The 128,356-nt window shown below is 54.1% G+C and overlaps 11 protein-coding genes across 13 annotated transcripts; 5 read left to right on the top strand and 6 right to left on the bottom strand.

Annotated features, from left to right (window-relative positions):
• Positions 1 to 17,968: 17,968 nt before the first annotated feature.
• LOC117647324 lies at positions 17,969 to 69,969 on the bottom strand. Its single transcript, XM_034389044.1, has 7 exons — positions 69,700 to 69,969; positions 44,817 to 44,854; positions 34,261 to 34,300; positions 20,605 to 20,715; positions 20,211 to 20,262; positions 19,866 to 20,055; positions 17,969 to 18,176 (listed from the first exon to the last, which is right to left on the bottom strand). The coding sequence occupies exons 4-7, from the start codon at positions 20,707 to 20,709 to the stop codon at positions 17,969 to 17,971; spliced, it is 555 nt and encodes a 184-aa protein (XP_034244935.1). The 5' UTR covers positions 20,710 to 20,715; positions 34,261 to 34,300; positions 44,817 to 44,854; positions 69,700 to 69,969.
• Positions 69,970 to 71,493: 1,524 nt separating this feature from the next.
• Positions 71,494 to 82,560, top strand: LOC117647323 (titin homolog). Its single transcript, XM_034389043.1, has 22 exons — positions 71,494 to 71,774; positions 72,533 to 72,729; positions 72,814 to 73,010; positions 73,102 to 76,129; positions 76,222 to 76,413; positions 76,492 to 76,631; positions 76,715 to 77,124; positions 77,210 to 77,322; positions 77,416 to 77,535; positions 77,629 to 77,738; positions 77,820 to 77,977; positions 78,093 to 78,274; positions 78,375 to 78,678; positions 78,794 to 78,996; positions 79,103 to 79,384; positions 79,462 to 79,613; positions 79,694 to 79,839; positions 79,928 to 80,021; positions 80,115 to 80,253; positions 80,342 to 80,452; positions 80,549 to 80,648; positions 80,736 to 82,560. Exons 1-22 carry the CDS (start codon positions 71,633 to 71,635, stop codon positions 82,031 to 82,033), a joined length of 7,818 nt encoding a protein of 2,605 aa, XP_034244934.1. The 5' UTR covers positions 71,494 to 71,632; the 3' UTR covers positions 82,034 to 82,560.
• A 367-nt stretch (positions 82,561 to 82,927) lies between these two features.
• Positions 82,928 to 88,507, top strand: LOC117647506. Its single transcript, XM_034389263.1, has 5 exons — positions 82,928 to 83,136; positions 83,547 to 83,734; positions 84,512 to 85,297; positions 85,613 to 85,863; positions 86,074 to 88,507. Exons 1-5 carry the CDS (start codon positions 82,995 to 82,997, stop codon positions 86,465 to 86,467), a joined length of 1,761 nt encoding a protein of 586 aa, XP_034245154.1. The 5' UTR covers positions 82,928 to 82,994; the 3' UTR covers positions 86,468 to 88,507.
• Positions 86,656 to 90,677, bottom strand: LOC117647505 (rab proteins geranylgeranyltransferase component A 1). The gene is made up of 12 exons (XM_034389262.1): positions 90,420 to 90,677; positions 90,108 to 90,174; positions 89,779 to 89,985; positions 89,455 to 89,695; positions 89,149 to 89,386; positions 88,843 to 89,065; positions 88,551 to 88,757; positions 88,349 to 88,473; positions 88,093 to 88,238; positions 87,804 to 88,007; positions 87,611 to 87,712; positions 86,656 to 87,531 (listed from the first exon to the last, which is right to left on the bottom strand). The coding sequence occupies exons 1-12, from the start codon at positions 90,472 to 90,474 to the stop codon at positions 87,475 to 87,477; spliced, it is 1,872 nt and encodes a 623-aa protein (XP_034245153.1). The 5' UTR covers positions 90,475 to 90,677; the 3' UTR covers positions 86,656 to 87,474.
• A 259-nt stretch (positions 90,678 to 90,936) lies between these two features.
• On the top strand, positions 90,937 to 94,851 carry LOC117647509 (ATP-dependent RNA helicase WM6). Of its 2 annotated transcripts, none has more exons than XM_034389265.1 (11): positions 90,937 to 91,092; positions 91,754 to 91,984; positions 92,061 to 92,281; positions 92,529 to 92,712; positions 92,792 to 92,910; positions 93,722 to 93,853; positions 93,940 to 94,086; positions 94,158 to 94,295; positions 94,373 to 94,490; positions 94,573 to 94,625; positions 94,709 to 94,851. In XM_034389265.1, exons 2-10 carry the CDS (start codon positions 91,780 to 91,782, stop codon positions 94,584 to 94,586), a joined length of 1,278 nt encoding a protein of 425 aa, XP_034245156.1. In that variant the 5' UTR covers positions 90,937 to 91,092; positions 91,754 to 91,779; the 3' UTR covers positions 94,587 to 94,625; positions 94,709 to 94,851. The 2 variants fall into 2 exon arrangements, with proteins under 2 accessions (XP_034245156.1, XP_034245157.1); XM_034389266.1 differs by lacking the exon at positions 90,937 to 91,092 and adding an exon at positions 91,226 to 91,353.
• Positions 94,852 to 95,246: 395 nt separating this feature from the next.
• LOC117647510 (eukaryotic translation initiation factor 1A, X-chromosomal) lies at positions 95,247 to 98,189 on the bottom strand. The gene is made up of 6 exons (XM_034389267.1): positions 97,946 to 98,189; positions 97,290 to 97,373; positions 97,073 to 97,176; positions 96,841 to 96,973; positions 96,624 to 96,727; positions 95,247 to 96,516 (listed from the first exon to the last, which is right to left on the bottom strand). Exons 1-6 carry the CDS (start codon positions 97,959 to 97,961, stop codon positions 96,511 to 96,513), a joined length of 447 nt encoding a protein of 148 aa, XP_034245158.1. The 5' UTR covers positions 97,962 to 98,189; the 3' UTR covers positions 95,247 to 96,510.
• Positions 98,190 to 98,552: 363 nt separating this feature from the next.
• Positions 98,553 to 102,789, top strand: LOC117647507 (zinc finger protein 143-like). The gene is made up of 11 exons (XM_034389264.1): positions 98,553 to 98,632; positions 99,046 to 99,090; positions 99,240 to 99,353; positions 99,432 to 99,525; positions 99,601 to 99,797; positions 99,871 to 100,226; positions 100,323 to 100,524; positions 100,601 to 100,809; positions 100,897 to 101,106; positions 101,181 to 101,408; positions 101,502 to 102,789. The coding sequence occupies exons 2-11, from the start codon at positions 99,048 to 99,050 to the stop codon at positions 101,532 to 101,534; spliced, it is 1,686 nt and encodes a 561-aa protein (XP_034245155.1). The 5' UTR covers positions 98,553 to 98,632; positions 99,046 to 99,047; the 3' UTR covers positions 101,535 to 102,789.
• Positions 102,790 to 105,826: 3,037 nt separating this feature from the next.
• LOC117646929 (short/branched chain specific acyl-CoA dehydrogenase, mitochondrial-like) lies at positions 105,827 to 110,264 on the top strand. The gene is made up of 8 exons (XM_034388311.1): positions 105,827 to 105,965; positions 107,660 to 107,852; positions 108,631 to 108,938; positions 109,024 to 109,194; positions 109,275 to 109,400; positions 109,474 to 109,656; positions 109,735 to 109,870; positions 109,951 to 110,264. The coding sequence occupies exons 1-8, from the start codon at positions 105,939 to 105,941 to the stop codon at positions 110,127 to 110,129; spliced, it is 1,323 nt and encodes a 440-aa protein (XP_034244202.1). The 5' UTR covers positions 105,827 to 105,938; the 3' UTR covers positions 110,130 to 110,264.
• A 58-nt stretch (positions 110,265 to 110,322) lies between these two features.
• LOC117647322 (protein O-mannose kinase-like) lies at positions 110,323 to 111,267 on the bottom strand. The gene has a single exon (XM_034389042.1). The coding sequence runs from the start codon at positions 111,265 to 111,267 to the stop codon at positions 110,323 to 110,325; it is 945 nt and encodes a 314-aa protein (XP_034244933.1).
• Positions 111,268 to 111,481: 214 nt separating this feature from the next.
• LOC117646930 (SRR1-like protein) lies at positions 111,482 to 113,093 on the bottom strand. Of its 2 annotated transcripts, none has more exons than XM_034388312.1 (3): positions 112,958 to 113,093; positions 112,421 to 112,556; positions 111,482 to 112,303 (listed from the first exon to the last, which is right to left on the bottom strand). In XM_034388312.1, the coding sequence occupies exons 2-3, from the start codon at positions 112,552 to 112,554 to the stop codon at positions 111,628 to 111,630; spliced, it is 810 nt and encodes a 269-aa protein (XP_034244203.1). In that variant the 5' UTR covers positions 112,555 to 112,556; positions 112,958 to 113,093; the 3' UTR covers positions 111,482 to 111,627. The 2 variants fall into 2 exon arrangements, with proteins under 2 accessions (XP_034244203.1, XP_034244204.1); XM_034388313.1 differs by lacking the exon at positions 112,958 to 113,093 and adding an exon at positions 112,753 to 112,951.
• Positions 113,094 to 113,189: 96 nt separating this feature from the next.
• On the bottom strand, positions 113,190 to 121,816 carry LOC117647321 (organic cation transporter protein). The gene is made up of 11 exons (XM_034389040.1): positions 121,811 to 121,816; positions 120,110 to 120,384; positions 116,885 to 117,071; positions 116,555 to 116,813; positions 115,802 to 115,994; positions 115,606 to 115,711; positions 115,137 to 115,249; positions 114,420 to 114,634; positions 114,168 to 114,343; positions 113,917 to 114,092; positions 113,190 to 113,842 (listed from the first exon to the last, which is right to left on the bottom strand). The coding sequence occupies exons 1-11, from the start codon at positions 121,814 to 121,816 to the stop codon at positions 113,653 to 113,655; spliced, it is 1,896 nt and encodes a 631-aa protein (XP_034244931.1). The 3' UTR covers positions 113,190 to 113,652.
• Between the last annotated feature and the right edge of the window lie 6,540 nt (positions 121,817 to 128,356).

The following is a 128,356-nucleotide window of genomic DNA, read 5'->3' as shown; positions in this document are numbered from 1 at the left end:
AACTTTCCGGCTCACTTGTCATTTCTCTGACCCCGCGGCCCCGGGGCCCCCGGGGACTTGAAGAGGGCGAGGGGGGGGGGGCCTGTGTCATTGTGTGGGATGCTTATTTTAAACCAAAAAAGGGGGGGGTTCCCGGGCGGGGCGGGGCGGGCGGGGCGGCCCTTTTGGAGGCATATCGCCCTGCCTCTTAGGAGATTAGCACAGTCTGAATCGCCTCCCTTTGGCGTGTCCTCGCTGCCGCGGGCTGCGCGGGTCCGGCCCGCCGCCCCTGCCAAGAATTTAAGGTCCTGCTCCTGGAGCCAGGAGGGCGGTGCCTCCGGTTCCGGGTTCAAATCCCCATTTCCGGCGTTTGGAGCCACGCGTCTGGCAAGGCCCGGGCACCGCCGGGGCCAACGGGGCCGCTTCCTCCGGGCTAATGGGACAGATTGACTGTCGCCTCGCCTCGCCCCGCCCAACGGCCGACACTCACTTCCTCAGGCCGACCGGCCGACGACAAGGAAATCCAAACGAGCGCCAAAAAGAGGAGAGACGAGCCACAGGTGTGCCAACAACTGCGGGAGTCGCCGCGCAGCACAGCGCCGCACAGAGCCGCCGACCCGCAGTGTTGCGTCGCACAAAGAACAAATTCCCTCAAATGACCCGAATCTGAGCGGGGCGGGGCGGGGCGCGCGCTGGGCCCCTGGCGGCGCGGTCCTCTGTGGCGCTGCCTGCGCTGCCTGCTCCCTGCCTGAATGGAAGACTGATTCCCTTTGTGTGGGGCAGCCCTGCCCGGCCAGCCCGGCCAGCCCAGCGTAATTCCCGGTTTCCTTTGCGCTCTTGTTCTCCTTGTTCTCCTTTTGGCCGTTGTGACCCCGACTTGCCGACTCGCCGACCGGCCGCGCCGCGCCGACAAGCAGGCCGACAACAAGCCCCGCGCGCTTTTGGCTTTCGCCGGCCATTATTGCCGAGCCCAGTCGAGCAGAAGCCCCCCGTCAAGCTGACCAGGCCACAGTGGGCCAGAAGACCGGTGGAGGCGGCCAAAACTCTAGACGCGTTTTGAGCTCCAGAGTCGCTAAGCAGGACTCGAACCGAACGTGTGACCCCACCAATGGATTCCTCGATCGGAGAGCAATCCATTGGTAGGGTCACACGTTCAGTTCGAGCCCCGTTTTGAGCTCCAGAGTCGCTAAATGGGACTCGAACCGACCGTGTGACCCCACCAATGGATTGCTCTCCGGACGAGGAATCCATTGGTGGGGTCACACGTTCGGTTCGAGTCCTGTTTGGCGACTCGGGAGCTCAAAACGCGTCTACAATTTTGGCCGCCTCCGCCGGTTTCTGGCCCACTGTGCTGCGATGGCTCCGGGCGATGGCGCCTGCGAGGTAGGCAGCCCTGCCGGCGCGGCGCACCCGTGCGCGACGGGACGGCCCGCCTGCCAGGCGCTCGCCGCCCAGGACGCGACCTGCCGCAACGCGCAGCGACCGCCACACCGCCAACCGCCGCCAGGACGACGCCGGGCCGTCCTCCGCCGTCCCCTTAGTCTTCTTGTTCTTCTTCTCGGGGCTGAGCCCCCCTCCTCTCTCCCCCAAGACAAGCGCAAAGTCCTCGACTCGGAGGCTTCAAGGCTTCGAGGGGCGCGCTGCGGCGCACAACGCGGCCTCGGCCGTCGAGGAGTGCAGCGACAATACAGCGCCGCGCTGCAAAAGGCGAAGAAGGGCCGGGGTGGGGGGTTCGCACAGTGGGCCAGAAGACCGGTGGTGGCGGCCAAAACTCTAGACGCGTTTTGAGCTCCAGAGTCGCTAAATGGGACTCGAACCGAACGTGTGACCCCACCAATGGATTCCTCGTTCGGAGAGCAATCCATTGGTGGGGTCACACGTTCGGTTCGAGTCCTGCTTAGCGACTCTGGAGCTCAAAACCCGTCTAGAGTTTTGGCCGCCTCCACCGGTCTTCTGGCCCACTGTGGTTCGCCTCGCCTCGCCGCGACGCTTCCTTTCCCCAAACTCGTTCCTCTTCTTCCCGATTCCCACGGAAGGGGGCGCCGCGCTGCCGTCACAAGGAGGCGCTGCAAGAATCGCTCCGTCTCTCTCGCACCTGGTGCGGGACGCCCCGTGAGTGCGAGAGAGACGGAGCGATTGAAAACGACTCTTGGGAGGGCCGCGAGTTTATAATAAAGTGCGCGGCGCTTCAAGTGGACGCGGCGGGGCAGGGCGGCATTCATTCGTCATTCGATTCTCGATTCCGCGGCGCCGAGTCAGTCAGAGAGAGAGAGAGAGAGAGAGAGAGAGAGAGAGAGAGAGAGAGAGAGAGAGAGACGACAATGGCGGAGGCAAGTGGCGAGCGGCGGGGCGGCGCACGGCTCGGCGCGCGCCGCATCCTCACAGTCCTCAGTAAATGCCTCCCCCGCCCTGTGTGTGTGTGTGTGTGTGTGTGTGTGTGTGTGTGTGTGTTTGTTCTGGCCCGCCGTCATCGAGTGAGGTGGAGGGGAAGAACAACCTTGCGGTGTGTAATGAGCAAGCTCAACCGGCGGGGAGGCAAGAAAGAGAAGGAGAAGGGGAAGGAAGTAATGTTAATGCAATCATCGTCTCTTTTTTTGCGGTGTTTTTTTTGCTGCGTTTGGTTTGTTAGTATTCACTTGACCCGCCTGGTACGAAGTGTTCTCGGGTATTGCTGTCATATTTTTTGCACGTCAATAATCACAAAAAAGATTCAAAACAAAATTTTCAATAAAATGTAACTTTTTCTTGTTCCGATTGGAACGACATATTATCTGAGGCCGTCCTTTTCTCCTTTTTTTAGCGTTTGCGATCCATGAAGCGGCTCGAGCCGCTTCGGCCCGATCTGCAGAACCCGAAGCCAATTCCCTCAACTGTCCCCGCCTGCCGAAGTTGGTTTGCTCGGCATATCATACAAGACCGCGCCGCCGAGCCGCCGCGCACGAGACCGTCTCCGATATCGGACGCCCGCTCGCCTTCCCCGCCCTCCCAAAGCTGCGTCGCGGTTGCGCACTATTCTGATTTGGAGGGAAAAAATCCATGCAAATCCGGACACACACTGAAAAAAAAGTTAAGTCCGGGCAACTAGAATTTTAGTGCCACTAACCATAATGTGTAGTAAAATAGGAACCAACTAGAATTCTTGCAAGAAATACCACACTGCCTAGTTAGCGTCCATCTGGTAAAAAACTCCCAGAATTCCGGTAATCCTCACAATGCCGCTGGCACCCTCGTATGGTAAAAATAACTGAATTTTTAAGTTAAAATATAGCCATAATAAAGAAGAAAAAGAGAAAGAAAAGTCAAATCGAGTTGATTAAAATTTGGTTGATTTCCTTATGTTATACCGAACTCTACTACGGTCGAAATAACTTAAACTGATTTCTCATAAATTTTTGTAAATATTTAGTACGCGTCTACAGGCGTCTACGTAGCTAGAAATCAGAAAATTTAAATTTATCGAGACTATTGGTTAGAGTGAGCCCGGCCCGCGTAGCGGGGACCGCGGACGGGTTGACGGACGAAATGGTGGGGGTGATCGGTCGAGTTTGGTTGATTCGGTTGACGGGGCGCGCTGCCGGTCCGGTCGGCTGGGTCACTGAGGCTCTGTCTGAAGCCGAAGCATGGCTGAAGCTCGTGAATGGCGCCGGCCGCCCGTCGTGGTAGTGCAGGCAGGCAGCCATTCCCCTTTGCGGTGTATTTCGGTGTTGCGGCCCCACTTCAGGCATCGGCAATGCTCCCATCTCTCGGGCCTTGTTTTTAGAAAACTCGTCAGCCCCGTCCGACATACGTCATTGTTGGAGGAAGAATACAAGTCGACGCGCCGGGGGATCCCGTACAATGGCGTAAGTCGCGGGCCGCGGCGCCGCGGTTGCGTGGTTGTCGTCGGGACGCCCCGAGTGGAGCCGCGCCGCTCGGATGGCGAGGAAGAAAGATGAAGAAAGGTGCGGGGCGGGAGGGTGAGCCACCTACTAAGTCGCACGGCCGGGCAGGGCAGGGCACGGCGCGCCACGGCGTGCGTGTAGCCGACACAAAGCGCGCCTCTCGGAGGGCGACGGCTCGTCGTTAGTCTTCTGGCCGTGAAAAAACAAGAGGGCGCGCCACTGCTGGATGAGAGCGGCCAACAATGCGCAACAACGTCATGTCCGCTGGATGGTGCGTACCAGTGTACGCGCAGGACCCGCAACGAAAGGCAACATCATTTGTTTTCCCAGTCACAGTATTGTTTCTCGAATACGATAGCGAAGCATTTTGAGCATATGTCAGGTATACAAACTATTTAGTTTGTCATGCGAAGAATGAGTTTCCCTGTATATGTTCAAAGTACTTCAAGTCACATTCGTTTGTAAAGGCCTAAAATGTAGGGTTTTGAGAGAATATCATTTTTGTCACTAGAGGAAATTAAGATCAAATTGTTTTATGACGGAAAGGAAGGAGAGGACATAATCACGACCGGAAGTAGGCTAGCACCTCGGATGCGCGAAGAAGACTCACGCCTCTCTCACGCACGCCCGTTGTGTTGTTGTTTTTTACGTCCCCGCTTTTTTGTTGTTGTTTTTTAGTTCCGTGCGTGGAAGTGACACCGGGACACGGGGCCTTTTTCCCTCTCTCCCTCTCTCGCGTGACTTATGCCTACAAGTGTGCGGGAGGCGATGCTCACGATATGGCTAGTAAGAGGCTGGGGAAGAGTCACGGCGACAAGGGGGCTTTTTTTTTAGTTTTTTTTTTTCCTTCCCGCCGGCACCCGAATTCGAACCCGGGCGCCGAGTAATTGTGCCGCAGGGTGGCGTTTTGTGATACCCGACACGCGAAGGGTAAAAAAAAGCGCGGCAGAAGGAAACGAGCTCCACAAGGCGTTTCAACGTTAGTGTTAAAGATGTCTAAAATCAAGGGGAAATGACGGTGCATTTCAGGGTGGAAATCCAATGAATTTGAGTCGAAATTTCGATGAGTTTCAGTCAAAATTCGATGAATTTCAGTCCAAATTCAATGAATTTCAGACCAAATTCGATGAATTTCAGTCCAAATTCGAGTAATTTCAGTCCAAATTCGATGAATTTCAGTCGATTTTGTCAATTTTACATATTTGATGAATTTCGGTGTACAAATTTGGCTGGAGTTGTTTCCCCTTGTCTGAGATACTCTTCACACTTAAATTTGCGCTGTAAATTTCCTATCCGTTTTAACGGGTCCGTTTCAAGAAGGACTCCCCTTTCATCACCGCCAGTCCATCGCGCGGTCGGGTTGGTTTCACCTATTCGGTCGACTTGACAAACAGAAAAGCACATTGAGTCGGCGCGAAAAGGCCCTAAAATACTCCCCCGAAAGACAACACTCGACGCCCTTTACGGCTGCCTTTTACGCGCTCTATGGCAGACACTGTCTCGCAGGAGATGAGCCCCCCCGTCCCGCCCATGGCACTTCCGGAGCGTGTCTCCCTAAACAAGGGCCGGGCAGGTCTAAGCCAGACCAGTTTATTTGTTCTCCCCAGCTCATCTTTTATTATGCTCCCGTCCGTCTTCTTTCCGTTACAGATGTTTAGCAGCTCCCGTGCGCGTTGCGCCCCTCCCACAGTGTGGGGGCGCAGCGAGCCAGGCAGCAGCGCTACGCAGCGCCAGGCGCCGCCAGGCCCGGAGATCTGCATTGTTTCACTCATTGACCCCCCACCCCTCCGGTGATGTGTGGCCCTGCTTCGCTGCGATGCGCCGGATGGGGCGTTTACGACGAGGCGGGGCGGGGCGGGGCAGGGCGGGGCGGGGTGAGGCGCGCCTCGGAGGAGTAACTCGGCCAACCCGTGTTTGTGTGTGATACGGTATAAATAAGAACCTCCGATCCGAATTTCCGAAGACAGTTTCAGCGGCACGCCTCAGTACACTGTAAAAACAAGTCAAGTCGAATCGATCGCATGAAGAAAATCAGCCAAATTTTAGTCAACTGGACTTTGCACAAAAGAAAACCCTAAAAAATCGTAAACAGTGACCCGAAAAAAAAATTGAGAAAAATGACTGGCGGTGTGCGAGCGAGCGGGGATTCGAACCGCGGACCCCGGCCGCGGCCGTCAACATGGCGAGTAAACGCCCAGGGGGCGTGAAGCAAAACCGCCGAGCAAATCCGCGGAGTCGGGAGCGAACGGCGGCGGTGGCGGCGGTGCAGGGAACAACGCAGGACGGAGGGGAGCGGCAGCGGCCTCAATGTGAAAATCCGGCCGACATAAGCATACAGCCGCGAGGCGCCAGCGCGCCACACAAGGGATGAAACAGGGAGCCAGCACGCGCTGTCTCTCTCGCACCCACACGGCACGCCCAGTGAGTGCGAGAGAGACGGAGCTGTACTGCTTACTCCCCCACCCCGGCCGGGTCGGCCGGGCCGGGTCGGTGTCACCGGGCCAGCCACAATGCGACATCCCACTGTGGAGGCAAATTGATTCCCGGACTTAGACCGAGCCTCGCTTCCATTTCGGTGGAGAGGGATTAGTTTCAGTTTAAAGGGCCGCGGAGGGACAGAGAGCGACAGAGAGCGACAGAGAGAGAGAGAGAGACAGGGGAGGGGGTTGCAAATGCCGCCCAGCGATTTGCAGCACGCGGTCGAAAAAAAAGAGAGGAGAATGAAACAATGCGAGTGGTATCGTGATTGCGACAAAGTTGTCATCATGACAGCGAGAGAGAGAGAGAGAGAGAGAGAGAGAGAGAGAGAGAGAGAGAGAGAGAGAGAGAGAGAGAGAGAGAGAGGAGCATCACTTTGTCCTGCGAAGAAGGCCCGGCGACACACCCTACCATACAAACACACACACACACACAGCGACGCAACACAGCAACCCTTTGGCAGATGTTTGCAAAACAGAAGGAGCAAAACCCCCGCAAATGAAACTGTGGAAAACAAGACTCAATTACTCGGCCCGGGGGCACGGAGTGGCACGGAGTGGCACGGAGTGCCACGGAGGCCCACCACGCTGTAGGGACCGACGCGACAACGCCGCTTGTGTTCCGAGAGTTCCAAATTAATGCGCACGAACCAGCGGGTTTTCAAACTTTGTTTACATCAAAGTGTTTCGGCCGTTTTGGGAGCGAGAACACACTATATAAGCGCGTCCCCGGAGCGCGCGGCCACGCGTGACGTAATACTTGATGGAACGGCGATGAACAGGGCGGGGAGGGGAGTGGGAGGGGGAGTGGGAGGGAGACCACAATAACTGTATGACGAGGACGGGAGTAATCGCCTTATCACTGCTCATTAAATGTGTCGCATGGCGGCCATCCAGCAGGGGGGGACCCCCGGCAGGGACTGGGGCCACCACACTCCAGCCGCCCCGGAACAAGAAGAAGAAGAAGAAGAAGAAGAAGAAGAAGAAGAAGAAGAAGAAGAAGAAGAAGAAGAAGAAGAAGAAGAAGAAGAAGAAGAAGAAGTCACTCTAGAACAGCCAGAATGCGCAGAACAATCAAAGCAGAAAAAAAGATAGCCGACAGAAGAGACATACATACGGACAGACATTATACAGACAGACAGACAGACAGGCAGACAGACAGACAGACAGACAGACAGACAGACGGAGAGCGTGGGAGAAAATTGGAGCGGTGGTGGGGGAGGGGCCACAGGCACGGGCAGGCACGCGTTGTGGTGGGGGCATTGTTTGGGATTACCGCACCGCAGCACACGCCAGGCAGACAGCGCCAGGCAAACGCCACCTAAACCTGTTGAACGCTGATTAGCTGGCAAGGCCAGCGAGGCCAGCCAGGCAGCCAGCAGCAAGCGGAGCAGCAGAAGACGCCACGACAGCGTTAAAAAAAAAACGCGAAAAAAAATTGGGGGTGAGGGGGACTTGAACCCTGGTCCTGTCACTCCGAAAGCAGGTGCTTTAGCACGCTCGGCTATCCGGAAGCGTTGCGGAGGACCATCAGCAGGACCACCCTCGCGCTCGTCCGCGCTAAAGAGGACGGCCTTGTTGTCGGTGATGGTGCGAATCGCCGCGACACAATGGAACGACGAGTCATCCCCCCAGCCGGTGGCGCCGGGGAGTCTAGGGGAGTCCAAAGGGAGTCCGAGGGGAGTCCATAAAGAACGCATTATTTGAACAAGAAAAGTGCGGTGCGCGTCATCGGACCTGACGCCTTCGAACAACCGGCGCGGAAAAAATTGTGCGCGCACACACACGCACGCAAACACACAACAAGCAACGGGCACACACACAGACACGATCACACACACAGACGTTGCCACCCGCGCAAAATGGAGCTTACGTAATTCATTTCGTTCTAAACGGTTTGCTAACTCTCATCTAGGGGACGCAGAGAAGACCAGGGGAGGAAGGCCCCAAAGACTGGGCCCGGAGAGAGAGAGAGAGAGAGAGAGAGAGAGAGAGAGAGAGAGAGAGAGAGAGAGAGAGAGAGAGAGAGAGAGAGGGTTAAAGCAGCCGAGACATTTCGCCAGCTTATCCAAATAATGCTTGTAACTTTGTTGGCGAGCTCCTCAAAGCCCCGCCGCCGCATCTCATGCCGCATCCTCCAGGACCTCCAGGACGCGCGGCGGCGGCGCGGCAGACAAGCGAAACTAACTCCGGTGCGACGGGCACGGCCGGCACGGCGGGGGAAGGGTTACAGCCTGCTGAATCAACTTATACAAAAGCGGGGAAACTAACTTGCCGGATTGTGCCCCGCCCCCTCCACGCCGCGCCGCGTCCGGAGCGCCACCTGACTGATTCCGAGAGTCGTTTTCGTTGCTCTGTCTCTCTCGCACTCACGGGGCGGTCCCAATAGGTGCGAGAGAGACAGACTCGCTTAGTGTAACGACTCGCACTCGGAATTCAATTCGCACTCGGCACTTCTTTTCAATTCACACTTGGTATTTTTCACCAACCACAGTCCTCGCGAGAAAAGACTGACCTCGAAAAACCATAGCCTTTGAGCAATGAACCACAGCCCCCGAGAAACTATAGATTTGACTGGCAGCCGATAGACGACGCGGGGAGCGGAGGTATTTGCGCGACTGTACAGAATCGAAAAGGCCGTGGAAGGCGCGGCGAGGGGCGCGCAGGTGCCAGGGGGCGCGGAGCTGCGGAGGATCGGGGTGAGTGAGGAGGGGGAGGGGGGAGGTCGCTCTCAGAAAAGAAGAACCGCATCAGAGAGAATTCACAATGCGCGGGTGCCTTCGTGTGATGGGAGGGGGTGGGGGAGGGGGGGGGGGAGCCTCACTGGAAACAGAGGCGCGACTGGCGCGGCTGGCGCTTCCCTTCGTGGAGAGGAGAGGAAGGCTTCAAAGGCGAACCGGCAGAGGCAGCGATAACGTGCGAACTACACTACAACAAGCACCCCCCCCCTTCCCCCGCCTCTCTCCGCAGTGATTTCACCCTCCGCCTAATTCGCAGGCTCCTTAACAGGGGCGGCCCGGCCCGCCCAGGCCCCGCCAGGCCAGGCCCGCGGTGCGCGCCGTTCTGTGTCTGTCTGTGTGTCTTTTGCTACAGGGCTTGGCGGGGCGGCCATCTTGTTTCGCGGCCCCGACAATCGCTCAGCCAATCCGGGGCGCGCAGCTGCAAGCCTTTGACTCGGCTAGCGCTGGCGCTCGCTCTGCTCGCGCGCGAGTCCGTTTTCGACGTTTTCGGCGGGAAAACTTCGGGGAAGAGCGAGGCGGAGAGAAAAGCGGGCCATTGTAGGCCTTTGGCGTAGCCGCTGCCGCCGCTGCCGCCCTGCCAGCGAGGCACTGCCAGGCACGGCCCCGCAGGTGCACCTCGCCACGGACTGACGACTGCTTGGGTACTAATTGTAGGGTTCCAACTTGTCAAAGCTTTGGCAGCGCCAGGGCCCCGCCCGGGCCGCGGGTCTAGGCGCAGTGTTTCGCGTCACACTGCCTCCGACTTGCGGTCACACGGCCCCGCCCCGCCTCGCCCCGCCCCGCCCCGCCCCGCCTTCGGATCCGTTGCGGGGCACCGCGCGCGGCACGGCGCTCGCGTCTTCCCCGCCCCGCTCCGGGGTTGGTCTGGTTGTTTATTCACAAACGTAAACTACAGGGCCCCACTAAACTTGATCAAAGACACAGAGAGCCCCGCCCCGCCGCGCCCGACCCCCCCACCCCGCCCCGCCCCGCCCCGCCCCGCCCCGCCCCGCCGCGCCCCGCCGCGCCCCGCGCGACACGATGCTCGCTAACTCCACAGTCTAACCATTGAAATCCAATTTGCTTGTTGGGCCCTCCAGTCCGGATGGCCCTGGGCCCCGCCGTGGCCCCGCCATAGCCCCGCCATGCTGCCTGGAGCCGGGGCGCGCCGGGGCCCCCCGAAGGCCCCGCCAGCCCCGCCAGCCCCGCCAGCCCACGCCAGCGACAGCAACCAATCCCAGGACGACGGGTCCCGGAATTCCGCAAAGCGAGGTGCACCCTGTCCACTGGGACACCACACGGAAGCGACAACAACAACAACAACAACAACAACAACAACAACGAGAATATCACTCCATGTCGAAAAGAGGAAGGTGATCAATTTCAACATCGTTCATCGTACTTATCATCGATGCGGCGCAGAGTCCCGGAGACTGCTAACCAGGCGGTGCTCGACGGGAACAAAGAGGCGGCACAGGAGGGCAACACCAGCAGCAACAAAAGCAGCAGTGTCATGGTGAAATGCCCGAAAAAGCCGGTGTCATGCCACCGGGCCATCAGGGCGCGCCGGGCGCGCAAACACCATGATTAGGACGCGGGTGGAGAACGATTTGTTTTCGGAGCCCTCCTTCGCGTCTCCGTCGCGCCCCGCGCCTTGTCTCGGGGACTCGGGGACGACACTCGGGGACGACACCAAGGACGACACTCGGGGACGCGAGGCGCTCATCACCGACCCGTTGTTTCAAACAAAAAACATGCCTTCGCATCTTTTTCTTTCGTTTCGTTTTTTTTCCCTGAGGATTCTCTTTCTTTTTCGGTCTCTCCGGATTCGTCCCCGCTATGCTGCTCCGCCCGCCCGCCTGCCCCTTGAAGTGCATGTTGTTCCCGAATCCGGGTGAAACAGTCGCCTTCTTTCCACCAAAGTGCTCGCTGTAAAGCTGCTGAGAGCCTTTCCCAGTTTTTATTTAGCTCTTTTACTTTCTCTCTACGTCTCTCTCTTTCTCTCTCTCGCTCACTCTCTGCCCGTTCCGCTGCCCCACCCATTAGGATCATCGAATAATCCCCCATTTGTCTCTGGACCAGTTGGTCGCGGCATGCCATACCACTCTCTCTCTCTCTCTCTCTCTCTCTCTCTCTCTCTCTCTCTCTCTCTCTCTCTCTCTCTCTCTCTCTCTCTCCGTCACCCCCTTGCCTTCCTGCGCGACAGCTGTCACCAACTTGCATGTGCGCTTCCCCTGTCTGTTTTTTTTTCTCGCCAAAATACTTAAAGAGAAATCGAAGAATAACTCGCATGCGTTTGTTTTACGTTCCACCGCGCAGTTTGCGCGACTGTGCAAAACGGATAGCACGGATTTCTTTCCTAATCGCAAGTCATTTATTTTCATTTTTTCTGGATTTTGTTTCGTCGTTTCCCACACAGAATACTCCTTGTCGCACTACAGATTTTTAGTTTGTTGTCCAAGCGTCTCCCTCTAGTACAGTATCAGCGTATTTTTCCCGCCTTTTTTTGCGCGACTGTACAGCCGGACAAGCGGTCAAAGGGCGCGCTCCAAATAGCCGCATTTTTCATCCGTTCATAATTAAGCCGACCGCCGGCGACCGCAGCGCCGCACAATGTCGCTGCATATGTGAAACATTTGTCCGACAAATTATATCCAAATTAAAAGTCACTAATGAATGGAGGGAGCGAGAAAAGAGAAAGGGGAAGGAAAAAGGGAGCGAGAGAAAAAGCTCTTCCCTTGCAATTAGTATGAATTAAAGAGGACGGCCGCGGCACTCCAAGTAAAGCAAGACAAACGAGAAAGAGAGAGAAGGAGAGAGAAGGAAGGGAGGCCGGCAAAAATAAAAAATTTAAACTGTAAATTAGAGGAGAAGGGTTTCCACGTAATGTGCAGTTTTCCAGTGTGGGCACTCCAGAGCTCCAGGTCGGCCGGTGTGCGCATTCACACGGACAGACGTTTCTGCCCGCCTGGATCGCCATCGAGTGTAATGAGGCACACAGTGGGCCAGAAGACCGATAGAGGCGGTAAAAAAAAACGGACGGGTTTCGATCTCTAGAGTCGCTAAATGGGGCTCCAACACGATGTGTGATCCCACCAATGGATTGCTCTCCGAACGAGGAACTCATTGGTGGGGTCACACGTCCCGTTCGAGTCCCATTTACCGGCTCTAGAGCTCAAAACGCGTTTGTCTAGAATTCGGGCCGCCTCCACCGGTCTTCTGGCCCACTGTGGTGGGGCACGCACGAAGGGATGGATGCTGAGATAGGAGAGAGATGGCGGCGCAGATACACTGGTAGATGGAGGCAAGCAGACGGGCCGCTAATCATTTGTAATCAGTGAGAAACACACAGCAACAACACGGAGCCACATCAAAGATGCATCGACACACAAGATGATGAGGGCTCCCCTTGTCTCTTCTCTCCTTCTCTCTCCTCCTCCACCTCTCTCCCTCCTCTCTCTCTCTCTCTCTCTCTCTCTCTCTCTCTCTCTCTCTCTCTCTATCTCTCCTCCCCTGCCTCACCCTTTCGCTCTCTCCCTCTCTATTTGCCTGCTTAGCTCGATATTGTGGTGGAAATAAGCGAAGCGCCTCACCGCTCGGCCAGTTCGTCTGTCTGTCTGTCTGTCTGTCTGTCTGTCTGTCTGTCTGTCTGTCTGCCCACCTGTCCGTTCGCCCGCTCGTCCGGCCAGCAGGCCGATTTCCGCACAGTGCATTCGTCGCTCCGTCCATATCATGGCGAGCATAGAGAGAGAGAGAGAGAGAGAGAGAGAGAGAGAGAGAGAGAGAGAGAGAGAGAGAGAGAGAGAGAGAGAGAGAGAGAGAAAGAGAGAGAGACCAGGGAAACAATGCCGGGCAAAAGACGCCGCCAACTTGTTGAATAGCGACCTGGCATTGGCGCTCCCCGCGGGGCGTGGCGGGGCGTGGCGGGGCGGGGGGTGCGGGCAAGGGCCTATCGCAGCGCGCCTCGGGAACAATGGGCCATTGGCTGGCTGGGAGGCGGGGAGGCCAGCCGGTGGAGAGGCCCGCGGAAGGGAAGGGGGAGACTACACTGGTCTACTTGCGAGCAGCGGGCAGCCAAGCGGGCCCAGCGGTCTCCGCACCTCTGGATGGGTATTCGCACTACTACACCAGCAAGGGGCGGATCCAGGTGGACGGGCGTTAAGGTGGCCTTACAATGCGTGTCCGCCCATGTCCGGCGTCCCAATATTGGCGTTTTTGTTGAGAAAAGTTCGCATGTGATGGTTTAAAAGGGTTAAGAATAGTAATTTACATCACATTCCTGTTACATTTGGTTCAAATAGTGCCAATAATCGGAGGACGGACATGGCCGGACACTCATTGTAAGGCCACCTTTAATCGGCAGAGGACCATTTCAGGTCTAGCGTCATCGACAAAAGCAGATTCCTCCCTACAACCAAGGGAACCTCTCTTTTCCGTGAATGGGAGCATAGTTCGAGTCCAGCTGTCTTTCAAGTATTTTTTTCCCTCTCATCTCGCTCGCTCTGACGCGTCCCAGTGTGACTCCTCGAGTCTGTCTGTCTGTCTGTCTGTCTGTCTGTCTGTCTGTCTGTCTGTCTGTCTCTCTCTCTCTCTCTCTCTCTCTCTCTCTCTCTCTCTCTCTCTCTCTCTCTCCTGTTGTAGTGGAATGTCTTCCCCGCCCCCTTCTCCATCGCCGCTTGCCAGTGCCGCGACGCTGGGAGGGGGAACAACGGCGTCCGCCCTCCGCCCCTCCGCCACGCCATTGGCTGCGTAGCGGGCGTCGCGGCGCTATTGTTACGCCCACGCACAGGCCGGGGAGGCGGGGCGGGGCACAGTGGGCCAGAAGACCGGTGGAGCGGCCAAAATTCTAGACGCGTTTTGAGCTCCAGAGTCGCTAAATGGGACTCGAACCGAACGTGTGACCCCACCAATGGATAGCTCTTGGAACGAGGAATCCATTGGTGGGGTCACGCGTTCGGTTGGTGTTCCATTTAGCGACTCTGGAGCCCAAAATGCGTCTAGAGTTTTGGCCGCTCCACCGGTCTTCTGGCCCACTGTGTGGGGTGGGGTGGGGCGGGGACCTTCCACCTGCCTGCACGGAGCACTCCTATTCTTTCGGACTCCTGACCATAGTGACCCACTCCTCCCTAGATGACTACCTTCCGACCGCAATTCCAAATTTAAAAAAAAATATGGGAAAAGATTTTCCATATTTTTCAGCAAGAAAAATGCCACGCAAAACCGCAGCGAAGAGAGAAAAACATGGGAAAAAATTGTTGTCTCTTTCCGCGGCCCCTCTGGCCGCCCTTTGGCTCGGTCCGCTTAAAACGTGTCAAAATATGAGAACGCGCGCGTCCATAATTTTATTTCCGTCGCGTTTTTCTTTTCTTTTTACGATTTTTCTCGCCTCTGTTGTGTGTGCAGCGCGCAGCGCGCGCCCAGAGCTTTGTATTATAATATACTGCACCGTGTTGGGCCCGGTGACAGTGTGGGGCCCGGGGAGGGGGAGTACGGACTAGAACATCTTGGACCGGTCCCAGCGGCACCCAGGGCAGACCCAGGCGCACGCAGTTAGACATATTGTTCTGAACAGTCCGTGCCGCCTCGCCCGCCACGGCACGCTGAATATGAAAATGATATGCTTTGACACCCAGCGGACGCAGCCGCCGCACCGGCCGGGGGTCCTAACTGCAGGCACTGCCTGGCTTATTAAGCTATTCTCATCCGTCGCGCCCCGGTACACCGCAAAAAAAAGGGGACCAAACCCACGACGACCATCCGACGATTAAAACATCGCCTGCGAATAACATGGCGTGCGAATAGCGTGGCGCCTCTGGACTGGCTCCAAGCGGGCAAAGGTTAAGCCGCCATGTGTTTAGCGCGTTTAGCGCCAACGACTCGCCTGTCACTCCGAGATGTATTGTTTATAGTTGCTGTCAGAACGCGAAAAATTAAGACAGCGCGAGCGAGTGTCGCGGGCAGGGCAGGGACTCTCGCGGGACCGCCGCGGGACCGGCTGACAATGTGCCAGGAAGGGGCCCCGCGCCTTCCTTCCCGCATTTTGTGACATTATTCGCAGGTGAAAGTGTTGCGGCTCGTAAAACGTTTCCCAAAAAAAAAAACCCTCAAGTGAGAACCATTTGTAAAAAACAAAATCAAATTTGTATTTTAGAATTTTAGGTTTTAGTTTTTGATACTCCGCCATTCTTTTTTTTTTTGCGAAAAAAACATTTTTTTTTTATTTTTTAAAATTTTGCTTTTTAAAACAAAAAATTTTGTTTTTTTTAAAAGACATTTTTCACCATTTTTCAAAAAAACTTTTTTTAAAATTTGTTTTCCCCCGTTTCTCTCGTCAAAAAAAACGGCCCCTTTAAATTTTTTTTTTTTTTTCCCGGAAAACCCCGGGCCCGGGGCTCGATAAGCCGCTCGGGCGCCAGGCTTGCCAGTGCCGGTGGCAGCTCTGCGCTGGTGGGCGTGGACAGGGGAAGGGGCAAAGGGTTTGGGCCCCATTGTCAGGGCGTGAGACAATGCGCCTGCTCGGCGCTCGGCTTGGCTCGGCCTGGCCCGGCTGCCCTGGCCGCCAGCCAATCACAGCGCTTTGTTTGCGCGACCTGCCCCGGCCGGCCCCCCCATTGGCTCGCACAACTATTGTGAGGCGCAAATAATAGCCTGCAGGCCCCAGGGGGGGCCCGGGGGGCACCGGGGGCCGCCGCGTCTTGGGGCTCACGAACAGTGGGCCGGACTACATCTATCTCACTGTTGTGTCAGCGAGCAGGGTCCTCGCGCCCCCGGGGGCGCCGCGCCCCGCCCGCCCCGCCCGCCCCGCCCGCCCCCCCCCCCGCCCGCCCCGCCCGCCCCCCCCCCCCCACCCCCCGCCCGCCCCGCCACCCCCCCCCCCGCCACGCCACACCTGTCCCTTGTTTCAGGGCGGGGGGTGGCCTGCACGACCAACAAAACGCTTTGGAACGCCTCGAAGCAGAGGAGGCTTACACTGTCTCGATTTATTGGGATGGGAAAAAAAATCAGATGCACAGAGGCACGCAGGCAGAGCCAGACACGCCGCGATGAGGTTTAAATTCTACCCATAAGGCACGCGCCGCACGCACTCACACCTCCCCAACCTTCCCCCCCCCCCCCTTTTTCTCCCTCTTTCCTCTCTCTCTCTCTCTCCTCTCTCTCTCTCTCTCTCTCTCTCTCTCTCTGGCTGAAAACTATAACCAGATGATAAAGGTGCCCCACCTGCAGCACGGTGCCCGAAGCGTGTACACTTTTCAAGGGGGGGGGGCGACTTTCGGGAGCAACTCATATCTTAATTTTTATAAAAAGGGTGTCTAAATGAGGATGCCGAAAAAAGACCTAGGGTGGGCATCGCAGTGCAGGGATAGTAGAAGACTGGTTTGAGTAAACGGGCGCCTCTCTCTCCCTCTCTGGCGGAAAGGGTTATAGACTGCAGCCTCGCACTCACACATGCACACACAGTCACACACACACACACAGAGCAGCGTGTGGTGCACTTTACCGGTGGGAGTTATTAATATTTAGAGGCTTTCTTCGGCTGCTCTATTTGTGTGTCATTGTAATGAGAGGGAAGAGCAGTCTCCCTTCCCTCTGTCTCTCTCTCTCTCTCTCTCTCTCTCCTCTCTCTCTCTCTCTCTCTCTCCCTCTCTCGGCACCCTCTCCGCGCGCGGTGTGCGCGCGTCTGGACAGAGAAAAGAGTAAGACAGCTACAAAAGTATAAAGGGCACCGAGCGAACGGGAGAAAAAGAGAAGAGTAATCAATCTTCCCGCGTCATCAGTGGCACGCACACACACACGCACGCACACACACACACACACACACACACAACACACACACACTTCGTAGCGGAAGCTGCACCCTGCCCGCAGAGGCCGGGGCGCAGCGCTTGGTTATTAATATTTCGGGCTTTGTTATGTGACTGCATTCTTGGCAGCCATTGTCGCGACCGGCAGCCATCGTCACTTCACGCACACACGCACGTGGAGAGAGAGAGAGAGAGAGAGAGAGAGAGAGAGAGAGAGGAGAGGAGAGGAGAGAGAGAGAAAAGAGAGAGAGGGGGGGGGGAGAGAGAGAGAGAGAGACCTCTACAATAACTTAATGACCTCAAGTCGCGCCTTATTCGCGGCATAGTCGCGACGACACACACACACAGACACACACACACACAGAGACAGCGCCGTGCCGCACACAGACAGATGGACAGAGATGTGCTCTCTGTGAATGCAGCACATTGTTTGTCTTTTGTATCTTTGTGCACGGGGGCCTAAGGGCCCGGCGGCCCCGCGCGCGTCGCTCCACTGTGCTCCGCTGTGCTGTGCCCCGCTCTGGCAGAGCACCTGAAAAGGCTCCGGTGTGGCTTTGTACACGGCGGGGCGGACGGGCGGCGCAGAGCGAAGCGCGCAACCCGAACGAGCCATTGCTCGAGCCGCGGCCACCGCGGAAACAGTCGGGGCACAGTGGGCCAGACGACCGGTGGAGGCGGACAAAACTCTAGACGCGTTTTGAGCTCCAGCGTCGCTAAATGGCACTCGAATCGAATGTGTGACCCCACCAATGGATTGCTCTCCGAACGAGGAATCCATTGGTGGGGTCACACGTTCGGTTCGAGTCCTGTTTAGCGACTCAGGAGCTCAAAACGCGTCTAGAGTTTTGTCCGCCTCCACCGGTCTTCTGGCCCACTGTGCGGGGCCCCGCGTCGCTCTGTCCCTCTCGCACCCACTCTGAACGCCCCACGAGTGCGAGAGCGACGGAATCCGTCTGCTGCTACAGTGTCGGGGCGATCGCGGACTTCACAGGCGGGCACACACACAGGCGCAGACGTCCTCACAGACACGCACTCACACACAGACGCGGTGCAGACGTCCTCACAGACGGCCACTCACACGGACGCTCGCACACAGACGCACGGGGCGCTTATCTGGACGCGCCGGCGAGCGAGTGCTTTCTGATTGCCAAACTACGGGACTTCGGCGCGGCCGGGCACGGCGAGACGCTCTGCTTCGCCTCGGCAGTGCGAGCTAGCAGTGTGCTCACCTGGAGCTGCCGCAGCATGGCCGCGAGCTGGCGTTCCCGCAGCTGCATCGAGGCCGCCGTCTCGTCGTTGGGTTCCTCGGGCGGACACCTGCAAGCAAGGTCGAGGGTTCAAACACCGCCCGTGCCGAGGGGGAAATCACTCTTAAAACCTGCGGCCCGACTATTACGTCTATTACGCTCTAATACACTGTGAAAATTTGAGTCGTCACTTGATGACAATTTCAAGGCTAATTTTCCTTACAAGGATGTCATCAAGTCACTTAATGAGACTGTTGTCACGCCCATGCTAAAAGTATAGGAGCTTTGATGAAAATGTCATCAATTTGTGACGAGATTGTCATCATTTCAAAGTGATGAAAATGTCATCCACGTTTTTGTCATAAAAAGACGACAAATTTTCACAGTGTGCGCCTCAAAATTATAGGAATTCAGCTGAAAACAGACCACAAACCATTAAAATAGATCAAATTTAGAGAATTTCTCTATTACGCTAATATTACGCACACTATTACGCGTGCTATTACAGACAGAATGACCCGACTATTACACGAGTTCGGCCTGTGCCGAACATTTTTTTTTCTTTCCTCAGACTGCAGGCAAACTGATGGCGAAAAATTAATTGGAACCCGGAATGTGCGTTTCGGATCTCCATCGGGAATTTCCGGAGTCTTTGATAAAAAAAAAAAAACACATTTTTAGTACTGTACCAACCGGCAATCCATTAAAAAATAGAAACATTTAGAGTTTCGGAATTTTCCAAAAGATCCTAGTCAAATTTTGGCCACGTTCTTCGGGACTTTTTGCTGAAGTTCTTAAGAGTCCGCTCAAAGCCTACAGTCTACACACCACTTTCAGCAAGTCATCAGTTGAAAACCATACACTTTTAGTCCACGCGTTTGTACACCACACATACCCGCACGCACACCCACGCACACATGGACACCCGTTAACGTTCATGAACCAGTTCACACGCACTCACACACACGCACACACACACACACCACGCTCGGGAGCACGTACATTGGACGCGGCCGGCGCCAGCACCATCGCCACTGCAACTGACTCATAACATTGTAGCGGCGGACCTCGCGGCGCGCAATTCGGACCGATAAGCACAATCGACCAATCCGCGTGCGTGTCTTGAATAAAAGGAGAGCGATCTCTCGGCGAGACGGGACGGGGCTCACCGCGACCCGACGGCGAGTCTCTCTCGTAAACGGTGGCGGCCGCGAGCGACTCCGACTCGAAAAAGGAACTTAGGACCGTTTCGACTCTACACACTCCACGCGTCTGTAGCTCTCACCGTTTGCCCAGAGATGGAGGCGGTCAAAGTCCTTGACGAAAATACGGAAAAACGGTTTATTCTGTGTCTCGTCGAACGCCAGACGAAAGTTACGTCAGGAGGTTTGTTCGCGTTGTCACGCCGTGCATCGGAAAAAGAAAGACTACAATAGGAAACGGCTTTCGGCGACCTTTAGAACAAAAGCGGCCACTACGCACTTCCACACTCACACACTCACACACAGGCTCACACTTAGGCACACACACACACACACACAACACACACACACACACACGCCGGCCGCCACGCGGCCTAATGACTGATTCATTCTTATCGATTCATCCCGCCAGCACGTGATCCGAGACCCAGCACGTGCCACAAAGCCACACCGCGGCGTCGGCGGTTTTTAAAATCATCGGAATTTGATGGTTCGACGTCACTAATTCCGTCTCAAGTTTTTTTTTTAATTTTTTTTTGACGCTGTTGGTGACTTACAGGTGGTCCTCAGGTGTGACGGCCTCCATGTCGTCCTTCATCATTTTAAAGGTGAGCTTCTTGAGCACGTGGTCCATGCTCCTCTTGCTGTGGATGTTGTTGTTGGTGATGGAGTTGTTGTTGTTGTTGAGGCCCGGCGCGCACTTGTCCACGGGCGTCGTCGGCGAGGAGGTGGCTCTGTCCTCGTCGTCTGGTACCGGGGAAATCATGGTTTTAGTTGAACGTGTATACGAAACGCCAAGAATCACTCACAAAAAATATAACTGACTGAGAAAATTTTAAAAAATTCGAAACAACAATTTTTTTATTTTTTTTTTTAAAATTGTGACAGCACTTTGTGTTTACCTCCGGATCGCTTCCTCTTGGCGGGGATCTCATGGTGGTCTAGCTCGACGCCCTGCAAGCACACAAGCCAAGCGGTCATCACCTCGGAACACGGTAAGTACACCAGAAAGTACAGAGCGAGACGGCAGTTCCGATAATTCCTTTTGAGAATGCACCGATCAATTACAGAGGCGAATAAATCGATTCGCGGGAAACCAACGGGAAACCAAACAAAAGCAAACAGAGAAAAAATGCCGGGTGAAGCACTTTCTCCTCTTTTATCGATACCCTCCGCGTTATCGGGGGGTCCACGACGTGCTACTACGTCGTTTCAAAGCCGTTTTACGTTGGCTTCTTTTAATTTAATTTTTAAAAATTTGTAGTAAGATGGCAAGCCGGTTTTTTTTTTAAATACCTTGGCGAAAAGGGCGTTGACGGCGTTGACGCTGGCCTCACACAGCGGAACCAACTCCACCAACTCCTGCAGCTTGGTGGGCGGTGACTTCCGCTTCGAGGCCATTTCGATCTGAAACAAAAGTCTTTCATCAGCGCACGCCGCGCACGCGCCCCGCCCGGCTGGCTGGCCCCGCCACCGGCCTCAGAGCAGCCTCCGAAGAAGGGAAGGGGGATTTGGGCCAAATTTGCCAGCGCAGCCAAAGTCTACCAGAGGCTCTAGGCCAACGCGTGGCGTGACAAAAAGGCACCTCGGCCGCCCCGGCCACGCCGCGGGGTCGTGGCGTTCTCGCAACACGCCCACCGCCACGAGGTTTTGTTTCAATTCCCACCATTTTCTTTCATCATCATCATCATCATCATCATCATCATCATCATCATCATCATCATCATCATCATCACCATCATAACCATCATACACCACTCATCACACACTCATCATCACATCATCATCATCATCATCATCATCATCATCATCCATCATCATCATCATCATCATCACCATCATCACCATCATAACCATCATCACCATCATAACCATCATAACCACCATCATCATCATCATCATCATCATCATCATCATCATCATCATCATCATCATCATCATCATCACCTTCTTCATCACCTTCTTCTTCATCTTCTTCTTCGTCCGTCTTTGCAGCCCTGCTCGAGCAGCTTGTGCGCTACAAGCGCAGCAGCAGCTCTGTCAAGTATTTATTCCGTTAGACGTCAAAGCAGAAAGGAGCTTCCCAATTAAGACAGGCGTGTGTGTGTGTGTCTATGTGTGTATGCATGTACGTGAGCGCGTGTGTCAGTGTGTGTGTGTGTGTTGTGTGTGTGTGTGTGTGTTTGTGCACAAGGAATCGCTGAACACACGCGGGCGACAACGGGGTAGCTTGCGTGGCGGGTCTCTCTCTCTCTCTCTCTCTCTCTCTCTCTCTCTCTCTCTCTCTCTCTCTCTCTCTCTCTCTCTCTCTCTCTCTCTCGCTCTGTCACCAACTCACACATGCACAAAATACCTTTCCAGCAGCGCGTCTCCTAATTTCCGCGAGCAAATCGAGTTAGTCTTGAAGACCCCTTGCGCCGCGCCTAGAGGCCGGCGTGGAGGCCGGCGGGCCAGCGCCCTCTAACGGTGTATTTCCTCCCCGAGCGGAAATTAGAAACGCCCGCCTGCAGGACCTTGCAAGTTAACTGTCGCAAACAGGCTTAATTGGTGCTGCCTGCTAGCCTTGCGCCTTTCCCTGGGCTGTAGTCGCTCCGTCTCTCTCGCACGCCCGCGGGCCGCGCCGCGAGTGCGACAGAGACGGAGCGACGTTTCGGATTCGGTCCGCAGGACCTAAGAAAGGGTAGTCGGGCCCAGGACTTACAAGGGAAGGTCCACATCCTCAATCCGTCCCGGTCCGTCCCGGTCCGTCCCGGTGGAGGCGGCGGCGCGAGGGGACTGGCTGTACAGTCACGCAAAGATTAAATGCCCCATTAATTTTTGGAGGGCAGGTCTAGGCAGGGCTAGGGCTTTAGGTAGGGGGCGCCCTTCCAAACAGGCGTGTCCTCACGCGTGGATAATTTTGAGACGTCCCCGCCGAGACGACTTCCACTGACGTGAGGCTACACCTGGGGAACAATGACGGCCTTCAAAGCGGCTTAGGTTCCATGAATCTAGAATTTTTTTTCTTTTTTTAGTTTCTCAAGTGGCGAAAATGGCGCGAAAAGGCGACGGGGCACGCGCGGCCGGAGTGTGGCCATGGTGTGGCGCATGTGACACGCATTTCACGCACGACGCGATAAGCGTATTGTGTCTGCCGCGGACCGAACGGCCCGACCGCGCTCGACCCCGACCCCGGCACCCCGCCCAGACGGCGGGCCCACTGGCCGGGCCCGCAGACCGACTCCGAGAGTCGTTTTCGTCGCTCTGTCTCTCTCGCACCAATACAAAACGCCCCGCGAGTGCGAGAGAGACAGAGCGACGAAAACGACTCTCGGAATCAGCCTGCAGGCCGAAGAAGACCCAGCCGGGGCCGGCCCGCCGAACCGCGCCGCGGCAGAGGGACTCCGAGTATCGCTTGTCGTTGTCTCTCTCGCACCTTTACAGGACGCCCTATCACTCTAGATCACCCTATCACTCTAGAAAATTCCCACCCCTCACTGGCGGTAACTTCGCACTGGCGGTGTCTAGATTTTACCGCCAACAGATAGGTGTAGGGTTGGACAGTCTACCACCAATAAGATTTGAAGTGACGACTGCGAGAGAGACAGAGCGACCAAGGCGACCCTCGGAATCAGTCGGCGGGCCACACGCCCGCTCGGCATGGCCGGCCGGCCCGGCCACGAGTGAGGAGTGAGCAGACCACCGGCAGGCCGGGCCGCCCAGACACAATGCGGCGCGAGCGAGCGACTCGGTTTGGACTTCGGACCGACCGGGTCCGCGGTGTGCCGTGGTGGACCCGGCGGTCCTAAGCGCCGAGTCGCCGTGTCGTCGCGGACAACGGTCGACTTTTCGATACATCGATCTCGAAAATCGACTCTCGACGCGACAGTGCTGCCGCCTGGGACTGGGCGACCGGCGGGGCGGTCAAAATTCGGGCGCGTTTGGGGAGCTCCAGTAAACGCGATTGGGACTCGAACCGAACGTGCGACCCCACGCAATGGATTCCTTCCGAAGAAAATTCTTTGGAGTTCAATTCGTTTCGACCTCGCTCGACTCGGGCGCCCAACGCCGCCAGACCGCCTCCACGCACGGGCTGCGGCCCCCTTGATGGAAGGACACGAGGCGGGATAATGGTCATCAGAATAGGATTGTGGCTCGTCTCCGGCGCGAGCCCCCCCCTGTAGCGCGAGGCCGCCGCTGCGGCGGAGAGACGCCGAAGCGCACGCAATGGATTCCAAGTTGCCCCAGGAAAACGTTTAGGAAGTTCAATTGTTGTGACCTCCGCCTCGCCGGCGCGAGCTCGCCTCTCCTCCGAGTGTCTCAGACTGAGAGCCGTTTTCGTCGCTCCGTCTCTCTCGCACTCACGGGGCGCGCCGTGCAGGTGCGAGAGAGACGGAGCGAGCAGGGAAGAAACGCGTCGAAAATCGAGGTGAAGATTGCCAGTGGCGGGGCGGCCCGCGCCGTGGCCCCGCCGTGGCCCCGCCCGGCGCTGAGAGATACAGATCAACACGCAAAGGGATCGCCCAGAAGGCTATTCCTGGCGCGGCCGCCGTTTTAAATTTTAGGGTTATTGTAACGCCGCCCATAAAAATATGACAGGTGAAGGCAAGGCGGGGTGCGAGCGACGGCGAGCAGCGCCGAGGGACGCGTGGGTGGCTGCCTCCCTGTGGCTTGTGTTGTTGGGTCCTCGGGACGACACACGAAAAAAAAAATACTTTGCTGTGGTGATTCACTTGTTTCGATAGGCTAAAGTCGAGGGGTGACCGACTGTAAAATTTTGTGTACAATGATTGTGTGAATGTGCAAGAATGTGCAAGATTTCTGGTGTTTTTGCCACACATGTTGCCTACTTACAGGCGTTTTTGGCTCCTGAATGTGGAATGTGGTCAAATTTTGTACAATGAATGTGGGAAGCTGTTCCCCCCTCGGCTAAAGTCGATAGCTTCGATCGAAAAGTCGACACTTGTAAACCGGAAGGCGGTTGCTACGACCGGAGGCACGTCAGTGGTCAAATGGGGCTTTGCCAGCGGCTGGTAGCGTAACACCTTGCAAGAAAGAGTGTCCCATTTTTATTTATTTTTTGCACTTTTATTCTTTGGCGTGTCGTGTCGCGGCTGCTGAAAGTCGGGTGCTGACTCATTTACGGCTCCCGAGGCAGCGGACACGACAAAGCGGTTCGGAACAGCGGCGCGAAAACACATCATTTCAGTGGGTACACCGCTAGAAACCAAAAACCGCGGCGCTGAATAAACAATTCTGCAAATTTAACCCCCAGGACTAGATTGCGCCGAAACCGGCTGAAACCCAAAGTGTTTTCTCAGTACACACTTGTAAGTGGGGTGCATTCAGCACTGAAAAACCAAGCGTGGTCTAGACCGCACCACTGGTGTGGTCAAATGGGTGCCATTTTGACTGCATCAGTTGGTGCTGTCTAGACCACATTTAGCCACGTTTGGTGCGGTCTAGACCACGTTTGGTGTGGTCTTCCCATGCAATGACCCCACCAAACGTGGTCTAGACCGCATCAACTGATGCGGTCAAAATGGCACCCATTTGACTACACCAGCTGTTGCGGTCTAGACCACGTTTGGTTTTTCAGTGAGGTCACACTTGCTCTATAGTAACAAACTCAAGTTTTCGAGGGTGGTTTCCTTGTTCCGAAAATACTCGGTAGAATGTGAACTTGGGCTTTAAGGTCGCACCTCCACCCTGTGTAGTGGGTGTGGGTGGGTAGGGTACAGCCTATCTGCCCCGTGAGTTCTCGCAAGGCACCGCCGCTTCGGCGCGGAGCGTTGCGAGTCCAAAGGCGCTGAAATATTGACTTCCGGGAGAGGCATCTGTAGGCAAAGATAGATATCCGCACACAGACACCGCGTCCGCGGCGCGCGCCATCTCCAGGGGCGAGAAGAATGCGGGGTGGAGGGGGGAGGGGGTTAAGCGGGGCTCAAAAGCTTTATTCGAGCAAATGGCGGGGGGCGGCGGGGGCGGCAGCAAGGGCGGGTGGCACAAGAAAAGGGTCCGCGCCATACAGAACGCGAATGAAAGGAATAAAATACAGACTTGGCGCGCAGTGGCGGCGGCGGCAGCGCGAGCGGCGATACAAAAGAAAACAAATTAGCTTTCGCCATTACGGGGCGAGGAACGGCGGAACGCACAGTAGACTGAGTCGCTCCGTCTCTCTCGCACTCACGGGGCGTCCCGCATGGGTGCGAGAGAGACACAGCGGCGCGGGGCGGACGGACGGGGCGCGGAGTTGTTCCGCGGAGCGTCTTGTGCGCCTCGCCTCCGGGACTGAGACTTGGTGTGCCGCGGAGAGCCATCCGGAACTTGGCACGCGACTCTGGACGCCCCGCCCCGCCCTCGCCGCTACAGTGTGAAGCAAAGATTGCTATGGCGACGCGACGCGGTCCTGCCGGAAACGATTGTTTCCGGGTGGCGGGGACGTCCCACCGACGCTGGAAGTTAAATGATGAAGCGAGCGGCCACCCCCGCAGTCCCCGGACGGACGGACGGACGGACAGACAGACAGACAGACAGACAGACAGACAGACAGACAGACAGACCGGGGCGCCCCCGGCACTGGAAGACCGGTCGCTTGATTGTCAAGCAGAGGGGAGATTCGCCGCTAAAATAATGCGCGAGCGTCATAAATTTGTGGGTTGGTGGTTTTTGTTGCGACTCTTCTCTCCGATGCCTATTATGTTCACTCGGCAATACTTTACCAACTTGGAAGGCTACTCGGTTCGCGTGACCGACCGACCTGTTTGCACACTGCTCAAAGTAAGGTGTGATGCGAATTGGGTGGGGCACACTGTAAATGTCTTGCGGTAAAAGGCTGCACCAACATATTATGGTGGGGATTTTCTCCATAATACCAACAAAATTCGTCAAAATATCTATAAGGTACAGTGAATTCTCAATGGTATGTTACGAGGTCAGCTTCACCATAATATGGAGAATCTTCACTGTAGAACATTAAGAGTGCATACTTTGAAATTCGGTACTCATCGTGACCGTTCCGAGACAAAAGCCTTACGCCCGTTTGCCATGCAAGATGCGGGGACCTCGTTCGGAATCGGGAATGCGGCGGAGTCAATTAAGGTTAGCAGGGGGTTGCCGATGACGGAGAGGGGGAGGGGGAAAGAGGGGGGGGGCTGAAGGTTGGACAGGGTCACTCATTGACATGCAAAGGCTCGCGCGCCACAAGGGCCAGTGTAAGCAGGGCTCAAGCTGCTGTCCCCCGCGACACAAAGGAGCGGCAACAAGGAGGAGAGGGAGGAGAGGGATGGAGGGGGAGTGGCGTAGGCAACCCGCCTCACTCTCGCGCACTGCGGGACTGCATACCCGCCGTCCGTCGGGCGCGTCACCGACCCGCGTACTGCTCTCTCTCTCTCTCTCTCTCTCTCTCTCTCTCTCTCTCTCTCTCTCTCTCTCTCTCTCTCTCTTTCTCTCTGTGTGGCCCCCGCCGCAAAGCCCTATACTATAGTTCGCGCACGCACAAAAGGCGCGGGAAAACACACACACACACTCAGCAGAGAGGGTGCGGCGGTGTGTGTGTGTGTGGCACGGCAGGCACACCCGAAAGGGAAATCCATGTGACCTTTTGCCGAGCGGATTGACTGAGTCTGTGCGTGCCAGTGTGCGTGCCTGTGTGTATGTGTGTGTGTGTGTGTGCGTGTGTGTGTGTGTGTGTGTGTGTGTGTGTGTGCGTGTGTGTGTGTGTGCGTGTGTGTGCGTGCGTGCGTGAGGGCGAGAGATCGCTGTTTGTGCTCGCATCCCTTTCAGAAAGTGGCGCTGTAAGGCAGCACACCGCGCGGCGCGGGTCCCAGTCCCTCTGTCGGCATCAGGTCAAACAAATGTCCCGGCCTGGCCCATGGTGGTGCGGTGGGCGCCGCGTAGCGCCTCACCCAGAGCCTCACCGCCACAGGCCGTGCCAGTCCTTCTCATCAGTCCCGCTTGTCCTGCCTCGTCCTGCCTTGTCCTGCCTTGTCCTGTCGCGACATCCAGGACCCACGAGGGGCCACACTAGCGCCATCGTCTAACGCGGAAAAAGGTGCCAACTGCCCAAAACTGCCCAAAACTGCGCGCGCACACACACACACACACACACACACGCACACACATACGCAACGGGGCGCATGTATTGGTCACCTGTTGGTGCAGGCAGAACCCACTGCGTTTGCACAAAGGGGCTTCTTGTCCTAGAAGTAAGTAAGTCACGTCAATGGTCGTCGCTTTAAACTTTGATTCCTGTGTGGTCTAATGGCAAATTGAGTTTTTTCTTTCCTGTCATTTTCCTGGTAAAAAAATCAATTTTTGGGATCAGTCGACTGTGTTGAAAATACTCCGCTCCCCGAGAAAGCTTGTCGTTTTTCCACGGAACTGGGTGGGACTGGGGCGGACTGGGGGGTTCTGTCCTCATCATGAGGGGGCTCGTGTCTCGGCCCAGCGGCTGCTAGCGGCCCCGGTGACACCGCGTTGTGTTTGGAAAACAATTGCCTCGCGTGGGAAGAAGGTGGCGGGGGGAGGGGGAGGGGAGCAGCGAGGAGAGAAATATGTGCTAAGCCGAAGCCGCAGAGAAGAAAAGCAAAGCGTGGTCCTTGTTGGCCCTTCCCCTTCTCTCTCTCTCTCTCTCGTCTCTCTCGCTGCGCGTCACCGCGTGGCCCCGCAGCGACCCGCTTCGATTCCTCCGTCGCCTTGTTCCCCGAGGCAATAACTCGACAGTGCAGCGAACCGCTTCCGAACGGGGTCGCGCTCTGTCTCTCTCGCACTCACAGGGGTGCCGCGGGGGGGGGGGGGGAGAGAGAGAGAGAGAGAGAGAGAGAGAGAGAGAGAGAGAGAGAGAGAGAACGCGTTCCCTCGGCGACTCCCTGTAAGCCAGCCAATGATTATTGCTCGCTCCGGAAGCGGGCGCGCCAAAGGTTTTGATTCGAGGGAAAATGACACAGAAGGGCGCTGCTGCACTGCAATGCCCTGGAGGGAGGTCCTTTCAAAGTGGAACTCAGTTCGATATGCTTGGTGGAAAAAGAATGAAAATATTTAGATTAATCGGTAATTTTAGTCTCGAAAGACTTTCGGTCGCGCAGATTTTTCCTGCTTGGAGTAGTGGGACGGTCGTCGGTCCCACAGAACGGAAAACCGGAAATCGGGAAACCAGAAAACCGGAAACACGCCATTTGGCGGATAATCTTTCATGGTGCCCTCCCCATCGCGTCGTCTTTTTTTTTTTTTTTTTTTTTGTCCGATTGCTGGTGTCTTTTCCGGAAAGTTTTGGCGCCGCTTGCCGCGAGGCTGGCCTTTCCGTTCGTTTCTGTCTCTGTCGCACTCGCGGGGCGCCGTGAGGGTGCGAGAGAGACAGAGAGAGGACAGGCCGGTCCAAAGGCCGGCCGGCCGGGCAGTGCGTCAAAGGCGGCAGAAGAAGAGGGAAGCCAGTCGAACGTTTACTTTTCAAACATCCCATCCCTTGCCTCCATCGCCTCGCGACGAGCCTCGCGAGGCCACTCGGCTATGAAATGAAAATCCTTTCCGCCGGACGCGCGGCAAAACAAACGTGCCCGAAAAGTATCGGGCCGGAACGCGGTGGTCAGGGCCAGAAAGGCGCCCAGAAAGCCCCAGCACAGTGGGCCAGAAGCCGGTGGAAGCGGCCAAAACTCTAGACGCGTTTTGAGCTCCAGAGTCGCTAACCAGGACTCGAACCGAACGTGTGACCCCACCAATGGGTTCCTCGTTCGGAGAGCAATCCATTGGTGGGGTCACACGTTCGGTTCGAGTCCCATTTAGCGACTCTGGAGCTCAGAACGCGTCTAGAGTTTTGGCCGCCTCCACCGGTCTTCTGGCCCACTGTGCGATGCGACCGCCAGAGGGCTCTCCAGCCGCCCTCTCCGGACAGATTCGCCCAGTGGAGTGGTCACTCTTGTCCGCGCGGGTCGCCCCTCCGGGAGGCACACACTTTCCGAGCAGTGTCCGCTCGGACTGTTTCCAGCACGCTGTTATACTTCATTCAGTGCGCTTTCGATTTATCGCAACGTTACTTGCAAAGGTTCCAGGCGGTCAATTATTTTTGAAGAGAAAGATAGGTGGCGGAGCACCTCAAAAAAATATTTCGGACGTTTCTTTTGTTGGCTCTGCGCATTCTTATCTGCACGGAGGCCCGTGTGCACTTGGGACTTGCTAGCGGGCTTGTCGATGCGAGGCTGCCTTCTAAATGAACAGGGCCCCGCACGCCTCTTGACGGCCACAACACACACACACACACACACAACACACACACACACACACACACACACGCACATACACACATTATGTTGGGAGGCACGTGAATCCGCGAGGCATGTATGAATAAAATCAAATTTGGTGTATAATAAATTATGAAAAGATGGGCTTGGGCGAGGCAAGGCCTTGCCTTTCGGCCCGTGGGCCCCAACAAACCCTTTCCGCACACACACATGTAGGAGGGCCAGTGCAGTGGCACGCTCTCTTAGGCCCCTCGCTGGGGCGATAACGAGTATACGAGAGGAAAATCCGACCGAAAATGCATTGAAATTTAATAATATTCGGCTGTGCTTCCTCCGCGAGCGCGGAGCGCGGGGCGGGCCAACCAAAATAAAGGCGAGTGTGTGTGTGTGTTTTGAACCCGGGACTTTCATGTGGTGCACGACTGTGTGCCGTACGAGTGCGGTGCGATGCGCAGGAGTGCGTTCCAGATAAAGAAAGAAGGAAAATGAAATGAGGAGTCCGTGTTCGAACCCGGGCTGGGGGGAAAAACACGGGGCCAATACTGTCACAGAAACAGAACTTTGATACCGCCACATTGGAAAACAACAGAGCTCCCTGTGCGCGCGGCCAAGCTTTCAAAGCGACTTCACTGTAAAAACACCTTTATGTGTCTAAGTTTTAGATACGTTTCAAGTGTAAAGGTATCATCTGCTAAAACTTCCGTACTTTTGTACGGGAAAGATACAGACGAACATAGTACGGAACTACGGAAAAAAGGGGCGGGGGCGGCCGGTCAAAACTAGCCAGCCCACTGATTTTGCCGCCCGCGATTCGTTATGTTGCAGGGAGTTTGGGCATTACGCCGCTCGGTACACATCATCAAGGACCGGGCGTGATTACGCCTAACCCGTTCGTTAGCACGGCCGGGGCGGGGCGGGCCGGGGCGGGGTGCTCCAATTTCATCAATCGGCTCGCCATTCTCACGACCCTCATTAAAGGTGTCCCAGAGGTAACAACATCGGTCCTGTTTCATCTTTTGGGAGGAAAAAAAATGGGAATTATTTCAAAATTTTATGAAAACTTAAGTTGCAATGTTTTTGTTTTTTTTTTCGTGGTGTGTGTGTGTGTGTGTGTGTGTGTGTGTGTGAGAGAGAGAGAGAGAAGAGAGAGAGAGAGAGAGAGAGAGAGAGAGAGAGAGAGTGACTTCATTCCCGCATTGTCAGTGTGGGGCCGTACGCGCGAAAGCATAGTGAAAGCATACTATAGCGAACGCCTCAAGTGCGCGGAGCGAAGAGACGTGATGACGACTCTGGAGGTTCGTTCGACCACTTCCACCCCGCCCCGCCCCACCCCGCCCCGCCGCGCCCCGGTTGCAGCTTGTCACTTCGACTTCCGCCGGCCTGGAAAGAGCTTAGGAAAGATTAATGGCGGAACACATTAGAGCGAGGCGAGGCCGGGCCGGGCCGCGACTAAGCCATCCCGGCCTCCGTCCAGCCTCCGTCCGGCCTCGTCCAGCCTCTGGCCGGCCGAAGGGAAGAAGGGAAGACGAGGCATTAGCGCGGCAAAAACGAGACAACGGCCGCCGATTAGCGCTGTCCCTGTCGCACTCGCGGGGCGCTCCGAAGGGGTGCGAGTGCGACGGCGCGACGCGAAGAAGCAACGGCCCCGCGCACCGCATCGCCCGATTCTGCCGAACCAGCCCAAGGGTAGAAAAAGAACCGCCCGCGCTGGTGACACGGTCAACTAAAGCCCGTTTCTTCTATTCCCACGCGCAAACGTGTGGTGTCATATTGACAAAAACGAGTCCTGTTTTTCGCTCGTTGCCTGAGCGCGTTGCCATGACGACGACAGCGGCGACTCGGCCGCTCCATATTGCTTGCGTATTACGATTTTATGGTGGCGGGGCCCTTCTAATCCGCAGCGAGCCCCCGTCGCCGCGCCGCCGGGCCGCCAGGACGTCACCACGAGCTGCTAATGACACTGTTCCCCCACCCCGGGCATCTTGACGCGAGATTGAGGGTATTTATTGTTTATTGGTCGGATCACGGTGGGCCTTGACGCCGAGAGGCTGGGAGGCCGACGAGAGAGGCCACTGGAAGGCTCTCCCCCACCCCCCTACCCCGCCTGATTGGCCGCCACGCCGCGCCACGCCGTGCGGTAATCCCCCGGCAGTGTAGGCAACGCGCCGACAGCCCCGGCCGCCGCACGGCCTATGCGCGCCGATGCAGGGGCCGGCCGGCCGCTGGACAGCCCGCCGCACCGCCGCCTGCCCGGCCGGTCTGTCTGCCTGTCTGTCTGCCTGTCTGTCTGTCTGCCTGTCTGTATGTCTGTCTGTCTGTCTGTCTGTCTGACTGTCTGCCTGTTTGTCTGTCTGTCTGTCTGACTGTCTGCCTGTTTGTCTGTCTGTCTGTCTGTCTGTCTGTCTGTCTGTCTGTCTGTCTGTCTGCCTGTCTGTATGCCTGTCTGTCTGTCTGCCTGTCTGTCTGTCTGTCTGTCTGTCTGCCTGCCTGTTTGTCTAGGACTCCGTCCGTCTATCTGCCTGCTTGTCTAGGACTCCGTCCGTCTGTTCGCCCCCTCGCCCCCCTCCGCGCCGCAAAGTACCCTTGCACGCTTTCTTCCGCCCGGCGCGCCGTCAAGCACTGTGCGAATATCATGTAAAATCATTAGGCGGGGCGGGGCGGGGCGGGGCGGGGCGGGGCGGGGCGCTGCACGGCGAGGCGCCGCCGCACAACGAACACTTAAACACAACACTTTGATGTCCTCCCTTTGGTTGCGCCTCGCCTAGCAGTGCCGCGGCGTTTGTCGCGCCTCTCAACGACCGCGAGCGCCAAATAAGAGGAGAGGAGAGGAAGAAAACTACAAATCGACAAACGTTCGTCAAAAAATAAACACAAAAAAAAATTGGAAAGCTGGAAAAAAAGAAGGAAACGCTGTTGATATCGCAAGTGTTTGAACCGTTGACAAAGCGCGCCGCGCGACACATGTGCGCCGATGTGTGTGTGTGTGTGGGTGTGTGTGTGTGCACGGCGAAATGAGGGAACAACAGCGGTACCGTCACCACGCGCACGCGTTCAACAACCAAGGGGTGTTGTGTTTCGTTTTGTCGCTGAAAATTCGCGCGAGATCTCTGTCAGTCAGTCAGTCTGTCTGTCCGCCCGTCTGTGTCTGTGTGCGTGTGTGTGTGTGTCAGTGTGTGCGTGTGTGTGTGTGTGTTGGTTGACGCGGCTTGCGCCTTTGTGAGCCATTAAGGACCACAGTGTAATGCAGTCATAATGAGCTATGCGCCTGATGGGATAGCGGCGAATCGGGTTGAGGAGGGGGGGGAGGCAAGGTGTGACAGTGGGGCGGTAACGAGTCGCCTGCCCTTAATTGCAGATAGGGCCACTCGCTTTATGCAAGCCGAGCTTCACAAGGCAATGCCTTCGCGTGAGTCTCCGTGAAAAAAAAAAATTAACAGTGCGGTGTGTTTGTTTGAGAAGATTCTTGTTCATGACACCAAGCTTGTCGTGCACTCAAGTTAAGGGTTTTTTTTTGTAGAATCTTTAAGTTCTGAACACCTAACGCCTGAAAAGTCAACCAAAAATTGTAAAAAAAAAACAACTTTTAAACAGTTTTTAGGTTTTGTTTCTTTTAATTATTTTTTTTTAAATTTCTGCGCTGGTTTTCCTATTTCTCGCACTTCCTGCTCGTGTTTCTGCGGGCCGTGCAGGCGTTGCTGGCGCGTCACCACGGTGCTTGGGGGGACAATGGCAGCTGGCGTCTTAATGACAGTGGCGTGGCCCTCCCTCTCTCCGTCTCTCTCTTTCTAGTGTGGCGGGCCTGCCGGGGCACCGAGCCCCATCCTCGCCTCGGCACTGAATGAGTTAATACGCCTGGGCCCTTGTAGTCTTGCAGTCCGCCCCGGCCATTCAGCCCGGCATTCGCCGACATTCGGCATTGTGGCCGGCTTTATTTAACCCCGTACAGTGGGCCAGAAGACCGGTGGAGGCGGCCACAACTCTAGACGCGTTTTGAGCTCCAGAGTCGCTAAACAGGACTCGAACCGAACGTGTGACCCCACCAATGGATTGCTATCCGAACGAGGAGTCGATTGGTGGGGTCACACGCGCGATTCGAGTCCTGTTTAGCGACTCTGAGGCTCAAAACGCGTCGAGAGTTTTGGCCGCCTCCACCGGCCTTCTGGCCCACTGTGCCCCGACCTCCGTCTCTCTCGCACTCCTGGGGCGTTCCGCACGGGTGCGAGCGAGACAGAGCGACCAAGCACCGCGCGAATCGGCCAGTGCTTCCGTGAAATCGGGTTGGGGGGGGGGTCCTGGCAGCTGGGGCTGCGGGGGCCTCGCCGTCCCCAAAGCCAAGAGGCGTGCGAAATGAGACAAAGCCCCCTCAATCGTGGGGCTAAAATAAGGGGCAGGGCCGGGGAGGGGGGAACAAGGGAATCAAGGGGTAGGGAGGACTCTCGGGCGGGGCACCTGTCGTACCCGTTTGTTTCGACCCACAACAATGCCAGGAACCATTCAGCAGGCCCATCCATTCACCGGGGCCCCCCTTCCCCGAGGAGGGCCCCCGCAGCCCCAATCTGACCGTCATGCTCCGAATGGCAGAGTGGCACATTCCCAAGGCAGTATGGCCGCGTTAGCTCGGCCCAATGTGCTGCCAGGCCACGCCGGGCCACGCCAGTCCGCGCCTCAGTGCGATGACGACCCTCGTTTTGCGAATCAAGGCTTCGCACTTGGCGGCGTTTTTGGCGCCAACACTTACGAGGGTTCCCTGCAGTCAGACTCCGGTCAACCACAGCCACCTGGAACACACAAACAACGAGGCACTGTGAAAAATGACTCCTCAGAAACCAACACACCGACACATGCTGCGCTTCCACTGCACCAATGAGAAATTCGCTTTTCTTTCAACTTTTCTACTTTTTTGGGTCCGTTTCCCACCTTTTTCCTCCGCGGGCTTTCACTCCACTTTTCCAGCCCCCCCCCCCTCCCCCTCTTTCTCCCTCCCTCCTGCAGAGTGGCCGGGCTGGCGTCCGAGACATTTGTAAGGACTATTGTCAAGTCACACGTCCAGGAGAGCGCGGCGTGGCGCGGCCTAACAGTGGCGCGGCCCAACAGTGGCGCGACAGTGGTGCGGCCTAACAGTGGCGCGGCCCAACAGTGGCGCGGCCCAACAGTGGCGCGGCCCAACAGTGGCGCGGCCCAACAGTGGCGCGGACAGTGTGCGGCCTACAGTGGCGCGGCCCAACAGTGGCGCGGCCCAACAGTGGCGCGGCCCAACAGTGGCGCGGCCCAACAGTGGCGCGGCCCAACAGTGGCGCGCAGTGGCGCGGCCAACAGTGGCGCGGCCCAACAGTGGCGCACAGTGGCGCGGCCAACAGTGGCGCGGCCCAACAGTGGCGCGGCCCAACAGTGGCGCGGCCCAACAGTGGCGCGGCCCAACAGTGGCGCGGCCAACAGTGGCGCGGCCCCAACAGTGGCGCGGCCCAACAGTGGCGCGACAGTGGTGCGGCCTAACAGTGGCGCGGCCCAACAGTGGCGCGGCCCACAGTGGCGCGGCCCAACAGTGGCGCACAGTGGCGCGGCCCAACAGTGGCGCGGCCCAACAGTGGCGCGGCCCAACAGTGGCGCGGCCCAACAGTGGCGCGGCCCAACAGTGGCGCGGCCCAACAGTGGCGCGGCCCAACAGTGGCGCGGCCCAACAGTGGCGCGGCCCAACAGTGGCGCGGCCCAACAGTGGCGCGGCCTAACAGTGGCGCGGCCCAACAGTGGCGCGGCCCAACAGTGGCGCGGCCCAACAGTGGCGCGGCCCAACAGTGGCGCGGCCCAACAGTGGCGCGGCCCAACAGTGGCGCGACAGTGGTGCGGCCTAACAGTGGCGCGGCCCAACAGTGACGCGGCCCAACAGTGGCGCGGCCTAACAGTGGCGCGGCCCAACAGTGGCGCGGCCCAACAGTGGCGCGACAGTGGTGCGGCCTAACAGTGGCGCGGCCCAACAGTGGCGCGGCCCAACAGTGGCGCGGCCCAACAGTGGCGCGGCCCAACAGTGGCGCGGCCCAACAGTGGCGCGGCCTAACAGTGGCGCGGCCTAACAGTGGCGCGGCCTAACAGTGGCGTGCCGTGCACCGCCTTGCGCCGCCGCGCTCGCGGAGTGCTACTTTAACGCGCACCGCGGACCAGCGCGCAGGCGGGACGCACGGCGTTAACTCAATTTCAGACCGATCGGATACAGTCAAAGTCCGTAAACAAAACAAAAACAATTTTATTTTTCGAATAAAATACCTTTTTGGTTTGTTTATCGCAGCTGAAAGCCCTAAACTTTAAATCTTTCCGCGGGAAAAATTCAATTCTTTTAGGCACTATTGCTGAATATGAGTCGCAAATTTTCGCTTTTGTCTCTTTCTTTCTCTTTATATTTTTCTATTTTCTAACCCCTACATTATCATATTTCTTAAAGTTAATTCTGTAATTTAATTCTTTAAGTTTCAAAGTGTATGTTTACTATATTCCTTAAATTTTCTATGTAGTTTAATTCTGTAGTTTCATTCTTTAAGTTTTAAGATGTATGTTTTTTTTTATTCTTATCTGCTGAGAGCAGGTCTACTTTTGTAGTGGGACTCTTTAGTCCTTTTAAAGTGAACCCAATAAACAAATTTCAATTTTCTCTCTCTCTCTCTCTCTCTCTCTCTCTCTCTCTCTCTCTCTCTCTCTCCCTCTCTCTACCTCTCTCTCTCCCTCTCTCTCTCTCTCTCTCTCTCTCACGCACATGCACGCACAAACGTCAATTACTGAGGCGACTCGATGCGCTAGTCAACAAAAGGTCTCGCGGGGCACAGGTGCCGGCCTGCCGGCGTGGCCTGCCGGGGCTGAGCCGGAGCTGAGCCGCACCGTGCGCCATTTACTACGAGTTGTCAATTAAATTCCGCTAAACGGACAAGACCGGTGGCGCGGCCCTGCGGCCCTGCCGGCCCTATAGGACGCATTGCTGCCGCACTGCTATCTTGAATGCGTGTCCCATTGTCTTGCCGCGCGCTGCCCGCGCCGCTCTGCCCGCGCTGCCAGGGTGCCCGCCAGTGTGCCCGCGCGCCCAAGCGGCCAAGCGGCGAAGCTTTGTGCATCACGCACCGATAAGCCTCAACTGCCCCTCTTCGTCCTTCTTCTTCTTCTTCTTCTTCTTCTTCTTCTTCTTCTTCTTCTTCTTCTTCTTCTTCTTCTTCTTCTTCTTCTAAAGTAATCGCGATGGGTATCGATTAGCAGTTAGATCGGTATTAAAAAGAGCGCGTTCGATTAATCGATTGTTAGGCCAGGCGCAGTCTTCGTCGTCGTCGTCTCCTTCGTTGTCTTCTTCTGCTTCGTTTTGAAGATGTAGTGTAGGCAAGCCCGCAGCGTCCAACGCGCCTGGAGCTTGCCTACCTCCCGGGGGCGCCTGCTCGTCCTCCCACACTGTTGTGTGTGAACGTGTCGTGTGTGTGTGTGTGTGTGTGTGTGTGTGTGTGTGTGTGTGTGTGTGTGTGTGTGCCGAAAAGAGAGAGGGCGAGTGGGATAGCAGAGGTATAGAGGAGTAAAGTGAGCCCTAGCAGAAAGCTTTTCCCGAATGTCCTCCGTCTCTGCCAGGCGGTGCCAGCGAGGCGGGGCGGGGCGGGGCGGGGCGGGGCGGGGTGGGGGGCGCGCCAGGCCGCTGCAGACTGATTCCGCACAGTGCGGAGGGGCCCCGCCGACCGACAGTACCCATGAGTGCGAGAGAGACAGAGTGATGCGGGTGGGCCCCTCCGCACTGTGCGGAATCAGTCTGCTGGTCCTTCCCCGTCCAGCCGCGCGCCGTGCGACTACCAGCCAAATGGAGGAGAAATTCAATTCTTCTCTGAAAGAGCGAAGAATGGAGCTCTACCCTCGTTCCAGTCAGTGCTCGAGTCCTTCTGTCCGTCTGTCCGTCCGCCTGTCTGTCCGTCTGTCTGTCCGTCTGCCTGCCCTCCGTCCGTCCGTCCGGCAGCGCGGCCGGACACACACTCGGCTTTGGCGGGATTTGCTCGCTCCGTCTCTCTCACTCTTCATTTCAGCGTCGGACGCGTCTCGGTCATACGGGCATTATGAGGGGAACCGAGAAAAGAGTGTGTTCTTCCGAAGATGAAGTCGCCCGCCGGACGACGCCGGTGGGGCCGGTGGGCCACTGCCAATTTGGCTGTTTTGCAGTGGTGGGGCAGTGGGCTGTATGTAGTACCCTCCTCGTGGGCCAAATCACACGAATGGCTAGCGCTGGCTCGATGAAGGAGAGTCCCCCGCAGAGTAGGCCAGAAGACCTGTGGCGGCGGACAAAACTCTAGACGCGTTTTGAGCTCCAGAGTCGCTAAATGGGACTCGAACCGAACGTGTGACCCCACCAATGGGTCGCTCTCCGAACGAGGCATCCATTGGTGGGACACACGTTCGGTTCGAGTCCCATTTAGCGACTCCGGAGCTCAAAACGCGTCTAGAGTTTGGGCCGCCTCCACCGGTCTTCTGGCCCACTGTGCCCCGGTTCCTTCCGGTTCCTTCCGACCTGGCTGGGACGGAGACTCCATCGCTGCTGGTCTGTGAGATGGCCCGGAGTGCGCTTTTAATCTTTCAACCCGGAAACACTCACAAAGAAAATATCTTCCAGTACAACTAGTATTTTTTGAAAACGTAAACAAAAAATTTAAAGATTAAAAGTTGCGAAAAAGGTGGAAAATGACAACCTGTGGGATTTGAACCAGGATCCTGGCCGTGGAAAACGGACGACTAGCACCGCGCGACCACGGCGTCGCGTTGTACCGGCGGGGTCGGGCCGGGTTGCGGCTGAGGCGAGGCGTTGTGTCGGCGACGCCGTTGGGGTAGAAGGCCATAAACGCTGCCACCGTGCTGATCACTCCCGGAGCCTCGCAGCGGAGCCTTGCGGAGCCGAGCCTTCTTAGCAGGCTAGCGGGCGGGGCCTAGCCGAGCCACAAAGACCGGCCCGATAATATCCTGCCGCATCATCCTCTCTCCCTTCCTCCCTGGAGCCCTCCTCTCTCTCTCTCTCTCTCTCTCTCTCTCTCTCTCTCTCTCTCTCTCTCTCTCTCTCTTCTCTCTCTCTCTCTCCAGCAGTGTCTCCCCTTTGGCCGACACGTCCTCGAGGCGTGCTAAGCCCTGTGTACTCATCACCTGGACAAGAAGACATCGCCCGGAGAATGACGGGGTTTAGCTGCACAAGATGAGAAATGGGGGAGGGGAGGGGGATATTGCCTAGTATCGCACGCGCAGACACACACACACACACACACACACACACACACACAATATCCCGGCAGAAAAAAATAAGAAGTGAGACATAAGGCATAGAAGGGTGGAACTGACAGAGAAAGGAGAAATTTGAAAAAGAACGCGCGTGGGTTCAAATACCCATTCAGTTTGAAGAAGAAAAAAAAGAATTCTCTTTTCCTTTTGTGTTTATTGACCGCGAAACGAACACTCGGGATATGGAAGCCAATAGCCGCGTAATGTGGTGATTGTCGATCGATTTGTCTCATCGACAGCCGGCAATACACTGTGGCCTCCCCCGCGATCGCCCGTAACCCTCTCCCACCCCAGAGAGAGAGAGAGAGAGAGAGAGAGAGAGAGAGAGAGAGAGAGAGAGAGAGAGAGAGAGAGAGAGACGAAGCTCTGCCTGGATCAGCGTGCTGAGCGCACCCTTACCGGCCCATTTGTCGCTTCGGCTCGGCTCGGCGCCGGGTGACATAAGAACAGTTGTTGAGCCGCTCTCTCCCTCTCTCTCGCTCTCAGTCTCTCTCTCTCTCTCCTCCAACACACAATTGGGGGCGGTCTGTTCTGGTGTTGCCCCGCGAGCACAACAAGCCATTATGTCGGAGGGTGTTCTGGCTTCCTGAAAGGCCTGAAAGGGGTTGCAGCGCCACAATGCGAGCACGCCCCGCCCCGCCCCGCCCCGCCCCGCCCCGCCCCGCACAGCGATGCGGTAATTGTTTCATCAAGCGGTTCATTGTTTTCCTTGCGGAGGTGTCGACTCGCGGCGGGAGGGGAGGCAAGCGGCCAGAACGCGGACGGACGGACGGACAGACAGACAGACAGACAGACAGACAGACAGACAGACAGACAGACAGACAAACAGACAGGCAGACAGACCGACAGACAGAACGGCCCACTGCAGACGGTTTCAAATGCTTTTGCGGAGAGGAGCGCCTGCACTGGTAGGCCACCCGCCCCAGACGGGTGCGGCCCCGTTGCCTACCCGCGCGGCGCCGAGCCCCTGCACTGGTAGGCCACCCGCCCCCGACGGGTGCGGCCCCGTTGCCTACCCGCGCGGCGCTCCAGGCGAGCAGAGGCGGCCACCAGCGCACTGCTCCTTTCTTGAAATCCGTTTCCGCGCGCGAGGACTCGCTAAAAATAACCGCTAGAAAAAGTAGCACATAAAAGGGGACAGATAATTGAGGCGTTAATGGTGGGCGGGGCGGGGCGGGGCGGGGCGGAGCGGCCTCAAAGGGCCGAGTGCGCGGTGGGCCCACCCAGGTGCCCTCCTGCTGCTTATCTGGGCAGCATCCTGGACCAAAGGGACTCCAAAGGACTCGGCCCTTCTTGGAGCAACCATGTAGAATTCACTTTTTTAAACACACGGCTTGGCGTGGCGCGGCGTGCCGCCTCTCTGCTCCGCTGTGACGCGGACCCCGCGGCGGGTTAGCGGCGGCCACCAAAGAGGAGGCGTCGGAGCGGCGGACACTTATGTCTTTCGCGCTCATGAGAATTTGAAAAGGAGTTTCAGTTTCCGCCAGGGGAGTCCAGAAAAAGGAAGAAGGGAAATATAAGCAAAGGCGGTCGTCGTATACGCGAGCGACTAAAGGGATGAAATGTGTCACATCTCACGATTTTTCACGATTTTTGGTTTGGAAAACCTTTGAATGGATCAAATGTTTGTTAGTGAGGACAGGCAAGGCAATTTAGTGGCAGAATTTAATCAATCTCCTGAACTGTATTTTGAAAAAAAAAACGTAGAAATACAAAAAAGTGTTTAAAAAACTATTCAAAAAACAAAGCCTCTCAAACTTACTCTTTCATCGGTTCACCTTGTCGTCTTTTATCCTTTTTTAAATTCTGACAATGACTTCGAAGAAATCACACCCTCGCCACTGGTAACCCCCCCCCACACACACACACACACCGACGCGAGAATCTTTGCCTTTTTCCGCGGCGTCCCTTTAGTTATGAAAAAGTCCCTGAATGCCGTCTTCCCTTGGCGGTCGCGTGGCGAAGGGGCGCCCTTCTCTTAGGGAAAACCATACAAAGTTGGCATTAAATGGGAGCACACACACAGAGGGAGAGGGGGAGGGAGAGGGAGAGAGAGAGGGAGAGAGAGAGAGAGAGAGAAAGAGAGAGAGAGAAAGAGAGAGAGAGAGAGAGAGAGAGAGAGAGAGAGAGAGAAAGGAAGGCAAAGACGAAGAAAAAGTATTAAAAAATGGCATAAAACACACACAGCCTCGGACCGCAGACGCCGCCGCACAACTTCACAGAAGCCCGCGCGACTTTTGAAGTCTTTACATATGGCCGGGGGGTACTCAGCTCAATCACTGGGCTGGGCGCACCGCAGTGACGGGGGGAGAGAGAGAGAGAGATGGGGGATGGTCAAAGCCGAGGCGCCACAGATGAAGGTAAGAGACACTCCGCTCGTCACAGGCGAGCACAGGCGCTCAGGGAACCATGGTCATCTTTTCCGGTCTGATTTCATGCTTTGCGCGACACAGCCCCCCCCCCTCCCCCTTCTCTCTCTCTCCACTGCCCCTCACCGGCGCGGCCAACCCGCTCTCGCCTCGCTGCGTCGGGGGCGGCGAGGCCTCCCGGGACTCTTTAGCAGATAATATTTTAATGAAATATCTTTTGAGCGGGCGAGCTGTCGGCTGCTCTTTGCTTTAATGATGAACTGTAAACAAATGCTGCTTTGGTCACGTCTCCACTCCAGTCCGGGCAGCAGAGCCAAGCGGAGCCAAGCCCGGCAGAGTGACCGAACCACCCCTCTCAGTCCTCTCTCTCTCTCTCTCTCTCTCTCTCTCTCTCTCTCTCTCTCTCTCTGTCGGCTAATCTGATTGGCAGTCACCGACGAGATGGACCCAAACGTCCTTTTTAATATTGCCATTCGGTCATTACTGACTCTCCTCCCCTTGTCCTGGTCCCGCCCCTGCAGGCCCTGCCCGCCCTGCCCGCCCCGTCCACCGCGGCACGGCCGGCATGGCCCGCGGCCCCGGCGTGGCTGGCACGGCCGGCCGACTCGAGTCACCATTCAAAGACGGAACCGCAAAAAGCGCGGATGTCCACAAGGTAGTCCCGCTCCTCTTCATCAATTTTTTTTTAAATCTTTTTCGTCGCTACTTCAAATTTTGTTGTGTGTGTCTTTAGAATCGCACAGGAAATGGAATGAGAATGTCCGTCCCCCGGGACGGCGTCTTAATTAGCAGAGTAGTCGCGTTTTCGTGGTTTCGCCATCGAAACTGTAGAAAACGATTTCTTTAGATTAATTGAATATTTTGATTAATTTAATAAATCCACTGTGTCATAAATTTTCGGCATCGATTCACACGAAATTTTGGTGAACAGGTTGACGTTTGTCCGGTTCAATAAAAACGTCGAAGCGTCCCACGCTTGGTCTAGCGGCTCTGGCCGACGAGCGGGCTGCGACTCTGCGACCAGGGAATCGCTCTCGCGTCTCCCACGCGCGGCGCGGCGCGACGCAGCGCGCAGCCCGACAAAAACCAGAATGTGTCACCTGTCAGAAACTCGCTTACAAGCAGACCAGTTAAGACCGTTTCCGAAGGGCGGCACAAACGAGCGGCGAGGACGCGAAGAAGAGCCCCGATCAGCCATCGCGCGCCAAACTTTGGCTCGTCAACTTTCTCAACTTTTGCATGAGTCGCAGACGATTCCCATCATCAATTTTGTCATTTCCTCCGGGCGGAATAGAATAAAACCGGTCAAAATAAAAAAGGAGGAAATATGTATACGGCACAGCGTGCGGGGGAGAGAAAAAATACAACATGTCCACGAGCCGAGCCCTGCCGAGCCGAAATCGTCAGAAGGGAAATAACATGAGCAAAGCCCACTCTCTCACAAAACCGGAGAGATTACCAGGAATTTTTCCGTCTCTTCTCACAACTTTGCGGGCCATCGGGGATTGGGGAGGCCAAAGGCAGCCAACGGCGGCCGAAGGCATTTCCATTTAAAAGAAGAGATGTGCTTCGAACGCGTCGTAATCGTGTAGTTGGGGGAGATTCGGGAATTCGGGGAGACAGCCATCAATCCGCGAGGGGGCGGGGCGGGGCGGCACGACACGTGGGGCGCCTGAGGTGTCCCAAGGAGGCACACTGTTAAATATGGGGTTTTCTTAATTCAGTTGTTCATATAACGATACAAACTCGGCTCGCAGTGACACTACCATGATATTCCGGTTAAATTCCTCGTAAGCCTTTTAAGTCCAACTGACTAATGTCCCTCTGAGCTAAGTTAAGCCAACTGAAAATGTACCGTACAAATATTCATTAAAAATAAAATTTTGTAAAAAAAACGAGTTAATCGGATTATTTTTTCTTCAGAATGTAGCGACCTTATATTTCAGGTAGCGTGAAAACGCTTTTGTATTTTAAAAAAGTGCTGCTGCTCCGTCAGGATTTTTTAAAAATATTTTTTTTTGTTCCTCCTAAGTTGGCGATAATGAAAGAAACAAACTTGCTCGCGTTTCATTATGACCCGACAATACTGTTGGCGAGGCGGGACTCCGGGGGCCTCGGGGTCTCGGGGGTCTCGACCCAGAGGAGAGGGAAGGAAGCCCCAGTCGAAGGCCCAAGATGTTTAATTAGTGTTCCGCGACTATTACTCTCATAGACAATTACGCCTCCGCTGCCCATTCACGCTGCCAAATTCAATACCTGCCGAGCCATTCCGAAGATTGTCTCTTTCTCTGTCGGACCCCTACGGTGTGCCCCCGTAAGCGCGACAGAGACGGGGAGCGGCGGCGCGGAAGCAGCCCCGCTGGGGGCACGACACAGACAATGTCATAATGCCCCGCTGAATGACGCCCCGACTCAAAGGCGACCCTGGACAGGACTTTGAATTCGGCAAAGGGAAGGACTACAAGGCGACAAGGCGGCCTTAACGCAGTCAAGAAAGAACGCCCCGGGGGAAGCAAAGCGAAGCGAAGCAGAGCGACGGCGGGGGCGGAGCTCCCCAGCGAGCGGTATTAGGCTAGCGCCCATTCGGCAGAGGTAACCAGAATCAAAAAGTTGGGGACAAATGGCGAGTTAGCGAGAATCATAAAGTTGCGTATACTTTGTTGTTGTTATGACGATGCTGCATGGCTGAAGAGCGGAGTACAAAGGACGTTATTTTGCAATCGTCTCTGATATTCTGGTCAACATTCAAAAATGCTGGTGTTGTTGTTGTGATGCTGTTGTTGTTGATGGACCGGAAGTGGGCCAGGCAGGGGGCGCGCGAAGACGAGGACTCTGCCCGCAGTGCCGCGCAGTGCTCGGCGTGGGGGAGGTAATCGCATTGGCAAACTTGCGTGCCTGCTTGCGTCGCTTGCGCCGCTTGCATGCCCACTCCTCCATACGCGTTAATGACTGGCAGTTAGGCTGACAAGTGATTGAATAGCGAGAAGGGGAAGCCAGGCGAGGCAAGCGGGCCTTCGTTTTGGCGGCGGCCCTCCTGCCTGACGGCCTCCGCGACGACGGCGACGGCACGGCGGCGGCGGCGTTCGCGTCAACAAGACAAATCGATAAAAGTTTGTGGCCGGGATGCCGCTGTGTCGTTTCCCCGCGTTTCCTACGAGCGACACGCTCGTTTTTTGGGTCGCATAATGCCCTGAAAACGAAAACGACCCTCGCGTTGTCCTCTTTTCTCTCCCTCTCGCTTTCCTCCTTTCTTCCCGCACTGTTACCCACATGTTTTTAAAAAAATGTATTTGTAGAAAGTTTAAAAATTTAGAAAGTTTAAAAAGTTTTAAAAATTTAAAAAGTTTAGAAAATTTTAAAAATTAAGAAAGTTTAGAAAATTTTAAAAATTTGGAAAGTTAAGAAAAATTTAAAAATTTACAAAGTTAAGAAAATTGTAAAAAGTTAGAAAGTTTAGAAACTTTTAAAAATTTAGACAGTTTAAATTTTATAATGAAAATTTGAACTTTGTTAACGAAAGCTGATTTTTTTTCTTTGCTTTTTTTGCTTTTTTATCCAGCCGGAGTCGGAACAATGCATCCATCCTACAAGGACGGACGAGTGGTTTCCGTGGCTTCCGCTTAAGGACCGCGGTGGCAGTGGTGGGTCGACTACTCACATTCTGGGCCTCGGTCTGCGGTCGCACTGCTGTCATATCTGCAACAAACGGACAAAGTTTCTCTGTAAGTTTGGCGGGCTTCATCATTATGCCGAGGCGGGAATGTGAAAAAAAAAATCAAAACAGAACCGCGGAGGGAAAATAGAGAAGAAAGAAAGGAAAAGAAACGACAAAAGAAATTGATAATTATTTTTCCTCGGCCATCGAGACTTGCGAGATGGCGGAGATGGTGGAGCGGGCACCCCGATACGGGACAATTAGCTCTCGGCAGCCACCAGGCAGCACCCAGGCAAGGCAGCCACACGCCGACGTGCATGTAGGACGCATCACCCGGCCGAGCCGAGCCAAGCCGAGCCGAGCCCGAGAGTCCGGCCGAACTGGGCAGTGGCGAGCAGGCCAGCCGGGGCAGACGTTAGGCCAAAAGTTTGAGCTGGCACTCAGGTAATAGACAAGTCCATTCTGGGACGAGGATAATTTGCCGGTGCCGTTAGAGAGAGAGCATGTGAGCACACGGGCGCAGCCGCGGAGCCGCGGAGCCCAGGCCAGTGGGATGGCTCCAATCCAACGCGGTCCACACCGCGCTCTTTTTCTAGCTTTCTGCTTTTCCGTTTTGTTGTTGTTGTTGTTGTTCCGGCCGTCTAGACCCGAAGACTCGTCGAGTTGCTGAACTAATTTGACTGAGACTCTCGAGGAGACACTGGTAGTGACTTGCCGTGGGACTTCCCGGTAGCGGTAGCCTGGCGGGGCCTGGCGGGGCGGGCCGCGTTTGGGGGTAGTGGCAGAGAGCTCCACAAGGGCGTAGGGCCGGGTGGGGCCCCGTAGGGCGTGCACAGTGGACGAGGCGGCCCTTCTGCAAGGCGGCGGACAGCTGGATAGAGCCTTGGAGAAGCCTTGGCGGAGCCTTGGCCTGCCGTATTGTGCATTGTGTATTGTTTCTATTTGTATCGGATTCCTGCCGGCTTCAGCTAATTTGTGGTCGGCGGCCGCCCCGCCCCGCCCTGCCACTCGGCCGCGCAAACTATTTCAGTGTCCGATCGCGCTGAAAGGCTTCGATAAAGCCCAAAGGCCGAGCCAGCCAAAGGACCACGGTGGGACAGTGTGCGAAGCGTGCGAATAGCATCGCGCCGCGCGTTCAGATTCCCGCGCACCAAAAGGTCGCGGGTTCGCGCCCCGTCGACGCCGAGTCCTTTTCACCGGTCCTTCTCTCTCTCTCTCTCTCTCTCTCTCTCTCTCTCTCTCTCTCTCTCTCTCTCTCTCTCTCTCTGCGCAGAGACAATGCCCGGCACCTTGGGCCGGACGGCCGGACGCCGCGCCGGCCGGACCGCTGCGGCCGCCGAGGCCGGTGAGGCTGATCTGCAAGCCAAGCTCTAATGCGCCCAGTTGTCTTTCCAACATGCAGACAGTTCGGTTCCCCTTCACACTCTCGTCCCCATCCCCGTCCCTCATTCCACGATGCGTGCGTGTGTGTGTGTGTGTGCACTCACAAAACGCGCGCGTTAAGGCTCGCGAGATCCTCGCTCTGCCTCCTTCCCCCTCCTCTTCTTCTCCGGTCCTCACCTTCACTCCCCCCCTCCCCCCTCCCGGATCGGTCGCCCCTCACGGTAAGTAGCTTGACCACTTTGGCCAAGGCCGCTACGCGTTCTGAGGCCGAGCCATCTTCATCATATTAATCGTCCCAACCTCTCTCTTCGTCTCTCTCTCCTCGCCTCTCTCTTTCTCTCCCTCTCTTCTCCGTCCCTCTCCGCCGGCATGCCCATTCCCTTGGACGTGCATTCCTGCGTCCTTACGCACCGTGCAACAGTCACAGGCCCCTTTCCACATTAATTAACTTTTACAGCAAAGGACCCAGCGCTGTAACATATGTAAAGTGAGTGGACAATCACACGCACGCACACACACGCAGACTCGCAGGTTTGCACTTGCAATTTCTCATAAATTATCAGACGTGCGCGCGCGCGAGCATTTTGCTATGCAGGTTTGGTTTTCTTGTATGACTGCGCGGCGCGGAAAATAAAATACTTGCATACGTGCGAAAACCTGCTGCTGTCCAGACGTGCCTATCGGGCCGCGGTCCTGCCGGAGTGTGTGACCGCGGCGGCGGCGCAGGAAAAAATGGCAAACAAATGAACCCGCATATATTTCGCGGGCACGTTTTCGTTGTTTTTCACTTTGTCACCCTCAATGTAACAACAGGTCCCACAGTTGTTTATTCATTTTTTGTCGAAAATATTTTTTTCTCAATTTTTCGTTTTTTCGCATCTGTCAAGCCGTACACACGCGACGCGGCGGCGCGCCGGTTCGCGCTTGACCGCCGCCTTTGCTTGACCGACTAGAAGAAAAATCCCGTTGGAGCGGCGAGGCTCGGACGGCAGCGCCATGGCAGCGCGGCGCCATCTACTGGCGGTGACGGGCACTGCCATCGGGGCACTGCCATCGGGGCACTGCCATCGGGGCACTGCCATCGGGGCACTGCCATCGGGGCACTGCCATCGGGGCACTGCCATCGGGGCACTGCCATCGGGGCACTGCCATCGGGGCACTGCCATCGGGGCACTGCCATCGGGGCACTGCCATCGGGGCACTGCCATCGGGGCACTGCCATCGGGGCACTGCCTTCCCATGAGGGCTTCAGGACATGAAGACGCCGTCCACTTGCCATGGCTTGCCGGACACAGTCCAAATAAGCAGACCGGCCACACTGTCGAAACCTTTGCTGAGACAGTTGATGAAAATGTCAAGGCTGATTTGCCTTATTTCCTTTCATCAAACCAAGCTTCGATGAAAATTTCATCATTTCCAGCAAAAATGATTGCATCTGCGGATTGACCATTTTGCTGCATATTTCAGTTCAATTCTAATAGTCTTTGCTTAAGTACAGTCGTTTCCCAAAAAATTAGATTGATTTTTTTTTTCAGCGCGAACCGGTGCTTGGTCCATCCGCAGATGGCACACCTGTGCTTGGAGTCCTGGAGTCCAGGCCCTGGACAGCTGGTGCAGCGGGTTATGGCCGGCCGTGCGTCTGGACTGGCAGCTTTTGTTGGGGATCGCCGCCAGCCGAAGACCGGGCGGGGAGTGGGGAGGCGGGTTCGGCTGACCAGGGCAATGAGATGGTCCTTCCAGCAAAGTGCAGCCTGCAGACCCCGTTCCAGGCAAGGACCTCTTCGAGGACCTCTTCCTCAACGACCCACGGCCTGGAGCCTGGAGCCTGGAGCCTGGAGCGTGCAGCCTGGAGCGTCGAGCCAGGAGCGTGGTACTACGTCCTCCGAGGACGTCCTTCCGACGATTCGAACCCGGAAATTTCCCCCCCAGCGAACCGACGACAGGGGCTGTGATCGCGGCGACGCGTTAGTGCGATGCACCTCCTCTCTGCACCGCGCTCGCGGATTCCCCAGCGCAAAACGCCGCGCCACGATAAATCATGACGAGAAATTGTTTTATTTTGGCCGTTTGCGCGCGATAGGGCGGCTCGGCGTGGACGAGAGGCCAGCGCACACAGACACAGACACACACACACGCACGCACGCACGGCGTTATCGGGCCGCACCGCCTTGTCGGAGGCGCTCTAGATTTTCCACATTGTTCCCACAAATTAGAGCCGCTCGATACGAATCTGATCTGGAATCCCAAAGGACTCGCGGCAGGAGCGCTTTTGTTCGTCCGCCAATCTTTGCCTCTCTCTCTCTCTCTCTCTCTCTCTCTCTCTCTCTCTCTCTCTCTCCTCGTGTCAGTGTCGTCTTCCTCCAATTGCTGTATTATTTCCGCAAACCGGTTCGGCCGCCGTAAACAGCATGTGATTATAGAGTTGCCGCTCGCAGCGCTAGCGCGCTAGCGGCGGCCTAGGAGCAGCCGCGCCGCCGAACAGTCGGAACAGTTAGGGCTGTCGGAGACGTGATCGGACACAAAGTCCTTTCGGGAACAACAAAAAATAAAGAAATAAAGGAGGAGAGAATAGGGGCATTCACATGTGGCGAGCGGAGAAGGATACTACTACAAATCGGGGCACCTAACCTAGAAGACCGCGGGTGGGGTGGGGAGGGGGGCGCGTCACGGCAGAACGGCGACGCAGACGCCGGCGCAGGCGCGCCCAAATCAAGCATTCTAGGGTTGCCGCGACAAAAGTCTCGAGGAGAATCAAACATTCTAGGGTTGCCTCGGCGAAAATCTAACACCACTGGAGGAGAATCGAGTATAGAATAGGGTTGCCGACGCAAACGCAAGCGCTGCGGCGGTGGGAAAGCGCTGCAGTGTTCGAACGACGACGTCGAGCGCGCGCGCGCGCGCGCGGTGTGTGTGTGTGTGTGTGTGTGTGTGTCGGAATGAAAAGAAGACGGCGTGCATGAAGCAGGCGACGCGAAGGGAGGCGGCATCGCGAATCGCACCTAGCCGGTAGTCAAGCGAGCGCAATTAGGTTCCGCGCACCTCTCGCGGCTACTGCCCCTCCCCCTCCCCCCTTCCACATTCACCTCCCCGCCATCATCTTCACCCCCTCCATCCCGGTAAACGACCTGACCCATGCCAAGTCACACCGGGTCAATCCTACGCATGTGTGTGTGTGTTCAACGCCGTGTCGACATCGTCAAAGTCATCTACCGGACCGAAGTAAATAGCAGAATAAAACCAACAAGGAAGAACACCATCAACAACAACAACAACATCGACCCACAAATTGATTACGGGACATTGCTGAAGCGGTCCGCGAATCTGTTGCACACACACACGCACACACACACACACGCACACACACACACACACACGCGCGCGCGCGCGCGCGCACACGGAGTGGGGCGCGTGGCTCTTTTAATTAACTAAATAAGGGCGCCTCGCGGCCGCACAGTCTCTTTGCCGTTAAAGGGAGAGGCCGCTTCGGATTTCGGGGTCGCGCGTAAACAAGGAGTGTCACGACGATACGGCGGTCCGGGGTTCGAATACCGCTCCGCGGGCGGCTCGATTTTTTTTTATCCCCCTCTCGCTTGATTATCCGATCCAACTGAACAGACCAGGCCCGAAACGATTTTAAGTGGTGGCATTTTAGACGACGACGCGTGAGGTCTGTCGAGAGAGGAGCCGATCGAACAGCGGCGTCGAAATAACTAATAATTGGTGGTCCTGGAGGACCGCCAGCTCGCGATATCTCTTTCTTCTCTTTTTTTCGGTGCGAGAAAAAGGCGCTGCTGCACTGGCAACAAGGTTGCGCGTTGCGTTCGAACGCCCGCACTACCACCACACTCTAGTTTAAGTTTAGACCGAGTACGTGAGTCCGCGACAGCCAGGCCAGGCACGGTGGTGTGCGTGTGTTTGTGCGCTGGTCCCACAGTACGTGATCATGTCCCGATGTACCGGGCCGGCTCGGCTCGGCCTGCCCGGCCAGGGCAGCTCTTTCGCTGTTCGAGGCGCTACGCCAGGCTACGCCGCGCCGCGAAATCCATACTTTTCCCTCCTTCAAGCCGCGCCGGTCGTTGTGGCTGCAGCGGCAGCCTCGGCGGCTGGTCCAGTCGTGTCGAGGGACCTCTAAGCTCGTCCAGGCACGGAACCAGGGGCGGGCGGCGGGGAGGGCGGGGGAACCTGTATGTTACCTGTATTCACGTTTGGTATACAGTGCATATGATAAATGTGACTGTCGGGTATCGGACGTTGGCCGTGTACTCTGCACCTGCGAGGTGACCAGTGTACGTGAGCCTGTGTGTGAGTGTGTGTGTGTGTGTGTGCGAGAGAGGCAGAGAGACGGAGAGAGATCGGGAGAAGAAGACGGAGGGGAACAAGGACGAGAGGAAGAATGGCAAGGCCCGAAATGAGGCGTTGGCAGTGTGGGTCCGTCCGCCTGCAGCCCTGTGGCCCTGCAGCGATGGTTCCCCGCCTGACGGCCCGGGGTAGGCAACCCGGGCGCCGCGGTGCGCGCCGGGCCTGCAGCCCCGTGGGAGCCGCGGGCGTGGCGCGGAATTGTCGAGGCTTAGACGCCAAGCACTCACACACATACACACACACACACACATGCTCACACACTGAGACAAACCTGCGCGCGCACTCACACACACACACACACACACACGTGGGCGAAGCGACGCGCGTACATTTGGGAGACGCGCTGCTGCTTCGTCTCGCGGCAAATGGGCCGAGGTGCACACACACACACACACACACACACACAAATAAAGTATAAAGAGAGTTGTTTCGCTACTTTCCACTCTGATTACTGTTCATCTTTTCATCTGACAGCGGCTGGCTGCTGAGGCGCTGTGTGTGTTTGTGTGTGTGTGTGTGTGGGAGGAGGATAGGAGAGCTTTGGCGGGCGACATTTTCCCCTCCAGGAGAACACAACTTTTTGGGTAAGTTGTGTGTTGCGACTCCGCCTTGCCCGCGTCGCTCCGTCGCTCCGCCGCGCTTCTGAGGCGGTTTGTGGAGAAGAAGCAGCGTGTGTGCCTGACTAATATTTGGCCGCCGAAGCAAAGCAGTAGTGCGGTGTGGAGGGGAGGGGGGAGGGGGGGTAGCGCCCGTACAAAGCCAGCAGCCCGCGCCCGCCCCATCGCGCTAGTTTCTAGGTGCCGCCCTGCCCTGCCCGGCCGCGCCGATGTAGGCGAGACTGGGGCTCTAAAACAACTCTCGTCAACAACTTGTCGCTCCGGGAAGGACTTCCGTCACCGCGAGTCTCGGCAAGACTGAGAGATTCTGTCTCTCTCGCACTCACGGGGCGTCCCGCTCAGGTGCGAGAGAGACAGAGCGACTCTGCAGGGGCCGTGGGCGACGGCGACGGTCCGCCAAGTCGCCACGGTGGAGGCTGATGAATTCAGCACTTGGATTCGATGCTCGAAGTGAAAAGTGCTCGGCTGTGTGGATACATAGTAGGAGACTGTCCACTGATTCCGGGATCAACCAATTCGCTCGTACCTGACATGCGCTCGAAATACTTCGTAAAGGTTTCAAGCCTGACGTCCCATGAGTGCGAGAGAGACAGGGCGACGCACAGTGGGCCAGAAGACCGGTGGAGGTGGCCAAAACTCTAGACGCGTTTTGAGCTCCAGAGTCGCTACTCGAACCGAACGTGTGACCCCACCAATGGATTCCTCGTTCGGAGAGCAATCCATTGGTGGGGTCACACGTTCGGTTCGAGTCATGTTTAACGACTCTGGAGCTCAAAACGCGTCTAGAGTTTTGGCCGCCTCCACCGGTCTTCTGGCCCACTGTGCGACGACGGCGACTCCCAGTGCAGCGGCAGCCCGGTGCTAATGGCCCCATGGCCCCTCCACGGGCGCTGCCAGGCGCTGCCAGGCGCTGCCCTGAGCGACTCGGACTGCCGGCCTCGGCGCCTCGCAGCGGAAATCTGTCCGGATGAACCCATTCCATTGTCCCTGGCCAGCCAGCGGTCCGCTGCGTGTGTTATTTGGCCTCAAACAAGGAAAGACAACAGGCGGCCCGCGTAGGGACACTGGAAGAAACAAGCAAGGGCGACAGGAACGGACAGCGGGCAGACAGAAGAAGAGTGGACAGCGGTCAGCAAACAGTCCAGCGACTCAGAAGAGTGACTAACTAAAGGCGGACGCTCTAAAAAGTTGTTAGTTACAGTTAAAATTGTTTTTTTTTTTAAATTGACATTAAACACTGTAAATGTCCTTACGGTGAAAGGCTGCACCAACATACTATGGTGGACATTTTCTCCATAATACCAACAAAATTCGTCAAATTATCTAGAAGGTACAGTAAAATTCTCAATGGTATGTGATGGAGTCAGCTGCACCACTAATATGGAACATTTTCAACATTTTCAATTTGGAGAATCTTCACTGTAGAACATTTAGAATGTAGGTAATAATTTTGCTCAAACATAATAAACAGAACCGTTTTTTGAGTGATCTGACACTAAAAAAAATGCCTGCGTCATTTTTCAGGTAAAAATTTTGACCGAAAAAAAAACACGAGTCATTTGGGAGATACGCGGACTCAAGCAGGCATTTGACTGCGGCATTTGACCGTTTCACGCGACGCTCACTTGTTTGTTTTCGTTTTCGGGGGGGGGGGGGGTGAGGTATCAATGCACGGATCAATGCGGCAGTGAGCAACAGCGCGAAAAAAAATATTGCCGGCGGTGAAGGGAACAACGGACAGCGGGAAAACGATGGACTTCGGACAGCGAGCGAGGTGGAGAGGGGGGAAGGGGGGGGGCAGTGGACGCATTCCTGGCTTCACGCCAAGGGGACTCCGCGCCGCAGGACGCTGCGGAGCTGCAGACGCTGCAGCGGGGAGGCACTCACATCCAAGATGGCGCCCAATCAAACATTATTTATTAAATGTTGCAGGCGAGCGAAAGAGCACCGGCCGGGGAGAGGAGCGGGTCGGGACGGCGGCGACACGAAGGACGACAGCGCCAGGCGAGGACGGACGGACAGACAGACAGACTGACAGACAGACAGACAGATTGGCGGTAGGGCGACAAGGTGGGCGACAAGACCGGCTTCACGCCCGGCGTGTCACCCTTCGCGTCGCACCCGGAAGTCCTGGGTTCGAATACCGCCTTCGTCAGATTTTTTTGTCGACCTTTTTCTTAACGATTTGAACGGTGAAAGCAGATAGTAGTATTCAGCAAGCATGCGCGACGTGCCGATCAACAACAACAACAACAACAACAACAACAACACAAACGGTGCGGGTTATGGCGCCGGGCGCGTATACACACAAGTGTGCGCGAACAGACGTGTAAATTTTCCCGACGCATTCCCCAAATTATCATTCGTAGCAGGTGCAGGCCGCGCAGGCCGCGCAGGCACCCATCAGGGCCTGACCTTCCGAGGAGGAGAGTGGGGAATGGCGATAGAAGGAGAATAACTGGAGGAGGCGTAGTGGCGGCGGGGAGCGGAGCGGGGGGAGGGAGGAGGGCGGGCTGCTAAGATTAACTGATGTTTCTTGTTGTTATAGCGGAGAGAAGATGCGCGATCCAGTCCGGGCACCTCTCTTCTCTCTCTCTCTCTCTCTCTCTCTCTCTCTCTCTCTCTCTCTCTCTCTCTCTCTCTCTCTCTCTCTCTCTCTCTCTCTTTCTCTCCGGCTTGCAGATCACGCGCGCCCCCTTCCCCCGGTCCTTCCGTAATGATCAGCGAATGCACCGGGCGAAACGTCGCGCTTATCAGTGGAGGCGCCAGGTCCGCGACAACGCCTCGCAAAACCAGGCGAAAGAAGACCCCAACGTCGTCCGAAAAAAAGGGAGAAGAAGAAAAAGGACGAGGGCGCCGCGAGGAGTCGAACCAGCGACCCCGCCGCGCTGGCAGGTGGCTGTCGCCTGCTCCGCGATGGCAGGGGGTCCGCTAAGCCCAGCGCGGAGCCCCCCGCGCGGGGCGGTAGCATAGGTAGCCGCGTCTATGCGGCTGGCTGATGCCGAGCGGGGGCTCTGTCCGTCTCTCTCGCACCCCGACGCTACGCCCTGCGGGTGTGACAGAGAGAGAGAGAGAGAGAGAGAGAGAGAGAGAGAGAGAGAGAGAGAGGCCTCAGTCTGGCGCACAGAGGCCGTCCCTGGCCCGGTCGACGGGGCGCTAGCTTCGTTCAGCCCGCTTCAGACGACGCCTGCATTCGCCTGCATTCGCCTGCATACATCTGTATAAATCATGCGAGCCGAAGCTCATGAATGCCGCCGCCGGCCGCCACCGCGAGACTACTTAACTCGACTCTAGTCCCCGCTTCACGATGCCCCGCCAAATTCGACCCGATCGCCGAAGATGGGCCACTAATTAATGGCATTCCTCCCGCTTTGTGTGAACCCGTTGTTGTTGTTGTTGTTTTCTCTTCCTCGGACGCGCGGCGGGTGCGGCGGCGGTCCCGCGGGCCGAGAGCTAAAGAGGCAGAGGTCAGCAGGCGGTGGTCATCGCGCGGCCGGTCATCACGTGACCACTCCCCGACCGCTCCACAGTGGGCCAGAAGACCGGTGGAGGCGGCCAAAGCTCTAGACGCGTTTTGAGCTCCGGAGTCGCTAAATGGGACTCGAACCGAACGTGTGACCCCACCAATGGATTGCTCTCCGAACAAGGAATCCATTGGTGGGGTCACACGTTCGGTTCGAGTCCCATTTAGCGACTCCGGAGCTCAAAACGCGTCTAGAGTTTTGGCCGCCTCCACCGGTCTTCTGGCCCACTGTGCGCTCCGGCCGGCAGGGCCCCACCAGGTGCGGTGCGCAGTTATGAAGTGGCCCGAAAGGCCCAGGCGAGTGGCGCACCCAGTCGCCATTGTGGCTGCGATGTCTACTGACTCGTCAAAAAAACTCCAGAAAAATGAAACTATTTCCGCGGAGTCCGAGCGGCGGCGGGGCGAGAACTCCCGCTTTGCAGCTCGCTCGCTCGTCCTTCCATCTCCATAGAAATGGCTCTATCCGCGTGCGCGGCGGAAAAAGAGATTCCGATCGCGTGAAAATTCCTAATATTGCTGCCGGACGATCCGTGACAGCGGAGTGGCTGACCTGTTCCAGTGCTGGAGCGATAGGCTGGGGCGATAGGCTGGGGCCGAAAGGCAGCCGGCGTCTGGCCTGCGGCAGCCTGGGGCAGCGGGGGCCCTCTGCCGCGGACCGCCGCGGACCACGCGCGGAGAGCTACACAGCCACAAATAGTTGGCCACCTTCCCATCTCTGAAAATCGACTGAAAATCTTCTGAAAATCCAATCCGGTCAACGGGAAACTCTGAAAACTCCCCACGTTTCGGTTTCCCCCAACACGAAACGTGTCGCATTCCTGGCGTTCGCCTAGTGACTCTCTCTCTCTCTCTCTCTCTCTCTCTCTCTCTCTCTCTCTCTCTCTCTCTCTCTCTCTTCTCTCTCTCTCTCTCTCTCTCTCTCTCCCGCGATCCTTCAAATCTGAGACCACACACGCCAAACTAGGCGCAGGCGAGCAAAGAGAACGCCTCGCGGCCGAACGCCACCGAATGACTCGTCGTTCTCGCGGTTTTTATTCTTCTTGCTTTTCTTTGCCATTGTTGTTGTTGTTGTTTTTCCTGTCGGGTGATTTGACCCGCGCGGCTCCCCGTGTTCGGCACGATGATAAGGACCTCGGCGAAGGTGCTCGTCGCGTCGCCAACCTTTCCTTCGTGTTCAAGACCCCCGGCATACAGGCCAAACGGGCCGCCTGTCCGCGCCAAGCCGCGCCAAGCCACTTGGCCACTTAAATTTTCGCCGCAAAGGTGAGCCCAGGCCGCCGAGTTGCACCTCGCTGCATTCTAGATGGGAGAATGGGCACCGAGCTCCCTGACCAGCTCAACACCCTCCCCCCCCCCTCCCCCCTCATTCCCGCGCCGAGCCGAGTCCAGCCGAGTCCGGCCGGGGCGCGCGGAGCCGAGCCGAGCCGAGCCGATCTGAGTCGAGCAAACCAGTCACTGCTACTATTCTGAATGCATGTTTATCGCCCGCTCAGCTTCCCCGGGCAGCGCGGAGCAGCGCCATGGCAGCCCGGCGCAGCCCGGCCGGGCCGCGGAACCTGCAAGGAACCTGTTTCACTCACACACGCACCGCTCGCCGCCCCGCCGCCCCGCCGCCCCGCTCTCCCCTCTCGCTCCCTCTCATACGCCGCTGCATGTTGACTTTGGTGCACTTCCACGCGATCCTGCATGCTGGGCGCTTAGCTTAGCATGGTCCGGCGTGGGCATGTGTGGCGGCCTCTGTGAGTGTGTGTGTGTGTGTGTATGTGTGTGTGTGTGTGTGTGTGTGTGTGTGTATGTGTGTGTGTATGTGTGTGTGTGTGTGTGTGTATGTGTGTGTGTGCGTGTTTGCGCGAGAAAGAGAGGGCCGGCAACAACAAGGAGCGCAAAACGGGAAAAATGGACGACAAGTCATCAGTACGGAGAAGGGAACACGGCGGAGAGAGAGAGAGAGAGAGAGAGAGAGAGAAGAGGCAGAAGCGAAGGGGGCAGGGAATCACCGTTCGCACAGGCCGCGTCGTCCGGCCCGAGGCCGGTTAAAACAAAGCGTGTGCCTTTACGTATATCGGTGCGTTCCTCCGTCTCTCTCGCACTGTGACGGTTCGAGGGACGCGGCGACGAAGCGCTGTCCAGCCCGGCGTCCGCCCACTTGCGAGGCGGCAGCGGACACGGGGAAGACGCCGGCCGAAAGGCGCGACAAGTAGGCCTGCAAGGCCAGGAGCATTTCGACAGCACGAGAGCATTTCGACAGCCAAGAGCATATCCACACGCCAAGAGCATATCCACACGCCAAGAGCATATCCACACGCCAAGAGCATATCCACACGCCAAGAGCATATCCACACGCCAAGAGCATATCCACACGCCAAGAGCATATCCACACGCCAGAGCATATCCACACGCCAAGAGCATATCCCACGACAAGAGCATATCCACACGCCAAGAGCATATCCACACGCCAAGAGCATATCCACACGCAAGGCCAAGAAGAGCATATCCACACGCCAGAGCATATCCACACGCCAAGAGCATATCCACACGCCAAGAGCATATCCACACGCCAAGAGCATATCCACACGCCAAGAGCATATCCACACGCCAAGAGCATATCCACACGCCAAGAGCATATCCACACGCCAAGAGCATATCCACACGCCAAGAGCATATCCACACGACAAGAGCATATCCACACGACAAGAGCATATCCACACGCCAAGAGCATATCCCACACAACTTGCCAAGAGCATGCGGCATCCACACGACAAGAGCATATCCACACGACAAGAGCATATCCACACGACAAGAGCATATCCACACGCCAAGAGCATATCCACACGACAAGAGCATATCCACACGCCAAGAGCATATCCACACGCCAAGAGCATATCCACACGACAAGAGCATATCCACACGACAAGAGCATTTCTACAGGCCAAGAGCATTTTTCTAGGCCCAGTGTCGGTCGTCCAAAAGGCGTGAAAAGAGACGGAAAAAGTGTTGGGTGCGTCCGACCATAACGTCTGCACGAACGCCACGGACAAGGCCCTTTCCTCGAACTCGGAGACTCCAAGCTTCGCGGCTTCGCGGCGCGGCGTCCAAAACAAATGAGAGCCGTCCTGCCGCGCTGTCTTCGCCCTGTCCAGGACCTTCCAGGACTCCGGGCCGCTCGGGGCCGCTCCGGGCCGCCGAGAGTAGTCGCGGCCTAATCCATAGTCCGGCGGCAACAATCATTTTTCACACGCCGAGCCGGACTCCACACTCTACGGGACGGCCGGCCGGCGGCCCCGAGTCCGTGCGGGTCGCCTGCCTTTATCGCGGGCCTCGGCTGGACTCACAGTGGGCCAGAACACCGGTGGAGGCGGTCAAAACTCTAGACGCGTTTTCAGCTCCAGAGTCGCTAAATGGGACTCGAACCGAACGTGTGACCCCACCAATGGATTGCTCTCCGAACGAGGAATCCATTGGTGGGGTCACACGTCGGTTTTGAGTCCTGTTTACAGCTGGGGTTTTTGGCCGGCGGCGCCGGTCTTCTGGCCCACAGTGCGGCGCCTGGGCGGCCCGGCCCCCGGATAGCGCCAACCGTGGAAACCTCCGGCCGGCCTCTCTAGGCTACTCCACCGGACCGGGCGTGGCGTGGCGCGGCGGCAGGAATGTGGCCCGGATCGGCCGGACGGACCTAGCTAATGACATCATTTACCAAGCATGCTGTATTCAAAACGCAGCTAGCAATCATTTCCAGCTGCGGGGCGGGGCGGGGCGGGACGCGAAGAAGGTGTGATCCTGAAACAAAACACGCCAACGGCGACGGGCCGGCGGTGGTCCGGGTGGAAACAGCAGCCGGACAAACTGCCGCGTGTCCGACACACCGCGAAACGCTGGAGAAGGCGCTGGAGAAGGCGCTGGACTCACAGTGGGCCAGAAGACCGGTGGAGGCGGTCAAAATTCTCGACGCGTTTTGAGCTCCAGAGTCGCTATGGGACTCGAATCGAACGTGTGACCCCACCAATGGATTGCTCTCCGAACGAGGAATCCATTGGTGGGTCACATGTCGGTTTTGAGTCCTGTTTACAGCTGGGGGTTTGGAGAGGGCGCTGGAGAAGGCGCTGGAGAAGGTGCTGGACTAGGTGGGCAGGTGCCGGAGGAGGTTCCTTAGAAGGCGCTGCACTAGGCGTTCTGAGAAGGCGCTGGCGAACTCGTTCCGGCCTGTCGATTAATCGAACCGTCCTGTAAAAGGTACGCAGGGGATTGAGAGACCGGTAGCCACCCTCGGCCAGTCCGCGCACCCTGGAGCTGGAGCCTTCAGCGACGGTCCAGGGGCTTTTTATCTTGACTCCCAGAAGCTCTCGTACGCGTAGGCATTCCCAGCCACCCGGTACATAAAACTGCTCTATTTCGAAATTCAATTTCCAGCCGTGGCCATCCTCCGCACGCAACACTTTGAGACTTTCACCGCGGTCCGCTCCACGCATTCCGCCTGGAGCCTCCAGAAAGTGCGAATAAACAACGCCCGGGAGGTCCACTTCGATCTCCCAGGACGCGGACCAAAAAAATATCCAGGTGTCTCGACCGCCCTTTCTTTCCAGGCTGGTCTGTGTATTCCAGTTCCAGGCGTCCGGGCCGATGATGACGGAGCCTCCAGGATTTTGCTTCCAGCGCGGCCAGCGCTTCCAGGCCCACATGGTGAACGTGCCTGCAGCTGGATGAGTCTCCGGCGGCCTCTCTCCGGCAGCACTGCCCGGCCCGTGTGTGAGTGTGTGTGTGTGCGTGTGTGTGTAATCTTCCAGCCTCCAGCAGGACTGGACGGCCAGTCCAGTGGCCCCACGGTGCCCCACGGTGAGAGGAGAGACTGCGCCGGCCGGCCGGCCGGGCTGGGGAGGGGAGGGGAGGGGGGGGGGAAGGCCGTTCCTTGCACCTACCTCCTCATTACCATCCGACAGGCTGGCCATCTCGCGCTGCGAGTCGCGCAGGGGGAGGGGAGAGGAGGGGGGAGGGGGCACCTACCTCGCGCACACACGGGAAGAAAGAGAAGCATCCGTGACACTTCTGATCCGCGCCGGTCACTCCCCGCGGCCGCTCGCCGGCAGCTCGCCGCTCGCCCGGCCAGCATCGGGGCCTCCAGGAGGGCCTCCTGGACTCGGCGCACACCGCGCACCGAGCCCCGCACCGCGCCCCGCACCGCGCCCCCCGGACGCAACCATTACCACCACCACCATTTGTTTGGCCCCGCGGACGCGCGGACCCGCGGACCCGCGGACCGCCTCTCTTCTTCTTGTCGTACTCTCACGCCGTGTGTGTGTGTGTGTGTGTGTGTGTGTGTGTGTGTGTGTGTGTGTCCGCGGACTCCGGGGAGAAACGTAGCGCTGCCGCTGCAACGGGACAGTTGGGGAGGTAAAAAGGGAAGGGGGATGGGCGAGCCGCTCATTATCTCTGCATCAATCAACACACACACACACACACACACACACACACACCTACATACACACACGCAGAGGCGCCACACAGTGCTTGGCCCACAACGCGACCAGCCTGGCCGCGCCAATGCGACCACGCCCCCGACATCAAACACACACTGACACTCACACTCACACACCGTAGAATGGCGCGCGGCGGCCGCACCGCAGCGCGCTCGCCGCCGTGCGGGTAGGCAACCGTGCGGCGCCGGCGCGCTAGGGCTGCCTACCCGCCGCCGCACACGGCGCTCCACGGCGCTCCACGGGGACGGGGACGGGGACGGCGGCCTTGAGCGCGCCGAGGGTGGCTGTCTCCTTCACTGCAAGTCCCGAAGTGGCGCAGCGCAGCGCAGGGCGGAGAGGAGAGGCGAGGCGGAGGAGTAACCTGATCGCAAGTCGCCGAGAAAGCGTTCAACAAGCAAGCGATCCGTTGGATTTGCCGCGACACTGGGCGAAGCGGGGCGAAGCGGGGCGAAGCGGGGTGAAGCCTGCGGGGCCTCGACGACAGGGCGACCTGTGGGCTGAGGGGGCCCCGCCCCGCCCCGCCTCGCCCCGCGCGGCCCCTCGGGGGGCACGGGAGGGCCCTTCCTTCCCAGAGGTATTCCAGAAATGCGGTGGAGCGGCGCAGGGCTATGCCAGGCTATGCACGCATGGGCGCTTCTCAGGCTGGCGGCCGCAGCCGGCAGCAACCTCATTGACAGCCCGGCCGGGCCCGGCCCCGGGACTGACAGGTCAACTGCAGCGCCGCTGACGTGTCACTGACGTGTCGCTGACGTGCCAGTGACGCGTCAGTCAGCGCCGAATAGGACCGCCAGTGTCTCCGCGGCCTCGGCTGGCCGTCGTTGACGTGTCAATTCGGTCGCCGTCGTCGGCCCGCTTGACACGTCGACGCGGAGTCCGCGGCACCGCGTCCCGCCGCCGGTTGGCAGGTCAAGGAGGCCCGCCGCATCCTCCTCTCGATTGACGGGTCAACTCCGGCGGCGGCGGGGGGCCCGGCTTGGCGTCGGTGCCACCATTAGCTAGCCGGCCCCTGCCTACGCCCGTGCCCCGCAGCCCCCGCTGCCCCGCCCCGCCACCGCACTACACGGCGGGGCCATCCGACCGGCATCATATACAGCTTGACGTGCGCGCGGAGCGCTAGGAGCACGGCGAGGAGGGAGAGGGGCTCCTCGCGCGCCGACCGGACCGCTGGCACCCCGTGAAACGAGCAGCCGTCAAGCATCAAGCTGTCTCTGTCGCACTGGCGGTCCGCTCCGTGCGGGTGCGAGAAGGACAGCGCGACCGAACTATCCTTCGGCTGCGCTGCTCGGCGGGCCTTCGGAGTGGAGCGGCCCGTCGCACAGTGGGCCAGAAGACCGGTGGAGGCGGACAAAACTCTACACGCGTTTTGAGCTCCAGAGTCGCTAAAGGGGCCTCGAACCGAACGTGTGACCCCACCAATGGATTGCTCTCCGAACGAGGAATCCATTGGTGGGGTCACACGTTCGGTTCGGTTCGACCGGCGGAGGCGGTCAAAACCCTCGACGCGTTTTGAGCTACACGGCTCGAACCGAACGTGTGACCCCACCAATGGATTCCTCGTTCGGAGAGCAATCCATTGGTGGGGTCACACGTTCGGCTCGAGTCTCTTTTAGCGACTCTGGAGCTCAAAACGCGTCTAGAATTTCGGCCGCCGGCGCCGGTCTTCTGGCCCAGCGTGCGCGTGCGTGCCAGCCAGTGTACCGGGCGGGGACGCCGAACCTCCGTTTTAATTAAAAGCTAAAAACCCAAAGCAGTGTAAGCCATCGACCCATTGTCCGGCTCGACGGCCTGGCCACCACACTGGCCGGCCTGGAACACGCAGCCCGCCAAACGTTTCCTATTATGACGGAACAAGAAGTGGCTTCTCTTCTCCTCTCTTCTCCTCGCCGGCCGGCCGGCCTGTGGCCAGCCTGTTCCAGCACGCCACATCGAGTCCGGTTGTCCGGTTCGGCTGCAGGCTCATTCCGCTCGTCGCTCCGTCTCTCTCGCACCCTGACGGCCTGACGGGACGCCCCGCGAGTGCGAGAGAGAGCGCGCTGCGCCGTGCGCGGTGCGGCCTGCGTGGAGGAATCTCTGCTGTCATTGTATTCACACTGTTGCACGAGTGTAGCCGCGTCGCTCTTTCCGTGGACTTGCGGGACGCCGCCGCGGGTTGATGCTCGCATCGCGCCGTCTCTCTCGCACTCGCGGCGCGCCCCACGGGTGCGAGAGAGACAGAACGACAGCGCCGGATCGAACTGCCGCTCTAGCGGACGTCCAGCGAGACGGGGGACAAGACGATGGCGCCACCGGGGCAGCTGCTCGCGGACGGACGCACAGTGGGCCAGAAGACCGGTGGAGGCGGCCAAAACTCCAGACGCGTTTTGAGTTCCAGAGTCGCTAAACAGGACTCGAAGCGAGCGTGTGACCCCATCGATGGATTCCTCGTTCGGAGAGCAATCCATTGATGGGGTCACACGTTCGGTTCGAGCCCCATTTAGCGACTCCGGAGCTCAAAACGCGTCTAGAGTTTTGGCCGCCTCCACCGGTCTTCTGGCCCACTGTGGGACGGACGGGCTGGTCGCTGCGTCTCTCTCGCACTCACGGCGACTCGCGAAGAGGTGCGAGAGAGACGGAGCGAACCCGGCTCCATTTTTGCGCCCTGCGTTCGAGCGGCGCTCAAGAGATGGCGGTTCCTCCCCTTGGACCACTCATTTGCCCGGCACTGCCCGGCGCGGCTCGGCACGGCTTGGCCCCATTGAGTTTGCGGTACGGCGATGCTGCGGTCGCGGCGGCCGGCCTGCCCGGCCTGCCCTCGGCCCGGCCGCTATGCAGGTCCGGCATTATTTGGAGAGGCGGCTAATTATGTCTCGAGGACCCCCTCCCCCCCCCCCCCCTCCCGCTCTCTCCGCCGCTGTCTCTTCGCTCGGAAAAAAGCCCGCCGCGAAGGGGACTCGAACCCTAGTACGGACTGCACCGCCCGCGCGCACCGCAAAAGAAAAGAAAAGGCAATAAAAGGACGCGCCGGTGGCGGGACTTGAACCCGGGACCTTGCTCTCCGCGGTCCCGCACCCGGAACACCGGCGACGGCGGCGGCGGCGGCGGCACAGCGCCGTGCAGGTAGGCCAGCCGGCGGCGGGAACGCACGGCTGGCGACGGGTTGCCTACCCACCGCCGCACCATTACCATTGTCATTAAGGGCTAGACCACACGGCGCTCTCTTTGTCTCCCTCCCAAAACGACGCGCGAGACTCCCAGAGGCAAAAGCGTAAAGCGACGTTGATCTCGAAATCAAATTTGCCATCGCTACAACACACACACACACACACACACACACACACACACACACACGCACTGCACCGTAAAGCCAGCAGACGCGGCTCCCGCTCGAGATTATTCCAGTGCAGGGCGCTGCAGGGCGCTGCAGGGCAGGGGCGTGTGAATACTAGTGCAGCTCCGCGCGATTAGCCGCAATCCACGGCAGGCAAAAACAAAAACAAAAGCAACAGCAGCAGCAACAACAACAGCAGCAGCAGCTACAGTGTGGTGACCGCAACAGCGCCATCAATGGGGAGGAGCGGCACCGGAAAAAGGGTCAAGCTGTAAGTAAAGTGGCGGCCGTAATGAAGACACACTGCGAGGAGAGGAGGAGAGAGGAGGCGCGCTCGGGATAGGTTCGGGAAACGCTCGGGAAACGCTCGGGAAACGCTCAGGAAACGCTCGGTAACTGGTAACACGCTTCGGGTGCTTTCGGGAACACTCGCGGGAACGCTCGGCGACCGCTTCCCTTCCGTTTCGGAGACGACGCGGAGGCGGCGGCAGGCGGCAAAAACAGTGTAGCCGCGAATGCAGTCGAGGGAGCGGCGGCGCGGCGGTCCGCCGGTAGCAAAGGAGGTGGTGTAAGTAGCCGCGCGGCAACAACAGCCGCAGCAGCAACAACAACAACAACAACAACAACAACAGCCGCTGCAGCCGCAGAGAGATGAGATGGGATTAGCCGCGTGAAACAGTCCGCCCATTGAGGAGGTAGCCCCGGGCTGCCCCAGGCGGCCGCGCATTCCGCACAGTGCTTTCGCCGCTCTGTCTCTCTCGCACTCGCGGGGCGTCCCGTAGGGTCCGTGGGGGTGCGAGAGAGACAGAGGCTGGGCGGCATGCCGCGCGCGCTTTCCCGCGGGCCTCGCCCCGCCCCGCCCCGCCCCGCCTCGTCCGTTTTCGGGGTTAAGGCGCGCGGCCGGCCGCTGCGGTGGACTCGGATTCGGCAGTCTCATGGGCAGAAGGCGGACGCATGCGGGCAGCGGCAGTACAGGGCAGCGCGGCAGACACAGTAGCGTCGGCCGTGCCGTGGCGTGCCGTGCCGTGCCGTGCCGTGCCACGCCACCCGCAACCGCAACTGCCCCAGCCTCCTCTCTGCTCGCCTCTCGGCCGAGGTCGCAGTCGCGTGCCGTCGGTGCCGTCGGCCAGCGCGCCTTTTTATTCGTCCCTCGAGGACAACGGCCTGCTGCAGCAAGTGCGGGAGCCAGCGCTGGAGCAAGTGCTGGAGCGCTGGAACAAGTGCTGGAGCACGGGACCAAATGCCAAGTGCTGGAACAAGTGCTGGAGCAAGTGCTGGAGCAAGTGCTGGAGCAAGTGCTGGAGCAAGTGCTGGAGCAAGTGCTGGAGCAAGTGCTGGAGCAAGTGCTGGAGCAAGTGCTGGAGCAAGTGCTGAAGCAAGTGCTGGAGCAAGTGCTGGAACAAACGCTTGAACAAGCACTGGAGAGAAATGGACGACGAGGGAGGGCTTGAGAGCAAGGGTTGGAGGATGAGATGAAAAATACAGCGCGACCAATCCCTCCCCAAACGAGACACAGGCGGTGGTTAGAGTCGGGTCGACGGGATGGCACACCCGGAAAATCGGAACGGGAGGACCTTTCTCAACGCTCAGTACCGAGAAGCGCGCTTTTAACCCGATCAATCCCGAGTTCTCCTCATAAGCCAGACAACGTGATCAAAAACACCCGGCACTCGGTACTAATAAGCAGGACTGCGATGCAGCAAGTTCGCCGCGGCCGGGGAACCCGCGGAAAGTCGTTAATTGGGTGTGAGGATGAGAGCCTCTCGAAACGCGCCCCGACTTCGAATCCCGTGTGTCGCGGCCAAATCGGCGCCAACAAGAAACAGCGCTGGTCCCTGCAGTTCGAGGAAGCCGTACGCACGCGCTTCCGAAAAGCACCAGTCATTGTTCGGCACCCGAACCCGAAGCCTCTCGCTGTTGCATCAATCAGCAGCCCGCCGAGACCACGGCGCCGTGCGATCGGACCGATCGGACACGCGGTGCTCTGAATGCAGAGCGAGTGGACGCGAGACAGCGGCGCCATGCGCCATCGTCCGCCACCGTCCGGTACCGTCCCACAGTGGGCCAGAGGACCGGCGCAGGCGGCCAAAACTCTAGACGCGTTTCGAGCTCCAGAGTCGCTAAATCGGACTCGAACCGAACGTGTGACCCCACCAAATGGATTCCTCGTTCGGAGAGCAATCCATTGGTGGGGTCACACGTTCGGTTCGAGTCCCATTTAGCGACTCTAAAGCTCGAAACGCGTCTAGAATTTTGTCCGCCTGCGCCGGTCTTCTGGCCCACTGTGCGTCCGGCAGGCGGCTGAGCCCGAAGGGAGGTCTCGTCGCTCTGTCTCTCTCGCACGTGTACCGGACGCCCCATGAGTGCGAGAGAGAGAGAGAGAGAGAGAGAGAGAGAGAGAGAGAGAGAGAGAGAGAGAGAGAGAGAGAGAGAGAGAGAGAGAGGCCTCCCACTCGTCCGGCAGTGCCGGGCAGGACGACAAGGTGCCCGTAAGGCCCGCGGCACGGCGTGGCACACCGTAACAACGCCGATTCGCATTCAAAACGCCCCGCCGCGCGGCGCCATTCATTATGCATTTCGTTTGGCGCCATCATCGCCTTCCGCGCCGAATATTCAGAAAGGCTGCGAAAAATGGAAGGCGGTGTACTCGTACACTGTATGCGTGGTGGGGCAGGCTGCAGGCTGCCGCGGCTGCCGCTCATAGGAGGCTTGGACTGCCAACTTAACGGCGCGTCCGCCTACCGGCTCGGCGCAAGGGCCCGGCTTTGCCTCGCTGTGCCCCCCGGCCCCGCGCTTGAGCCCTGCCTGCCCTGCCCTGCCCTGCCCGCCCTGCGGCCCGCACCGCCTTCATATTTACGCAAGAGCCGACGCCGGCTCGTCGTCCAGAATGCGGTGCGCCGCGCTGCCGCCGCCGCACTCACAAAAGCCGGACTCCTTCGATAGACGCGCCGCGCTTCAAATTACAAGACAATGGTCCGGTGGAGCGGCGGCGCGGCGGCAGCGCGGCGGCAGAAGAAGAAAAAAGATCGCGTGCAATGGCCTTTAATGTCCGATCGCTACCTGTTGATGGTAGCTCGTATAACAATCGTCGATCCTTCATGAACAATGGCTCCTCGGGGCACGCCCCGCCCCGCCCCGCCCCGCCCCGCCACGCAGACGGGCGATAAGCTCCCTCAGGTTGGCAACCCTAGCGAGCCGCTAGCCAATCAGGAGGCCGGGAGGTAATGCGTCTGAATCGAACCAAATCGCGCAGCGAAGGTCGTTTATCTGCTGCGATGCTCTGAGCACCTGGCAGGACAGGGTAGGCAACCCCCGGCGCGGTCTCTAGACAGTGTAGGCAACCCCACCGTGGCAGACAGGGTCCAGGGTAGGCAACCCCAAGGCGGCGCCGCAGCCAGGGTGGCCTACCCGCAGGCGGTGGCTCTCATGCTGCGGATGTGCAGTCGCTTCAGATTAGGACCTGTTTGCTGTCTCTCGCACTCCAACTGTTTCGCCCCTCCTCCCGTGTACTCGGAGGCTCCTTCCAAATTCTCCGCAAGGTCGATTCGAGCGCCCCCCCCCCTCCTTCCTCGTCCTCATCTTATTCCCTTTCACCTCCTTCGCCGCCTCGACCCGTTCCCTGTGTGCATTCCGCCTCTCTCTCTCTCTCTCTCTCTTTCTCTCTCTCTCTCTCTCTCTCTCTCTCTCTCTCTCTCTCTCTCTCTCTCTCTCTCTCTCTCTCTCTCTCTCTCTCTCTCTCTCGCTCACACACACGCACGCACATTATATTACTGGCCGGCCGGTCCGAGCCGGGCAAAAAGACCCGGTGCAAGTCCTTGTTTTGCAGCGCGGGGTTGTCAAATAATAAAATAATCCGTTTGGAGAGGGCTTGCGCGAGGCGAGTGATTGGATGTGGACCGGATGAATCATTCCGCTGCCGTTTTTTCGCGTCGGTGCACTGGGAAAAGAAGAGCACTTCCGGCCGCCGCTTCGCCGCTTCCTCTTCCGAGTGCCGCCGTCTCACTGAAAAAAAAGTCTAGTTAAAAGTACTAGACTGTTCCTAGTTAAACGAGCACCGGTAATAATAACTAGAAACCTTGTATTTTTCACTAGATTTTTAGTTATATCTACTAGCATGGGTATGGTAACATTTACCAGACGTCTAGTTAATATTCCTGGTAAATTTAACTACACTGCTTAGTAATTGTCGTCAAATTTAAAATTGCAATAGACTAAATTTTAACAATGCGTCTTGAATTCCTTCGGTTCCCTGCAATATCCAAAGCACCGTTTAGCAGCCGGAAATGCCACTCCTTCAGCTGCCTCAGGTGAGCGGCAAAGCGATGCGCAGTGTCATCGGGCGGGGAGACTCGGCTCTCCTATGTGGCGTGATAGCGCAGTGGTAACGAGCTTGGCTCGTAAGTGGAAGATCGGTGGTTCGATCCCGGCCAGAAGCGAACCGGAAAATACTTCTTCTCAGCTTTACGATCTCCCAGCGTACTTGGGGGGGCGTAGAGTTGAGAAATTACATTTTCTTCTTCTGCTTTGTCTTTTTACAATTCAAAATTTTTACTAGAAGTTTAGTTAATTTTACTAGATTGGGGGTCTGATGGCATGGTAAGGTTTACCAAGAATCTGGTTATTTTTACTAGACAGATATCAACTAGGCAGTCTGGTATTTGTAACTAGATTCCTTGTTGGTTCCTATTCAATTAGACTGTCTGGTAACTGGCACCAAAATCCTAGTTGCTGTAACTAGACTTTTTTTTCAGTGATCGAAATGCGACTGAAATTCATCGGATTTGTACACCGAACACGGTAAAAACGGTTCCTGGTTTTCCCAGGAACTCCCTGGAAATCGCCTATGTCTCTACCATAGGCTTCCTGGGAAAACCAGGTACCGTTTTTACCGTGAAATTCACAGTGATTTCCCCTTGGTCGCACGCATGCAGAACACCCCATGAGTGCGAGAGAATGAATTTCAGTCGACTTTCAATGAATTTCAGCCCAATTTCGATGAATTTCAGTCAAATTTCGGTGAATTTCGGTCGAATTTCAGTAGAATTGCGATGAATTTTGATGAATTTCAGTGAATTTTACATGATTGATGAATTTTGGTGTGCAAATTGGACTGGAGTTATTTCCCCCAACGGCTCTCGAAATCAGTCTGCCGAAAAACGCGCGGTCCTCCTGGAGGGTCCTGGAGGATCCCGGAGACGGGATCTGGACGTGGGACCCGGACAACCCAGACGAGGCCGGGCAGGGCGGCAGGCCGACAGTGTAGTGGCGGCGGCTTGCCGCGGGGGACAACGAGCAGCTATTCGCGTCCGCAACGACGCGAGAGCGCAGCACCGTCGCCCCCAGATAGCGTGCGACGGAGCACCGCCATTTTCGAAACAGGTGGCTTGTTTTCTTCGTTATTAATGTACTTTCGTTAGATTCTATACTATGTTTGTCTGTGACTTTATTCTCTACGGAAGCTATGGACTCCTATGACCTCAAATGAGCGTGATTTTAGCAATTCTAATTTGTTAAATTTAATATTTAGCCACTTTTCCCCTCCTCCCCGTGTCAGCGCTTGGAGCAGACGCCACCGGAGGCATGGCGCGGACCGACAACATGCCGACTAGGTTAGGTCTGGACGTTCTTTCTCATTCTTAGCCATTAGAAAGGCATCTGATACAAGACAGCGTTTTTCTACAACAGCGAGCGGCATTTATTTTTGAAAAGTCACACCCATTTTATTCACTTAAAAGCGCAATATACGAATAAAAGCACAAAATCATGGCCAAACAGAGAACTCCAATTTGAAAAACCCGCTGCTCCGTCGCCCGCTATGTTTAGTTCCAGCTCAGCCACCAGAGGTCTCTGACTTTAGTTTGCGGACGCGAATTGATACTAATGGTTGTGCCGGCCGCACGCCGCCCGGCCCGGCAATGCCCGGCAAGCCCGCCCCGCCGACACGCCGCCACCGATCCGGCCTTTCGGATCTAGGCGGCGCCGCACTGCAGTCTGCACCGCCACTTGGAACCATGTTTACCTGGCGAAGGGCTTCTAGGACCATCATCCGCGCCAAAAATTCGAATCACGTCCACGGCGGGGCCGGGGGCCTGCGGCACCTGGGGGTGTTGGCCGCCCTGCCGCCAGGCGGCGCTGGCGTCGGGGGTGGCAGGGGGTGGGGGCGGCGCCGGGGCCCGCCCGGGCGCCAGCAGCGCTAGCGCCAGCCGCCTCTGCCGCCAGTACGTACCTAGGGGTCCGAGAGGGGCGCGTCGAACGCGTCGAACACCGGCCGGAGTTCACTAATCCACATGACACTGCCGGCCAGGGGCAGCCGGGGCACCGCGGACACGCACACAATCAGAGTCCGTCCGTCGGGTCACGCACACACACTTGTCGGATGCACTCACACACACGCACTCACACGCACGCACGCACGACGCCGGCACAGGGGGGACCTCACGCTCCGAGCGCGGCCGGCCAACTGGTCCGCGCGGTCCGCGAGAGCATCCAGCATCCGACACTCTTGCGGCGGCCAGCCTCGGCCAGCCGAGCCAGAGCCAGCGAGCCAGCAGACGACGTGCCCACATGCCCCCTCCTGGCCCCCCTGGCCCCCACCGGTCAATCGGGAATCCCCCCTCCCCTCCCCCTTCTTCCTGCAAGCCTTTCTCTCCGTTTGGTGCTCCCCTTTGGCCACATGCAGCATGCACCTGTGCGTTAGCGAACACTTGTATCTGCATGCACTGCAGCGGTATCCCCCCTCCCCTCCCCTCCGCCTCGGCACGGCGTTCAGTCGTTAATAAGCTAGACGCGACTCGCTGGACCAGGCAGGCCTCGTCTCTCTCTCTCGCACTCACGGGGCGGGCCGGCGAGCCGCGGGGACGCGAGAGAGACAGAGGGACCCATTCCCATTCCCATTTTCCGGTGCGTCAAGTCCGGCCGGTCTGCCTCTGTCGCTCGCTCTCGAATCTCGAATCTCGAAGAGGTGCGCGGACTGCGCGGACGACGCGCGGCATTTCCCGGGAACGGATCTTGTTGTTGCTCTCGTGCTGTTGTTGTTGTTTTGATGACTTTATTCGCGCAGTGTCGCGCGGGCTGGAGAGGAGGTGTGCGACCAGTTCGCCTGTCCCCACCATGCCCGTCTCGCTCCACGCTCTTATTGTCATGGTCTAACCTAACCTCAATGTTTGCGAACGCTGGATTAATTTTTGAAGCAATGCAATCATTTGAGCTCGACCATCGGCCGGCGTCAACGGAGTAATCGCGGATATATTTCCTACCGAGTGAGATGCGAACATTTTGTTCATAGGGAAGTCCGCCGCTGCAGTGGATCCCCCATCGCTCTTTCATCCAACCCTCGATTCCACATGAAAATTAACATGGTTTCGCTCATGTTTTTTCCATGCGAAGTTTCTTTTCGTTGCTCTTATTTTAATATTTTTTTTTTCAAAGTCGCTATCCGCGCTTTTCGCGAAGCTGTACTTACCGCACGGAGTAGTGACGCCGCAAAAAGTCAGCACCAGTGGAGCAGCCACCTGACGGTAGAGGGCAGCAGGCGACGCAGACGCAGGCTGCAGACCACACAGCGGCAGAGGGAGGCGTTGGCGCTACCCCACGCGTCGGGGCGCTCTTCTCCGCTCCACTGTGCGGTGCGGTGCGGCGAGCCGACATTGCCCTCCTCCAAAGACACATTTCCAAATGGGCAAAAGCAGAGGGTTGCGAAATCTAGTCCCATGCCTCTCGGAGTGAACGAGAATCGCGTTCCGGAGACGAAAGTTGTGAATTAAACAGTAAAAGAACCGCCAAAGTATGATGATGCACAACTTACAACCTCTACTGGCTTAGCTCTCCAGGATGGCAACCTTTGAATACAAAGGGGAACCTATCTGGAGGAATGTGTGCGCACTTTCCCCTGTTTTCAGCTTCCAAATACGGTTTCTTTCAATTTAAAAGCCCAACTTAGATTCTGATTTCATTTATTTTCACCTTAAATGACCAATTTCACCGAATCTGTAAAAGATTTGCTTTACGATTCTGGAAGTGGGTGACGTTGTTGGTCATGCTTGTCGGTAGCGTCAGACGCAACCTGCAATTTCTGTTGTTTGTTTGTGATGCGTAGTTCAGTGATTTTTAGATGAATTTTCGTCTCAGAGATGTGAATTTGTTACCAGAGTGACTCGAAAATGACAGAGCGACCGGAAAAATGCACGGCCGATCCCAATTTCGCCGTGATTTGCTCCTTTCTGGAGAGATTCGCGCTGCCCTGCGGGATCTCTCATCCAAACTTTTTGGAACTTCAAGAAATGCTAGAAAATTGTGAATCTGGTAAAATTTCACTTTACACAGGCCTCTTAATTTTTTCTCTGTTAGTTTTGTATTTCGCCTCCTCATTTGCCTTTGTATCACCGTGAGGAGCCCAATGTTTTGGTTCCTCCCTTGACGCTATGGATTTCGGCTCCATGGGAGTAACCGGCGTTGCAGTTGATACTCAAGTGCTTTATGTTGACCTTTGATGCCTAAATTCAATGTTCCATTCATTTCTGATTTTATTTTGGTCTTTGCACATCTTTTTTCTCTTGAACTCGATGTGGGACGCCGAGGCGGCGTCTGCTACTTAGGTTAGGTATCACATAGACCAACAGAGAAGCCACTGTGTTTTGTGTGTATCCTAGATCAGGGCTGCAGCAAAAATTGGTGTTCTGAATTTGCTCGTTTCCGTATAATCACAGAAGTTGTTGCAGTGACCAGTCGGCACTCAAGGTCCTTCTACTTGGGGGAAATCTCAACACTGACAAGTTTTTCAATGGATCTTTATCTCTATTGTTATTTTTTTTTTTTTTTTGGTCTTACCAGTTCATAATTTTCATTCAACTCTTCATATTGTTCTTCATATTATACTGTATATTCTATTCCATCTCAATACAATTCAATAGCTTCTCTAATGTATTTTACTTCAATCAATAACAAACTTTTAGGCTTATTATTCTATTCAATGCCATTTCTCATGTTTTTCATCTCTAATGAAATTTATACCATTTACTTTTTCTTAATTGCTTTGTCTTGTTTGCTTTCATTCATTCCAGTTCCACAACCATTAATAGACCTCCATGTCAAATTACTGCGAAAAGCAAGGAAGTCCGTCTCTGTTGAAAGATGGGAACGTGCTGTGATTAAATTCTGCCACATGCATGCTGGTGAAGAATTTCAACAAGATGGTTGGGAAATTGAAAGGCTTGGCTATAAGAAGTTACGCTTGGATGGTAAATTAAGAGTTTTGAAAGTAAGTGACATTGATTGTACTAATTCATTCATTTCCTCGGTCGATATTTTTTGTGAGTCTCTAATATTGTTTATTTCTTTCCAGCTGCTATTAGAACATCAATTTGACCTCAATACCAAGTTTAAGGCTGAAGTTAATCGACTATCATCATCAGAACTACGACTTCAGCCATTTGGCCGTGATAAAGGTGGCCAAAACTATTGGTTACAACAAGATGAATTCTGTAATTTAAAAGTTTATAGGGAGGATGCTGACAACGAAACGTGGCAAGTTGTTGCAAGGCAAGTGTTTTCATTACATCAAATGTGTTCTAAATAATTTTGGGATAAATTTGTCTTTTATTTTAATTATTGTTATCCGCTTTATCTGCAGTGATCGGGCATCCCTAGTGCATCTTATTGGGCAGTTATCTGAGGGAAATCTAGATTCAGTGTTCAATTCAGAAGATAGTAATAGCCATGAAGGCCTAGATACGGGTCAGAGCAGTGAAGGAAATGGCTCTACAAAACCAGACCAAGAAACCAGTGACAGTGCAGCTACAAAAACAATTGGAGATGGTGTTCAAAGTGTTAAATCTGTTTCTAGTGAAGAATCAAAACTTAAAGAAGAATCAAATTCTGAGGATAGTGAGCTGTCAGAAACCCAGGATTCAAAAGATGTTAAACACTCTGTTCAGCCAGATTTGATTAAGAAATCAGAAGGGAAGGCAGAGAAGATAGAAGAATCAGAAACTACTGCTGATGCAAAAGAAATGCTCAAAGGTGAAAAATGTGAAACTAATGAGACTGAAAAAAGGCTTGCGGATACTGATGATCCTCAAGAGAAAAGGAGGGCTAAGCGAATCAAACTAGATGATGAAGTGTCTTCAGCAATTGAAGAACCCCCTCTAATTATTGCTGGTGAAGGCTCTGGGAAAGAGTGCGAGGGGGAGAATTTTATTAATTTGTATAATGACTCAGAAGTAGGTGAAGCCATAGAAGAACCTGTGATGTTTATACTCGGCCATGGATCTGGCCATGATTGTGAAATGGGTAATCCCACAAATTCTGAAGAAACAGAAAAATCTGAAACTACCTCTGATGTAAATTCTAAAGCTAAACTAAATGAGCCTGTCTCAAACACTAATGGAACTATCGACTCTGTCAACAAGCAACAGGAAACAGAGGATGATGAGTTGGATTTTCTAAAAACTGGGTTCTACTTTGGACCTGGCACCCTAGCAGCAAAAGATAGAATACCAATGGGCTCTCCCGAGGCAAAACCACAGCCCACCTGTCCAGATACGACTGAAACTACAACTCCTGAAGGACCCTCAGAAGCAAAGTCTGAAGCTGCTAAAGGACGTTCAGAAAAAAATCCTGATGCTAAATCCTCACCTGCTGAAGAAATTTCAGAAACAAGGCTGGACTCTTCATCTACCCCAGTAACAAAGCCTGAATCTGAATCGGGCACTTCTGAAGAATCAAGGCCTTTACCTGAATCTAGCCCTGCTGAAAAACCTTCCGAAGCACAGCCCGAAACTGAATGCAGTGCATCGATAGAAAAACCTTTAGAAACACAGCCTGAATCGGAATGTAGTGCTACTGTTGAAGAACCTTCAGTATCAAAGCCCGAATGTGAGTCAATTCCACCTGCTGAGGAGCCCTCTGAAACAAAGCCTGAATTGGAGAGTATTCTACCTGTTGAAGAACTTTCTGAAGCAAAGCTTGAAGCTGAATCTGGTGGACCTGCTGAAGAACCATCAGAAATGAAGCTTGACCCTGAATCTGAACAAATTCCACTTGCCGAAGAGCCTTTGGAAATAAAGCCTGAATCTGAAAGTAGTGCACGTGCTGAAGAACCTTTAGAATCAAAGCCGGAATCTGAAAGAAATGAACCTGTTGAAGAACCTCCAGAAAATAATCGTAAATCTGATTTAGATCAAGATCAAAGTAATCCAATTAGTTCATCCATTGAAACAAAAGAAGAACTTGTGGCTAAGGAATCAGTGACAAAAGTATTGGGGGAATCATCTGACATCCAGGAAAATAATTTGGAAAATTCAATCAATAGTTCTGTTGAAATCCCTTTTAATAGTCAGGTCACTTTTCCTGTGAACAAGTCTAGTGAAGAATTGGTCAACAGTGAGGTACTTAAGCCTACTGTTGCTGAGGTACCACCTACTGTTAGTCCTTCTGTTGAAGCACCTGATTGCAATACTCTTTCCTCAGATGATCCTGTTTCTGTGAATTCAACTGATGTGAAAAATGATTTGGTCGACCCCCAACTTTTGTCTTCAGAAGGTGCAGTTGATTTTCCAGTCACTGCATCTGATTCAGTTGAAAGAGCAAACAAGCCTCTTGCTGAAGAAATCCCTAAAGCATTAGATTCCAGTGCTTTCCAGCCAAGTGTCAGTGCTGGAAACAACGCTGTAGAAGAAATAGGGTTGCCACCGCCTTCATTGCCAGAGCTAGAGCTAGCTGGAGAGAAAGCAGAAAGTTGTTTACTGCCAGAAGAAGCACAATCCAGCATTGTAGTGGCAGAACCAGTGGAAGTCATTAAAATCTCCCCAATAGGAACACCAAGCATACCTTCAGAGGATCCTAACTTAACTGCTGAAGCTGATTCAAAAAAGGAGCCTTTGTATGTTGAAAGTGTTTCCAACTCTGTAAATGATGCTTTAGCAAGTGCAGAAGAAACAGGGGGCGCCATTGCCACAAAATCAGAAACACTCGAATTAATTCCACCCACTGAGGTCAAAGCTGAACCTGATGAAACCAAGGCTACAGTTAAATTAGATGATACCCCTGTCAACTCTGAAGTATTGACTGTAGATAGCCAGGTTAAAGAAGACAATAGTATCAAAATTGGCACTTCCAAAGACGTGCCCGAATCTCCTGTAACAGTTGCAAGTCAAATGATTGCTGAAGATAACCCACCAGTTGCCTCTGAAATTTCGGCATTGGTGGGAGAAACTACCTCAGGGGTCAAAGACCATTTTGATACTCCTGAGGCTTCTGGAAAGATTGCAGAGACTTCCAGTGTACCTGTGCTTGAGTCTAGTTCAGTCTCCACCCCTGCTCCAATGGACTCAGTAGCACTACAAAAACAGCCACTTGAGGCACCTTCAGTTCCTCCAGTAGCTGTTAGTAAAATTGAATCAATTGTGGAAGCACCTTCAGTAGTACCAGAAGTGCCATTAAACCAAGTGCAAAAAGAGAGCATGAGTCCTCCCCCTTTACCTGCCTCTTTAAACACTGCCTCTGCCGGTAAACGCTACTCCAGTGAAGAGAACTTGGATGAGGAACCCCCTGCCATCACAACTTTAGAAGACGCAATGCGCCAAATGGAGGCTGCTGGTGCTCCTGTTCACCTTGATGAATCTGAGGATGATAGTGATGGCCACGATCCAATAGAGCCGGTGAGTTGTATTTTTAGAGTTGCAATGCAATGCTTGGGGAATTCAATGCAATAATAATACTGGTATATTTTACATTTTATTTGTGGTTGCAGCCTGAAATTGTCCATGAAGAGGAGGAAGAAGAGAAGTCATTCCTGGTGTTTGAAGGTGCTACTGGAGGCTGGAAGCAGGCTACTCCTCCTGGGCAAAGGGAAGATGAGAGCCAGAGTGACGTGTTTTCAGAAATGAATCAGTTGCATGGCGAATCTGAACTTAATGAAGGGGATCAAACACAGAAAAAAGAGGTTGGTTCACTTTTAAAACTGTGCATCCTCATCTTTTCATCACACACTGCTTTTATTAAATAATTTTTATCTTTGCAGCGTGCTAGGTTAATACCTCGGAGAGGCGCATCCAGCACTAGAGAGAGTGCTGATGTCGATCCTTTAGCATTGCCTGAGGATGACACTCAGGGAAGAGGTCGAAAGAGGAGAAGCAATGACGTTGCAGACCCAACTGAAAGGTGAGTGGCCAGTGAAGAAATGTTGCTCTGTAGTCCTTGGCAGCTCCTCGCCACAATTGACGCTCTATTTTTTATTTTAACAGTGCGGAGGACGACGACGAGGCCAAGAGAGCCAAAATGCGCGGGAAGCGAGCCGTGGACCAGGTTCGCACTGCTGCCGAGGAGCGGCGGGCCGCCCTGGGAGAGGCCAGCAGCGAGGAGGCGGAGGAGACTGGCGAGGACGCTGCCGCGGTGGAAGGGGACGAGGAGGGCGACGCGGCGCCTGCCCGTCGTGGAGGTCAGCGTGGCCGCGGACGAGGCCGAGGGCGGGGCCGCGGATGGCGCGCCCGAGGCCGTGGTCGCTGGGGGGCGGCAGCGCGCTCGGCCTCGGCCACGGCCTCCACCGAGGAGCAGGCAGAGGGCGCGGAGGGCGCCGAGGGGGCGGAGGCTGCCAAGGTGGAGTCCAGCGAGGCTGGAGAGACGCCGGAGAAGAAGAAGATGACTCCTCGGAAAAGTGAGTGCAAGGCCCCGGCTTGTTTGAGCAATCAACGGAAAATGTTGTCTTATTTGTAACGTGTATGTTATTTGTGATGCATCAGGTCGTATGCTGCTGGAACTTGAAGTGGACATGGAGACAACCAAGGTTGATGCTGCAGAGGAATCTGGACGGGGTGTGCGAACATCGAGGAGAATTGCCCAGATCAGATTAAAGGTTCATATTTTTCCCTTATTCTTTCCTACCTGCATATTTAATTAGATTGCTTTTATTTGACGAACTTGTGACATTTCATCTTTGTTGTCATAGGAGCAAGCTGAGAGGAGGGACTACGAAGAAGCCGAGCTGTCTCTGAAAGAGCGTGTGAAAATGGAGAAGGAGGCCAAAAAAGCTGCAAAGCTGGAGAAGAGAAGACTAGAGAAAGAGCAGGTATGTGTGTTTTTCTGTCTGTATTGTATTTAACTTGAGACTGTAGATTGCTGGGTTGTTTGTTACTAAACATGTGTTTTCCACCTTTTTTAGGCTGGTTCAGATTCAGATGATGGAAAGAAGAAGAAGAAAAAGTACAAGGAAAAGAAACCCAATTTCAATCCAGGTACAAATGTTTGGAACCAAACTTCTTCTGGTTCAAGGTATGTAATTTGATCCCTTTACCATTGGTATCAACAAAATTTGGATATCATTAAATCATTCCTTTCTTCTTATGAATACAGCTCTGATTCTGACTCGCCCGAGGATGAAATCCATGAGCCCTCTGATGATGATGCCCCATACGTCATGAAATCAGACCATGAATTTTCACCAGAGTCTGATGTAAATGATGAAGAGTACCAACCTACTCGGAGAGCAAGAACAGCTCGCAGAGATAAAGGTTAATTTTTTAATTATTTTTGCCGTATCAGTAATGTTAAAAAATATATTCCTTACAATACTCTAGCTCGTGTAAATATTGACTACAATGCTAATATCTAAACATATTTTTCTAGCTGTTGAAGCGGAAGCTGAACCAGAACCTCAGGACTATCCCTGCAAGAAATGTGCCAAATCTGACCAACCTGAGTGGATGTTATTGTGCGACAAGTGTGATGCTGGTTGGCATTGCTCATGTTTACGGCCAGCATTGCTGCAAATACCCGAAGGAGACTGGTACTGTCCTCCCTGTCAGCATGTAAGTTTCCTCACAGTTAAAAAAGACTAGAAGTACCTTTGCAAAAATATTCTTGACCTTTGCGATTTATGATGTTATTTTGTATCTTCTTTATTTTTAGACCCGCCTAATTGCAAGCCTTCAAGAACATCTACAATCATATGATCTTGATTTAAAACGTATTGCATCTGAAGAAGCTCGTAAGAAGTATTTGTCATTTGTTGATGTCACTATTGACAATATTCTACCAGATGAGGTAGTTGAAGTTGTCAAAAAGAAAAAGAAGAAGAAGAAAATGAGAGAGCGGGTTAGGGGAAAAAGAAGGAGATGCCAAATTATTGATTCTGACAAGGAAGATGCTGCTGCAGACAGTGACAGTGAAAATGAAGTTGACAATGATGACAAAAATGACCCTGATGTAGAAGGTAGGCTCTCTACTTATTCATGGTTTAAGTAGTAATGGATGACAAATAATTTGTAACCTTGCAGGCATCTTTTACCATTTTATCTTGATTCATCTCTCATTCTTTATTATTACAGCGGACGAATCTGAAAATTCTTCAGCCTCTGGGTCATCGCCGTCGACAGGAACACCGACATCCTCATCAAGCTCGTCATCATCTTCAGCTTCTGACAAATCTAGTGATGAAGATGGGCCCATGTATAAACTTAGGCAAAGAAGACAAACCAATGTCAACTACCGGTTTAGTGAATATGATGATTTAATCAAGTCTGCTATTCAGGTAGGCCCTGAAATTTCATAAAGAAATTTAAATCAGTCAGCCATTTTCATTTATAGTGCACAGTTCATTAATTTTTTATTTTTTTTTCCTTTTTTTCTTTTTACAGGATGGTCTAGATGAGGAGACCAAGGCTGCTGCTGCGGCGGAGGAGGTGGCTCCCGCGGAGGCTGAGGTGCTGCCCATCCCAGAGAAGACTGTGAAATCTGTGGGCAAGGTTTTGGAGGGTGAGGATGAGGAGGAAGAGGAGGAAGAGGAAGACTCAGAAGGCGAAATAAAGAAAAAGCCCCAGAGAAGAGGGAAGTACTTAACAGATGAAGAAGAAGATGATGAAGCGGACAAAAAGGATAAAGACGAAGAGGAGGAGGAGGATGAAGATGAAGAAGAAGAGGTATGATTTGCCCATCAGATGCTTAAATTAGTATTTCAGTATTATGAAATTTTATTAACTTGATAATTGTATTTCAGGAGGGCTATCTGCCCCCACTTGTTTCATCTGCCAAAACTGCCAAAGCTTCTAAAGGAGCTAAAGGAAAACGCAAGAAACGTAGTCTTACGGCTTTGGAATTCAGCTCCACGTCATCAGATCCTGAAAGTGATGAGGACTTTAAGGGTTCAAGGTACATTTCGTTATTAGCTCTCTGTTTTATCATGCTGAAATTCTGTATTGTAATATATTTTTTTCTCCTATTTTGTTTAGTGCTGGTGAGTATGAAGAGCCATCAGAAGCTTCATTTGGATCTGAGTCTGATGACTCTATGGTTTTAAGTCGACGCAAAGGCAGTCGCAATGTGAGGCGTTCAGGAAGATATAGCAACAGAATGACTCGTGCTGACAGAGACTTCAGTAAGTACCACTGTTCAGGAATAGAGTCCTAATTTCCTGATGTTTTACTTTCAGTTTTGTACTGAATATTTCTCTTTCCCCCTTGCAGTTGATGATAGTTCAGAGAGTGAGACGGCAAGTGAAGAGGAGGATGACAGTGACAGTGATGCCCCTCGACGGAAGAAGAAGAAGAAAAATGAGAAGTATGTTGTGCTTGTAACAGTATTTTTTTAAGGTTTTTTTTTTACTTTTCACGTTTTACTAAAACAATCATGTTATTGATTTTAATTTAACAGGAAAAAGAAGAAGAAGCCTCCTCCTAAAAAGAAAGCAGCCCCCAGAGGCAGGCCCAAAGGCAAACCCAAGGCAAAGAGGAAAGCTCGTAATAGTGATGATTCTGACAAAGAAGTTAGAATCAAAAAACCTAAGGCCAAGGTTTGTGTTCACTGTTTCCAAACATCTATTTCTTTATATGTGCCTTTCTTGTTAAGAGAGTAAATGAACTGTTTGTTATTACCACCAGGCACAGCCCAAAAGAAGTCAGTCAGGCTCAGACTCTGATGCACCTGCACCCAGGAGAACAAGGGGCAGGAGGATGGACTATAGAGAAGCACTGGCTTCAAGTGATGATGAGGTATGTTAGCCTTCTTTATAGTTAAAACGTCTTGTATTTTTTAAAATCTTTAAATATTAAGATTGTCCTTTACCACTGTCGTATGATTGTCAACAGGGATCCGGAGGAAAAGAGAAGGGCAAGGGTAAGGGTAAGGAAATTGGTAAAGGGACCAAGAAAGTGGACGAGGACGTTAAAGAAGTCACCGTCACTAAAGGTACGTGTCTCCCCTGTTTGCGACATGACCTTCATTTCCCTTCGGCTGGCGGCTCTAACGTTGGGACTTTTGCGCTGCTTTGCACAGAGAAACCGAGGACGCATCCGCGCGTGAAGGTGACGCCCCTCCGCAACTTGGGCACTGCCAGTGGCGCCGCGACGCCCGCTGCTGCTGCTGCTGCTCCGGGAGGTGCTGGCGGTGCTGTCGGTGGGGCTGCCGCAGGTGCCGGCGGGCCGGCCGTCGCCCAGCCCACCGTGCCGCAGCCCAGCGTCCTCCAGCCCGCCGTCCCGCAGCCCAGCGTCCTGTCGCATACGAGCGTGCACACGAGCGTGCTGGTGGCGCCGGGTGGCATGGCGGGCGCCAGCGTGACCGTGGGCGCCGTCAAAGCGGACGCGGTGCCGGCCGTCACCATCACCCCCAGCACCAAACCCATGGCGCCGGGCACGCCGCAGGTCCCCTCGCACATCAACACCCCCGCGCGCGTGGTGGCGCCGGGCCTGCCGCCCTCCATCTCGGCCGTGCCCATCAACCCCGAGACCAAGGTGCCGGTGGGCGCGGGGCAGGCCCCTCGCACCCTCAAGGAGCTGCAGCAGCTGGCCGCGCCCGTCAAGCCGCAGGACGGCGCGCCGTCGGCCAGCCCCGGCGCCCCGGCGGTGGTGTCCGGCCACCCCGTGCCGCACGGCGCCTCCATGACCGCGGGCCCGCCACCAGGCATGGTGCAGATGGCCGGCATGCCCCACCAGGGGCCGCCCGGGCCCGGAGGCCCCGTCGTGACCCAGGGCGTCGTCATGCCGCCCACCACGTACCCGTCGTCGGCGTCCGGCCCGCTCATGGCCATGCAAGCCCTGGCGGGCGACGCGCCGTACCCGTACTCGCAGCAGTACTACCACCAGGCGCCGCCCGCGCCCCCGCAGGGCCCGCCCCACCAGCCCCACCAGCCGGCGCAGCACGCCCCGCCGCCGCACGCGCCCTACCTGCCCACCCAGCACCACCCGGGGCTGGCGCCGCCGCCGCACCACGCGGGCCACCATCCACTACACCCGCACCACCCGCACCACGGGCAGCATCACCCCGCGCAGCACCACGCGCAGCATCACCACGCGGCGCCGCCGCACCACCTGCTGCACCACGTGGGCGGGCCGCACCTGTCGCCCCACCACCCCCACCTGCCCCCGCAGATGCACCCCCACCACCCGCACCTGCCGTACGGGCCGCCGCCCACGCAGACGCTAGCGCAGCTGCCCCCGCAGGTGCCGTCGCCTGGCAGCTCGGCGGCCCCCGTGCCCCAGCAGCCCCCCGGGGCCCCCAAGTACGAGGAGGAGGGCCGTAGCGAGTTCGGGGGCCTGGTGTCGTACTTCTCGAGCCAACATGACGACATGGAGTAGACGTGGAATGGATGGGTGGAGCCTTGTCACATATATACATACTGTATTTATATTTAATGTTATAAATAGTCGTTATAAATATGATGTATAGATAAATTGATACAAATATATATATACATAAAGAGAGATTTATATATGAGTGGAAGGGATGCGTGTGTAAATAGGAATGAGTGATCAGTTTCTACTGGATGTAAATTTTATTTAATTAATTGAATATCATGTGCTAGGGCTTCTCATGTGTGATTGCATGTGTACCTATCTGTAGAAAACGAAATAGCTTGACTGCTACTTTTTAAGGAATTGTAACTGCTAGATCTTATTGCTTCTGAAAGGTACCAATCCTATCTTTCCCCCCTTTTTTTACCAATCACTGACACGATCTCTGAGATCGACAGAAATCAATAGCCTCAATTTGAACGAAACCGACTACTTAATCATTGTGGTGATTATGTGTACATTGTACGAGGAGCAGCCATGTGAACTGTGAGAACAGACGATTAAACCAATTGCATCACACTGAAACTAAACCAGCCCGACTGTTGATTTGCCTCACCTCCGCCGACTGGCCGGCGACCCCCCATTAACCCGGCGGCCCCGGAATGGCCACGAATTATAATGGTGTTTGTGATTCACTTGATGGCGACGGCAGCGCTTTGAGCCGCCACGCCGCGCGAGATAAGCGGAACGCGGAGACGCGCCGGCGACGCGGTGCGGCGCTTTCCGAGGCTCGCTCTGTCTCTCTCGCACTCGCGGGGTCCTCCCTGCAGGTGCGAGAGAGACAGAGCGACTCTCGGAATCGGTCTGCGGCGGTGCCATGGCGGTGCAGCCGTGCGAGGAAGTAGAAGGGACGACCGACCCACTGCTATCTCCTGCCTGGCCGATGCTTCCATTCCGCTCCACTCCGCCGACGCCATGCGCCGCCACTGTGAGGCCCGCCACTGTGAGCCCCGCGAGCCCCGCCATGGGACCGTACGACGAGCACAGCTACCGCGACGACGACAGCGACCTGGAGGCCCCTGAGGTGGGCCGCCTCCAGGGCCGCGGCGGGCCCTCGCGCCCCTCCTGCAAGCGTGGCCCCCGCACCGGCGGCTGCCCCGGCCGAGGTCAGTCACCGCGCCGTCGAAGAGTGGGTCGGCAGCCCGAGCGGACTCGCACACCGGCGTCCTCCGGGTTGCCTATCCGGGCTCGTCGGGCTGAAGGCCCATGCCGAGCGACGCACAGTGGGCCAGAAGACCGGCGCAGGCGGACAAAACTCGAGACGTGTTTTGAGCTCCAGAGTCGCTGAATGGGACTCGAACCGAACGTGTAACCCCACCAATGGATTGGTCTTCGAACGAGGAATCCATTGGTGGGGGCACACGTTCGTTTCGAGTCCTTTTTAGCGACCCTGGGGCTGAAAACTCGTCTAGAGTTTTGGCCACCTCCACCGGTCTTCTGGCCCACTGTGCGTAGGGATGCGACCGAGACAGAGCGACGGAGTCCATCCTGTCGAACGCCGTTGTTGACTTGACAGGCGTCTGGCGGTGCGAGACCACGACGTCGAGGCTGGTGCGCCTGGCCGCCGTCTGCCTGCTGTGCCCCGGGGTGCTGCTGGGGTGGCCGCTGTACATGCGCTACGTCGTGCTCCGGGACCTGGCGCTGCCGCTCACGCCCTCCGACATGAGGGTCCTGGACCTGCAGGTGTCCTCCACCTGGTGCCAGGTAAGGGATACAGTACCCGGCGCCTCGCCGCCTGGTAACACGCACCCGGTGGGCCTCTTCTAGCTGTTGTGCTGTTGTCAACGTCAACACTCCGATTCGGAGAGTCGCCTTCGTCGCTCTCTTGCACTCATGGCGCGTCCCGTGCAGGTGCGAGAGAGACGCGGCGACGAAGGGGACCCGCGGAATCGGACTGATATGTCAAAGGTGTGTGCAGGCCGCGGCACAGTGGGCCAGAAGACCGGCGGAGCGGCCAAAATTATAGACGCGTTTTGAGCTCCAGAGTCGCTAAATGGGACTAGAACCGAACGTGTGACCCCACCAATGGATTGCTCTCCGAACGAGGAATCCATTGGTGGGGTCACACGCTCGGTTCGAGTCCCATTTAGCGACTCTGGAGCTCAAAACGCGTCTCGAATTTTGGCCGCCTCCACCGGTCTTCTGGCCCACTGTACGCAGCCAGGACACTGCGCGGATCGTGTAAGGCTTTGTAAGGCACGAGTGGCTTTCCAAGAGATAAGCCGGGATTGGTTCGGACTGTACCGCGCGGACCGGACTGTACTCGAACGGTTCGCCGACCTCCCCGTCTTCCGCGGTCCGCCATCCGCTTTGTTTAGACACCGTCGGCCTGCTTTAGTTCCCCACTCACTCAGTGAGCTTCGCACGCAGGGAGAGCATACGAATCGAAAATGTCAACATGAGCGCAACATGAGCTATTTCTGTCAAGATTTGACCCATTTTGATGCCAAAATGACGTCATGTTGACCTGATTGGGTGCAGGCCCAGGTGGTGCGCGCCAACGCCAGCTTCAACGCGTGGATGGTGGAGGGCAGCCCGCGCCGGGGACGCCGTCAGCGCGTGTCCCTGACGCGCGACATCTCGCTCGACGACGACACCAAGGAGTACTGGGGCTTCTACCTGCTGGAGGGCTCGTCCGTGACCGTGTCGCCGTGTGTGCGCTGGCCCGGCGTCTCGCTGGTGGTCATCAAGGGCTACGACCACCTGCTGCAGTGCGCCTACATCGGGGACGACTCGTCGGAGGAGGCGGAGGAGGTGCGGCGCGCGGCGCTGCGGGCGCAGCTGGAGCAGAGTCGCCGCTACCGGCCGCCGACGGGTCCTTCCAGTCCGCCACCCGGAGCTGACGGCGACGCGCCCGGCCCTGAGGCAGGGGTGTCGCCGGTTGACGGCGTGCCCGGGACCGCGGCCAGGACAGCGAGTCCCGGACCGGCCGCGCCGACGACGCCGAAGCAGCGCTCCAACCAGCCGCGCCGCATGCAGCTCGTCAAGGAGACGGCCGTCGAGTTCCACGAGAAGGCGCGCCCGCCGCCCAAGGTGTTCTACAAGCTGGACGGCCTCGAGGACCACGCCGACGAGGACAGCGCCGTGCCCGGCGCCTCGGCCGAGGTGGCGCGCGGCATGCTCGAGCGGCTGCGAGCCATGGGGGCGACGGGGCGCCGCGCGCTGGACCACCTTCGCAGCGCCAGGCTCAGCAGGGAGCTGGGCCGCAGCGACGATAACACGGCGGCAGAGGAGCAGCCCGACGCCCAGCCCGACGACAACGACGCCGTGAGTACCGCAACCAGAGCTTGCTCACGACACACAGTGGGCCAGAAGACCGGTGGAGGCGGCCGAAACTCCAGACGCGTTTTGATCTCCAGAGTCGCGAAACAGGACTCGAACCGAACGTGTGACCCCACCAATGGATTGCTCTCCGAACGAGGAATCCATTGGTGGGGTCACACGTTCGGTTCGAGTCCCATTTAGCGACTCTGGAGCTCAAAACGCGTCTAGAGTTTTGGCCGCCTCCACCGGTCTTCTGGCCCACCGTGCGACACTGGAAGGCTGCCGTGATGGCTCACGCCGCTCCCCCTCGCCTTGCAGCAGCGCGACGACGAGGTGGCGAACCGCGCGCCGCTCCCCGGCGAGGACGTCCGCGGCTGGGTCAACGAGACCACCAGCCTGGACGAGTCGCACTCGGAGCTGTGGTCGTCCTTCAGCTCGTCGGAGGAGGCGCTGCTCGGCTGCAAGGGCCTGGTGCTCAACCTGCCGCTCACCCCGCACCGCCAGTGCCAGCGCAAGCGCGCCGTCGCCGACCTGCATCTGGCCGCCGCGCCCAACGTCATCACCTACAGGTGAGCGGTCCGCCCCCCAAGGCGGTGAACAGCGGGAAAATCGCACTTTGTCCCTGTGGGTAGGCAACCTTCTCCACTTCCCATTCCTTCCCTGAACCTGACTCTGGATCCACCCTTGGGTGAGAGTGGCGGGGAAGTCCAGAGCGGCGACTCGGACCCTTTGGTAAAGCGGCGACTAGCAGTGTCCTGGAGGATGTGGATGTGCCGCAGGGTGCCGTCCGACGGGCACTACTTCTTCGTGCTGGGCAGCGAGAACGAGGTGCAGACCAACTTCGTGCGCGTGCGCTTCGACCTGGACAAGGTGGTGTACGACGTGGACGCCCCCGTGGCGCGGTGCGCCTCCAACTCCAGCGACTCGGGGTCGTGCTCGCTGCCGCTCCGGTTCCTGTCGGACGACACCCTCGTCCTGGAGGTGCCCGTGGCGCCCGGCGAGGGGGCGGGGACGTCGCCGTCCTCGACGCCGCAACTGCTGCTCGGCGCGCCCCACCACCAGGACCACGGCCACGACCACGTGGTGGCCGTGTCCACGTGCGAGCCCCGCACCGCCCTCTACGTCATGTGCATCATCGCGCTGCCCGCCATCATCCTGGCCTGCGCCTTCTGACGCCGCGCCAGCGGGCTAGAGGCCTATACACTATATAAGTATTTAGGCCTCTACAGAGGGCGCGCCCCCGCCCAGCCGGCCCAGCCCCCTAGTGTAAATTTGCCTTGCAATTCAATACATTATTATTTCTACCTCAAAAATCGAGTCAGCTTCAGAGGTCTTGTGGGAAGAAGAATAAGTCACGGACATCGCTTTTCCTTTTTTTCGCATCGTTTATTTACGTTTAGTTGGCTGAAGGAGGAGTTGACAAGAATAAGAAAGAAATATGCATACTGCATAGAGCACACATTACCAAAACAGCCAAGTTTCTGCATCACTCCCAACTTAACTCTAACAAAAGCATAACAGTTCCAGTTTGAAGGTCAAATAATAAATAATCTAAATCCAGTAAAAACCATTACAAACCTATTATGATGAAAATGCTTAAGTTCTAACGACTAAAATTTAATGTACCTTACATCGTAGTTCATGTGCAGGCATCATGACAAACAAAAAAGAAATCAATCTTCATCTTATCACAGAAAAAATATTAATGTCTTGACTTGCCTTCTCACAAAGCAGAACTAATAGAAAGAAAATAGAGTGTTTAAGTTGAATCTCAAAGAGCAAACAACTTCCAAATAGGGACCTGTTCACTTTTTTATATTAAATTAAATAAGTACTATCTGATGAATCAAGGTGAGGACATATTTTATCACAAAGACCATTGATTGTTGTCCCTAGGTAAGTATAATGTTTTTCTGCAGTATTACTTAGAATTGTGCAACCAGCAGGAGTAGAAAGCTGTTAAAACTTTGAGACTTCCAAACCTCAGAAGTACACAAATTATGCATGTAAAGTTCTTTTTCCCGTTTCAAACAGTTAATTAGCTAATTTTGTAACCATTCTCATTCAAAGCGGTTTTAGAATCAATTTAAAAGTATGAGGCACCAGAATTGTTGGACTATTTTACAATTAGATAATATTAAAGCCTGTGTTTTGGTGAATAATAAATAACTTCAGATTTGTTAGCTAGAAGGCTGCTGAACCTCTTCATCAAATTCAAAGGAGTTCCCATCTTCATCCTAGAAAAAGTAAGAACATAAGAAAATTAATCTTGATGGAATATATGTGAATGAAAAAGAAGTGAATGCATGAACATACAACAACTTCAGGTGTATCTCCTTCAATAACTATTTCTTCTGGGTCAGGAGCTCGTGGCAAAAATTCCAGGTCTGGATACATCTTTTTGAAAAGGCGCTCAGCCTAAAAAAAACAAATACCCCATTTGTGGTATAATCCTGCCATTTGACATAGTAAGAAATTTGTAAGCAAAAAGTGTTATTTGTACACTAACTTGTTGCACAGAAAATTCAAAGTCTAGCTCTAGATCCGGTCCAGAGCAGAGGTGAACATTTTCAGGAGCATTGGGGCTGTATGAGTTCTTGGACGTCTCAAGACAGTTAAAATACATTGACCATAATACTTGTGGTTTTGTACGGACAGTTGCTGCCTCATCACCACTTCCAGATGCTCCTTCAGAGTGATGATGATGTGGATCCTCAATAGAAAAAATTGTGTGTTAATTATTTTTTTCAGTATAATTTTTTTTTTATTGCTCAGGTGATTTTACGTATAATAAATACCTGGCCAGAAGTTTGGGTGGATCGATTGTCAGTTGATATATCATAATCACTGGGACTAACATCCTCCTGCGTGAGAAGAAAGCTTGCAATTTCTTGTAAGTCTTCTTTGGCTGATTTACTCTGTTTACAGGTCATATGTACCATGACTGAAAAAAGAGAAGTCATTTAGATTGTATGTGAGAAGTTGCACAGTCAAAACAAAAATTGTGAATTATTTTCCAATACAAGAGCAAAACTACAACTCAGACAGACTTACAGAGTCCTTGAGGGCAGGCATGGGTGGATGGCCCCACCTCAATCACAGTAACGGGGTTGGGATGGGATGGGCCCGGAGGGAACTGAAGGAACGTCAGTGGTTCTTTTTCAGACGGCATAATTGATCTGGCAAAAATTTTAATAAAATATTATTATTAATTTTTTTGGTATGAATCATTTTGAAGAAATGTTGCATTACTTACTTGTTTGTGATGAATACACCACGTGATATACCACTAGGCTGTTGGCCATCCAGATATTGTGTTGGTGCTTGAGCAATGCCCATCACAACGTGTTCAGCCATTAAACGCTGTCCACAGGAGACAACGCCAACACAGCGCTCATTAGCTACAACAAGAGCCTTGGCTGGGTGCTGTAAGCAATATGTCCCACCAAAGACTGCACACAACCTGTGTAGAAAATACAAAGACATACATGAAAAAATATGAAAATGCCAGTTTTTTTCCTGCACCTCCTGTAAATAATGAAACTTACCGGCAAAATGCTTGAGGCAACTCTCCTGTGCCATACATTGGCCAGAGGAAAGGTGTATTTCCATATCGGCCTAGGCTATTAAGAAATCGCTGAGTACGTTCAACACCCTCCATGCAAGGTGTAGTATCTGTGCCCATAGCGATTGCATAAAGCACATAATGCAACAAATGTGCAGTCAAACGTTTTGATTTCAGATATTCTAAAAATGTTTTACTCTCAAATCCTGAAAAGAAGAGTAAAAACAATACAATGAAGTGTTAACACTCCTTAAGTTTCTAATGGAGAAGAACAAATAAACACACAAACCTTGAAATTCTTGCACCAAATTATCAGAATCCATACAGCCAGTTAGCAACTTCATGAGCATGCGCTTTTCAACAACAGATACATGTCGGGTCGCAAATACATCAGCCCTTGAGCATGGTACAGCATTTAATTCGCCATCCAACCAGGTAAGAACTCTTGTTACAGCATGAAACTCTGTATAACGAGCAATATTGGAAGAAATCAGGAGTTCCACTAGTGAGCCACGAGCAAATAGAAGCTGCAAGAGAATAAACATTCAGTAATATTGCACTAGTTACAACCACTTTTGATAAGCAGCTACTGTACCTTAGGGGCCAGATCAATATTGAAACGACGATAGTCTCTCATCAAATCCTCTTGAGTCCAGTTTCCATTACGGGTAAAGCCAACAGAGGGCATCTTTTCAGATTCACTGTTGGTGTGTTTTCGTGAAAGAGTATGCTCTTCAGTAGGTGATTTGGATTCATCACTTTCAGAACTTTCCTTCTCTTCTTGACTCGTTTGCGACTTCCGACTCCATTGCTCCACTTGGGTTTCAGTTAATTTCCTGAAAAGCAAACCAAAAAAATTACAACGTGAGTCAATGCTGATGTGCCTTAGAATCCAAGCAGAACATACATCTCAACTCACTTTGGAATATGCCATTTAACTTCAATATTACTTATGTGGGAGGTTTGATTTTGTAGGAAGACAAACTCTTCCCCATTATTGATTTTTACATCTGAATTAGGATCATCAGGATCAGAGGCAAAATTCTCAGGGTTTTCACAGTCCTTCACCCACTTATTTAGATTATCTAAATTAAATGATGCCCAAAGTCCACCATAATAATCGTTGCTGAAAAAGGACAAATGCAATTTTAATAGCAACACTGATAATGTAGAGAAGCAAGAGGCAACGGTGTCATCCATGCATAGATAGGCAAGAAGCATAACCTGATTGCTGATCATAGAACTCACCCATCAATATGGAGCACCTGCTTGCCGACTCGACTAGCAGCAGCAGCAAGAATGGATTCCGTCATACCTGTGTTAAAAATATAAGACCGATTAAAGCTACAATTTCTCAACAAGTTGACGGGACAATGGAACAAGGTGTGAGCACTAAGAAAATATTGGTTAGCTACGGAAATTAGGTACAGATGACCAGGGAAATTTCTCACAGCAGACAAAAGGAGCCAATGTGAAGGACGTCGAGGAAGTGACATTTTCACACCACAATCTATAAATTAAGTAATTTCAACCCTAAACAGTGCATCGACCTCCGCTCACCTGTTCCGACGACAATAACATCGCAAGTAGAAGGCAGATCATTTGCTGAAGCCATGGTCACTGCCTGGAGGCAGGAACCTGCCGAAAACCCGTCAAATTCGCAACAACTTTAACCCCCGTCCGTCAAATTTTCACACAGCAGCCGACAACGCAAAGCGACTGCCTTCAGCCGAAAACATCACAACACAAAGTGCGGGGCGGGGCAGTGGGGGGGCGAGGGCGAACGTAACCACGTCCTCCCACTTCACCCCTCACCTGGGAAAATATATCTGTCTTTGTTCCTCTAGCGCTCGAGGCAACCAAAAAGAGAGAGACAGCACGAGAAGCCTCTTAACCAGATTAACCAACCAAGAAACTTGTCGACCATGACTTTTCTCAAAAGTTTCCCCCAAACTTCCATTTTTTTTAGACAAAATATATAATCAGAGTGTTTTTGAACATTTTTCTTTGAATCCAAACAGTTTATCATTTCGGACCGGCTAGTTTCTTCACGGATTTTGTTTTTCGTTTTGCGACAAAGTGACCGGAGCCGGATGCGAGTCTCAGCAGACATCCGTCCCGACCGCCAACTTCCGTCCGCCGCTTGTGCTGTGCTTCAGTCCGCTGTCCGCCATTTCTGTGTGCCGAACTCAAAGTGACGCCGGACGCCATTGCTTGTAGTTGTTTTCTCAAGGTAATGTTGTGTAATCCGTTTGCATCCGTAGAATTTTACCATTTTCCTCACCGGTAGATGTTGTGGCCTTGTTTTCCGACTTCCTGACGTACATTTCGAGATCGTTGGACGGACAGCGGAGTTTGTGCAGTGAACTAATTGACGATCGGCATCTTGCCTACGCAAACGAAGCTAATGGCTTATTTTCTCTCTCCCGCGCTTGAAGCATAGCTTGGCGGCTTATCTCTGTTGGATCTAAATTCAATTTCATACTTGAAATCGGTAGGAATGCCGCAATCTTCCGGGTGTCGTATTGCCCTGTTGCTTGGTTATTGTTTGTTTTCGGTTTCGGGGCGTAGTTTACCGGGTACCGACGCCGGCCCCGCATCTTCGCCTCTACCTTGTTTACGCCCTTGCTGTCCCAACTACGGTCGTTGGTGCTAAATATATACTTTTTATCCTCTGCCTCCTTTTACTTATTGGCTGTGAATTCTCTGAAACGAAATTTTGCGGCTGTTTTTTTGCCTGTTTATTGGAGGTTAAGCGTCTCTCGGTTTCTTTAGGCCCCCTGCTGGCTTTGTCGCGTTCTGTGTGTTTTTAGTGAGACTTGTTAATCTCTAGGTTTCTAGTATGCTTAATATTGTCTGGTATACTAAGTGATGTTGTGGTGTTTGTGTTGCAGGCATCAAAACGAAGCCCCCAAGTACAATGGCTGACAATGACGATCTTCTCGACTACGAAGATGAGGAGCAGCCGGAACAGGCGGTTGTTGATGGGTCTGGTGACACAGGAGCCAAGAAGGAGGTGAAGGGTACTTATGTATCCATTCACAGCTCTGGATTCCGGGACTTCTTGCTCAAGCCAGAAATTCTTCGTGCCATTGTTGATTGTGGTTTTGAACATCCCTCAGAAGGTAGGTGGCTTTCCCTTACAACGGTGCGTAAGTTCAATTTTTTTGCTGAAGTTGATTCTTTACTTTCTTATTACAGTTCAACATGAATGCATTCCCCAAGCAGTGCTTGGCATGGACATTCTGTGCCAAGCTAAGTCTGGTATGGGTAAAACTGCTGTATTTGTGTTGGCTACGCTTCAGCAGTTGGAGCCAACTGAAAACCAAGTATATGTGTTGGTCATGTGCCACACCCGTGAATTGGCATTCCAGATCAGTAAAGAATATGAACGTTTCTCCAAGTACATGTCTCAGGTCAAGGTGAGTAAATGCTTGTGTGTCTTTATTTGACTTAACAGCCTCTAACTGTCCACTCTTTGAAGACTGCCCGCTGATCACAATGAGGACATTCATAATCTGATTTTAATGATTTTATGAACTCTCTCACTGAGTGCTCAGCTGATCATTCTTCTTGCTCTTCTCTCTTTTCAATCCTTTTGCTAGTCTGAAATGTGATGGTCTGTAAAGTGTGTTGGCTGACCTTAATACGTGTATTGTCCTTGTCCAGGTGAGCGTGTTCTTTGGAGGCTTACCCATCCAAAAAGATGAAGAGGTCTTGAAGAACAACTGCCCCCACATTGTTGTGGGTACCCCTGGTCGTATTTTGGCGCTGGTCCGCAATAAGAAGTTGAACCTGAAAAACCTCAAGCATTTCATCCTTGATGAATGTGACAAGATGCTTGAATTGCTTGGTAATTTTCTTGCCTCTTATATTTTTCACTGACAAATCGTGTTGAGTGCATATTCTTATCTAGCTCATTTTTTTTTTAGACATGAGGAAGGATGTCCAGGAAATCTTCCGCAGCACTCCACACAGCAAACAAGTGATGATGTTCAGCGCCACGTTGAGCAAGGATATCCGGCCAGTCTGCAAAAAGTTCATGCAAGATGTAATCATCCTTCCATACCATAATAGTCTTCGGGGGTGTGGGGCGTGACATAGTTATATTCAGACACCGTCCATACTGGCCTTCAGCTCACACAATACCTTACCTCACTACCACTCATCTGACCTGTCCTCCACAAGCCAAGTTAGGGAAGCCATAGTTCCTTATACATCAATCAAGTGTTAGGGTCAAACTTGGGGCTGGGATGGGCCATGAAGACTCAAGACATCTTTAAGAAGAAAGAAGATGGCAAGAAAGAAGATTCAAGATGGGTTGGGAAAACATGGGTGTGGGGAAACACACATTTTAGTTAAACCAAAGTTCCCATCATCGAGTTAGATAGAATTCCTGAGGAAGCGCTGATGTGGCTGTTGTGTGTGTGACCTGAAACGTGACATCTGATCCGATGGCGTCAATCAACGCGGCCAAGCACAAGCAACTTCAGCATTTGGTATTCTATTGTGGTGGATGGTGAGGTAAACTGAGGAGTGTGAAAGTTCATTCTGGGCTCCACAGTTTGAGAAGCCCATCTGCAGACAGGCCTAAACATCTTGAACAAATGATTGATTGTCTGCCCAGCGGCCTGCCTGGAAACTCTTAATTTTTCATTTTGAAGTCCTTACTTTGAATAATTCAATATTGTTGAATTTTCATACCCCTCATTCAACGTGACGTATTCTATGGGTTCTTTTTGCCAAATCTTCCTATTTTTAGTTTCCCTTCTACCATTCTATTGCTCATTTTTGCCCAATCCCCATGTAGTTTGTTCTGTTATTGTTGTTGAATTTCTTTTTAACATAAGCTCTCTTTGCAGCCCATGGAGGTATATGTTGATGATGAAACCAAGTTGACTCTCCACGGACTTCAGCAGCATTACGTCAAGTTAAATGAAAACGAGAAAAATAAAAAGCTTTTTGAACTTTTGGATATTCTGGAGTTTAACCAGGTAAACTATGCATCAGTGCTGGTATTCGGTTATTCATTAATTAAAATTAGTTTCCTTGAATATCTGACAATGCTTGTTCTTTTCAGGTCGTCATATTTGTGAAATCTGTCCAGCGGTGTATGGCATTGGCGCAGCTACTTACAGAGCAGAACTTCCCAGCTATTGCTATTCACAGAAGTACCACCCAAGAAGAGAGATTATCACGATACCAACAGTTCAAGGATTTCCAAAAGGTTTGCCTTTTCACTTTGTGGGCTTAAGTTCATGCTATGACTAGGTTTTAATCCTTTCTTATGTGTTTCAGCGTATTCTTGTCGCGACAAATCTCTTTGGCAGAGGCATGGACATTGAGAGAGTGAACATTGTATTTAACTATGACATGCCAGAAGATTCTGATACCTATTTGCACAGAGTAGCCAGAGCTGGCAGATTCGGTACCAAGGTATTGTCTTTTGCATTTTGTCACCTGTTCCTGAGATTCCAATCTAGTGCTGCTCTTTAATTGGCTTAATATTTCAGGGTCTAGCCATCACATTCGTTAGTGATGAAAATGATGCAAAGATCCTCAATGAGGTGCAGGATCGTTTTGATGTCAACATCACTGAATTACCTGATGAGATTGACCTCTCCTCCTACAGTAAGTTTTGTTCACCTAATTGTTTGGTAAGGTAGTTTGAATTGTACTTCCTAGATTACAATGTTTTATTTTCTTGTTTCAGTTGAAGGACGGTAATCAAGTGTAAAGATTTTGTTTCAACATCTTGTGATTGGTGTAAGTGTGATGTGATTTTATTGTATGATCTTTAGTCAATGTTTAACAAATTTTCCAACCTAACCTTTCATGTTCTGTTTCAGGTGTCACAAGAAACGCATAAATTTTAAGCACTCCACATAGTGGTTGTTAGTTGACATCATTTTAACCAGCACGTCCACTTGATTCATTTCATATGTCATTAATTCATCAAGTCATCATAAAGCTGTACAGACTGTCTGTATCATTGTGAAAGCATCTCCTTTTTTTTTCCCCTCTTTGACGTGTAACCAGATCACTTTAGTCAATGTGAGTTGCAAATAAACTTAAATTTCTAATACTGTCTCTTTTTTCATCCACGTGCCTGACCTGTGAGCAACACATTAAACATCTTTCATGTTTAAATGGGATCAAAATTTTATTCAAACATGTAGGGACTTTCTGTAGTTTTACTAGAATGAGACAGTTCATGCTGCTTCTCTAGCAATGATGTGGTCATGCTACTGGCTACTAGCAGTTGTTTTTGCTCAATCATCTGACAACATCACTTAACACTTGCTATTGAGAAGCCCTACAGATGTGTAGCTTTATATAGTGGTAGCACAGAAGAGGTAAATAATTGGAGTCTTTTTATCAAGCAACTTATGTAATAGTCTCTTTACTATATATAAAAAAAAGAAGTAAGATTTTATATCCCTCTACTTGCATTCCTTAGATCATAATTTTGCTTAAATTTAAAGAGAAATTAACTTGGGTTAAATGGTCTAGTAGTCAAAGGTGTCCTTACAGTAAATAATATATTCCAATCACATTACAATTAGGGTCAGTTGACAATGTCAACAACCTAATTAAGCGCACGACAAGATTGAGTAACCAATACAAAATATAATATTTGAGGAAGAAATGGCAGTAACTGCCATTCAAGTGCCCGTTTAGTGTCCATGCCTCTCAGGAGGAGGAAGATAACGGATCTGACTTCAGTACATGCAGCAGAAATTAATTATATCTTTCCATAACACAAGCCCTATTCCTGCACTCTCATCAATTATCCTCCGCTGTGAAACAAACAGTTTCTATCTCAGACCAGTACACATCAGAGTGCGAGTAAAATTCGGGCACCATATGGTTTAGGAGCCAGTCCCAAAACCTACAAGTGAGAGCTAGCAATACATCTTACAATGAATAAGTAGGTACTTCACTTCCATTGATAGAAATATTCCCATTTACATAAACTAACTACACACATAGAACACACGGTACACCACAGCTCACAAAAGATTTAACAATGAATGGCTATCAATAACATGTTAAACAGCACAGAAAAAAATTTATAATGGCATAAATTTCCTAAAAACATAGGAGGCATTATCATTGTATTATTTGCATCACTAATGCTCATGATCTGTGAGGATATTTAGCAAATTAAAAGCCTCTTCATTATGAATGAAAACTGTATTCTTAATCAAAACAATAACAAAAAAGTCTTCCAAAGACTAACAGAAAATTCATAATAAATAGGATGTAGAATGATAAAATTGAGACTTCAATTAAATACTAAACCAAACACAAACAAAAAAGTTGACTGCGTTTGAAACACAGTTTAACATTGTCAATGCTACTGAAGTATCAATCATAGCTTTGAAATGGTTGTGGAGATAGGTGAAAACAAGTCCTTCAAAAGGTCAATGAAAGGCAATCTACAGCAGAGGGATTTTAACGATTTAAAAAAATGGTTTTATTGAATATTGTATGAAAAAAATTTGGTTGGTGAGATTTAGTTTACTCCATGTCTCCAAGGAAATTAAATTATGAAATGTTCCTTACTCTTCAACAGAGAAGTAAGCAAGTAGCCTTGGGCTGACATCAATTGCTTCACAGTTCTATCAATTTTGCTCCAGATGTTCGGTCAAATCTGGAAAAGCAAAAGTAGATCAGGTTTCAGAATGAAGGAAACAAAGTAAGAATAGGTCACAACACACAGTGCAACTAGGGATAATAATATAAAACCTTTAGACTTACATTATCAACAGGATCTCCTTCTCCATCAGTACTGATCTCATCGCCGAATTCAATATCTTCATCCAAACCATCTTCCACAAAGGTGACTGTGTCATTGATGCGGACTGCAAAGTAAAATTGCTCAATGTTACAAAATTGCAATTCAACCCCAGAGACAAATGACGTTAGGATTGGAATAAATCATTCCATTCCTAATAATAATAAAACAGTCACTGACCTGTTTCAGGGAATTCACCGTACGTCTTCAGATTTCTGGCTTCATCTGGGGTATACTTAAGGATGACATCAGCTTTGGCATCTTGATAGTCTCGAAGACCAATTAAGATAATATCACCTTGGTTAATCCAGACCTATGAATGGAAGTGGTTTACAATATAAATAAAAATAACCTCATGATAGAGTAAACAAAAAAGATAAAAAAGAACAAAATACATGTATAATAATATTACCTTCTTTCGTAGTTTTCCTCTGATATGACACAATCGTTTTACACCATCAAAACACATGGCTTCCAGACGTCCATTTCCCAACATCTTTGTTACTTGGGCATATTCTAAAAGGTAAAAAAGTGCAAGAGAAAATTGATTAATACGTGTTAAGAGAGCCATCAATGGTCCCGACAAAAGAAAGAGAATTTATAAATAATTTTACGCCAAAACGCATTACCTTGGCCATCTTCTTTGAACACCAACTCTCTCTTTTCAGTTTCATTTTCGTTCTTTCCTCTCCTCCGGTTTTTTCCTCCCTTTCCTGAAATAAACAACCAATGAATAAGACGACAATGAATCAGTGCGGTACAATGGAAAGAGACTGAGAAAAAGTGCCAAATAGTAAAATTATAATTTGACATTCTGACAGCTGAGCTGGACACTGAGCTGCACAGCAACAGAAAACGTTGTTGCAAGGTCAAATATGCTCAACGTTAAACTTGGGTTCCAAAGGAAAATTGTTCGAAAACCATTAGAAAATAGAATGGACAGGATATCTCCAAACGGTAGAGAGAAAGAGAGGCAACGTAACATGTATGTCACGGAGGAACCCGGGTTGCAACATATTGCAACTTCCCTACCTCCAAACCGCCTCAGGGAGAACAATAACAATCTTAAGTTACCTCTGAGCTTCCCAAGTGATAACCATTGAGTTCAGCACGTTGAAATCAACATTATTTTGCGCTACGTATTGTAATCTACGTGAATACACATGTTACTTCCTAACCTCAAATTCCGCCAAGGCAACGAGAGCCCTTGACGCTAAGTGTGAGTCATGGCAAAACATACGGACTGGATTCGGGAATTCAGCGATGAATGTAACTTTGAACTCACCCTTATTCTTCGGCATGATTTAAGCTCTGAAATAGATCTGATCCTGCGTTGTATTTACTGGGTAAATTGGCGAAATATAACCAAATTCCAGACGATCTTCGCACCCTTCCAGAAGTGCATGCACACACACACACAAGAAGTGACGAACGCAGCAGCACGTATACAAATCAAAAGTTACACTTTCTACGACGTGCAAAAATGCTGGCGGTCTATGCAATCGTCTCGGAGTAGATCCAATCAGACGGAAGAAAAATACTGTGACGGTGGTACAGAACTGATACAGGATTATTTGAATGAGTAGGTCTGAAAAATTATATTGTCGTTCCTTTTCTACTTTTTGTGTTGGTAGCTCTGCAGTGCTCAAGCGGTCGATAATGGTCGCTCACCTTTATTTCCACCACAGTTTATTTATGGCGCGTCGTATCGCAGCAATGAGGCGATTGTCGCGTCTCTAGCAATCGTGGAATCTTTTTGATTGCACCCAAAGCGCAGCCAGCCTCTGCATTCGCCCAAATCCCACCGTCTGTCATCCCGCCAGTGAGATTGTTGCACTTGTGTGCCTCCATTTTGCGAACGGCTGCTGGTGAGTTGGGTCTTGGGTAATTTCCCAAGATTCCTTTGTGATTATTTATTTTTTTGGATGTACTGCTACGCCAGTATTTATTCACAAAAATGTAATTTCTATAAGTATGCGGAATTTGTTAGCTTTGTTCGTGTAGAGGAGTTTCGAGGATTTTTGTCCATTTATTTGATGTGATTAATGGGAGGTTTCCAGTCAATTTGGGTTGTCTTTTAAAAAAAGAAAACAACTGATTATAACCTGTTCAACAACCCGCATCAAAGGTGCCGACTGAGCTAAAACTTGAAGTATAATCCTATTCTTATTCGTTCCTGTCTATGTCACTAAAAAATAAAATGTTGTGGGTTTCTGAACATTGGTTATGTCAAGGTTATTGTAGGTTTTGGGTTGAATGAGTAGATCTTATCCTCCTTTCACTGAAGAATTTTATTTATTTCCTGACCAACCAGCAATTTACTATGATGTCCATATTTTAATGTGTTTCCTATCTCATTCTAACGTTTTTCCTTTTGGTTTTCAGAAATGGATAACCTGATAGAGGGCTCTACTTGTTTCGTTGTGAGTGGTAAGTCTGCTCACACCCACATTTTCTGTTCCCTGTTCTCTCCTACAACTATTTCTCTTTACTTTCCACACTCTTGATACAATAGTTCTTAAATTAATTTTGCCTGCTCATTTGTCAACTATCGTGCATTTTCATTATTTTTTCTGCAGAAGATGGCCTTAGTGATCTAGATGGAAGCGGTACTCTGCTCTTCCAGCCTGGACAATCTGTTCAACTTGAGGATGGAACTACTGCATATATAACCGCCTCTGGCCTTGATGATGGTTTGTATTTCATTGACAAATTTTGTTGACAATTTTGAAGTGAACACTGATGTAATTTAATTTTCCTTCTTTGTACAGAATCTCTTCATCAAATTGAAATGGAAAATGGTGAAACAGCCTTCATCGCCCTTAGTCACACTGATGCTGATCCTCTTACTCTTGACCAAAGTTGGTAAGTCTGAATGGTGGACAAAGTTTCCTGTGCATAACTCGCAGAATTTTGTGAACAAATAAGTTTATTTTGCAGTTACACTGAAATAGATCAAGAAGAAGAGGAAGAAGAATCTGCTCCATCAAAGAAAAAAATTGTTTTGGACAAGAAAGAAATAATTTCAATTTCAGACAACTCTGAACTGGCGTATTCTCTTGGACTAGAGGATGAGCAAGGCACATTTTCTATTCTCCAGTACAGTGCTGAAGAGTCTAATGATGGCCAAGAACATGGTTGGTATACATCATTTTTGATTGTATTGGAAGAGATTGAAAATCTAACAATATTGGTGTTGGTTCTGGTTAGGTTCTGTGAAGCACATTCTCCTAGAAGAAGATGACCTTAGCCAAAGTAGCACTATAAATGGAAAGGCAGTGTCCAAGGGAAGTATTCTAATAAACCCTGATGATCCCATGGCTTCTGGAGACAGCTTAAATGATGAGAGCTGCAATGATGAAAATGAAAGTGTATTCTTTCACCAAGACTCAGAAGATGATGATGAAGATGAAATTGACGATGATGAGGAGGAGGATTACTCTGCTATCAGATTAAAGGCAACAAATATATCTCGAAGAAAATTTGTTAAACCTGGGAAAGCCAAGTCTTACTCTTGCAATGTTGAAGGATGTTCAAAAACTTATACCGCCCTTCACCATTTGAAAGTACGTTTATACAGCAGCAGTGCTTTTCACAGGCTCCAAACAATATTATTGGGTTTTTTTCTTGTTTTGTAAGTTATAAAAAGAAAACTTTTATAGGTACATGCAAGGACTCACACTGGTGATCGTCCATTCCTCTGCACTGAGCCTTCATGTGACAAACGGTTTGGAACTAATTATGCCTTGAAGGCTCATATCAGGACGCACACCGGTGAAAAACCTTACCTTTGTCCTGAAGACAATTGTGGCAAGGGTTTCAAAACATCTGGAGATTTACAGAAGCACATCAGAACTCACACTGGTATATTATATATAAATATAATTACTTTGTGCATGCTTCTAAATTGCTGTCTTCTAACACAGATTTAAAATTTCAGGAGAACGCCCTTTTAAATGTAATGTGCCAGGATGTGATAGATCATTCACTACTTCTAACATCCGCAAGGTCCATGTTAGGACACATACAGGAGAGCGTCCATATGAATGTACAGAACCTGGTTGTGGGCGGGCGTTTGCATCAGCCACTAATTTCAAGAACCACATGAGAATTCACTCCGGAGAAAAACCTTACATGTGTAATGTGAAGGTATGTCTAAATTCTTATGACATATCTTTCCATGTGCTTAAAATCTGTCAATTGCTTATGTTTTAATACTTATACTTGCTTCCTTAGATGTGTGGACGAAGATTTACTGAGTACTCATCGCTATATAAACACCAAACTGTTCACACTCAACAAAAGCCCTATGAATGTAGAGAATGTGGGCGTAATTATCGACAATCTTCAACTCTCACAATGCACCGTCGCACTGCTCATGGTATCATCCAGGCAACAGATGGGTCTGAAATTGTTTTAAAATTCCCAGCACCAGAGAGTTATATGGTGAGTATAAAAAATGGTCAAAGGTGCTTTCTTTTCTCTGAAATCTTTATTATCAAGTGTCATTGTTGTTTCAGTTTTTGGAGCTAGGAGAAAATGATACTCTCGTCTCATTCAATTCCAATCAAGTTCTGGAATCCATTGAAACTTCAACCCCATCTCCTGCCCTACCTGTTAGGACAGACAATGATAGTGAAGATGAAGATATTGTCATAACGCCAACAATTTCTATGGATGATGATGATAGTAGTCTCAAACAAATTTTTGTTGTAACAGAGGAAGGTGACATCACTGCCTATGATGAGGTTTGTTGCACTTTATTTCCATTGATAGTCTTAATGGAGAGTGTGATTGTACTTATGAAGCTAAGTTCCTTTCCCTTTTCTGTTTGTTTTCAGAATTTTGATCCCCTTGAGAGTTCGGTGGTGTGATTGGAGCTCAAGGAAGATCATCTCTAGCTCTTCAGATCATGGAATAGAATCTGTTGTCAAAGGAACAGTATATGTTTTTGTTCTACTCTGTTGTTATGCACAAAACTTATCTAAACCCATACTCTACTGAATTAAATTTTGTTGCCAAATGTACTTTGACCAGGTTTGAATAGATCCTCAATGCCAAACAATGCATAATTTCGCTTTTTGTGCCCTTGTTATTTGTCTCATTTATAAAATGCTACGATTTTCTTCAATTTGCTTGTGTCATGTTATTACTTCTTGAATTTGTTGTATTGTAACCTTTCGACATTCTCTTGATGGGGCTTACCGTGCATGTGAAAGGGTGTGCTCAAGGCAAAAGAAGTAACTATGACAACTGTGATAGAAAATCCTTTCTTCTCTTTTTCCAGTTTGAAATGTGTGTACATAGTGATTTCGAATGATCTCATTGTAACCTAGCTAGCAATTGTTAACAAATGTGATATTTTCCTTACCTACTGAGTCATCTTATCTCCATTTAATGTTTGTACTAAGGCTTATTCAATCGTGTTTTTAACATTTACCTAGAGTTAAGATTTGTCATTATGTGATGTGGTTCTCTACAATGAGTCTGTGTGTGAGCTTACAAGAATTTGTGTTGGTTTGAAGGATTTCTGCCAATGTAATTCTGTTATTTGGGTATGTGCCTTTTTGTTTGTTGTGAAGATTTTTGTTTGTTTGCTTGATTTTTGTTGTAATTTAGAAAGAGACTCGTAATTATTTTGTTTCTAAGCATACTATAGAAATGTATTTTCTTTCTCATTGCATTTTAAAAATATATTACCAATGAAAACAATATTTGCCAAGTAAATATTTGTAAAACACAGTTTTTTAAAGGTTATCACCACTGCATCAGTGGCAAGTTTGACTCCACATTGAATTTTGGGCTGTTTTATTGCCTGACTGTGAAAAACATGACTCTTTTCCAGTCTTTTGATATGTCCTTTTTTCAACTGTGGGGATGCATAAGCCTCTCTGCTAGTTGACTAGTCTGTGCAATATTGTTCCAATGGTCTTCAAGGGGTATATTTTACCCTACTTCTGTAACTAGTAACATGTGTAATTGTGTGAACTATTTTCAGTACCTGTAACTGCAATCGCTGAGGTATCCATTTAAATTACCACTGTTTTCCCCATTTTTTCCCGTTTTTTTTAAAAATAAAATGTTGTTTTGTTATTGATGCATTATTAAAGACGTGAACTGCGAACTTTTCGTTGACTCGATGTTTTCCCTAAACAAACAAGAGGTCGGCGTGACGCCTCGTCCCAGGTTGCCTTCTCAGTCTTTGGTTTATTTTGGATGCCCCGGACGCACCCGCGAGGCGATGCGAGTGATCCGTCATGACAGCGCGAGTATCGAGAGCCTCGGCTCCGACAGCGGAGCACAGCGGACCGGTTTTTCAATCCGGCCAGACCGACCCGTCGGCCCCCAGCCGTTCGGGGACTGTCGCCAAATGAGCAAAGAATTTGCTATTGCCACCTGAACGGAGCGCCCTTCCGCTTGGGCTTGAGGGGGGGGGGGCTGCCGTCGCTCTGTCTCTCTCGCACCGCTATGGGGCGCCCCTCGAGTGCGAGAGAGACAGCTCAGCGACGGCGACCGCGGTCCTCGCTGTTGTTCGTTCTCTCTCGCTTACGCCACGGCGCTCGGCGCTCCGATAGCGAAGGCCATGATATGCATTTCAATATGTGGATCATGGGCTGGTGTGTTAAATGAGGGTCAGCCCCCGGGGCAGCGCAGCATTGCACTGGCTGACTCCGAACGGTGCCCCTTCCCTCTGGCTCCCTCGCATCCCGGGGGAGTGCGAGAGAGCCAGCGACGAAAGCACTGTCCCATCGCACAGTGGGCCAGAAGACCGGTGGCGGCGGCCAAAACTCTAGACGCGTTTTGAGCTCCAGAGTCGCTAAATGGGACTCGAACCGAACGTGTGACCCCATCAATGGATTGCTCTCCGAACGAGGAACCCATTGGTGAGGTCACCTGCTCGGTTCGAGTTCCTTTCAGCGACTCTGGAGCTCAAAACGCGTCTGGGGTTTTGTCCGCCTCGACCGGTCTTCTGGCCCACTGTGCATCGTCTCCCTCCTCCCTGGCACGCGCGCCCGCCTTATCTTGCAGTCATTTATTCCCGCCGACGGAAACGGGCTGTTTCGGCTTTCGGGGGGGTCAGACCCGCAATTGCAAATTGCACCGTGTCCGGTGGTCCCCCAGCTACCCGCAGTCTATCTATCCCGCACACACGCCTTGGTCCTTGGTGATCCGCGCGCGGTCTCTCCGGACGTAAGTACTCGAGTACTCGGCGAGATGGCAAAGGAAAGGGGTTGACTGCACTGTGGAGTGCATGGACCTGCCATTCCGAGGAGCACTGTCTCTCTCGCACTCATGGGGGGTTCCGCAGGGGTGCGAGAGAGCCAAAGAACGGCTCTTTGGAATAACTAGATTGCCCCCGTTTCTGCTGTCAGTCGCGTCACTCGTGTCACTCACACGTCACTTCGCGTCGTCCTTCCCCGTCTCCGTGTCGTCTCTTTGTGTCGACGCCGCGGGTGGCCAGGCCGGCCTTTTGTTTTCGTCCCGTCTTTCTCCGTCTTTCTCGAACATTGACTTGGAGGGAAACGGCCCAGATAGTTACATAAGTCAGTCAAAGTTCACATCCCCGTTTGTGTAATTTGGCCCAGTGGTGAAATCTTGGAGGGACTTGTTACACGGCCAGCATGGGATGATGGGGACGCGACATGGAACAACCCCCTATGGCGGTGGAGGGAGGTCTTCTCGTCGAAAGGGGTGGTACTTCCCTCGGTCCTGGAAAACCGAAGCCAGACTGGCAGTGACCGAAAGCACCCGCCAACACATGTCAAGTGGGATGAACCTCGTCTATCCGTTCTACCCCCCCCCCCCCCCCACCTCCCCCGGGTAGTACTCAATCCGACAATTGGGGCGTGGCGCGTGTCGCAACGCGGACAGACAGACAGACGAAGGCAGATCGGCAGATCGGCGAACAGAAGCAGACAAACACAGAGGCGGCAATACGAGTGCGATTGCATTGTGCCAGCTGGACACTGATGCACTGATCCGGCCCGGTCGAGCCCGTTCACCCTCGGCGGCTGCAGCGTGTGTGTGTGTGTGTGTGTGTGTGTGTGTGTGTGTGTGTGTGTGTGTGTGTGTGTGTGTGTAAGTGGGTGCGGCTCCGCGAGGCCCCCCAGCCCCAGTCCCCGGCCACGCCAGCTGACCGTTGCGGGGGACTTGCTATCTAAATATTTGACGTGTCTTGCAGTGCGGTGCAGTGCACTGCATGCAGACCCATGGCGGGCTTTCAGGCTTTAGTGCAGGCGGAGATGACCCCGACGGACATTTAGCGACCCTCGGCAGTCGGTGTGAAGCGTCGATTCTAATTGGGTGGTCTCCTTTCCCTCAGTGACGTACGTAGGCCGCGCCTTCTGGTGAAATAGGTCTTATCAAATTCCCACACTCAGGGTCACCACACACGCGCCGCGCAACGGAGCTCTGTCGCATCCAAGGGAATTCCTTTAGCCCTACGTTGTTCGAACCACCGTTTACGAGAGAAAATACTCCTTCGTAAGTTTTTGGCACACGGCGAAAGAGTAATCGTTTACCCTCCTGGGGAAAATACAGGATCCGCGCCTGTCGCTTACGGCTGCCCCCCGGCGGCGGCGGGGCCCCGCCCTGTTCCCTGTCAGAGCTCGTCAAGGGAGGGTACTGGTGCACTGGAAGGCACCTGAGAGACAGATAGACTGGAATTCAGTCCGGCAGACGAGCCCCTCAGCCCCTCTCCCACACCGTCAGAAATATCAATCACGAACTGCCGTCTTTCTTCCCGACGACGTCAGTGTAAAATTCGCGGCTTTCGCCAAGTGGACTTCCCTTAATGGAAGTTGGCATGAAATCGTTCCCCAAACAGGCCCCCCCCACCTCCTGACCAAAGTGCCAGATTCACACCCCCTGGAAGCATCCTCATATTTTGGATCGCCATCTCGATCGAGAGTACGAGTGTGTGAGTGAGAGTGAGTGTGTGTGTGCGAGAGAGTCGCCCCCCTCGGACGCGCTGGTCGCCTCCTCGCACGCAGCCCCTACTCAGCCGGTGCGGCGTGCGGCGGTAGACTGATTCCAAGAGTCGTTCTGGTCGCTCTGTCTCTCTCGCACTCACGCGGCGGCCCGTGTAGGTGCGAGAGAGACAGAGCGACGGAGGCGTCTCCCGGAATCAGTCAGCGGCGTGCGGCCACAGCCGCGGCGGGCCCGGGCAGCAGCAGGCCGCCGGCGTGCCGTTCAGTTCAGAGCGGGCTGTCCGGAGCGTAGAGCGGAGCGGGCAGCACCACCAGCAGCAGAGCGGCACCAGCACCCCAGCAGGCACCATGAACACCAGCAGAGTCCTCCGCAAGGTGAGCACGCCGTCGTCCAAGTGGACAAACCGAAGGGGTGCGAGAGAGACAGAACGCCCCGCGCCGTGTCATTTTGTTTTGAACAGCTCGCCGGCGACGTGATGCACCTGCCACGCGGTTCGACGAGGACTCGTTTTCACCGCGCTCCGGTGGAGGCGGCCAAAACTCCAGACGCGTTTTGAGCTCCAGAGTCGCTAAATGGGACTCGAACCGAACGTGTGACCCCACCAATGGATTCCTCGTTCGGAGAGCAATCCATTGGTGGGGTCACACGTTCGGTTCGAGTCCCATTTAGCGACACTGGATCTCAAAACGCATCTAGAGTTTTGGCCGCCTCCACCAGTCTTCTGGCCCACTGTGCCACGCAACGCCCCTTGAGTGCCCTGTCTCAATCCGTCTCAACAGGGGGATGAAACGAGTCTAAGGAATCGGCATTTCCCTCGCTTGCCGCCCTTGGATTGGTTCGTCGCTTGGCCCTTCACTACTTTCCCCTTCCAAAAACAATTTTTGCGCATGCGTCGGTCAAATTTGTACAAAGTATTGCACGAGTTTCGTGCAGTTCTGCGTACGAATTCGGACGAAAAATGTTCAAATACACTTACGGTGTCCGTTGATCCCGTTGGAGGCGCGCGCCCAACTCGAGTCCTTCCCTTCTTCCGCCTAGTTTCCAATGCCAAGGACGAGCTGCTCCTTGTTTGCTTCAAAAACACTCGCGAGGCGCCCTCTTGTTTTTGAAGGGCGATGACAAACGAGCCCCACTGCCCGCTCCACTGTACGCCACCGCACCTGTTGTAGACTCATACCGAGAGTTGTTATTTTCGTCGCTCCGTCTCTCTCGCACTCATGGGGCGTCCCGTGCAGGTGCGAGAGAGACAGAGCGATGATAACGACTCTCGGAATCGGTCTACTGACGACGTGTGCCGGCGCGTGCGTTTGGAGGCTCCGGCTCCGCGGGGGGTTGTAAACGCGGCAAACACGTCTATTTGCGGCTGATAACGTGATAACAACAACACCTAGCGCCCGCTAGGCGGAGTGGCGTGGCGGAGTGGCACGCGAATCCGAACAACACGCGACATAATATTTGCGAGGCTATTTTAGCCGCCCGCAGACTGATTCCGAGAGTCGTTTTCTGTCTTTTTTTTCTGCCTCTCTCGCACCCACACGTGGTGTTCCACGAGTGCGAGAGAGACAGAGCAACGAAGATCCCGGAATCAGTCAGCTGGCTGTTTGGTCGGCTTGAGGCGAGCCCCCGAGGCCCCGCGGTGATCGGCCACTCCACAAGGAGAACGTGTCCACGCCTCCCAGCGCGTCGAGCCCGGCAGTCTGTCTCTCTCGCACCCCCGCGGGACGCCCCGCCCGGCCCGCCCCGCGAGAGAGACCGCCCCGCCCCGCCCCGCCCCGCCCCGCCCGCCCCGCCCCACTCCGCGCACCTGTTGACGAGAGCCCCGACTTGGACACGCTATACAGCTGAACATACCCGCCGCTCAGCAAGTAACCGAGTCAACACAATTTCGAAAACATTTGCCAATTCGCTGTTATCGTCAGGCGCGCGTGGCGACTGCGGCTATCGCCGAGTGAAGGACGCCCTGTTTCTATCCGCGCGGCGCGGGCCGCTCCAATCGCCCCATTTCGGGAGGCGGTTTAAGAAAAAGGAGCCTTCTTGTTCTGAATGTGTTTGATTTTGGTGCCGCCAGGTCGCAGGGACGTCGGGGCTGTGGTCCCGGGTCCAGAATGAGGCCCGCCGCGTGGCCGCCGCCGCGGCCTCCACCACCACGACGAGCACCCAGAGCGCGCGCCCCCAGGCCCAGGAGGCCCACGAGCAGGCCCTGGGCGGCACACTGCCCCTCACCTTCCTCTCCGACGACGAGCTCATGATGAAGGAGACAGGTGAGTGGTTCGACACCCGGTTCAACTTCATTTTGTTTTTCGCGTTTGGTTTGCTCATTTCGAGGGAGCGTGCAAAGGCGCCTATCCAGGGGGAAGGGGTGGGGAGGAGGCTCTTGGCCTTTAAGAAAACGCCTTGTGGGTAGGCAACTGGTCGTGCAATCCACCTGCAACCACACTGAAAAACCGAACGTGGTCCAGACCGCACCACTGGTGTGGTCACATGAATGCCATTTAGACCACATCAGTTGGTGTGGTCTAGACCACGTTTGGCCACGATTGGTGCGGTCTAGACCACGTTTGGTTTTTCAGTGCACGCAAAATGTGCAACACGGCCGAGTCTGCAGCTTGGAGAAACGATTTCTGCAGTAAGCGGCTCGCTCATGCAGATAATTAGTGATTAGAAAACTTGTTTCTTGAAACATTCTTTTTTAATGACGTTAAATAGCATCAGATAAACTGATTGACATGTCCGAGAGGTTGCCTAATAATCGCCCGAGCGCTGATGACCGACTAGGGTCAGAGATGGCACAATCGTGATTGCGAAAGTTAAAAGAATAAACAGAATGAAAGATACTAAAAATCGTAAAACAAAATGTCAAGAATGACTTGAGCGCTGCGGCGCGGCTCGGGGCGCCGGCTGGGTAGGCAACCCATCGTGCACGGCTCGCTGCGATAAGTCAGGAGGGAAGGCCAAGCGCCGCGGCCTCTCTTGGCCTTCCCCGAAGGAAAGCGTGAAAACGAACGGAAATGTAACACTGTAAACGGCTTGCCCTTGCAGTGGCGCGCCTCGCCCAGGAGAAGATCCAGCCCCTGGTGCGGCAGATGGACGAGAGCTCGACGCTGGACCCCAGCGTGGTGAGCGAGCTGTTCAACAACGGCCTGATGGGCATCGAGGTGGACGGCGAGTACGGCGGCTCCGAGTCGTCCTTCTTCACGTGCATGCTGGTCGTGGAGGAGCTGTCCAAGATCGACCCCTCGGTGGGCGCCTTCTGCGACATCCACCAGACCCTGGTCAACGCGCCCTTCCGCAAGCACGGCACCCCCGAGCAGAAGGCCAAGTACCTGCCGCGCCTGGCGCAGAACACGGTAAGCCGACGACTACTTGGAAAAAAAATAATTTACAATCAGCCGAAGAAAAACGAGTTTGACGAGAGCCCCATTATGTTGACAGGTGGGCAGCTTCTGCCTGACTGAGCCTACATCGGGCTCCGACGCGTTCGCGCTCAAGACCACCGCCAAGAAGGAGGGCAATGACTGGGTCATCAACGGCACCAAGATGTGGATCTCCAACTCGGACCTGGCTGGAATCTTCCTCGTCATGGCCAACGTGGCCCCGGAGAAGGTAAGGGCAGGCGTGGAGAAAAGTGTCATGGCATTCCCCAAACATATTTGTAACTGTAAAACAAATTATTTTCGCCACAGGGTTACAAGGGCATCACCTGCTTCATCGTGGAGCGTGATACTCCCGGCCTCACTGTAGCCAAGAAGGAAGACAAGCTTGGAATCCGTGCCTCTGGTACCTGCATGGTGCACTTTGACAATGTCAAGGTAAGTCGCATTGGGGTGGATCACTGTTGTCTTTGATCAAACGTGCACTGTTTGAGCGAGTTACTTGTTTTAGGTTCCGGACAGTCATATCCTTGGAGAGATTGGCAAGGGATACAAGTACGCTATCGAGGTTCTGAATGAAGGCCGCATTGGAATTGGAGCTCAGATGATTGGACTTGCCCAGGGATGCTTTAACGCCACAATTCCCTATACTCTAGAGCGTAAACAATTCGGCAAGCGTATTTTTGACTTCCAGGTGAGATTTAAATAGAAGTGTAATTTGAAAGATGCTGCTTTTGTATGCTTTAACTAATTTTTTGTGACTCATTTTCAGGGTATGCAACACCAAATTGCACAGATCGCCACTCAAATCGAGAGCGCTAGATTGTTAGTTTACAATGCCTCTCGCCTTCACGATGCTGGTAAAGACATTATCAAGGAGGGAGCTATGGCCAAATATTGGGCATGCGGTAAGAGCTGACTTTCATACCATAATTTTTAAATGCGTTATAGAGGTGTAAATTTAATCAATTTTATCTTAAAATTTCAGAGGTTGCAGCCAATACTACTTCCAAGTGTGTAGATTGGATGGGAGGAGTTGGATTTACTAAAGATTTCCCTCAGGAAAAGTATTACAGAGACTGTAAGATAGGATCAATCTATGAAGGCACATCTAATATTCAACTGAACACCATTGCCAAGATGCTAGAGAAGGAGTATGTTGCATAAATTACTAAGGATTTTACTAACTATTTGAAAAAAAAAATATATATATTATTGAAAATTAGGATAATTGACTGATACTGGTTATGTGATTTAGGTTGTAAGTTGTAAGCTTAGAATGAAATAAACAATTACACTTTTTTATAATATTTTCTTTGTCACTTATCACATTTATTACGATACAAATAGGTCCTTAAATTTATAATTCAGTTTTTACAGAGTGCACTTCTGCTAAAATTTTCTCCAGCACAGTTACTAAGTACTTAGCTGATGGTCTCAAATTTGGATCAGGATTTTTACAACTTTTTATCAGATTGAACAATCTATACCGAACCCACTCAAACTTCACATCAATGTCACTTACAAAATATTTGAAAACTTCTGCAGCCTTCCATATGTCAGTTTTTTCATCATATCCAGGCATTGCAGCATCTTTGAAGGCCCCACTAAAGGGCCACTTTTGTTCTGGTGCAACAAAGTCTCCAAATAATTCTCTACTCCCGCATTTAATTTTAGTTCCTGCATCTCTATCAACCAATGGAAGTGCATCTAAATCATTGAGAACTAGCTCCACATCATCTGTGATCAACATTTGGCTTAAGAGCTTTCCTAGGTCATTCGAATCACACATCACTCTTGTCCCAGCAGGACCATCATGAAGAAATTCTAATAATCGAGCATAATTTAGGCATAATTTCAATCGTACAACAATATTTTGATTACCATATCTTTTATTAATGACTGATAGGATATTGGTAGCATTACCTAGCTCATAATATTCAGCAGCAAACATGCTGGCCTTTTTACAAGTACCAATCAACTGTACAACAAACTTACTAGGGTTATATTTTTCCAACATGTCTAGACCATGATCAAAATCAGATTTGTAGTTGATGTTATGTAATCTCAAAACAACAACATTAAGACCATTCCATGATGCGGCATGGACTAATTTAGTTGAACCCGCATCTATTCTCCTTCCAAATTTCAAGTTCTTCAGATCAGAACAATTTAGCCAACTATGACATTGCTCCATACCAGCTAATTTGAACTGTCTGGTGCCACACACATTTAAATTTCCAGCCCCAGTAGGGACTAGAATATTGGCTAGAAAGCTGATGACCACTAAGCACCAAAGGCCCATTTTGGGAAAAGAGAAGGCTGACTAGAAACAAGGTTTAATACACACTCTACTTCGGATCATGGGGGAGCTTGAATCCAACCATATTAGCGGTTTCTTCAACTGAACGCTCTCCCTTTCCTTTGTAAGTTTGGTGTATTTCTGCAGTGCGGCGAAGACTCTGCAGGTAGCAAAGATAGGTTCCAGCAATGTTTTCCATTTCCTCTTGAGCTTTGCATAGCTGCTGGTCCGTCTCTCTGTACTTATGGTACTGTCCCAGGACGTACTTCATCAATGGAGATTCACTATGGACTTTTTCATATGATGAACTCATACGAACCTCCGATGCTATTTGTTTTAACACTCTCATAGAGTTGGGCAACGTCATGGCTTCTTTAAAATAAGTTCGAGGTCGCTATCAGGATATACTGGCTCTGCTCGGTTTTCAGACCAAAATGTGGGCAGCAACTGAGAAAGCTTGTGTTCTGAGAAAACATGAACAGAAGTGTCATTGAAAACATCCAAAAATTTGAAATTGTTGTCAATGGGGTATTCTTCAACGTATGGCTGAATTTTCGCCAGAAAATAAGTTAATCTTTGATCAGTCAAGGTTTGTCTTTCAACAATTGAAGAGAAACTGTTGCCAAAAATTATACAATCTTTTAAACGAGGGCCCCAGTTTTTCCAAAGGAAGTTATTAACAAGCTGCTTAGGACAATGTGGTAAATACAAAAAGGTTGTGCCAGACGTGGACAACTCACGTTTGCCTTCTTCGTTCTCCTCAATGATAATGAAACCTAATTCCTTGAGTATGTTTACCTCAGAAGTATGGAAGATGGGATCATGAACATAAATAATCCCTTTAAAAAGTTCCTTCACAGAAAGGAGAAGAGCTAACTGGTAACGAGCAATACTGCACTCTGTAAAGTGGCCCAAACCATAGCAAATTATTTCTGCTATTGAAATTTCTCCACGCAAATCCAAAGCATTCTGCAAAATATTTTGTACACCCTCTTTAAATGGTGTCTCGTCTAATGTAGACCTCGCATTGATAATTTTCCTGCAAAAGCATACATTGTGGCAGCTTGAACAGTGTCAAGAATATTCTGTTTCATAGTGCGAAAATTTAGCCATACTTGAAAACCGTAATTGATGAATGCATTATAATTGAACTTACTGTAGTTCTTTCTCGATGTTGACTATGGTGTCTGTCTCTCCCTGTTTGTTGAACTGTACTGGTTTCGATGCAGCTCTCTTCGAATTTTTACCTCTGCGTCTGGACGTCACCAATTTGAATTCATCGCATGACATAGCTAAAATCAGACAAATAAGAGAGGTGAGATAAATCGAGAAAATATTTGTTAGTTTCTGTCAATGTCACAGTTTGGGTGTTGCAAGACAAGACTTATAAACTGTTTGGCCCTTCCAGTGAGTTACGTGTACATCTCCTAAGCATGGTGCTAAGCTTGCCCTACAAATAATTTGACTGTTGCCCTCTGACAGAATTACCTTGCCTCAAAACGGTTTAATCCAATTTTAACTCAAACTGGTAATAACAAAAGGGGGCCCCTGCGGTGTTAGTGTTGTAGAGAGGTTAGGCACAGTTCCCGGAAAGTTGTGCTTTGACACCCGTCTCGCGGCAAACTATTGGCTGGTTCATTTCGAGAAGTAGAAAGAAAGACCAGCAATCTGTTCTAAAGTGCGGTGTACTTACTACGTTACAGAACTGTCATTTTCCAGCGATTGTCGAGATTCCGGAGCAGGTACTTTGCGCGCACGTGAAAAACGTCTGCTGCGCAGCTTTCCGCTGATTGGCGGAGGGACTCATTTCCGTTCCGTTCCTTGTTCATGCGCGCCAACTTTCAAAAGCCGAAGTGCGAGGACTGTCGTATCTTTGTTTGTGTGTGCAAAATGGTTGTTTTTTTAAATGGAAAGAAACATTTAGATATTTTAGGACAAAATAATTTATTCATTCACTCTGGTTTTACATGACTGAATGTACGATACGAGTCAGGTACTAGTGCCACTCACGCTCCACAATATCACAAAAAAAGATGAAAACGTCTTTGGTAGTCGGCCCCTGCTGCACACAAAATAAATAATGCTCCACTCATCGCCGTCGCTCAGTTATTTGTCAAGGGGTCCACCACTCAGCTCAGGAGTGTACACAGGATTACTGATTACCGGCGATTACCTACAAAAAATACTCAAAAAACTCTATAATTTTGGCCAGCTAAGAGCATTTTTGGGCTATTTTCATTTTTTAAAAATCCGATAAAAACAGCGAAAATAGCCAGGTTTGACGACTAATGGCCAATGACCACTGGACGAAGTGTACACACGATTACCCGAGTGGTTGACCCCTCGTTATTTTGTTGTACAATAAATTACGGAACTACCGGCCGGTGCTCACACCACCGCTCCGGCCGCTCCGGCGTGCGAGGAGTCGTCCGAGGACCTCTTGCCGGCCGATCTCCTGGAGCTGATGGAGCCCCTGTGTATCATGGACGACCGCAGCGCCTCGCCGCGCGTCGACGCCCTCAAGGACGCCCTGTGCGAGGTCGCTCTGTACAGCGCGGGCTTGGGCGTCTCCATCGGCCTGGACAAGGAGGACGCCAACAGTGTCAACCGAAATTCGGTGCAAGAGTGGTAAGTTTAGGAGTGTGTGCTCACCGGGTGCCGCAGCAGGGGAACTCGAAGAAGCGCTGGTCGCGGCCGAACTGCTCGCCGTCGGCCAGGGTCTGCGGCAGGTCCTGGTCCAGGGTCTCGGGCAGGAACAGCGCCAGGACGCCGCCGACGACGCCCATGGAGCCCAGGATGAGCAGCGGCAGCGCGGGGTGGACCACCGACTGCGACAAGGCCCGGGTTCAAATCCCCCTCAAGGTGCTTTCCGTTTGGTGGCTGCGCGGGCCGGCCGCACTCACCAGGTACACGACGAAGGGCGCCAGGATGCTGGCCACGTAGCCCATGATGTGGATGAGTGCCACGCCCTGCGCGCGCACCACGGTCGGCAGCAGCTCGGCGGCGTACTGCAGCCCGATGTTGTACGAGATGTTGACGCTGAAGCGGCCCATGATGGCCAGCGACGCGGACACCACTCCTGCGGGCAGGGACTTTGTTTTGAGTGCTCGGCCAAAGTGCAGGCCTGCAATAATGGCTCTGTGCTCACTCCTTACCGGGCGGCGCCGCGACCGCGCCGAGGCTGAAGAGGCCGCTGACGACCATGGAGCCGCAGGCCAGCCAGCGCCGGCCCCAGCGGTCCAGGACGACGGTGAGGAACGAGTCGGCGGGGAGCTCGGTGGCGGACGCCACCGTGAAGGTCACGAACACGTCCAGGCCCAGCTGGCCCACGTTCCGGACGTGGCCGTCGAACACCAGGGACACGATCATCCTGGCGGCACAGCAGGGACGAGAGGGGAGTCAGAGAAGCCAGAGCGCACAGTGGGCCAGAAGACCGGCGCAGCCGGCCAAAACTCGACGCGTGCAGAGCTCGTCGCTAAATGGGGATCGAACCGGGCGTGTGACCCCACCAATGGATTCCTCGTTCGGAGAGCAATCCATTGGTGGGGTCACACGGTCGGTTCGAGTCGTTTTTAGCGACTCTGGAGCTCAAAACGCGTCTGGAATTTTGGCCGCCTCCACCGGCCTTCTGGTAGATCCACTGTGCAGCCGGCCGGAGCGCCTGCGGACTAAAGAGCAGGCCGCTCTGTCGAGCACGTGGGCTCGCCGGGTTGCCTACCCTCGAGTTCGCAGGCGGCGGTCGCTGACGCTCGTAAAGACTGCCGGCCAGGCTAACAGCGCGAACAGCGCTAACAGGCCACGGACAATGCCGGCGTAAAGTTTCATTCCCGATCGTCGACTCGGAGGCCCGACAACGAGAGGGCTCGCCTCACCAAATGACGATGAGCAGCAGGGTGGTGTTCCGGAGGCGCGGGCTGCGGAACAGGTCCACGACGGAGTACGTCTTGTCGGCGTCCTCCTGCTTCTTCAGCTTGATGCAGCTGTCCTGGAGGGCCGAGAGAAAGAGGTCGGTTGGTGCGTCACTGCACTGGTCACCGCACCGCGACACCGCGAGGAGCGCCAGGTATGAGGGAGGCCTTCGCACAGTGGGCCAGAAGACCGGTGGAGGCGGCCAAAACTCTAGACGCGTTTTGAGCTCTAGAGTCGCTAAATGGGACTCGAACCGAACGTGTGACCCCTTCAATGGATTGCTCTCCGAACGAGGAACCCATTGGTGGGGTCACACGTTCGGTTCGAGGCCTGCTTAGCGACTCTGGAGCTCAAAACGCGTCTATAGTTTTGGCCGCCTCCACCGGTCTTCTGGCCCACTGTGCTTCGCCGCCTTCGCCGACGCACGCTTACCTCGAACTGCTGGTACACGCCGGCGGGCACCGCGGTCCCATTGGACTTCTCCAGGCGCTTCATGATGACCAGCGCCTCCTCCACGCGGCCCTGCGACACCAGCCACCTGGACAAATTTTAAAAGTATTTTATTTTTTTAGTTTTTAAATCTTAGCTATTTTTTAAATTTCAATTTGGAGGTAACTTTGACGGTGACCTTGCGCTCTCCGGGACGAGCCAGGGCGTGAGCGCGGCCAGCAGCAGGGGCGCCGAGGTGGCGATGCAGAGCAGGCGCCAGTCCGCCAGCCAGTAGGCCAGCCAGGGCAGCAGCGACGCCGCCATGGTGAAGAAGATGGCGATGGACATGTTGGCCACGAAGGTGCGCCACTTGGGCCCGACGTACTCCAGCACTGGAAAAAGTGACGCGTTCTCCGGTCAAGGCCTCGACCGTCAAAATGAGGAAACTCGTGGAAATGGATGGCAAAATGGCTCGCCTATTCGCAGTGGCGTGGCATGCGTGGCGGTCCATCCGTCCGTCCATCCATCTTCGCGGCGCCGGGCGACTCATTGCAAGCTGCAAGCGCTGCAAGCGTCGCCGCGGAGCCGCAAGTCACTCTCAGTCGCTCTCAGTCACTCTCAGTTCCGCGTTCCGAATCGCGGCGCCGCACAGTGGGCCAGAAGACCGGTGGAGGCGGACAAAACTATAGACGCGTTTTGAGTCGCTAAATGGGACTCGAACCGAACGTGTGACCCCACCAATGGATTGCTCTCCGAACGAGGAATCCATTGGTGGGGTCACACGTTCAGTTCGAGTCCTGCTTAGCGACGCTCGAGCTCAAAACGTGTCTAGAGTTTTGACCGCCTCCACCGGTCTTCTGGCCCACTGTGCGCCGTGCCGATCTCTTCCGGGTTGGCGATAATGGAAATGCAAGAAGCCGCCACCGGGATTCGAACCCGATGCCGCACTCACCCAGGATGTACATCATGGTGAAGCAGTTGTCGAAGGCGAAGCCCACGAAGAAGCGGCACAGCGCGAAGACCCAGAAGGAGCCGGCCCAGGCCGTGGCGATGCCGGCCGCCAGCCCCACCATGTTGGAGCCCACCAGGGCGGGCACGCGGCCCCAGCGGTCCGCCACCCAGCCGAACAGCAGGCCGCCGACGATGGCGCCGCCGAAGAACACGGACTGCGCCACGTTGGGCAGCGCCGCGTTGTCGCACACCCACTCCAGCTGCGGCGTTCGCAAAGTCAGCGGTCTGTCCCTCTCGCACTTGCAGGAGTGCGAGAGGGACAGCGTCGTACCTCCGCGGCGATGGACTCGTAGGGCACCTCGGTGCGGTTGAACTCCCAGCCGTGGCGGCAGGCCACGGTGGGCCAGGACGGGTCGGCCTGGCGCACGCCCTGCCGCACCAGCTCCGTGAAGTTGACGTCGTACTGCAGGCAGCGCGCGTACCCCAACTCGGCGGTCTTGGGCACGCCCAGCGCCAGCCTGCAAGCAGTGTGCGCGCGCGTGTGCGCGTGGGTGAGGCACTACCACCGAAAACCCTGTCACGCGCTGGCGCGGCCGGCCCACTGTGCGGCCGCCGCAAGGAAGGGAACGGTACTCCAATAAACAACAGACCGGGGAAAATGTGGTATTTAATAATAGCGACCGGGATGCGTCGCACCACTTCCAGTCCACAGCCTTCCCTCGCACCTCGCGCCGCGCGGCGCCATGGCGGCACTACGCGGCGCGATGCGGCGCGACGCGGAAGCGACGCCAAAGGCCTCGCGATTGGTGTGTGTCTACAGCCAGAGCCGCCAGAGCTATGGGAGCGGAGAAAATGAAATGAAAAATGAAGATGAGATGCAAGCCGCCCGCGGATCCGCCTCACTTTTCTAGTTTCTGGTTTACAGCGGCTCGGGAATATAATGCGATCCCGCGGGGCCGCGCGGCCGCGAGGTCGCGACACTGCAACACCCGATCCCGCGGCGACGACGGCATCCCCGAGGATGTCCGTCCGTCCATGTCCAGGAATAAATGACTCACTGAGTAATGCTCTCTTCCAGCCCACACATCCGCCGGCCAGCCAGCCAGCAAGCCAGCCAGCAGCGCAAAGTGCTCCCGGGTATTTAGCCGGCGGCAATGATGTATGCGTAACACGCACACGTGCGTGCGGGCGTCTGAGTGTGTGTGTGTGTGTGTGTGATGCATGTGTTGCATGTGTATGTGTGTAGCCATCGGGGCGCAATGTGTGTTTGGATATGTGTGTGCGTTCGCGCTAGCGTGTGTGTGTGTCTATGCGTGCACGATCGCTATTTGATCCGATGCACTCGCGGCACGCATGTCATCGCCGAGAGGTGTGCAAACTATTCGCGAGAGACACGAGCGCTCCCCCCCCCCTCCCCTCCTCTTCTTCCTCACTCAGCCAGAGATGAAACAAGACATTAGCACAGGCGGAAGCCATTTTCACTTGAAACGTAGAAAATAATTAGGTTCTTTTTTTTTTTTGGGTGAAGGAATGACACTTGGCCTCAGTTTAACAGCATCTCGCGTGGTGTGGTCTATGTTTCCGTTGATAGGTCGGGTAAAGTGAAGTGGAGGACGAGGCGAAGCGAAATGAAAACGACGTCATGGAATCGACGGCTCGCGGCTCAAAAGTCGATTCAGACAAACGACCTGTCGATGCAGCTTCTAAAAGCTGCTGCAGTCAATGGCGATGTATGTGCTCTAGACGTACGGTCTGTCCGTCTGTCTGTCTGTCTGTCTGTCTGTCTGTCTGACTATCCGTCTGCTTGTCTGTCTGTCTGTTTGCCTGTCTGTCTGTCTGTCTGTCTGTCTGTCTGTTTGTCTGTCTGTCTGTCTGTCTGTCTGTCTGTCTGTCTGTCTGTCTGTCTGTCTGTCTGTTCGTCTGTCTGTCTGTCTGTCTGTCTGTCTGTCTGTCTGTCTGTCTGTCTGTCTGTCCGTCCGTCTGCCCGGCGACTCAATTGGCCGGACCGGGCGATGCTAATTGGAAAGGGCACGGCATGCGCTCAGAACGGCCCCAGATTAGAACAAGAGGTGTGTCTACGACCGCTATTCCAGGGCACAACCCCACTAAAAAAAAACCTTAAAAGAAAATGCTGCGCGACTTCTTGGAGGTTGAGGATCCTGTGAGGGCACGACCTGAACGAGGGCGAGGCACAGTGGGACAGAAGACCAGTGGAGGCGGCCAAAACTCTAGACGCGTTTTGAGCTCCAGAGTCGCTAAATGGGACTCGAATCGAACGTGTGACCCCACCAATGGATTCCTCGTTCGGAGAGCAATCCATTGGTGGGGTCACACGTTCGGTTCGACTCCCATTTAGCGACTCTGGAGCTCAAAACGCGTCTAGAGTTTTGGCCGCCTCCACCGGTCTTCTGGCCCACTGTGCGAGGGTTCAAATTCGCCGGTCGGCCTTCTGAAGGCGGCGAGGGCGAGGCGACCCGGATGCAGGAAATGCCCGAGTCGAAGAGGTGGCCGAAGCTGGCTGTGCCACAGTGTGCCTGCGGCGGCGGTCTGCGGGGAGGCAGGCACGTGTGTGCTTTGTGTCAGTAAGTCAGTACAGCACGCGGGCAGTGGCAGTGCGGCCTGCGCACAACTATTGAATCACCATTAGAGACGACCGCCTGGAGCGGCCTGGAGCGCCTGGAGCGCCTGCGGAATGATTCGCTCTGTCTCTCTCGCACCTATACGGGACGCTCCATGAGTGCGAGAGAGACAGAGCGACGAAAACGACTCTCGGAATCAGTCTGCTGGAGCGCCTGGAGCGGCCGGAGCCTCCGGACCACAAACGCCGCGCTGCTCCCGGAACCCTATTCCATTTCCAGGCGGCTAGTTTTGCAGAGAAGGCAAGGCGGCCGTCTGTTTGGCCGACTCGGTGTTTGCAGGCTTTGCAGGCTTTGCAGGCCCACTGGAAGGCCAAGCAGGGCCGGGTCGGAGAACGCGTGCGGGGCACTGGGAGAGCGGCAACGAAATGGGAAAAGGCGACACCGTCCAGGATTGGCAGCCACGTGGCTCTCCCGGAGGTGCTGCGGCACAGTGGGCTAGAAGACCGGAGGAGGCGGCCAAAACTGTGGACGCGTTTTGAGCTCCAGCGTCGCTAAATACGGTTCGAACCGAACGTGTGACCCCACCAATGGATTGCTCTCCGAACGAGGAATCCATTGGTGGGTCACACGTCCGGTTCGAGATCCATTTGGCGACTCTGGAGCTCAAAACGCGTCCAGAGTTTTGGCCGCCTCCACCGGTCTTCTGGCCCACTGTGCGCGGGCGCCGGCCTTGTCTCTGGAGACTGCCTGGAGCCTGGAGCCTGGAGGCTGGAGCGTGCTCTCCAGGAAGACCCGGGAAGAGCGGGGCAAATAAAGGAGCGACTGGTGCACGGCTGGATGCACCATGCAGCCATCAGGCAGCGAGCCGGCGTAAAAAAGAGAGAGACTGGTGACCCAGTTCCAGGCGATAAAAAAAGACGACACCACGTGGCGGCATGCCGGCGTGGGCATAATGCGCTCATCACTCGTATGCCCACCTCTCGTCCGGGTTGAGGTCCTGCAGCTCGGGGATGTGGCACCAGTGCCCCTCGGGGACCAGGGTGATGAAGATCTGGCTGAAGTACACGAAGGCCACGAACCAGGCGAACGGGATCATCATGAGGAAGAGGCACTTCTGGTAGAAGCCGAACTCGCCGATGTGGGGCAGCACGTCGTCGAAGTCGAGCAGGGGCTTGTCGCCGGCCTCGGCCGCCTCGGCGGGCACGTCGACGTCGTCGGACAGGGTCTCCGCCGAGGAGCGCGGCGACGTGGCCTCGGGGACGGCGTCCAGGGCGGCGACCTTGAGGGGCAGGCTGGCGGGGTCCATGACGACGCCCTGCTGCTGCACTGGTACAGCCCTGGCGTCGGCGCCGGCGGCGGCCACTGTGCCCTGCGGGCGGGCGTCCTGGGCGTCCTGGGCACCGAGCCCCGCCCCCTGCCCATGCCCCCGCCCCTCGTCATCCTCGTTGTGCAACGCCGGCTTGTCGAGCCTCTCCTGGGGGGCCATCGTAAAAGCGCGGGCTTGCTCGTCGCAGGCCTCGTCTTGATCGTCACAGGCCTCGTCACAGTCAGTCACACACGCGCCTCGTCACGCCGCGCACCTCGGTCGATGCGGCTCGCAACGCGCTCGCGGACGGACAAGCGGCGGCCATGCCGCGGCAAGGGTTATATAGGCGGCGCCGCGCCGCCACACCGCCACGCCACGCCGCGCGCCGGCCGAACCAACCCGTTCAAACAAACCCACAAGGCGGGCGTGGGCGGGCAGAGGGCGGAGGGTCCTTCACGGGGTGCTGCCGCTACACCAGAAGCCCCCTCCGAAAACAGACCGGACACGCCGCACCGGCACACCAAAATACACACTGACTAAATCCTGAAGCTGTACACACTTGAACTTCAAAAACAACTACTGCGGCGCTGCACTGGGGGAAGTCCACAGAACGGCACTTCTGGGCGCTCGCTGGTCCCCTAGTGTCGCGCTGGAACCTCGGCTGGAATCTCGGCTGGAATCCAACCTCGGAAAAAGCCCCCGCCGCGGCGGCCTGAGACATCGGTGGCACCTTGCGCCGCCTCGTGTCGGAAATATTGACGAGCGCTTATTTTTTTTCTCCTTCCGGGTCCAGGAGACTCTAGGACTACAGACTCCAGACTCCGGGCTCCAGGACGACGCCGCAGCGCGGCGCAGTGCCACGCAGTGCCACGCAGTGCCGCGGGCAGGACCCGGCCTGACCCTGCACGAGGTGAAGGCCGGGCAGCGCCTCAGCGCCATTAGCGATCGCCTCCGTCTCCGTCGCACCTGCACGGCGCGCCGCGCGAGTGCCAGAGAGAGAAGGAGACAACAAGACGACACGGCGGCCACCGCAACGGGACGATATGCGCGCCGTTAAAGCCATCGCGCGTGCGCCTGTGCGACTCCACCGCAAGGCAGTGGAGTGGCCGGCTCTAGTGGCTCTAGTTCTAGTGGTTCTAGTTCTGGCGGCTCCATAGATCCGAGCGGCCTATAGCCCGCCATGCTAATTGGCTACTCATGCGTTTCCACTGCTTCGTCCAGGAAACGAAGCAAGGGGCGCTCGTGTGTGTGTGTGTGTGCGCGCGCGTGTGTGTGCGTGTGTGTGCGTGTGTGTGTGCGTGTGTGTGGAGGAGTGTCGGCCAGTAGTGCTACACACACGACGTCGTGTGTATGTGTGTGAGTTCATTCTTACGTTCATGGGTAATACAATACAATGCAGATGCGAGTGTTGGGTTTCTGTGTCTCTCTCTTCGCTTCCCTGTGTGTAGAAAACACGGATCGCATCGGCAAAGTACTAGCAACGATGCGATTGAAAAATAATTGCCGTTCCTTTTGGTCGATCTGGTGGCAGCAGGGCCATGCGGCGGGTGGTGTGAAGGTGTGATGTAGTGATGCCTTCCGTCTTGTTTCGCAAAGCGGTTTGTCATTTCCTGTAAACCGGCCGCACCACAGTGGGCCAGAAGACCGGTGGAGGCGGACAAAACTCTGGACGCGTTTTGAGCTCCAGAGTCGCTAAATGGGCCTGGAACCGAACGTGTGACCCCACCAATGGATTGCTTCTCCGAACGAGGAATCCGTTGGTGGGGGTCACACGTTCGGTTCGAGCCCCATTTAGCGACTCTGGAGCACAAAACGCGTCCAGAGTTTAGGCCGCCTCAGCCGGTCTTCTGGCCCACTGTGCGCACCGGCAGTCCGAACGCAGCAGCCAGGCAGCAGCCAGGCAGCAGCCTGCCGCCACCTTGCGACGTTCACGCAATAAACGCAGCTGCCGGTTGGGTTGGCGACATTGTATCGAAGGCGTGGCGGAGGCACTCGCGAGGTTGGCGGCACTGCTGGCGCACTGCCAATGCATCCCGTGCAGTGCCACACCGCCGGGTAATTATTCAAGCGGCGGGGCTTAAGTCTCGCAAATGACCGCCGCGTTTCGCGTCGATCGCCTCGCCGAGGAATCCGCTGCTTACTCGACACGCAGTCGCCACTCCACTCAGGGCTTTCGTCGCTCTGTCTCTCTCGCACTCGAGGGGCGTCCCTGCCGTCCCTGCGGGTGCGAGAGAGACAGAGCGACGAAGCACTGTTCGGCATCGGCGTGTCGTGACGCACGCCGCCGCACCCAATACGCTTTCCGCTCCGCGCGGAAAATTCCTCTATTGATTTTGATTTTAGCATTTCGGCGCCAGAGCCCGGGGACGCCGGACGCGTGGGAGACGCACAGTGTGCCAGAAGACCGGTGGAGGTGGCCAAAACTCTAGACGCGTTTTGCGCTCCAGAGTCGCTAAATGGGACTCGAACCGAACGTGTGACCCCACCAATGGATTGCTCTCCGAACGAGGACTCCTTTGTTGGGGTAACACGTTCGGTTCAAGTCATGTGCAGCGGCTCTGGAGCCCGAACCGCGTCTGGAGTGTAGGCCACCTCCACCGGTCTTCTGGCCCACTGTGCGACGGCAGGGAATGCAGGACGATGTGGCCGTGGGAGCTGGCCTCGGCGCCGTGCGCGCGGGCAGCCCAACGCACACCGTGCACGATGGGCTGCCTACCCGCGAGGCGACGCCGGGCCGGGCAACCAAGTCCCAGCCCCCCAGCCCCATCCAGCGGGCTGGCGTCAAGGGAGATAGTCTACCGTACTGCACACGCGTGACATTCAATCCGGTGTGGGGACTAAGCCGAAGTAACACGGCTACTCTCGTTTTCAGGGGGCGCGACCCGCGGATGATTATCGATTCGCCTCTTCTTCGACGGCTTTCTTTCTTGTCCCCCGATTTTCTAAAAACGTGAAATAACAAGACCAAACTTCGAACCCCGTGAAAGCGACGCACGGGGGCCTGCCCTGCCGATTGGCTGCACGGGGCCTTCTCGGTAGGACTACACAAGGCTGCAGCCCGCACAGTGGGCCAGAAGACCGGCGGAGGCGGACAAAACTCAAGACGCATTTTGAGCTCCAGAGTCGCTAAACAGGACTCGAACCGAACGTGTGACCCCACCAATGAATTCCTCGTTCGGAGAGCGAGCCAGTGGTGGGGTCACACGTTCGGTTCGAATCCCGTTTAGCGACTCTGGAGCTCAAAACGCGTCTAGAGTTTTGTCCGCCTCCACCGGTCTTCTGGCCCACTGTGGCCCGCCGCACCTGACCGGGTCAGCACACCGCAGCCAGCGCCTTCGTCTCTCTGTCTCTGTCGCACTCATGGGGCGCATCCTGGGGTTGCGAGAGAGACAACGACGAAATACGCTTTCGGCGTCAGACTGCATCCTTTCTCTAAGGACTGCAGCCACCTGGCCGCGGCGTACCCGGCGGCACCCGAACAATGCGGCCGCCCGTCGTTAGGGCAACCCGCACGGGCAACCCGGAGAACACCGAGAACCCCGAGAAGCCGGCGGACAGGACCGCCTCCGGGACGCAGGGATCGCGTGCATGTTCTTACAAGGGAGCCTCCGCCACGGCGGCGCGGCCTGCACGCGCACCGCCACCGTCGCCCTGTCTCTCTCGCACGCCCGCAGCGCGCCCCACGAGTGCGAGAGAGACAGAGCCCTCAAAGTGCGCGCCGACGCCGCGGTCCTCTTTGTCTTGCGAACGGCCCGGCCGGCCACGCCAGCGGAGCCGAACGGACCGAATGTACGGTCCACTCCCCCATCCCCCCTCGCTTGATATGACTCCTGCCAACACAATCATAACTCACTGAACGCACCCCTCTGCCTCCCCCACGCGGCGGTAACCGAGAGGGAGTCCAACACCGTGATACTCGATGGGGTAGTCGCAGACTGCGCGCAGCGTGTGTGTGCGTGTGTGTGTGTGTGGGTGGGTGGGTGGGTGGGTGTGTGTGTGGGGGGGGGGGGGGCACAATGGGCCAGAAGACCGGTGGAGGCGGCCAAAACTCTAGACGCGTTTTGAACTCCAGAGTCGCTAAATGGGACTCGAACAGAACGTGTGACCCCATCAATGGATTGCTCTCCGAACGAGGAATCCATTGGTGGGGTCACACGTTCGGTTCGAGGCCTGTTTAGCGACTCTGCAGCCCAAAACGCGTCTAGAGTTTTGGCCGCCTCCACCGGTCTTCTGGCCCACTGTGGGGGGTGGGGTGGGGGTGGGGGGTGAGTGAGTGTGTGTGGGTGTGTGTGTGGGTGAGTGTGCGGGTGTGAGGTGGCTCCTCGTTGCCGCCGTCGTCGAGGGGATGCGAGACGCGGAAATGACAAGAGTCCTCCCCCTCCTTTTTATTTTCTACCTGTCCGACCTCTCGCCTGGTCTGAAGGGCCGGGCCGCCTTCCTGATGGCGGACTGCGATGTCATCAAGTCGGGGATTCGTCTTCAAATCATGGTTCGGCTGGTCCGGCCGACCCGCAAATTATCCCTCGCCCGAATCGGTCGGCCCGACTCCGCCGAATAATTAGCAGAGTGTGAGTGTGTGCCGTATCCGCTACCCGCGCCAGCAGGCGGGCGGCCTGCAGACTGACTTCTGTAGTCGCTCTGTCTCTCTCGCACCTGTACGGCACGCACCACGAGTGCGAGAGAGACAGACTCTCTGAATCAGTCCGGCCGCGGAGCCAGTGACCCGAAGACGCGGCCACGTTTCTGATTCGCCCCGCAAAGCAAAAGTGGCAGCTCTGGCGGCGACCGTCGGAATTACGTCACCAGCTCCCTGGCCAGGGTTTTCTGGAAAGTGACGTCACGGGCCAGGCACGCTAAGACGCACGGGTCTGTGCCCCCACACACGACTAGCGACTAGGGATCTCCACCAGCACGGCTCATCGCCCCCACCACCTCGGCTTGTCCCCCTACCGCCCGGACCCTTTGGAAAACCCTCGGCCCAGCCGCGACTGTGGTGCCATCTCTCGGGTGCTTTGCGGGGCGAATGAGTCACTTTGGCTGGACGCGAAGCAGAAATGTACGGACTGGGTGCAGCCCTACTACTCAAGCCCCGGTGGCGCAGTTGGTAGCGCGTCATACAGTCCTTAAATAATGGTCGTAGGTTCGAATCCTACCCGGGGTACTTCATTTTTCCGCGTTTTTCTGGTATTTCTGTTATTACTGGCAAACGCGTTGTGCAATCATGACAAAAATCTCTGAATTACTGGCGACTGGGCAACTTAATAGAACGTTGTCGAAAATTTTAAACTAAAACAGAAACGCACAGGGAAAATAATGATGATAACGCGATCCGCAGAAAAGAAAGGAAGGTGATGCGGGAGTGACACTGCTGGTATGAAAGGAGAGGAAGCAACCTTCTGAAGTGTGAAGACCGTTTCGACCTATCGACCTGTCGACAGGGGGGCGCCTTGCCTTGCCCTGCCAGCCCAGGGGGTCTCGGGCCACTTGGCCGGTCCTTGTGTGGGGTCCCGCCCGGTCCCGCCCGATCCCGCCCCGACCACTGATCGCTGTTCATCGATTCATCGATTCATTGATTGAGCCGCCGTCTGCCAAGTCTGCCACCACAACAACAACTCTGTTGGTGTCACTGTGTGGTCGCGGGGCGCGCATGCAGGGCGTGGGTGGCGGGCCTGCCTCCTTCAGAAGCCCCCCAGCGGGGAGCCCGCCGGGCCTCCGGTCCTCGAGCAGTCAATCAAAAGCCCGAGGGATCATCAATGGGCATCGAACAGGAGCCCATTTGTACTCCCAGCCTTGCTTGCAGCAGCGCGCCGTGCCACGCATTTCTGCACGTCCTGAACAGAAACCCGGGTTTTGGAAATTCGGTAAAGTCGCAGGGCGTCCGAAGTCCGAAGCCGCATCGCCATTCTGAAAAGGACAGGCAGACGGACAGACGCACAGTGTGCCAGAAGACCGGTGGAGGCGGCCAAAACTCGAGACGCGTTTTGAGCTCCAGAGTCGCTAAACAGGACTCGAACCGAGCGTGTGACCCCACCAATGGATTCCTCGTTCGGAGAGCAACCCATTGGTGGGGTCACACGTTCGGTTCGAGGCCCATTTAGCGACTCTGGAGCTCAAAACGCGTCTGGAGTTTTGGCCGCCTCCACCGGTCTTCTGGCCCACTGTGAGACGGACGGACAGACGAGCGCACGCCTCCCATATGCCGCCATAGGGGTGCGCGGCCGGCGGCCCTGGCCCGTGCCGTCGCCGAAAAGGGGTCCTGGGTCCTGGAGGGTCCCGTCGGGTCCCGGTGGTGCCTGGAGCGACCCTCTGTCGACACATCGGATAAACTGCCAGGTTTAATGATACCGGCGTGACGTGACCACGTGACGTATGGGGTCATCTCGCAGCAGCAACAACACAATTGGAAGCTCGTTCGTTCCGTGTGTTGGCCGCGCTGCCCCCTGCTCGCGTGCCCGGCCGCGCTGGAGCAGGGACCAGCGTCCGAAATTGAGGCGAAAGAAGAGAAATAGAAGCTAACCTAACCTACCCGGGGAGGTCCTGGAGGAGAACGCGGTCCTGCCCGGCAGAACGATGAAAGGCGGCGGCGGGAGAGATTGGACTAAATGCTCGGGGCGGGGCGGGGCGGGCACGGCGTCGTCACTCAGCGCCAGCCGGGCCAGCGCCGCGCCGCTCACGAATCGGAAATGGATTACCGGAAGCCGCCGCTAGCGCCGCTAGCGCCACTCGGACGACGCGGCGGAAACGCTCCAGGGCCTCCAGGACCTCCAGGGCCTCCAGGGCCTCCAGGGCCTCCAGGGCCTCCAGGAGCGGCGGGGACGCGGAGTGGTGAAAACCGGCAGGAGACTCATTTGTCCCCGGCGCGGGGGTCTCCACGCGCCGTCGCTCTGTCTCTCTCGCGGAGTCCTCTCGGAGGGCGGTGCTCAGCGAGACACTCTCCACGTCTGGGCTGGAAGCTTGGGTTAGGTTATGGCAGGTTCGACAAGCTACACACACACACAGTCGCACCAATTAGTCACCAGGGGGCGCTGCAGGGGAAGGCGCTCGGCCGGGGAAGTCGGAGTAGCGGGCCGGCACGCTCGCTAGGGTGGTCCACTTTTTTTAAAAGTTTCAAAAATCGAGGAGCGCCGTCCAGATTCTGAAAGTAGGTGTAAAATCATGAATTTTGATACGAATATGATAAGATTTGGACCATTCTTAGGGGTCCATCAACGCGCCTGAACTTTATAGAAAAGTTGAAAATGTAGCGGTATACTAAAATCGATGCTGTTACGAGAGTCTTTGTCCGATTTTCGATTGCAAAACGGCGATCTTTTCAGAAAAGTGCGCTCTACTTGATGCTGTACATTAAATGACGATCCGACGCATTGCCTATTTTCCAGGGGCGTACAATCCCGTTTTTAGCCTCTAAATCCACCATGTTCTTGCGTTTTGAAGGTGTTTGAGTCGTCCGATCGAATTTTTTGGGTCACCGTTCGACGCGCCTGATCAAAACCTTTCGAAAAATGTCTCAGGCGTCAAAATCGGTTGGTTTGCCTACTGTACAGGAGCAAAAAACCACTGAAATTCGCTTAAAAATTGCTTTTTCGGGATACGAAATATCCTGTTTGGCATTGGGTTGGATTTCTTGTGGTGCCATTTGACGTACCTGGTCAAAAACTTTCGATTACCGTTTCGAGCGCCTGAATCCAGAGGGTCGCGTATCCTACAGACGAATTTTCGACATTCGACATTTTTTGCTTGTAGGGTCGGCAATCCACCGGATTTGTACACCCAGGACGGTAATTGGAAGGTTTTGACCAGGCGCGACAAATGGCACCACAAGAAATCCGACCCAATGCCAAACAGGATATTTCGTATCCCGAAAAAGCAATTTTAAACGAATTTCAGTGGTTTTTTGCTCCTGTACAGTAGGCAAACC

Source organism: Thrips palmi, unplaced genomic scaffold (genome assembly GCF_012932325.1).
Source record: "Thrips palmi isolate BJ-2018 unplaced genomic scaffold, TpBJ-2018v1 HiC_scaffold_2, whole genome shotgun sequence".
Taxonomy (NCBI): domain Eukaryota; kingdom Metazoa; phylum Arthropoda; class Insecta; order Thysanoptera; family Thripidae; genus Thrips; species Thrips palmi.
The sequence above is the reverse complement of the archived record's forward strand: the minus strand, read 5'-3'. Positions and strand labels throughout refer to the sequence as shown.

Excerpts from the sequence above, each read along its gene's own strand:
- LOC117647324 (XM_034389044.1), bottom strand. The coding sequence starts at position 20,709 with ATGGCCTCGAAGCGGAAGTCACCGCCCACCAAGCTGCAGGAGTTGGTG. Across the intron at positions 20,263-20,604 it reads TCAACGCCCTTTTCGCCAAG|GGCGTCGAGCTAGACCACCA; the intron begins GTATTTAAAAAA and ends GTGTGCTTGCAG. Across the intron at positions 20,056-20,210 it reads CAAGAGGAAGCGATCCGGAG|ACGACGAGGACAGAGCCACC; the intron begins GTAAACACAAAG and ends CCCCGGTACCAG.
- LOC117647323 (XM_034389043.1), top strand. The coding sequence starts at position 71,633 with ATGACAGAGCGACCGGAAAAATGCACGGCCGATCCCAATTTCGCCGTG. Across the intron at positions 76,414-76,491 it reads ATCAAACACAGAAAAAAGAG|CGTGCTAGGTTAATACCTCG; the intron begins GTTGGTTCACTT and ends TTATCTTTGCAG. Across the intron at positions 79,614-79,693 it reads GAGGACTTTAAGGGTTCAAG|TGCTGGTGAGTATGAAGAGC; the intron begins GTACATTTCGTT and ends TATTTTGTTTAG.
- LOC117647506 (XM_034389263.1), top strand. The coding sequence starts at position 82,995 with ATGGGACCGTACGACGAGCACAGCTACCGCGACGACGACAGCGACCTG. Across the intron at positions 85,298-85,612 it reads AGCCCGACGACAACGACGCC|CAGCGCGACGACGAGGTGGC; the intron begins GTGAGTACCGCA and ends CTCGCCTTGCAG. Across the intron at positions 85,864-86,073 it reads CCCAACGTCATCACCTACAG|GGTGCCGTCCGACGGGCACT; the intron begins GTGAGCGGTCCG and ends GATGTGCCGCAG.
- LOC117647505 (XM_034389262.1), bottom strand. The coding sequence starts at position 90,474 with ATGGCTTCAGCAAATGATCTGCCTTCTACTTGCGATGTTATTGTCGTC. Across the intron at positions 88,239-88,348 it reads TGCCTGCCCTCAAGGACTCT|TCATGGTACATATGACCTGT; the intron begins GTAAGTCTGTCT and ends CTCTTTTTTCAG. Across the intron at positions 87,532-87,610 it reads GAGATACACCTGAAGTTGTT|GATGAAGATGGGAACTCCTT; the intron begins GTATGTTCATGC and ends TACTTTTTCTAG.
- LOC117647509 (XM_034389265.1), top strand. The coding sequence starts at position 91,780 with ATGGCTGACAATGACGATCTTCTCGACTACGAAGATGAGGAGCAGCCG. Across the intron at positions 92,911-93,721 it reads GCAAAAAGTTCATGCAAGAT|CCCATGGAGGTATATGTTGA; the intron begins GTAATCATCCTT and ends CTCTCTTTGCAG. Across the intron at positions 94,296-94,372 it reads CTGGCAGATTCGGTACCAAG|GGTCTAGCCATCACATTCGT; the intron begins GTATTGTCTTTT and ends TTAATATTTCAG.
- LOC117647510 (XM_034389267.1), bottom strand. Across the intron at positions 97,177-97,289 it reads GTTCAAAGAAGATGGCCAAG|AATATGCCCAAGTAACAAAG; the intron begins GTAATGCGTTTT and ends TTTACCTTTTAG. Across the intron at positions 96,728-96,840 it reads CGGTGAATTCCCTGAAACAG|TCCGCATCAATGACACAGTC; the intron begins GTCAGTGACTGT and ends TTTACTTTGCAG.
- LOC117647507 (XM_034389264.1), top strand. The coding sequence starts at position 99,048 with ATGGATAACCTGATAGAGGGCTCTACTTGTTTCGTTGTGAGTG. Across the intron at positions 99,798-99,870 it reads TAATGATGGCCAAGAACATG|GTTCTGTGAAGCACATTCTC; the intron begins GTTGGTATACAT and ends GGTTCTGGTTAG. Across the intron at positions 100,525-100,600 it reads GCACATCAGAACTCACACTG|GAGAACGCCCTTTTAAATGT; the intron begins GTATATTATATA and ends TTAAAATTTCAG.
- LOC117646929 (XM_034388311.1), top strand. The coding sequence starts at position 105,939 with ATGAACACCAGCAGAGTCCTCCGCAAG. Across the intron at positions 108,939-109,023 it reads CGCGCCTGGCGCAGAACACG|GTGGGCAGCTTCTGCCTGAC; the intron begins GTAAGCCGACGA and ends TTATGTTGACAG. Across the intron at positions 109,195-109,274 it reads CCAACGTGGCCCCGGAGAAG|GGTTACAAGGGCATCACCTG; the intron begins GTAAGGGCAGGC and ends TTTTCGCCACAG.
- LOC117647322 (XM_034389042.1), bottom strand. The coding sequence starts at position 111,267 with ATGGGCCTTTGGTGCTTAGTGGTCATCAGCTTTCTAGCCAATATTCTA.
- LOC117646930 (XM_034388312.1), bottom strand. The coding sequence starts at position 112,554 with ATGTCATGCGATGAATTCAAATTGGTGACGTCCAGACGCAGAGGTAAA. Across the intron at positions 112,304-112,420 it reads AACATCGAGAAAGAACTACA|GAAAATTATCAATGCGAGGT; the intron begins GTAAGTTCAATT and ends ATGCTTTTGCAG.
- LOC117647321 (XM_034389040.1), bottom strand. Across the intron at positions 116,814-116,884 it reads ACGAGTCCATCGCCGCGGAG|CTGGAGTGGGTGTGCGACAA; the intron begins GTACGACGCTGT and ends CGAACGCCGCAG. Across the intron at positions 114,635-115,136 it reads CTGCTGCTCATCGTCATTTG|GATGATCGTGTCCCTGGTGT; the intron begins GTGAGGCGAGCC and ends CTGTGCCGCCAG.